The sequence below is a fragment of the Trichomycterus rosablanca genome, chromosome 8 (assembly GCF_030014385.1).
Source record: "Trichomycterus rosablanca isolate fTriRos1 chromosome 8, fTriRos1.hap1, whole genome shotgun sequence".
NCBI classification, from domain to species: domain Eukaryota; kingdom Metazoa; phylum Chordata; class Actinopteri; order Siluriformes; family Trichomycteridae; genus Trichomycterus; species Trichomycterus rosablanca.
In genome coordinates, this window is record NC_085995.1 from 33,059,433 (window position 1) to 33,183,694 (window position 124,262).

General features: G+C 40.2%; 1 protein-coding gene across 2 annotated transcripts; it reads left to right on the plus strand.

The window, feature by feature from the left end:
* Positions 1-33,087: 33,087 nt before the first annotated feature.
* On the plus strand, positions 33,088-111,552 carry kitlga (kit ligand a). Of its 2 annotated transcripts, XM_063000085.1 has the most exons (11): positions 33,088-33,394; positions 78,188-78,295; positions 85,359-85,415; positions 85,522-85,677; positions 95,569-95,773; positions 101,682-101,717; positions 105,259-105,359; positions 105,456-105,565; positions 105,930-105,998; positions 111,254-111,307; positions 111,399-111,552. In XM_063000085.1, exons 1-10 carry the CDS (start codon positions 33,380-33,382, stop codon positions 111,282-111,284), a joined length of 888 nt encoding a protein of 295 aa, XP_062856155.1. In that variant the 5' UTR covers positions 33,088-33,379; the 3' UTR covers positions 111,285-111,307; positions 111,399-111,552. The 2 variants fall into 2 exon arrangements, with proteins under 2 accessions (XP_062856155.1, XP_062856156.1); XM_063000086.1 differs by lacking the exon at positions 105,930-105,998.
* The last annotated feature ends 12,710 nt before the right edge of the window (positions 111,553-124,262 follow it).

Here is a 124,262-nt window from a genome sequence, read left to right on the forward strand (position 1 = left end):
AAGTGAACATTTTATCCTCAAAGTTGATGTGTTAGAAGCAGGAAAAATGATCAAGCGTAAGGATCTGAGCGAGTTTGACAAGGACCAAATTGTGATTCTGAGGGTCAGAGCATCTCCAAAACTGCAGCTCTCAGTCTGCAGTGGTCAGTATCTATCAAAAGTGGTCCAAGGAAGGAACAGTGGTAAACCAGTGACAGGGTCATGGGCGGCCAAGGCTCATTGATGCACGTGGGCGGCCACGGCTCATTGATGCACATCCAACAGACGAGCTACTGTAGCTCAACTTGCTGAAGAAGTTAATGCTGGTTCTGATAGAAAGGTGTCAGAATACACAGTGCATCACAGTTGCTGGGCTGTTTTGGCAGCAAAAGGGGGACTAATACAATATTAGGAAGGTGGTCATAATGTTATGCCTAATCGGTGTAATAGCGTTTTCACTCTTGACAGTGCACTACAAAGCCAAATGTCAAGAACATGATAGGGTAGCTTTTCAAGTCAAGTCAAATTTATTTATATAGTGCTTTTTACAATGGACATTGTCTCAAAGCAATTTTACAGAATCCAGGACCAACAGACCAAAAACCCTTACTGAGCAAGCCGAGGGCGACAGTGGCAAGGGAAAACTCCCTTAAAATTACAGGAAGAAACTTTGAGAGGAACCAGACTCAGCAGGGACCCATCCTTCTTGGGTGGCCTGGAGGACACTTTAAATAAATAGAATTTAAACCAATCATACAAACACAAAATTAAATTAAACTGAAAGTTATAACTAGCAAAAAAAAAAAATTGGAGTTCTTCATTATTCAGTCCAGTCTGTGATGAGGTCCGTTGTAAGTTCTGGACATTTTTGGTGCAAACACGCCAGGTTTCCATCCATCTAGTGGAAGCAGCATTGTTGGCACGGCAGTCTCGACTTGCAGTTTTTAACCTCGAGAGGTTGAACAGGTTTCCGTCAGAACCACCTCGGGGTAAAACAACAGAAGATGTAGTTTTCACTGGTTGATCATTTTATTGATGGTGTTATGAGGGTTTGGACTCTTAGCATGACTCGGATTTATCACAGCTTAACCATTTACAAATCATGTTTTTTAGTTTGTAAGTAGCTATATCAGTGTGCCCCTGAATAATTCCATACCCTTGCTATATCTGACCCTTTAACACGTTTATAAGAGAGTAAACCAGCCAGCTGACTCTTCCTTTCATTCTCTTTGTGTTCGTAGGGACGGATAAGGAAAGAGGGATAAAGAGCTGGAGGAAAGCAGCTGATTGTGGGAGTGATTCATACCTCAGCGATCAGTCCTGCTACAATCTACCATTCTGCATGAACTTCCTTCATCGATTCAGGTTCCTCCAGCACCTTCCGTTCCTCCCATCCGTTAAGTCTGTTGACCAGGGGACACGGTTTTAAAACCTGGACACTTTTATACAGTGTTTACATGTTACACATTCCACACTGGACACATTTAAAATTTTACTGTGATTTTTACTGTAGGCTTAATTTACTAGGCCGTCTGTACAGACTTATTGCCATACTGGTTCTTATTCATTTACATAAATCAACTATGGTATGGAGATGATTATGAGTTACCAATATGTTTTTTTGGTCTTACATCTAAGTGTGTTCTTAAATAACGTTTTACTGTCTTACTAAAAAATTGTATCCTGTTACATTAACTTCAAATGTGCCTTAAGTATACAGTCATAAATAGTCCTTCATTAGGACATGTAGCACTTTTATTTACATCATTAAATTGTCAGCAAATGTAAATTCAACATGGTTGTGTTTCCTGGTCATCGCTTCAAACCAAGGTTTGATTAGCTGCATCTTTATTTATATATATATATATATATATATATATATATATATATATATATATATATATATATATATATATATATATAAATATTATATATATTATAAATATATATAAATATATATATATATTTTTTTTATCTTTATGCATTTTCTCCCCTTTTCCTCCCTTTTTAGCGCGTCCAATTGCCCGATTGTGTCATGCTTCCTCTCCACCAATGCCGATCCCTGCTCTGATTGAGGAGAATAAAGCTAACCCACGCCTTCTCCAACACGTGGGCAGCAGCCGTAAGCATTTTGTCACCTACACTTTGACGAGTGCAGTGCAGCTCAGCACTGTGTAAGGAGAGACACACCCTGACAGCACTCTTTTCCCGTCTCTGTGCAGGCGCCATCAATCAGCCGGCAGAGGTCATAATTGCACCAGTCATGAGAGAGAGACCCCATCCGGCTTAGTCCCGCCCATATCTGAACAACAGGCCAATCGTTGTTCATGTGGCCGCTCAGCCCAGCCAGAAGGCAGAGCTGAGATTCGATACGATGTATTCAAGATCCCAGCTCTGGTTCCAGTGTGTGTTTTTATCGCTGCGCCACCTGAGCGGCCCGATTTGATGCATCTTTAACCAGTACCATAACTGATTTGGCTGCAAGGCCTTTGATGTGCAGTGCAATGTTCAACACCATGGCACATTAAATCTAATCCAAAATATAAGAAGAGCTCATTTTAATAATGTTCAATAAAAAAAAAAGAAGCAACATAAGAAACTGCTTTTAAAGACAGTGCTTGCACCGCTCAGGTGGCGCAGCGGTAAAACACAAGCTGAACATCAGAGCTGGGATCCCGAATACATTGTATCGAGTCTCAGCTCTGCCTGCCAGCTGGCCTGTTGTTCAGATAGGGGTGGGAAATTAAAAAAGCCGGATAGGGACTCTCTCATAACTAATGCAATTACAACCTCTGCTGGCTGATTGATGGCACCTGCACAGAGACGAGAAAAGAGTGCTGTCAGGGTGTGTCTCTCCGTCCACAGTGCTGATCCGCACTGCACTCGTCAAAGTGTAGGTGAGAAATTGTATACGGCTGCTGCCCACATGTCGGAGGGGGCGTGGGTTAACTTCATTCTACTCTATCAGAGTGGGGATCGGCATTGGTGGAGAGGAAGCATGATGCAATCGGCCAATTGGACATGTTAAAAATTGGGAGAAAAAAGGGGAGGATAATGCATAAACAATATATATATACGTATATATATACAGTATATATGTATATGTATACAGTATATATATATATACATCAGCCATAACATTAAAACCACCTCCTTGTTTCTACACTCACTGTCCATTTTATCAGCTCCACCTACCATATAGAATCACTTTGTAGTTCTACAATTACTGACTGTAGTTCATCTACATACTCTCTACATACCTTTATCTCCCTGTTCTTTAATGGTCAGGACCCCCACAGGACCACCAAAAAGTAGGTATTATTTAGGTAGTGGATCATTCTCAGCAATGCAGTGACACTGACATGGTGGTGGTGTGTTAGTGTGTGTTGTGCTGGTATGAGTGGATCAGACACAGCAGCGCTGCTGGAGTTTTTAAATACCTCACTGTCACTGCTGGACTGAGAATAGTCCACCCACCAAAAATATTCAGCCAACAGCACCCCATGAGCAGCGTCCTGTGACCACTAATGAAGGTTTAGAAGATAACCAACTTAAACAGCAGCAATAGATGAGCGATCGTCTCTGACTTTATATCTACAGGGTGGACCAACTAGGTAGGACTGTCTAATAGAGTGGACAATGAGTGGACACAGTATTTAAAAACTCCAGCAGCGCTGCTGTGTCTGATCCACTCATACCAGCACAACACACACTAACACACCACCACCATGTCAGTGTCACTGCAGTGCTGAGAATGATCCACCACCTAAATAATACCTACTCTTTGGGGGTCCTGACTATTGAAGAACAGGGTGAAAGCAGGTTTTAAAAGTATGCAGAGAAACAGATGGACTACAGTCAGTAATTGTAGAACTACAAAGTGCTTCTATATGGTAAGTGGAGCTGATAAAATGGACAGTGAGTGTAGAAACAAGGAGGTGGTTTTAATGTTATGGCTGATCAGTGTGTATATATTTATATACAGTATATAGTATCTCACAAACGTGAGTACACCCCTCACATTTTTGCAAATATTTTATTATATCTTTTCTTGGGACAACACTATACAAATGAAATTGGATATAACTTAGAGTAGTCAGTGTACAGCTTATATAACAGTATACATTTACTAATTAGACATTAATGTCTAAATAGCTGGCAACATAAGTGAGTACACCCCACAGTGAACACACACACACACACACACACACACACACACATATATACAGGGGTTGGACAATGAAACTGAAACACCTGTCATTTTAGTGTGGGAGGTTTCATGGCTAAATTGGACCAGTCTGGTGGCCAATCTTCATTAATTGCACATTGCACTAGTAAGAGCAGAGTGTGAAGGTTCAATTAGCAGGGTAAGAGCACAGTTTTGCTCAAAATATTGCAATGCACACAACATTATGGGTGACATACCAGAGTTCAAAAGAGGACAAATTGTTGGTGCACGTCTTGCTGGCGCATCTGTGACCAAGACAGCAAGTCTTTGTGATGTATCAAGAGCCACGGTATCCAGGGTAATTTCAGCATACCACCAAGAAGGACAAACCACATCCAACAGGATTAACTGTGGACGCAAGAGGAAGCTGTCTGAAAGGGATGTTCGGGTGCTAACCCGGATTGTATCCAAAAAACATAAAACCACGGCTGCCCAAATCACGGCAGAATTAAATGTGCACTGAACTCTCCTGTTTCCACCAGAACTGTCCGTCGGGAGCTCCACAGGGTCAATATACACGGCCGGGCTGCTATAGCCAAACCTTTGGTCACTCGTGCCAATGCCAAACGTCGGTTTCAATGGTGCAAGGAGCGCAAATATTGGGCTGTGGACAATGTGAAACATGTATTGTTCTCTGATGAGTCCACCTTTACTGTTTTCCCCACATCCGGGAGAGTTACGGTGTGGAGAAGCCCCAAAGAAGCGTACCACCCAGACTGTTGCATGCCCAGAGTGAAGCATGGGGGTGGATCAGTGATGGTTTGGGCTGCCATATCATGGCATTCCCTTGGCCCAATACTTGTGCTAGATGGGCGCGTCACTGCCAAGGACTACCGAACCATTCTGGAGGACCATGTGCATCCAATGGTTCAAACATTGTATCCTGAAGGCGGTGCCGTGTATCAGGATGACAATGCACCAATACACACAGCAAGACTGGTGAAAGATTGGTTTGATAAACATGAAAGTGAAGTTGAACATCTCCCATGGCCTGCACAGTCACCAGATCTAAATATTATTGAGCCACTTTGGGGTGTTTTGGAGAAGCGAGTCAGGAAACGTTTTCCTCCACCAGCATCACATAGTGACCTGGCCACTATCCTGCAAGAAGAATGGCTTAAAATATGTCCACATACTGTATATATATATATATATATATATATATATACTGTATATACGTATATATATAAAAGACAGTGCTTGCATATAAAATTCACTAGCTTATAAATTGGCTTTTGAATGGACATACTAGATAGGTAAACTTAATAAAGTGGCTTGTGGGGTGGCTTGTACTGTTTATTTGCTCTGAAAGTTTCAGTAGCCTCCCTGGCTTAGCGTTTCTCTGCTTTGCTTTCTTGAGCAATTTTAACTTTCTTTCTGACTTTTGTTTGGCATCAAATACTGAGATAATTCAGTTGGAGTCTGAAGAAAATGTACTTTCTCTGTGTAAGATGTTCACATCAGGGGTTTGTCTTCTCAATAAAAATTTTGGCTTATTTGCTCTACAGAGAAGTTCACAATCCACAGGAAGTCCTGAAGTATTTGTTCAACAGAGAAATGAAGTCAGCGTTACAAAATCAACGATGAAAAGCCAAGTTTCCTTTATCGTTTCAGCTGGTCCCATAAATGTGGATCAGTTTTAGAAAAACTTAAACTGAATGAAAAATTCACAATAAGGAGAAACAGTTTGGTTTTAGTGGTGTTTTCTGCCAAATAAATATGTTGAATTTAATAAAGCTTTATAGTAGATGACTTGAGGAATGGATAAGAATAGAGTAATATGTTAGAATGGTATTTGCTCCTTATACACTGATCAGTCATAACATTAAAACCACCTCCTTGTTTCTACACTCATTGTCCATTTTATCAGCTCCACTTACCATATAGAAGCACTTTGTAGTTCTACAATTACTAACTGCAGTCCATCTGTTTCTCTACATACTTTTTTGCCTTAGCCTGCTTTCACCCTTTTCTTTAATCGTCAGGACCCCCACAGGGCTACCACAGAGCAGGTATTATTTAGATGGTGGATCATTCTCAGCACTGCAGTGACACTGACATGGTGGTGGTGTGTTAGTGTGTGTTGTGCTGGTATGAGTGGATCAGACACAGCAGCGCTGCTGGACTTTTTAAATACTGTGTCCACTCACTGTCCACTCTATTAGACTCTCCTACCTAGTTGGTCCACCCTGTAGATGTAAAGTCAGAGACGATCGCTCATCTATTGCTGCTTTTTGAGTTGGTCATCTTCTAGACCTTTAGCAGTGGTCACATATATTTATGGATATATTTTTTTGGTTGGTGGGCTATTCTCAGTCCAGCAGTGACAGTGAGGTGTTTAAAAACTCCATCATTATTGCTGTGTCTGATCCACTCATACCAGCACAACACACACTAACACACCACCACCATGTCAGTGTCACTGCAGTGCTGAGAATCATTCACCACCCAAATAATACCTGCTCTGTAGTGGTCCTGTGATACCTGACCATTGAAGAACAGGGTGAAAGCAGGCTAAAAAAGCATGCAGAGAAACAGATGGGCTACAGTCAGTAATTGTAGAACTACAAAGTGCTTCTATATGGTAAGTGGAGCTGATAAAATGGACAGTGAGTGTAGAATCAAGGAGGTGGTCATAATGTTTTGCCTGATCGGTGTATGTCCTATGTATTGACACAGATGCCTGTAGGCTTATGTAGGACCCAATGGTTTAAGTACTGGCAGTGCTTGGAAGTGAGGCCGTGTCGCATTGTGGCCTGTAGCATAATGTTATATTAACAGACCTTAGTAATGGTACTTATCCATTACTTTTAAATCGATATAATTGTTTAACCTGCTTCACCAGTCTCCACTTACCAGTAATTTGCATACGGGTAATCTTATGTATTTTGAACTGAGATTAATAAGATCCTAGGTGTGCCAGTATAGGGAACTACACTACATGGCCAAAATGTAGACCCCAGACCAAAAGCCTGTTGGACATCCCATCCACCTATTATTTATAATGGAAGATTCTTCAATCCACAAAATGTGTTTCCATTTAATCATACACCGATCAGCCATAACATTAAAACCACCTCCTTGGTTCTCCACTCACTGTCCATTTTATCAGCTTCACTTGCCATATAGGAGCACTTTGTAGTTTTACAATTACTGACTGTAGTCCATCTACAGTTTGTTGCATATGGGGAAGCAAAAGGGGGACCAACACAATATTAGGAAGGTGGTCATAATGTTATCCCTGATCGGTGTATAACTGATTCATGCTCATACTGATGTAATTAGTATAAAGTACCTCAAAAAACATGTACAAAATTATCCTAACCTTGTTTCACTTTAGCAGATGAAGAGTCTGTATTGTGAAGGTGGAAATAAGGTGAATCCAGACGTTCTGGCTCGGCAGATTTTTGGTATTTTTGTATTATTTTATTTATTTGTCAGCCATTTACGTCAAATGAGGTCACAGAATGCCATGACATTTCAGACGCACCAAATGAAATTATTGTCCATCCAATTCTAATTTCCCCTCAATTTAAGAAATGAGTTTTGTTTTACAGGGTGGTGGGTTTGTTTTCAGTCAGGCTGGTCCTGCTTGAAAATATTTGTGACTACAAACAAAATATAAAATCGTAGACAGACCGGCATTTAATAAAGCGTATTATACTTGGAAACTGTTTGTATATAAGGACTAGGTTTTTCAGTGACACTGGGTAATGCAATCCGACTGTTTTCATGACTGACTTTTCATCTTTAATGAACAGATGGGTGTTTAACAAGCGTACACATTATGAGGAAGAAAACACAAGTGGGATTTAATTTTTGAAGTCTAGTGTTTCTTTAGAGGAACTTGGGAATGACAATTGGGCCACCACATGAGATCCTGCAAACAGTCATTTGGCATAAATTCTACAAGTGTTTCTTGATCTGTCCTGGACAAATGAAACATCTTTATCCTTTAATGTTACTAACCTTTAAGTGTAAACTTAACCAATCTGCAGTGATCTATTGGCTTTGCTGTAGCAAGATGCGTCCTAGATGACTTCTGGTATGCAGTTATTGTATTTGCGATCACTGATTTTATGTAAATAATGTAAAATGTAGTTTAGTTTACTTTTTAGTTTAGATGTTGAACAAAAGGTCAAGAGAATGTTACATTTGCTCAAGAAAAAAACATTAATGTACAGCCTGGATAGTGATGGTGCAAGGCGAGTTCATATGCGGATCAGCTTTGTGTACGGACAGCCACACCCTGATCAACACATAATTTCTTGACTTAGCCAGCAGAGGTCGTAATTGCATCAGTTATGAGAGAGTCCCTGTCCGGCTTCCCACCCTGTATGAACAACAAGCCAATCGTTGTTCATGTAGACGCCCAGCCCAGCTGGAGGGCAGAGCTGATTTTCGAACTGACGAGTTTGAAATGTCAGTTCTGAGCGGGTGGACAAAAACATTAATAACAAATAGACTAATAAAAAATTGCTAAGTAAAAGCTGTCACCGTGCTGAATAGTTACATTGAATGATGGATGGGTGGGCAGGTAGGTGGGTAGGGATGGATGGATGGATGGATGGATGGTGGTTGGGCATCCAACAGACACAAATGCTCACATCTGAGGCTCTGTCAGAATAAGGAAGAGTGGATGTGTTGCTTCTCATTGGTGCTGCAAAATGCAAACTTAGGGGACAGGTTGAGTTGTTGGCATGAGCAGTGGTGGATTACATGAAGCATAGCGTGAATCCCTATACTGATATTATCCATCGCTGGAAAGTGAGGGCAGAGTGCATGTAGGCGGCTGTTCTGGACCAACATGAGTGGGTGGTGCAGTCAGCAGAGGAATTAATATACAGTAGACAGTTGGAAACATTTAGGTTTGGAGAGCGCTATTGCTGATAGTTTTAATCCTGGTGATGACGTGAATGTGTCAAAAGCCTTTAATGAAAAGTGTTGTGTATATGCAGGCCTGTCAAAGTGCCATTGCTTACTGCTGTCCACCGTCGAAAACACCTGCATTGGGCATGCAGGAATTAGGAATAGACATTGGATGTAATGGAAGAAATTTGACTGGTCCTGTTGTCACCATAACATTGTGTGTGGCCAGACATGTGTGCATCATTTGTCATAATGAATTGTAAGATGATCCATCTTGCAACGCACAATAGCTAAAGATCATGTTGTTCTGGTACCAGATACCACAGTACTCCTTAACGTGTTGTGGAGTCCATGCTTTGGGGGATGTCTTCAAAGAAGGGCGGTACGGTGGCTAAGTGGGTAGCACTGTCGCCTCACAGCAAGAAGGTCCTGTGTTCGATCCCCAGGTGGAGCGGTCCGGGCCCTTCTCTGTGGAGTTTGCATGTTCTCCCCGTGTCCGAGTGGGTTTCCTCCGGGTGCTCCGGTTTCCTCCCACAGTCAAAAGACATGCAAGTGATGTGAACTGGAGACACTAATTTGTCCATGACTGTGTTCGATATAACCTTGTGAACTGATGAATCTTGTGTGTAATGAGTAACTACGTTCCTGTCATGAATGTAACCAAAGTGTAAAACAAACAAACAAACAAACAAACAAACAAACAAACAAAAAAAATGTCTTCAAAGAAAAAGAAAGCATTATGTTACAAGCACTGTCTGATGTTCCGAGTTTGTCCCATCCTCATGAGCTTATAGTATCTACTATCTAGTGCTTTTCCCCCAAAAAAAACTCTGGTTCTTGAACCGGTTCTGTTCGAGTTTTTTTGATCCTTGGTGTTTTTTAGAGAACCCACCCACGTTTCATCAATGTTGGGCGTTGCACAACGAAAATAAAGAGTAGCAACAAGGTGACAGAGCATGTAGATCATCTGTGAGCATTTGTGCTGTTGTTACAGATGTTCGTCTTTATGCAGAAAGCATCGTTTAACTCTTGGTGATAAGAAGACATAAAAGGTGACTTTGTTCCTCGTTTTTGTCGCTATTGTTGCTTTCTTTAGTGCATTCATGTGAGAAGCGTTTTGTGCTTCGCTCACCGTGACCGTCTGTGCAAATATCTGCTTTGCTCAGAGCTTTGCTTTAGCGAAAGTATTCCAAGACATGAACATCCATTTGTGTGAAATAACCATCAAATCCACTCTAAAAGTGTCAACATATATCTATGTTTAGCTGTAGTTACTTCACTGTGTGGTGGTTTTACTTTTAAACTTGTGTTATGCAGCTCTGGGTGCTGAGGATCAGCTTCTCGGGAGAGTCGAAAAGCTTAACATAAAAAAAAGCTTAATGTACTACAAGTTGACATAAGAACACTATACTATTCATCATTATTACTGGTTATTAGTGCTCTGTACTGCCGAGATTCCTCAGGCAATGTTTTTCATACTGTCTGGGTCACTTTTACCACGTCATATCAAACAGTTCGTCTCATTAAAGGCGCTTTAAAAATGTCAGCGGCAAACTGGTTTAAAATTTAATCAGGTGGACTTTAAAGGAATGAAGCTCAGAGTCACACTCTATAGAAAAAATTTTCAGTAATTTTCATTTACATTTTCAGCATTTAGCAGACGCTTTTATCCAAAGCGACTTACACCGTTATTATTTTTAACACTGAAAGCCCTGAGCTGGAGTGTTAACTCAGGGATAACATGGCTTAATGTACTAAAAGTCGACATAGGAGCACAAAATTTTCTAATCAATATTACTGGTTATAAGTAGCGCTGTCAAACGATTAAACATTTTAATCGCGATTAATCTCAGAATTTCATATAGTTAATCGCGACTAATCGCATTAAATAAAATCTGTGTAAATGTTATAGAATACAAGGTTTTTTAAGTGAAATGTTACCATTAAAATGGTGAACACATTTTATGCTAAATGTACTTATGTTAAAAACTGCTGGGACAAGAGAAAACTGTAAGGGAGTTTTATTCACTCACATACTAGGCAGTAATACTATCCAGCAGAGACCCTTGACTTCGTATAAATGTCAGATTGTAGGTTAGAATTTCTCCATCAGCAAACATTGTAGATCAGCGGTGCTTTAGGTGGGATAAGGCGTAGTTATTGTAACAGACTTTTCTGTGCTTGTATCGTGACAATGGTTTGATGGACGTTTCTACACGAAGTGAGTGTGTTTTGACCCTTTGGGGCTTCCATAGTTCATGGACTAGCGTGCTTGACTCCGGTATTCAGTGCCGTAACAGATTAAGTTAATAAAGTGTTTTGCTCCCGACAACTTGTGAATATACCGTGTATTTACTGTATTTCTTTATTATGCAAGTGCATCCCTACGACGCTCAGTTATATTATATTAACAAACCGCAAATGAACAACGGTGGCAAGTCGCGTTAAATTTAGATCGCGTTAATGCGTTATTATCGCGTTAACTTCGACAGCCCTATTTATAAGTGCTCTGTACTGCCCAAAATTTCTCGATTGTTGTTTTAGTACAACAAGTCACGTTAAGCTTTATTTTTCATGTTAAGCATTTTTCGTACTGTTTTGGTCGCTTTTACCACGTCATATTTACATTTACATTTTCGGCATTTATTAGACACTTTTATTCAAAGCGACTTACATTTACATTTACATTTTCAGCATTTAGCAGACGCTTTTATCCAAAGCGACTTACACAATGAGCGAAACACGATGAGCAATTGAGGGTTAAGGGCCTTGCTCAGGGACCCAACAGTGGCAACTTGGTGGCGGCAGGGCTTGAACCGGCAACCTTCTGTTTACTAGTCCAGTACCTTAACCACTGAGGTATCACTGGCCCTTACAGTTGTAACAGTATACAATCTAAGCAATTGAGGGTTAAGGGCCTTGCTCAAGGGCCCAACAGATGCAACCTGGCAGTGGTGGGGCTTGAACCGGCAACCTTCAGATCACTAATCCAGTACCTTAACCACTAGGCTGTGGTTCATATGTGATATCATATCATCCATTGTTGCTTTCTTTAGTGCATTCATGTGAGAAGTGTTTTGCGCTTCGCTCACCATGACCCTCTGCCCAGATATCTGCTTTGCTTGAGTGAAAGTATTTCACCACACGAACATCCATTTGTGTAAAATAACCATCAAATCCACTCTAAAAGTGTCTACATATACCTATGTTTAGCTGTATTTAGCTGTGTGTGGTGGTTTCACTTTTAAACTTGTGTTATGTAGCTCAGGGTGCTGAGGATCAGCTTCTCAGGAGAGTCGAAAAGCTTAACATAAAAAAAAGCTTAATGTACTACAAGTTGACATAAGAACACTATACTATTCATCATTATTACTGGTTATTAGTGCTCTGTACTGCCGAGATTCCTCAGGCAATGTTTTTCATACTGTCTGGGTCACTTTTACCACGTCATATCAAACAGTTCGTCTCATTAAAGGCGCTTTAAAAATGTCAGCGGCAAACTGGTTTAAAATTTAATCAGGTGGACTTTAAAGGAATGAAGCTCAGAGTCACACTCTATAGAAAAAATTTTCAGTAATTTTCATTTACATTTTCAGCATTTAGCAGACGCTTTTATCCAAAGCGACTTACACCGTTATTATTTTTAACACTGAAAGCCCTGAGCTGGAGTGTTGCCACCGGCACTCCTGTCTCAAGCCTAAAAAGCAGCTTTATCCAGCTTTAGCCCGGGTACATTATATTACATTATGTGTTTTGTGAGCCCAGATGGGTCAACACATTTGTCATGATAGTTTTACAACGAGTGATCCGGTAAGGATTAACGTTTCATCTGAGCTTACAGATTCGCATGGGCCTTCATGAAGGCTGAATTATGGCTAATGGGAACAATGTGTTTAAAACATCTGTAAAGAAACACCTAAAGGATGTTCCTCTGCCACAGAGGCCATTTCTCGCCTGTTTTGCTTTTAATCATATTTGCACAGTGTCACTCACACTGAAAATTAAAACCACTAAACAAACACTGTACACTAAAATGAAGACTTTATCAGTTTCATAGATATTTCTTATTTTTTAAAGTTTACATGCAGTGAGCAGTGCATTCAGAAAGTATTCAGACCCTGGACATTTTCCACACCTTTTTGTGTTAATTGAGTTGTCAGTCTGATTTGGAATTGATATAATTGCAATTTTTACCCATCAGTCCAAATTTATTAATCCATAAAGCTGAAGTAAAAACATGTTTTTGGAGGATTTTATTTTAAAAACATTTTAGTATTCAGTAGTATAGTATTTCAGTAGTATTTTTTTAGTATTATTTATTTTATTAGTAGTATTATTAGTATTATTTTAGTATTATTTATTTTATTATTAGTATTATTTTAGTATTATTTATTTTATTATTAGTATCATTAGTATTATTTTAGTATTATTTATTTTATTATTAGTATCATTAGTATTGTTTTAGTACTATTTATTTTATTATTAGTATTATACGTATTATTTATTTTATTATTAGTATTATTTTAGTACTATTTATGTTATTATTATTATTATTAGTACTATTTATTTTATTAGTAGTATTATTTATTTTATTATTAGTATTATTTTAGTATTATTTATTTTATTATTAGTATTATTAGTATTATTTATTTTATTATTAGTATTATTAGTATTATTTATTTTATTATTAGTATTATTTATTTTATTATTAGTATTATTTTAGTATTATTTATTTTATTAGTAGTATTATTTTAGTATTATTTATTTATTTTAACATTCAGACCCTTCATTCAGTACTTCGTAGATATACCCTCTGCCACCAAATACAGCTGCAAGGGTAAATTTGAGGGTTCTTTTAAAACCAGGTGTGTGCCTTTTTAAACTATGTCCCATTAATTTAAATTGAAACAAATAGACGTCAAATTTAAAGACAGAGTTCCAGACACATCTTAAGGACAATTTAATCCAACAATTTGGAGTGCCTCAGCAAAAGGTCTGAACACTTTTGTAATAAGAGATTTCATTTTTTGACTTTTAATGAAATACCAAAGTAAAAAATAATATTTCGATGGGGCATTACATTGAATGAAGATTGATGGGTTAAAATGACATCTATATTCATTTAAAAACAAATCCACAATATGAAGTGCACAAAGAGTTAAAAGGTCTGGTGTGGGGGAACTTCTTACCCCATTAAACACCAGTGCCTTAACCCCACAAATGCTTTTTTGTGACTGGGTGGGCATAAATTCTCACAGACACACCCCAAACTGTTCTGAAAGTCTTTCTATAAGAGTGAAAGCTGAGCTACAAAGTTCATTTTGATGCTGATGGCTTTAAAACGGTATGCTCAACAAGATCATTATCATATGGCCACATACTTTTGGTTATAAAATGTATATACATTTTTGCTAGCATATGTACAGTCCTTGATCTGCAACAGAATGTTTGCACTCTATATCTAACTGTCTCTAATTCCAGTCCTCTCAGTATCTGATCTGTGGCTTGTTAAGCCAATCATCCCTGACCTCCGATTTTAAATTCGGGTCATTACATTTTTGGAGATGATAATGAACGCTTTGTGAAAGTTTCTGTTTTTCCAGTCTGTGACACAGATGAAGAATGTCTTCACTGTCATCAAGTCTGGCTAAAGTGTGGACACTGGAAAGTGACCAATGTTGCATCCTTATCCAAAACAATGCTCTATTAGCACTGCAAAGACCTGGTGGGGTGGGGCAGTCCGGGTCCTTTCTGTGTGGAGTTTGCATGTTCTCCTTGTGTCTACGTGGGTGCTCCGGTTTCCTCCCACAGTGCTGTCTGAAGGATGTTCAGCTTAGGCTTTGGCCCCTGGCCTTTACACACTGAAATTCCTTAAGATTCCTTTAATTGTTTTATGATATTATGCACTGTAGAGGGATAAATATGCAAATCCCTTCCAATCTGTCTTTACATGAACATTGTTTTTAAGCATTTCAAGAATGTTATCATGTATTGTTGACAAACTAGAGATCCTCTGCCCATCTTTGCTCCTCAAAGACTTTTCAGCCTCTTGAAGATACCGCTTTTGTACCAAATCATGATTACAGTCACCTGTTCAAATCTCTGTTTTTTTTTTATTTTTTACCTTATCACTAGCCCTAAATTGCCGTTGCAGTTTTTTTTCTTTGGGAATGTGTCGCAGACCTGAAATGCAGGAATGAATTGATAATAAAGTTGACTGGAAAAAAGACATGAAATATCTTGGGTTTAAACTGTCTGCAATATAATAAAAGCCAAAGTAAATGTAAGAAAAATGAACAACAAAACCTAACTTGCACTTTTCAGGAGTTGGATAACAGGAAATTATGGCCAGGGAAAAAAAGTTATTTATTTACATATTTGCCTCCCCCACAGTTGAATTTAAAGGTCAGCATTCTGAAGGTTATCATTGTTTACAGCAATCATTATCAGCATATTAAACTGTTTTGGTTCGAACTTTTCAAAGTGTGGAAAAAATGCTCTATATGCACAGGAAAGGCAAACAACATCCACTCATCACCCCATATCATTACACAAGGTCAGCAGAGCCACAGGCCAGATATTCACCCAGGTGTAGAGTGAACCTGCCACCCACATTTCCACCACCTGTCTTACAACATCAGTGCTGTGGTTCAGGCTAAATACACAACCTTACTTTCTTAAATACACTGATCAGCAGCGCAAATAAACTCCAGCAGCGCTGCTGTGTCTGATCCACTCATACCAGCACAACACACACTAACACACCACCACCATGTCAGTGTCACTGCAGTGCTGAGAATCATCCACCACCTAAATAATACCTGCTCTGTGGGGGTCCTGACCATTGAAGAACAGGGTGAAAGCAGGCTAAAAAAGTATGTAGAGAAATAGATGGACTACAGTCAGTAATTGTAGAACTATAAAGTGCTCCTATATGGTAAATGGAGCTGATAAAATGGACAGTGAGTGTAGAAACAAGGAGGTGGTTTTAATGTTATGGCTGATCAGTGTATTACCAACTTGATACAATGAAATCCACATACACAACATGGCCAAAAGTATGTGGACACTCCAACTATTTCTATCAGTTTAGGTGGCTCAGCCATACCCATAGTTTAGAAAAGGCATTTCACTGTTCCAGCATGGCTCTGCCCCTGCACGCAAAGGTCTGTAAAGTCATTGTTTGGCTGGTTTGATATGGAGGAACTTCAGTGGCCTGTGTAAAGCCTTTAACTCAACCACGTTAAATACTTTTGGAATAATTGGAATGTAAATTTTTAGCCAGGTCTTCACATCCACCACCAATACCTGATGTCTTTGACCAAACTGTTACAGATTCCCACAGCAGACACTTTAATGGTCTTACTGAAATCTACCTGTGGTGATGTTCTTTATAGCCTTTCTTTTAACACAGTGAATCATAAATCATGTGCATTTGCATTTCCAATTTTAGCTCAGGGTCTAAATTGAATGTTATGGCTTTAATGTTATGGCCGATTGGTGGTTTTAATGTTATGGCTGATCAGTGTATATACCTTACAGCCTCACCTACAATGAACTCTTCCCAGTTCTCTAAAGTAGTATCCTTGTACAAATGCACAGCACAGATAGTTCCCAGTTTGGATACATACCGCACTCTACTGTAGGATACCATGCAATGGAAAGGGGGCTTTAGAGAATATAGCTGATGGTATGTGAGCATTACTTGTAAGAGTGTCTCAAATTTCAGTTCTTAACTTTATAATGTGATCATGTTAACATTACCAACAGTGCTTTAGCATCTTCAGTTTCCCGTAATGAATATTTAATATGGAATTGAGTTCCCCAAGTCTTTATTCTTGGCTATTTATTTCCTAATGTACTTGTTTCTATACATTAGATAGATAGATAGATAGATAGATAGATAGATAGATAGATAGATAGATAGATAGATAGATAGATAGATAGATAGATAGATAGATAGATAGATAGATAGATAGATAGATAGATAGATAGATAGATAGATAGATAGATAGATAGACCTACACCAATCAGACATAACATTAAATCCACCTCCTTGTTTCTACACTCACTGTCAATTTTATCAGCTCTACTTACCATATAGGAGCACTTTGTAGTTCTACAATTACTGACTGTAGTCCATCTATTTATCTACATACTTTTTTGGTGGTGGTGGTGTGTTAGTGTGTGTTGTGCTGGTATGAGTGGATCAGACATAGCAGCGCCGCTGGAGTTTTTAAATACTGTGTCCACTCACTGTCCACTCTGTTAGACACTCCTACCTAGTTGGTCCACCTAGTAGATGTAAAGTCAGAGACGATCGCTCATCTATTGCTGCTGTTTGAGTTGGTCATCTTCTAGACCTTCATCAGTGGTCACAGGACGCTGCCCACAAGGCACTGTTGGCTGGATATTTTTTTGGTTGTTAGACTTCTCTCAGTCCAACAGTGACAATGAGGTGTTTAAAAACTCCAGCAGCGCTGCTGTGTCTCATCCACACATACCTAACTCTAACCCTAACCCTGGAGCCTATCCCAGCTTTTAATGGGCGCAAGGCACACAGTAACACCCTGGGTGGGGCGCCAGTCAATCGCATGGCCGACACACACACACACACACACACATTCACCTATAGGGCAATTCAGTGTCTCCAATTAACCTGACTGCATGTTTTTGGACTGTGGGAGGAAACCGGAGCTCCCGGAGAAAACCCACACAGACACAGGGAGAACATGTAAACTCCGCACAGAAATGACCCAGACCGCCCTGCCTGGGAATCAAACCCAGGACCTTCTTGCTGTGAGGCGACGGTGTTACCCACCGAGCCACCGTGCCAACCCAAAAAATGAAACCTAAAAAAAAAAATTTTTCATGGAGGTCCATGGAATTCCAGGAATTTGCCATCTACAGTCCATGACATTATTTAAACATTTCAAAAAAATCTTTGTCCATAAAGGGCAAAGCTGAAAACCAGTACTGAATGTCATTTACCTTTGATCACACAAATGGAACTGCATTAAAAACCACCACGCATTTATAATGAATATAACCACACAGACTTGGGAATACATCAGAAAACACTTGTTACTCAACACAGTTTGTTGCTGCATCCACAAATGCAAATTAGGGTTTTACTACTCAAAACAAAAGCCAAATATCAACAACAACCAGAAAAGCCACCAACATCCTCATACTTTTGCTATTTTGAGACGACGTGTGTTGTGTTCTGACCAGTCAACCTTTCAAATTGCTTTGGAAAATAATGAACATTGAGTTCTTCAGGCCAGCGAGGAAAAACACCAGTCAAGATCATTCTCTGCCTTCCTGAAACATATGTTAGTGATGAAAAATTAAAACACGTCAGTTAATGATACCAGATTCTGCAGGCATGTTTATTCTATTTAAAGATGATGTTATTGGCCGCTCAGGTGGCGCAGCGGTTAAAACACACGCTGGAACCAGAGCTGGGATCTCAATTACGTCTTATCGAATCTCAGCTCTGCCTGCCGGCTAAGGCTGAGCGGCCACATTAACAACGAATGGCCTGTTGTTCAGATGGGCGGAACTAAGCCGGATGGGGTCTCTCTCTCATGACTGGTGCAATTACGACCTCTGCTGGCTGACTGATGGCGCCTGCACAGAGATGAGAAAAGACACAACACTCAGGTGCACTGCACTCTTCAAAATTGTACGTGATAAGATGCATACGGCTGCTGCCCACATGTTGGAGGGGGTGTGGGTTAGCTTCGTTCTCCTCAATCAGAGGGAGGATCGGCATTGGTGGAGAGGAAGCATGACGCAATCAGGCAATTGGACGCGCTAAAAAGGGAGAAAATGCTTAAAGAAAAAATATATATTTATATATAAATATATATATATATAAAGATTATGTTATTTTTTGGCATACATTTTAAAAAATTAAGCCAGTTTATATATTTATATATAATATCATGGTAAATGTTAACGTGCGGTACACAGTGAAGTGTATCTGAAGTCGGAGGCAGCCTAAAAAGCCACAGTCATGCCAAAAACATGAAACAAGATAGCATTTACAGGTTACAGGTTACATTAATGTGGAGTAGATACTCACCCAAATTAAGGATACACTTAGCAGCAGAAAAACTGCAGCCAAGTTTTCTTTTCAGACTCCTTTTTCCGCTTCACCTAGACCGTGATTGCAACGTGAGCCCTTAATATGTTTGCTCAGCATATAAACACACGGAAGTTAGGTTAAGAGGGTCAGAAAGTCCTCCAGATGAAGCGGGTGTGTAATTCCAATCACAACATGGACATGTTTTTGTAGAATAAAAAAAATGAAGATCACACGTACAGAAAGAGGTTACTGGAAAAATGCTAATGAAAAGACAATAAAGGTGATGGGTTCATTTACATTTACATTGACATTTTCGGCATTTAGCAGACGCCTTTATCCAAAGCGACTTACAGTTACAGTATACAATCTGAGCAACTGAGGGTTAAGGGCCTTGCTCAAGGCCCCAACAGCAGCAACCTAGCAGTGGTGGGGCTTGAACCAGCAACCTTTGGATTACTAGTCCTGTGCCTTAACCACTAGGCTATGGCTTGATTTAGCTGTGCTAAACAAGTACCTGTATTGTACAAGATTTATGTTTTTACGATGTCATTGTGCAGCCGGGGTGGCACGGTGGCTAAGTGGGTAGCACTGCCGCCTCACAGCAAGAAGGTCCCGGGTTTCATCCCCAGATCGGGCGGTCCGGGTCCTTTCTGTGTGGAGTTTGCATGTTCTCCCCGTGTCTGCGTGGGTTTACTCCGGGTGCTCCGGTTTCCTCCCACAGTCCAAAGACATGCAAGTGAGGTGAATTGGAGACATTAAATTGTCCAAGACTGTGTTCGATATAACCTTGTGAACTGATGAATCTTGAGTAATGAGTAACTACCGTTCCTGTCATGAATGTAGCCAAAGTGTAAAACATGACATTAAAATCCTAATAAACAAACAAACAAACAAACATTGTGCAGCCGCTCAGGTGGCGCAGGGGTAAAATATGCTAGCACACCAGAGCTGGGATTTCGAATACATCATATCGAATCTCAGCTTTGCCATCCGGCTGGGCTGGGCGGCTATATGAACAACGTTTGGCTGTTCTTCATCCAGGGAGGAAGTCGAATAGGGACCTCATAACTGATGCAATTATGACCTCTGCTGGCTGATTGATGGCGTCCGTACAGAGTAGAGAAATAATGTTGATCAGGGTGTGGCTCTCCGTGCACAAGGCTGACCCGCATATAAACTCGCCTCGTGCACGTGAAAACATGCAGTCGGCTACTGCACATGTTTCAGATGGAGCGTGTGTCAGTTCGCTCTCCTCAATCGGGGTGGGGGTCAGCACCAGTAGAGAGGAAGCATAACGCTATTGGGTAAAAATTGGACGCGCTACAAATCGGGAGAGAAAGGGAGAAAATGCAAAATTGTTTGTACTTTTCATTAGAATGTACATTTTATGATAGTAATAACATGATAGTCTGTGTTGTACTGGTTTAAATGTATCAAGTGCAGCAGTGTTGGGATTTTAAACCCCTTACTGTCAATACCAGGAGTACAATAGCGCTCCAACCACATATGTACACCGACTAGGCATAATATTATGACTACTGACAGGTGAAGTTAATAACACTGATTATCTCTTCATCACGGCACCTGTTATTGGGTGGGATATATTAGGCAGCAAGTGAACATTTTACAAGGGCCAAATTGTGATGTCTAGACGACTGGGTCAGATCATCTCCAAAACTGCAGCTTTTGTTGGGTGTTCCCGGTCTGCAGTGGTCAGTATCTATCAAAAGTGGTCCAAGGAAGGAACAGTGGTAAACCAGCGACATGGGCGGCCCAGGCTCATTGGTGCACGAGGGGAGTGAAGGCTGGTTCGTGGGGTCCGATCCAACAGACGAGCTACTGTAGCTCAAATTGCTGAAGAAGTTAATGCTGGTTCTGATAGAAAGGTGTCAGAATACACAGTGCATTGTTGCAGGGCTGTTTTGGCAGAAAATAAGGGACCAACACAATATTAGGAAAGTTGTCATAATGTTATGCCTGATCAGTATAAATCCTGTAAATCCAGTGTCCTGTGATCAGAAAATGTCCACTGATAAAAGACTAGAGAAAGTTTAACACACACTGTGCATGAATACATCAAAATAATACATCTTTACTCTCTAACTGTACACCTACATCAAGTGCCAACGGTAAGTTTAAACAGTATTTAATATCCCAACAACACTGGTGCACCTGCATTCGTACCAGAACAACACACACTAGCATATTATCACAGCAGCAGGTACCACAGGTGCCACACCTCAGAACAAGTCTCACCATGTTCAAGTTTCATCTGGGTCCTTCGAGTTTCCCTTCAATCTTTAAAACCTTGGCAGCAGGTAGACTGGATGTGTGTGAGAGTGTGTGACGCACTGCAGTTTACTGTCAGCATGTTCATAGTGAACTTCTCCCTGTAGCTTTTGTTTATTGGGCATTTAGGACAAAGCAGTTGACAAAGATTCGAACAAAGTACCTGTTTTTGCCAGAACCCAGAACCCAGAACCCATTTGTTGTTGTAGTGAGGCCAAATACTCTCAAGGCTCAAATTAACAGCTCTACGGTTCAAGTACAAAGTCCATAAACTGCTTCTTGTTTGAGTCAAGTACAGTATGTGGTCCTTGGAGAGGGAAGGGAAAACCTGGCTATTTTGCTGAACTGCATTATGGGTATAAAAAAAATAAGGGCAGTGGTGACTCAGCAGGTACTGAGCTATTGATCGGAACATAAATGTCATCTGAGAGTTTCATGTTATTTAATATTAAAGAAACATCCTGTATTTGCATGTCAGATCAGCCATAAAATTAAAACCATCCCCTTGATTCTACACTCACTGTCCATTTTATCAGCTCCACTTTGTAGTTCTACAATTACCGACTGTAGTCCATCTGCATGCTTTGTTAGCCCCCTTTCATGCTGTTCTTTAATGGTCAGGACCCCCACAGGACCACCACAGAGCAGGTATTATTTAGGTGGTGGATCATTCTCAGCACTGCAGTGACACTGACATGGTGGTGGTGTGTTAGTGTGTGTTGTGCTGTTATGAGTGGATCAGACACAGCAATGCTGATTGAGTTTTTAAACACCTCACTGTCACTGCTGAACTGAAAATCAAAGTAATAAAAAGTACACAGATCAGGAATAACATTATGACCACCTTCCTAATATTGTGTTGGTCCCACTTTTGCTGCCAAAATAGCCCAGCCCTGTGCTCGACAGTTGGATCGCACCAGCCTGCGCTCCCCACGTGCATTAATGAGCCTTGGCCATCCATGACCCTGTCATGGTTCACCGCTGTTCCTTTCTTGGACCACTTTTGATAGATACTGACCACTGCAGACCGGGAACACCCCACAAGAGCTGCAGTCTTGGAGATGCTCTGACCCAGTCGTCTAGCCATCACAATTTGGCCCTTGTCAGACTCGCTCAAATCCTCATGCTTGATCATTTTTCCTGCTTCTAACACATCAACTTTGAGGATAAAATATTCACTTGCTGCATGATATATCTATAATATATATATACTGTATAATATGTGGCCTATCCCAGCTTTTCAATGGGCGCAAGGCACACAGTAACACCCAGGACGGGGCACCAGTCTATCGCAGGGCAGACACACACACATACACCCACTCACCTATAGGGCAATTCAGTGTCTCCAATTAACCTGACTGCATGTTTTTGGACTGTGGGAGGAAACCGGAGCTCCCAAAGGAAACCCACGCAGACACGGGGAGAACATGCAAACTCCACACAGAAAGGACCCGGACCGCCCCGCCTGGGGATCGAACCCAGGACCTTCTTGTTGTGAGGCGACAGTGCTACCCACCATGCCATAGAATTTAAAAATATTAAAATCTTTAAAAAATATAACACACCTGTAACGGTATCACCCCAGAAACAAACAAAATATAAACTTAAATAACAACTTGCATAATTTTAAACTCGACTTGTAGCTGCATGGGTGTCTCCAGGTACTCCTGTTCCTCCCACTTTCCAAGAACATGGCAAGAGATGGATTAGCTCTACACATGACTGAGGTGTGACCTGTCAAGGATGTACTCCAGCCTCAGGCTCAATGTTTCTAAGATAAACTTTTGACCTACCACATCCCTGACAATAAATAAAAAGGTTTCTGGTATTTGATGATCGAAGATAAATGAATTGCATGTATAAGATTTACCAAGGCATGATATACTGAACATTTGGTGGGAAAGAAATGTTATAATTTTCTGTATTCAGTTTGTCTTCACATTCAAAGAAATTCGTTTGTCATTCATTTACAGTCTGATAAGCTCAGAAAATGTGAAAGTATTTTTTCACACTGACTACAGTGATTAATTATTATGTCACTCCCTTATCTGACTATATTCATAAAAATCGCAGGGTGGAGACATCTACAATCAAAATAAATAATTGTCGGTAAATTGACTAAAGTTTTATGTGTTGCATGAAATGTAGGGAGAAGTTATTAGTTTATAAACCCTCCACCCTATAAAACAAAATATCTGCTTACACTGATCAACCATAACATTAAAACCACCATTTTATCAGCTCTACTTACCATATACAAGCACTTTGTAGTTCTACACGTACTGACTGTAGTCCATCTATTTCTCTACATACTTTTTAAGCCTGCTTTCACCTTGTTCTGTAATGGTCAGGACTCTTCCAGGACCACCACAGAGTAGGTATTATTTGGGTGGTGGATCATTCTCAGCACTGCAGTGACACTGACATGGTGGTGGTGTGTTAGTGTGTGTTGTGCTGGTACGTATGAGTGGAGTTTTTAAATACCGTGTCCACTCACTGTCCACTCTATTAGACACTCCTACCTAGTTGGTCCACCTTGTAGATGTAAAGTCAGAGACGATCGCTCATCTATTGCTGCTGTTTGAGTTGGTCATCTTCTAGACCTTCATCAGTGGTCACGGGGCGCTGTTGGCTGGATATTTTTGGTTGGTGGACTATTCTCAGTCCAGCAGTGACAGTGAGGTGTTTAAAAACTCCATCAGTGCTGCTGTGTCTTATCCACTCATACCAGCACAACACACACTAACACACTAAGTGTCACTGCAGTGCTGAGGATGATCCACCACCCAAATAATACCTACTCTGTAGTGCTCCTGTAGGGGTCCTGACCATTGAAGAACAGCATGAAAGGGGGCTAACAAAGCATATAGAGAAAGAGATGGACTACAGTCTAATTGTAGAACTACAAAGTGCTTCTATATGGTAAGTGGAGCTGATAAAATGGACAGTGAGTGTAGAAACAAGGAGGTGGTTTTAATGTTATGGCTGATCAGTGTAGATCACTGATTAATGTATTTTAGTCAGTACCACTGCCTCCAAGTCAAACATTATAGCAGCTTCACTACTGTCTTGTAAACTATCCTTTTCAACCAGAAACCCTTTTATTTCAAATCACTCCTGCCACTCTGCCCCATCCACTTACCATGGTGGCACACTCTTCTTCACCTCTCTACCATACTCTCCATGACTTTGTACACTCGACCTCTCAATTACTTTCGTCACCTCAACTTCCTCAAACTTAACCTTTCCATTGCCATCCCTCTAATTTGTTGAGGAGGGTACATTGCTGCTCACGCCTCCTCCGACCCGCACGCAGCCCTTAACGGAACCCTTTTCCACCCATGCACTCTGCACAGGGACATCTATCCACCAATCAGGGTCCTTACACAGTGTTTTGAAGACCCTGCCCACATAGTCCGATCTTACCTCTCTGAATGCACTGCCGATCATGCCCGCTAGATGGCACCCAGCCGACCAGTGGCAACGCCGAATCTCGGCGCTGGTGTGCCAGCAGAATATCCCATTTTGATTCAGTTTAGGTAATTCTATTGTGGTTATAATATGCTCATTTCTTGATTAGATAAGTCACAGTCTGGGATTCAACTAAAAGCTTTATTTTTTTATCACCTATTTTGGAACAGGAAAAACATTAAGTAAATTTACTCAAACATTTGATGGTAAATATGTTCCTTAATAACATGGGTGCATGTTTTCATCCCCTTATTTATGACGAATACGATGGCCTTGTATGCTACATTTCTTTCAATATGACATCAATATGAATTTGAAGTGCTTTTGACATTTTTTGTTTTTGGACAATCTTTATCATACTGATAGTGTTGCACAGTAGCACAGCTGATTAATTGGGTGCCATATAGAAACATGGACCCTAAAGACCTGGCTTCAATTCTCGCTTTACATCACTGTCTGTGATTACTTTCACATGTTCTTACAACGTCAGTGTGTGTGGTTACTGTGGGAAAATTTGGTATTTCTCCCATTGTGAATACGGCGGTTTCCTCCCACCTGAATTAAATCAAAACCACTGTGTGAAAATGCATAATACGGTGTAAGGAAAATAAAACCTAAAAGTAATGAAAAAGTTATTTGCGTCTGTGTCTGTGTGGGAAATGTTCTGTTTTTGGGTGATGGAGAATATCCAGAAACAGACCGAATGTTAACTGATTTATGTGCACACACAGTACTTCACACAGTAAATACTCAGAATTCAGGGTTCTTAGTATATCTTAATTTACACTGATCAGCCATAACATTAAAACCACCTCCTTGTTTCTACACTCACTGTCCATTTTATCAGCTCCACTTACCATATAGAAGCACTTTACTGTGCAAAGAAGAGGCCTTATGTTAACCATGTCCAGAAGCGGCGTCGACATCTCTGGGTTCGGAGGCATTTAGGATGGACCATCATACAGTGGACCAAAGACAAAAAAGACCATCCAGACTGTTATCAGCAATAAGTCCAAAAGCCAGGGTTTGTCATGATATGGGGCGTTGTCAGTGCCCTTGGCAAAGGTCATTTACACTTCTGTGATGGCAGCATTAATGCAGAAAAGTACATTGAGATCTTAGAGCAACATGTGCTGCCTTCAAGACGTCATCTTTTCCAGGGACGTCCATGCATGTTTCAACAAGACAATGCAAAACCACATGCTGCACACATTACAAAGGCATGGCTGTGGAAGAAGAGAGTACGGGTACTGGACTGGCCTGCCTGCAGTCCTGACCTGTCCCCAATAGAGAATGTGTGGAGAATTCTGAACAGAAAAATGCGACAACGACCCTGTACTGTTGCACATCCTAAAACGTGTTTGCAGGAAGAATGGGACAAAATAAAAGCTGAAACACTGAATCACCTTGAATCCTCGGTAACAAAAATGTCTTTTAAGTGTGATGAAAAGGAATGGCAACATTACAAAGTGTTAAATGCTTTACTGTCCCAACTTTTTTTGGAATGTGTTGTAGGCCTGAAATGCAGAAATGGATGTTTATTAATAAATGAAATAAAGTTGGGCAGATAAAACATGAAATATTTCATCCTGTCTGCAATCAAATAAAATTCAAAGTAAATGTAAGAAACCCTGTTTTTTTATTATTTGCATTTTCCATACTGTACCAACTTTTTCTGATTTGGGGTTGTATAATTAAATGGGTGTGACTGAAACACCTGAACTTAACAGTCCACAAACTTTTAGCTTTGTAGTGTAATAAAATGTTGATGGAGTAAGAACATTACATGGAAAAAAAACTGATCAATTAAAAATGATGAAGTAAGACAAACTCATTTAGTCAATTTCATTTCCGCTGCTGCACATAAAACAGTCCAAACATGATCAGCTTCACAAAGAGCTCTTTTTTCTAGACTTGTTCAGCTGGACACAAAGCCTTGCCATTGCTGTCCCATTTCCAAAAGCAACTGTTCTGTTTTCTCACACTGTCATCGACTGTATTTTTTGGAAACAGGCTTTTTCTACACTACAGGCCTCTCTCTCACTCTCTCTCACTAAACATCCTAAATCTTTCAAACCCTTAGGAAAAATGTAGTGGAATTAGTACTTTCACTAAGAGCATTGTAATACAAATCATGTCAGTCATGTAATTAAATCTGCCCAAACACTTAAATCTTCCCTTCATGTTTATTTTTTGTTTGAACAAGATCTGCCTGATAAAATAAAGAAAGCGATCATTATTCTGTTAATCATATTAAGAAAAGCAATCGTTTACATGAACTACAGCTGGTTCTGTGCTGAATGGGATGATTTGAACCAGATGATCGTTTTCACCTTTTTTTCCTCCTAATACAGTGGTAGCCTAGTGGGTAGAGCTGTAGGCTATTAACAGGGAAGTTGTGAGTTAGAATCCCGACTCTGCCATGCAGCCACTGTTGGGCCCTTGAGCAAGGCCCTTAAACCTTTCAGTTTTAGGAGATTTCTCTGTGTTTTTACATTATTTTTTTGTCTTTGAACAATCTCTAAAGGTATATAATTTCACTATTTTTATTTTTAGTTGATTTTAGTTATTGTTATAGTTAATAAAAGAAAACTTTACTATTACTCTATTTTATTTTTAAAGGCCATGTAGCCTTTCTCTCCTGCTGGCAAGAAGACGAATACTTATTAGTTGGAAGTCAAATTTTTCACTCTGGCTGAAGGATATTGTGTTTTTTTTTGCACCTCGAGAAAATAAAGTTTAGTCTGGGTTCAACAGACAACTTTTATAGGTGCTTCATAACATTCATAACATTCTTCAAATCCCTTCCACGGCTTCCTTCGGAGTGCTCGGGTAACTTACGTCCTAACCCCCCCCCCCCCCCCCCCCCCCCTTTTTTTTAAATAACTTACTTATTTATTTATATGATTATACATCTTCCCTCTCTTTTATAATTACTATTTTGTAGCCTTTTTTTCTTTTTTTTTTAAAATAACTTATTTATTTATTATTTGATTATACATCTTCCCTCTCTTTTATAATTACTATTTTGTAGCATTTTTTTTTTCTTCTTCTCTCTGTTACATAGTTGTAATGTTTGTAAGTCTGGGTTTGGTTCTTTGGATGTTTACTGTATTATATTTGTTGTCTGAAAATTTAATATATATATATATATATATACAGTATATAACATAATATATATAATTATATAATATAATTATATATATATACTGTATATATATATATATAATATTATATATACAGTGTATCACAAAAGTGAGTACACCCCTCACATTTCTGCAAATATTTCATTATATCTTTTCATGGGACAACACTATAGACATGAAACTTGGATATAACTTAGAGTAGTCAGTGTACAGCTTGTATAGCAGTGTAGATTTACTGTCTTCTGAAAATAACTCAACACACAGCCATTAATGTCTAAATAGCTGGCAACATAAGTGAGTACACCCCACAGTGAACATGTCCAAATTGTGCCCAAATGTGTCGTTGTCCCTCCCTGGTGTCATGTGTCAAGGTCCCAGGTGTAAATGGGGAGCAGGGCTGTTAAATTTGGTGTTTTGGGTACAATTCTCTGATACTGGCCACTGGATATTCAACATGGCACCTCATGGCAAAGAACTCTCTGAGGATGTGAGAAATAGAATTGTTGCTCTCCACAAAGATGGCCTGGGCTATAAGAAGATTGCTAACACCCTGAAACTGAGCTACAGCATGGTGGCCAAGGTCATACAGCGGTTTTCCAGGACAGGTTCCACTCGGAACAGGCTTCGCCAGGGTCAACCAAAGAAGTTGAGTCCACGTGTTCGGCGTCATATCCAGAGGTTGGCTTTAAAAAATAGACACATGAGTGCAGAGGTTGAAGACATGGGAGGTCAGCCTGTCAGTGCTCAGACCATACGCCGCACACTGCATCAACTCGGTCTGCATGGTCGTCATCCCAGAAGGAAGCTGACGCACAAGAAAGCCAGCAAACAGTTTGCTGAAGACAAGCAGTCCAAGAACATGGATTACTGGAATGCCCTGTGGTCTGACGAGACCAAGATAAACTTGTTTGGCTCAGATGGTGTCCAGCATGTGTGGCGGCGCCCTGGTGAGAAGTACCAAGACAACTGTATCTTGCCTATAGTCAAGCATGGTGGTGGTAGCATCATGGTCTGGGGCTGCATGAGTGTTGCTGGCACTGGGGAGCTGCAGTTCATTGAGGGAAACATGAATTCCAACATGTACTGTGACATTCTGAAACAGAGCATGATCCCCTCCCTTCGAAAACTGGATAACGACCCCAAACACAACCTCCAAGATGACAACTGCCTTGCTGAGGAAGCTGAAGGTAAAGGTGATGGACTAAACCCAATTGAGCACCTGTGGCGCATCCTCAAGTGGAAGGTGGAGGAGTTCAAGGTGTCTAACATCCACCAGCTCCGTGATGTCATCATGGAGGAGTGGAAGAGGATTCCAGTAGCAACCTGTGCAGCTCTGGTGAATTCCATGCCCAGGAGGGTTAAGGCAGTGCTGGATAATAATGGTGGTCACACAAAATATTGACACTTTGGGCACAATTTGGACATGTTCACTGTGGGGTGTACTCACTTATGTTGCCAGCCATTTAGACATTAATGGTTGTGTGTTGAGTTATTTTCAGAAGACAGTAAATCTACACTGCTATACAAGTTGTACACTGACTACTCTAAGTTATATCCAAGTTTTATTTCTATAGTGTTGTCCCATGAAAAGATATAATAAAATATTTGCAGAAATGTGAGGGGTGTACTCACTTTTGTGATACACTGTATATATATATATATATATATATATAAAGGCCATATATATATAAAGGCCATGCAGCCAATACTGGGCCCTTGAGCAAGGTCCTTAACCCTCTCAGCTCTAGGAGATTTCCTAGTGTTTTTACATTATTTTTTTGTCTTTGAACAATCTCTACCATACTGATCTGATCTTACAATTTTTTTTTTATTATTTGATTTTAGTTATTGTTATAGTTAATAAAATAAAACTTTACTATTACTATATCTTTTATAAAAGGCCATGCAGCCAATACTGGGCCCTTGAGCAAGACCCTTAACCCTCTCGGCTGTAGGAGCTCCGTGCAATGGATGTCCCTGTGCTCTCACCCCAGCTTCCAAAGAAGCTGCGATATGCAGTAAACACATCAGAGAAAAATCAGGAATCTTTTTATTGAATCATTTATTCAGTCTCAGTCGCAGTGATTGGGTCACAGTATGTCTGAAACAGTTCATCACAGAGCCTCACTTGCTCTCACTGAGTTCCTTTGTTTACCTACAAAAAAAGGCATAATTAAGCAGACAGTCCATCTACTGGCATGTTTATTGCTGGTGGAAGGAAACCAAAGTAACTAGAGAAAAGTCACCTGTGGTGCGTATGCAAAACTCCTCACAGACAGTAACTGGTGGTGAAAATCTGCAATGTTTAGTCCATCATAAAAAGATGGCAAAAATTTGAAACTATAGCCACACTGATAGGTCAGACCCCTAAATAAACCACTTGTCACTGCTTCAACTAAAGACATGGATGCAACTTTTACCCACCTGATTAGTTTAATATTAAGGCCTTCATAAGCTGGATCAGATGTTGACTGGAGAGGAAACTAGGTGGGTAATGAAACTGCACTTAAGTGGCTCCCTGATATAAAATGCACAATGTACATCTTTATCTACACACAGTGGCACAGCTAAAAGATTGGGTCCTGGGGCCAAGATTTGAATTTTACCTGTAAGAGTTCTCCCAATGCATGTTACCCCAGTTCTGGTATGGGTTTCTTTTTTTTTTTTTTTTTTTTTTTTTTCCCATAAACATACAGAAGGTTAGGCTTAATTAAGACACACTTAGCTTAATTGCCTCTGGTTGTGAGTAAATGAGAGAGCATGTGATGCCATTTAAATGTATTCCTGGTGTTTCCGGGATGTGCTAGACATATCACGTCCCTGTCCAGAATGGCGCCATTAGTAAAAATGAATATTTTACTTGGTATGTGGTCTTAGAAAATGGGATTAATGAAACTTGTACCAACCTGGTACAGCTGATTAGCTTAATAAGCTGGATCAGATGTTGACTGGAGAGAAAACTAGGTGGGGAGTAAAACTGCGCTTGAGTGGCTCCATGAGATAAAGTGCACATGGCACATCTTTATCTAAATGAGAGAACATGTATTCCTGGTGTTTCCGGGATGTGCTGGACACATCACGCCCCTAAGGTCATGGCTTTTCTCATGGTATGTGCTCTTTGAAAAGATCATTTATGAAACCTTTACCCATCTATTGCAGCTAATGCCTAGTTCAAACTACACAATTTTTGCCCAGATTTTTGCTCACCGACTGGTACCGACCAGATTAGACTAGAGACTTGATTAGCCGGCTTGGGAGCAACTCGGCGTTCGCTCGGCGATCGAAACTCGGCTCTCAATCGCTATGTGTGAACTGCTCAACAACTTGATCCGAGCGGCGCTCGGCGACCGAAGAGAGATATCTAGCTTGTCAAATATCTGGATCTGAGTTGCCCAACTGGCAATGAGTGCTATGTCGAACAGCCAGTGAGAACGCAAGATACGGTGTGAGGGGAAACGCAGGGGAGGAGTTGTAAAGCGTGGGGCATAATATAGCTTATATCAGAATACATCGGCACACACGTTTTATCACCCGCACTTTGACGAGTGCAGTGCAGCTCAGCGTTGTGTACGGAGAGGACACACCCTGAGAGCACTCTTTTCTCATCTCTGTCCAGGCGTCATCAAACAGCCAGCAGAGGTCGTAATTGCACCAGTCATGAGAGAGAGACCCCATCTGGCTTAGTCCCGCCCATGTCTGAACAACAGGCCAATCGTTGTTCAAGTGGCGGCTCAGCCTTAGCCGGTAGGCAGAGCTGAGATTCAATACAATGTATTCAAGATCCCAGCTCTGGTTCCAGCGTGTGTTTTTACCGCTGCACCACCTGAGCGGCCCCGGCACACACATGTTTTACAGTATTTCTGACCTTATTATTCTCTTCAAAACATAATACCAACGTTGCATTGAAAAAAATATTTATTAACATCCAACTCACTATAGAACAATCACTGCTGTTTCTATTTTCCTACTTGTTTTTATGCTGCACATCAGCCCACAAACTTTGATCGTTTGCTACTTCTTGACGTGTAGTTTTTGACGTAGTATCATTAAACCCCTCGTCACTTCTCGTTTGTTTTTTCGTGACAAAATGTAATTTGGGAGACCAGGGAAGCTCGCCTGTGATTCCAGTTGGTGATAGATGGTGTAGTGTGAAAGCCAATCAGTCGTGAAGTGTGAAAGCCACACCAACTTGAAAGACTCCCGATTACGAGAGATCCAGTCGTGTAGTGTGAACTGTACAGCAACCTGACGACTTGGAAAGTCGTGTAGTGTGAACTTGGCATCTTCTTCTTCTTCCTCGGCCTTTGTCCCGCTCGGTTGCGGGGTCGGCTCTCGGTGGATCATGATCCGCATTGATTTGGCACAATTTTTACACCGGATGCCCTTCCTGACACAACCCTCCATATTTTATCTGGGCTTGGGACCGGCACTACAATGCACTGGTTTGTGCATCTAGCGGGTAGGTATCTATAGGACAATTCAGTGTTTCCAATTAGCCTGGTGGCATGTTTTTTTTGGATTGTGGGAGGAAACCGGAGCACCCGGAGGAAACCCACGCGGACACGGGGAGAACATGCAAACTCCGCACAGAAAGGACCAGGACCGCCCCGCCTGGGGATCGAACCCAGGACCTTCTTGCTGTGAGGTGACAGTGTTACCTACTAAGCCACCGTGCCGCCCTAGTGTGAACTTGGCATCATTAGCTTAATATTAGGGTCTTCATAAGCTGGATCAGATGTTGACTGGAGAGGAAATTCAGGAGGGGAGTGGCTCCCTGAGAGAATCCTGGTGATGCACCGTTCATGTTTATTCACTCACTATGGGGCAAAAGCACTGAAACCAATGGCAGTACTACACAGAAAATCAACCATCGCATCAATCACTGATTGTGAAATCAGACGGACACTGTGAGCCTGGGCGGGGCGTGGTCGTGTTTGAATAGGCGTGGCTTCCTACACAGCAGCGGTATAAAAGCGGATACGCGCATGCAAACACGCCCGCACACGGACACACGCGAAGACACGCTCACGCAGTTGTTCAGTGTGGACTCACGCATTCGTTCAGCGCTCCAGTCTCTCTGTCTGTGCGCGTCACATCGCGTTATGAAGCGCAACCCTGGATAACAACCGACTTTCATTCACTTCGGTTCAAGCCTCATTCCTACCCTGTGTTTCTCTCCGAGTTGGATTCTACTGATAATGATTTTGGATATGCGCAGACGGGATGAAGAGAAGCCCTTTTCTGCCCGCCGAAGTAAAATAAAGTAGGCTTTCGTTTACATTGGAGTTAATCCTCTCGTTCCCTATGAAGAAGTCAAAAGTAAGTGGTGCGCACTTTATCTCTTTTATTGTATCTTCCCTCCACCTGTGTGGTTCTGTTTTGCGCATTGATGCATTGCACAGTGGTTCTCCTGACCTCCAGAGTGGTCCTGATTCTGGATTAACTTTAACCCTTGTGCTCATTTTAATATTCTCATTCTGTATTACACTCATTATAGAGTTTGTTTATTTGCTCAGGTGTGTTGGGTGTGATACTGATCAGGAGGACCAAGGGTCTTATACATAGTCCATGCATCGTGCAAACTAGGTCTGCATGCGATACATTATTTCTTTAAAAATAATACATATTTGCTCTGTCACTTTATTTCATTTTATTTTTTGCTTTTGTTTATTCTTGTTTGGTGCGTCAGGCTGGTTATGCGCGACCGGACTGCGCCCTGGATGATTTAAAACACCCGAATCTGATGGTCAGTGCGGTCAGTAGCCTAATGGTGTATGTATGTAAATTCTGACTTGGATCTCTGCTACTCTTAATTTTTCGTTCATATTTATTTGTATTCTTTGTCTGGAACAAATAAGGAAAAATAAAAAGCTAAATGTATAAATTATCTATTATTAATATTATTATTATTAATATTACTTTAATTGCAGTTTACATAATTTGCGCATAAACCATACCAGCACAGATATAACACAGTTGTTGCAGAAAAAATAAACCAATAAAACACAATTTTGTTTATTGGTTACATTTATGTAAAAATGCTGTTCACATTTAAATAATAAAGCTAAATTCATGGTAACACTTGATCAGCACATGGCAAGTTTACATAAGGTGATTGCGCCCACCTTGTGATCTAACCTTATTCTGGTGGCTGAAGCAGTATAAATCTTGGCATAAATAATAGGTAATTATTGTTTTTATCTTTTCAGTAGAGTAAGAATTAATAGGATAAATTGACACTTTGATATTGGCTATTATTAATAATTATAATAGTAATAATAAACATAATTTTTGCATCCTTTATTTGTTAGTTTTGTACTGAAAAATGTGTTACCTTGAATTTGTTTTATTTGAATGCACACAAAGTTTGCACATAAAAAATAAAATAAGTTAAAGATGCATTCAAGTTAGCAGTTTTATCAGCACATGCCAAATACCCCTGACACTACTGCAACCGGATTTATCAAACATCATTCTGATGCGTAATGTTATCTTTTGTAAAAATGCCCACTATGTAGATAAAGAATATTTTTTTAAATATATTTTTATATATTTTTTTTATTTATTATATTTGCACTGTCAAAGACACACCACCATACTGCACATTGGTTTATAAAGCAAACCTCTTCTCTATTCAGATGCCTATAGTTGCAATATTATGCAACACACAATTTACCAAACAGGCAATCTCTAAATGCATAAATTCTTTTATTGTATTTAAATATTTAAATGTGCAATTTAAAAGGACAAAAATCAATCCATCTGATTAATTTGAAAGAAGAAGGAAGGAATTTTCTTTTTTTAATGCAAAGTCACTTAGACTTTTTTGGTTTATATATTTCTTTTGGTTTATTATTGTTACCCTTTATGCCAGTTAGACAGACAGGATTGCACGCTGGTTAATTTATGAAACCTTTTCTAATGCTCCACTGCATGTCGCTCTCTTTTTGTGCGTATGTTTCCTTTAAAAGCATCAGGTTGGTTATATTTTTAGGTCAAGTTTAGCATTTTTTAATTTTTAATTTCTATTTTTGCACTTTTTTTTTGCACTTTACACTTTTTTGATACCCATCTTTTTCAGGCATCACAATAACTAATAAAAATAAATGCTTTTCACCCAGTAGGTACTGTGGCACAAAATATGGTTTGCATTACTATTGGCTGAAATGTGATTTATGAATTTTGCAAATGTATAAACTCTGACTAGATCTCAAAGATCCCAAAATACCCAAATCCCAAAAATGAACGTACACACATTGAAGCATTTCACAATCATGCCAGGGTTATATGGACATGAGTTTAAGCTCAGTCCTGGTTTCCCCATTGTCGGTATGTGTTTTCTTCATGTGTGATTAGCCTCCTGTCCATAGTGTGCTTCTGCTTTATCTCAATATGTATCTAATTATATTGTTGCATAGTTTCAATACTGAGCAGAAAGTTTGTCGTCCTTATTCATATTTGCTATGCAGACTCATTTTAATATGTTTAATGGTTGGAGAGTACGATCAAAGCACTACAGTGCCTTAAAAACATTATTTGCCCCTTCATGATTTCCTTATTTTTTGCATATTGTCACACTGAATAGCTACAGGACTTAATACAAAATGTCATTTAGAACTATTTGAACATGAGGAAAATAATACTGTTTAATTATTAAGTAATTATTAATTAAACATTATTAATTAATTAATAAGGTTTAATTATTATTAATTATTAATAATGTTTAATCATTATTAAACCGGTTGCTGCACCTTAAGCAGCTTCTGTAGGTAATTGTTTTTGGTAACTGGAGATTAATTGTTCGCATTGCTTTGGAGGAATTTTGGCCACAGTTCTATTCAGAATTGCTTTAATTCAGCCACATTGAAGGGCTTTCGAGCATGAACGGCCTGTTCTCAATTTCACTGGGGTCAGGTCTTAGTGATGCTTTGAGGCATTTAGTGATGGACTTGTTCTCAAGCTTTGGTTAAATGTCCTGTTACATAACTTAGTGGTGCTTGAGTAACAAATCATAGACTGATGACTGTTATTTAAGAACTGAAACAAATGTGTTTGATAAATGATTTTTAAAAAATAATCAGAACGACATAAGGGGAAATACTTCTAACAGCACTGTTTAGTGGGATGGTATTGGCAAAAAAAAATAAAAATAAAAAATAAAAAAATAAAAATAAAAAAACTCAGTCAAGCTCCAGTTCCCTGTATTTAGTTTTTTTTATACAAACAGTTACACAACCTTGCTTTAATATGGTATTGTTCTTCATATTTATCTCCTTTTGCAGTCCAGAAGAGCATTTGTATGTAATTTAAGAGATATGTGTGGAGATTTGTGCTACATAAATGATCAGTTCACATACGGTCCATCCAGTAGCTTGTCTCTTTTCTAGATTTATTTTCTCATTAATTCTGGCCAGTATTTTTCTCCACCAAAAATGCCAGAGAAACCAGAAACACATGTTGACTTTTGAAATCTGTGATTTTTTTTTCCATTGCAACATATCAGTAGATATGAGACAACGGATAAGTTAAGGTAAAGTACAATAAACAGGTTTTACAGGCATTTTGTCACATATTACTTTAAACATCTGTCTTTTATTTAGATTATTCTTTTATATATTTTATTGTTGATCAATCAAAGCAGTCGCCAGGATTTAGAAGAAAGACACAGACAAAAAATTTTAATAAAACAAATGCAAGCTGTGTTGTAAAAGCTGTAAAGATCCTGTCCCTGGTGGACTGGTTGTTTTCTAAAAGTCTGGTGTAAGAAGTAGAAAGTTTTTATGGACACTCGACCCAGTTTGCAAATACTAGAAATTAGGGGTGGCCAATAAAGTCAAGATCCTCTTTCCTGATTGTTGATGGTTAAAGATTTATACATTTAAAAGAAACATGCCGTTTTGGCAGTCTTCGGATTTTGTTGCATAATGCCCTTGAGAAAGTTGCATAAATGGTTGTCAGGCATTAAATTCTAAATGTGTTTCTATTACAAAATACAGTGAAGTTGTGATTATTTGTTAAATGCAACAAAATAATCTGATTTGTTAATTCTCTTGAATCTTTATTTAACTGACAAAAGTAGAAAAAAAAAGATTTCTAGTGTTTTTACAACTTCATTGTAGATTTTAAATAGAAAAAGATTTAGAATTTGTTCCCCATAGTACACTCAAATAAAATTGGGACGGAGGCATTTTTTTATTGGTTTATAATTTATTTATTTTTTTTTTTTTAATTAGCTACATTTATTAATGTAAAAATTGCAAAACAAAGGCTGAAGCAGAAATAAATAAATAAAATTTTTTATTAATTTTCTGTTTCTCTACATACTTTTTAACCTGTTTTCATGCTGTTCTTCAATAGTCTGGACCCCCACAGGACCATCACAGAGCAGGTATTATTTAGGTGGTGGGTCATTCTCAGCACTGCAGTGACACTGACACGATGGTGGTGTGTTAGTGTGTGTTGTGCTGGTATGAGTGGATCAGACACAGCAGCACTGCTGGTGTTTTTAAACACCTCACTGTCTTTGCTGGACTGCGAATAGTCCATCAACCAAAAATATATCCAGCCAACAGCGCCCAGTGGGCAGCGTCCTGTGACCACTGATGAAGGTCTAGAAGATGACCCACTCAAAAAGCACCAAAAGATGAGCGCTCTGACTTTACATCTACAAGGTGGACCAACTAGGTAGGAGTGTCTAATAGACAGCGAGTAACGCACCACAACCATGTCATTGTCACTGCAGTGCTGAGAATGATCCACCACCTAAATAATACCTGCTCTGTGGTGGTCCTGTGGGGGTCCTGACCATTGAAGAACAGCATGAAAGGGGGCTAACAAAGTATGCAGAAAAACATATGGACTACAGTCAGTACATGTAGAACTACAAAGTGCTTCTATATGGTAAGTGGAGCTGATAAAATGGACAGTGAGTGTAGAAACAAGGAGGTGGTTTTAATGTTATGGCTGATTGGTGTATAGAAAGAGAGAGCGAGAAAGAGAGCGAGCGAGCGAGCAAGCGAGCGAGAGAGAGAGAGAGAGAAAGAGAGAGATAGATCTTCTTTTTCTTGGCCTTTGTCCCGTTTGGTTGCGGGGTCGGCTCTTCTGCGGATCACGATCCGCGCATCGATTTGGCAAAATTTTTACGCCGGATGCCCTTCCTGACACAACCCTCCCTATTTTATCCGGGCTTGGGACCGACAATTCAGTGTTTCCAATTAGCCTGGTGGCATGTTTTTGGACTGTGGGAGGAAACCGGAGCACCCGGAGGAAACCCACGCGGACACAGGGAGAACATGCAAACTCCGCACAGAAAGGACCCGGACCGCCCCACCTGGGGATCGAACCCAGGACCTTCCTGTTGTGAGGCGACAGTGCTACCCACTAAGTCACCGTGCCGCCCAAAGACAGAGATAGATAATTTGCTTAAATATTTTTCATTAAATGTGGAAAGGCTCTGCACACCAGTTGTTCAATCTAAATAAACAAAACAAAGGCTGAAGAAAAAAAGGACAGAACTAAATACAAATTTTATTAACTCTGAAGGGTATGCTTTGATGTTTATTACTTATCGGGGCTGTGATGGATCCGATATCTGAGAAACACTGGACACAATACTGAAACACATGCTGGACAGAACAGCACAAACACATTTACTCAGTCATTCAAATCTAGGGCTGATATGGAGATGCCAACTCATTTGCATGTTTTTGGAAAGTGGGTAGAAATCTTGATAACCCAGAGAAAGCTCGCATGAAAATGTGTGTACAAGCACAAGTACTTTTCTACTTCTACTCCAATTAAAAATAAGTGGATTTTAACTCGTACCAGATTGTATTAGAATAGTTTCATACTTTAACTGGATTATGGTATTTTCTTCTGTTTGCTAATCCTGCTCATGTGCTACTGGTATTTTTTAAGCTTTGGTAATTCATGAACAGGTCACTCTAAACAGCAGACACCATTGAGGGAATTCAGAGAGTCCCCAAAATAAAAAGCTGGTAGGTTGCTTACCCATAATTTACACTGATCAGCCATAACATTAAAACCACCTCCTTGTTTCTACACTCACTGTCCATTTTATCATATAGAAGCACTTTGTAGTTCTACAATTACTGACTGTAGTCCATCTGTTTCTCTGCATACTTTGTTAGCCCCCTTTCATGCTGATCCTCAATGGTCAGGACCCCCACAGAGTAGGTATTATTTGGGTGGTGAATCATTCTCAGCACTGCAGTGACACTGACATGGTGGTGGTGTGTTAGTGTGTGTTGTGCTGGTATGAGTGGATCAGACACAGCAATACTGTCACTGCTGGACTGAGAATAGTCCACCAACCAAAAATATCCAGCCAACAGCTCCCCGTGGGCAGCGTCCTGTGACCACTCATGAAGGTCTAGAAGATGACCAACTCAAACAGCAGCAATATATGAGTGATCGTCTCTGACTTTACATCTACAAGGGGGACCAACTAGGTAGGAGTGTCTAATAGAGTGGACAGTGAGTGGACACGGTATTTAAAAACTCCAGCAGCGCTGCTGTGTCTGATCCACTCATACCAGCACAACACACACTAACACACCACCACCATGTCATTGTCACTGCAGTGCTGAGAATGATCCACCACCTAAATAATACCTGCTCTGTGGTGGTCCTGGGAGAGTCCTGACCATTAAAGAACAGGGTGAAAACACAGGGTGAAAGTATGTAGAGAAACAGATGAACTACATTCAGTAATTGTAGAACTACAAAGTGCTTCTATGTGGTAAGTGGAGCTAATAAAATGGACAGTGTGTGTAGAAACTCTCTTTTAATGTTATGGCTGATCAGTGTATAAAAGAAGGTTTTTTTTTATCACTCTTGTCTGATCTGATAGCCAAATAAATTTGTGGAGTTTTCCATGAATACTGTAAGAGGTGGATCATCAAATCTGATATTCAAATGACTGTTTCAGGAAACATCGCATTAGGAACTGATGTTGTCCAGACTCAGTCGATCTCAGCCCCACAAATTAGTGAATCCCAACCTGTCTTAAGCCTCCGTATTACAGTTGTCATGCAGCTGACAGTAACAGACGTTAACTACTAATAAATCTGTTGCGTTTGGAAATAGCTTAATAACTTACAGACTTTATGCACCAGATCATTCCACTAGTCTCTTTATGTCTGCCTCAGCCTCAGGACAATACGGCAACAATCCAGCTCTGCTTTTCAGCACTTACGCCTACGTGGGCTTCTTAAGCAATTCTAACTATTAAAAATTAGTAGAGAAAAATAAACAGCTGTCAAGAGTCAGTCGACGGGTGAAGGTGGCAGGGACAGACAGAGTAAAAACAAAGTTTAAACCTTGGTCGGAATCCTGATCTTATATAATATCCTGGCTGGGCCTTAACCAGGATGGGTGGTAATCAGACGTCTTCCTCTAAAAATTTGCAATTGTTAACAGCTTTTTTATAAAGCCTAATAGATTTTCCAGCAAGAGCGGAGGAACCGAGAGGACCTGAGGCACATGAGACCTTCAACCCCTGCACATTCTTTCATGACCATAATCTGGCAACCGTTATCAGAAGAACATTTGGTAATGTTCACTGTAACAGTGGGTATTGCATTTCCCGTCGGTTTAGAGGCTTCAAAATCTTCCCGCCCTTATATTATAACATACACTACACCAATCAGCCATAACATTAAAACCCCCTCCTTGTTTCTACACTCTGTCCATTTTATCAGCTCCACTTACCATATAAAAGCACTTTGTAGTTCTACAATTACTGACTGTAGTCCATCTATTTTTCTACATACTTTTTTTAGCCTGCTTTTACCCTTTTCTTCAATGGTCAGGACCCCCACAGTACCACTCCAGAGGTGGAGTGTGTGTTGTGCTGGTATGAGTGAATCAGACACAGCAGCGCTGCTGGAGTTTTTACCACCTCAATGTCACTGCTGGACTGAGAATAGTCCAACAACCAAAAGTATCCAGCCAACAGTGCTCCATGCGCAGCGTCCTGTGACCACTCATGAAGGTCTAGAAGATGACCAACTCAAACAGCAGCAGTAGATGAGCGATCGTCTCTGACTTTACATCTACAAGGTGGACCAACTAGGTAGGAGTGTCTAATAGAGTGGACAGTGAGTGGACATGGTATTTAAAAACTCCAGCAGCGCTGCTGTGTCTGATTTACACATACCAGCACAACACACACTAACACACCACCACCATGTCAGTGTCACTGCAGTGCTGAGATTAATCCACCACCTAAATAATGCCTGCTCTCTGGTGGTCCTGTTGGGGTCCTGACCATTGAAGAACAGGGTGAAAGCAGGCTAAAACAGTATGCAGAGAAACAGCTGGACTACAGTCAGTAATTGTAGAACTACAGAGTGCTTCTATATGGTAAGTGGACAGCTATAACAGCCTTTACAAGGCTCTCCAAATGATTTTAAAGTGTGCCAGTGGAAATCCATGCCTGTTCAGTCAAAGGGCATTTAGTGAGGCACTAGTGTTAGATGAGTCAAAAATCAAAACTGTAAGTGTGATGGCGAGTGATTAAGGCTTGGGTTGAAATCAAAGTTCCAGTTCATCCCAGTGTTCAATAGGTTTGATGTGAGGGCTCTATGCAAGTCAATGTAGATCCCTGAACTGTTTCCACACAGCTAAAAGCATATCATTTATTTTATGTATCTTATTTTATACACATTGGCCAATGGGGTGTGGCTGCCGCCTGAAGTCAGTAATTAAATGGTGTCTACATACTTATTACCATAAAGTGTGAAGAAAAAAACACAAACAAGAGGTATAATTACTTTAATATACTTGATTTATGACTGTTGACACAACATTGTGTTTATGGCGCGCAATTATGTAAACAAGGACACAATGACACAAAGGTATGCAAATAAAAAATTTAATCCGCAACCCGAATCACAAAATATTCAGACGCTTTATTTTAATTGAAAGCTCCTTTCCTCTTCCATATGTCTCTACAGTCTTTGCAAACCAGAATTCAGGCAGTTGACATTCTTCATGGCAGATCCTCACTCGTGGATGTTCAGAGACTTGCCCCAAAGCCACTCCAGTGTTGTCTTTGTTGTATGCTTTGGGTCACTGCTGTGTTGAAAGTTGAACGATTGCCCCAGTCTGAGTTTGTATGTGGAGTGCTGCAGAAATAATACTGTTCAACAGGTTCTACCATCCCTGCACATCTCTGACTTATGGATCTCTTGTAGACTGACTTGAGTTCTTTCTTACTTGCCTAATGAAGGCCCTTTTGCAAAGACGTCCACTTCGGCCAGAGGTATTACTCTAAGAAGGGTTAAAGTTGTGTAAACCAAATTCTTGCGGTTAATTATTGTTTTTCGTCCTGACAATGCAGTGTAAATTGTGGGTTCTTATAGTCAGTCATTTAAAATTGCATCAGGTGGAAGCCTAGATATATTTCAAGGATAATTAAAGCAATAAGAAAACAACTGACCACAGTTTGGAGTGCCACAGCGAAGGGTTTAAGGGTGTTCCAGCATGATTCTTGACAGACCTGTTTTTTGCTGGTTGTTACCATTTGTGTTTTCTTTCTGACTTTTGTACTCACAGCAAATTGTTTGGAACAGACGATTGTGGGACCTGACATCCATCTGACATTTAATGATTTAAGTGACTCTGCTTGTGACTCTAAGTCTAATGGGTTTGGTCTAACTAGCTTTGATTTGGACACTGATCAGTTGTGGTTAATCATCACTAAAACCAAATACCACCACATTAATAATCTAAGTTGCTGTGTTGCTGCCATATTTATTAGAAACCTCACAATAAAATTATTAAAAAAATGTGTAAATAAACTGTTTAGTTTTGCAGTATCAGGTAAGGAGCATACAATCGAATTCAGCATATTGTTTGAGCTCCAAACGCAGAAAAACTTTTGTTGCCTTGCACTTTTACTTGCACAAACTGATTGACAGGTAACAAAGATAAGGATCAGGCATTTACCTTGTGGCACTAAACACACTCAAGACTAAAAAATGTGTACTCAGTGCACAAAAATGTCCTATTCACAGCTATGAATCACATCTTGAATCAACAGCTATGAATCACATTGTGAAAATGATTAAGTAAAAAAGCAAAACTGAGCAGAAGAGCTTTCATTTGGATTTTTTTTCTTTACAAAGGGCACAATCAGAGTTCACTTACAATATAGAAGCACTTTAAAGTTCTACAATTACTGACTTTAGACCATCTGTTTCTCTACATACCTTTTTAGCCTGCTTTCACCCTGTTCTTCAATGGTCAGGACCCCCACAGGACCACCACAGAGTAGGTATTATTTGGGTGGTGGATCATTCTCAGCCTGCAGTGACACTGACATGGTGGTGGTGTGTTAGTGTGTGTTGTGCTGGTATGAGTGGATCAGACACAGCAGCGCTGCTGGAGTTTTTAAATACTGTGTCCACTCACTGTCCACTCTATTAGTCACTTCCACCTAGTTGGTCCACCTTGTAGATGTAAAGTCAGAGACGATCGCTAATCTATTGCTGCTGCTGATCTTCATCAGTGGTCACAGGATGCTGCCCATGAGGCACTGTTGGCTGGATATTTTTGGTTGATGGACTATTCAGTCCAGCAAGGACAGTGAGGTGTTTAAAAACTCCATCAGTGCTGCTGTGTCTGATTTACTCATACCAGCACAACACACACTAACACACCACCACCATGTCAGTGTCACTGCAGTGCTGAGAATGATCCACCACCCAAATAATACCTACTCTGTGGTGGTCCTGGGAGAGTCCTGACCATTGAAGAACAGGGTAAAAGCAGGTTAAAAAGATATGTAGAGAAATAGATGGACTACAGTCAGTAATTGCTTCTATATGGTAAGTGGAGCTGATAAAATGGACAGGAGTGTAGAAACAAGGAGGTGCTCTTAATGTTATAGCTGATCGGTATATATACTGTATATATATACATTTATATGGATACACCTAAATAAAATGGGAATGGTTGGTGATATTAACTTCCTGTTTGTGGCACATTAGTATATGGGAGGGGGAAAACTTTTCAAGATGGGTGGTGACCATGGCGGCCATTTTGAAGTCGGCCATTTTGGATCCAACTTTAGTTTTTTCATTGGGAAGAGGGTCATGTGACACATCAAACTTATTGAGAATTTCACAAGAAAAACAATGGTGTGCTTTATTCTTTAACTTTATTCTTTCATGAGTTATTTACAAGCTTCTCTTTGTTTACAGCCATTGACATGTCGCAGAGGTTAACACGTGAGGAGCGGATAGAAATTGTGTTGATGTCTGGTGAACGCAGTACCCGGGTCATTGCAGCAGATTTCAATGCAAGACACCCTACGAGACCACCCATCTCCCATGCTACAGTTAGCAAACTGCTTGCCAAGTTTCGTGAAACTGGTTCAGTGTTGGATTTGCCAAAATGTGGACGCATGAAAACTGTCACTAATGAAGAAACATCAGTGGCTGTCCTAGCTTCATTCAGCAAGAGCCCACAGCGTAGCACTCGCCGCATGTCACTGGAGAGTGGCATCAGTCGAACATCCCTTCGGCGGATATTAGCTACTCACAAATGGCACCCTTACAAACTCCAGCTGCTGCAGCATCTCAACGAGGATGACCCAGATCGGCGCACTGAATTTGCAGAATGGGCAAAACAAAAATTGGAACAGGACCCTCAGTTTACACAGAACATTTTGTTCAGTGATGAGGCAAACTTTTATGTGAATGGTGAAGTTAACAAACAAAACCACCGCTATTGGTCTGACACTAACCCACATTGGATAGATCCCTCCAAGACTGTTGGAACACAAAAATTGATGGTATGGTGTGGTATATGGGGTACAAAGATAGTGTGGCCATTCTTCATCAATGGAAACCTCAAGGCCACTGGATATTTGAAATTGCTACATGATGATGTGTTTCCCACTTTATGCACTGAAGCTGGCACGTTCCCTGAGTTTTTCCAGCAAGATGGTGCACCACCACATTATGGGTGTCCGGTCCGAGCATTCCTAGATGAACAGTTTCCTGGAAAGTGGATTGGTCGTCGTGGGCCAGTTGAATGGCCCCCAAGGTCTCCCGATCTGACCCCCTTAGACTTTTATCTTTTGGGTCATCTGAAGGCAATTGTCTATGCTGTGAAGATACGAGATGTGCAGCACCTGAAACTACGGATACTGGAAGCCTGTGCTAGCATTTCTTCTGCGGTGTTGCTATCAGTGTGTGAAGAGTGGGAGAAGAGGGTTGCATTGACAATCCAACACAATGGGCAGCACTTTGAACACATTTTATAAGTGGTCAGAAACTTGTAAATAACTCATGAAAGAATAAAGTTACGTTAAAACCAAGCACACCATTGTTTTTCTGGTGAAATTCTCAATAAGTTTGATGTGTCACATGACCCTCTTCCCATTGAAAAAACTAAAGTTGGATCCAAAATGGCCGACTTCAAAATGGCCGCCATGGTCACCACCCATCTTGAAAAGCTTTCCCCCTCCCATATACTAATGTGCCACAAACAGGAAGTTAATATCACCAACCATTCCCATTTTATTTAGGTGTATCCATATAAATGGCCCACCCTATATATATACGTACAGGGGTTGGACAAAATAACTGAAACACCTGGTTTTAGACCACAATAATTTATTAGTATGGTGTAGGGCCTCCTTTTGCGGCCAATACAGCGTCAATTCGTCTTGGAAATGACATATACAAGTCCTGCACAGTGGTCAGAGGGATTTTAAGCCATTCTTCTTGCAGGATAGTGGCCAGGTCACTACGTGATGCTGGTGGAGGAAAACGTTTCCTGACTCGCTTCTCCAAAACACCCCAAAGTGGCTCAATAATATTTAGATCTGGTGACTGTGCAGGCCATGGGAGATGTTCAACTTCACTTTCATGTTCATCAAACCAATCTTTCACCAGTCTTGCTGTGTGTATTGGTGCATTGTCATCCTGATACACGGCACCGCCATTGGATGCACATGGTCCTCCAGAATGGTTCGGTAGTCCTTGGCAGTGACGCGCCCATCTAGCACAAGTATTGGGCCAAGGGAATGCCATGATATGGCAGCCCAAACCATCACTGATCCACCCCCATGCTTCACTCTGGGCATGCAACAGTCTGGGTGGTACGCTTCTTTGGGGCTTCTCCACACCGTAACTCTCCCGGATGTGGGGAAAACAGTAAAGGTGGACTCATCAGAGAACAATACATGTTTCACATTGTCCACAGCCCAAGATTTGCGCTCCTTGCACCATTGAAACCGACGTTTGGCATTGGCACGAGTGACCAAAGGTTTGGCTATAGCAGCCCGCCCGTGTATATTGACCCTGTGGAGCTCCCGACGGACAGTTCTGGTGGAAACAGGAGAGTCGAGGTGCACATTTAATTCTGCCGTGATTTGGGCAGCCGTGGTTTTATGTTTTTTGGATACAATCCGGGTTAGCACCCGAACATCCCTTTCAGACAGCTTCCTCTTGCGTCCACAGTTAATCCTGTTGGATGTGGTTTGTCCTTCTTGGTGGTATGCTGACATTACCCTGGATACCGTGGCTCTTGATACATCACAAAGACTTGCTGTCTTGGTCACAGATGTGCCAGCAAGACGTGCACCAACAATTTGTCCTCTTTTGAACTCTGGTATGTCACCCATAATGTTGTGTGTATTGCAATATTTTGAGCAAAACTGTGCTCTTACCCTGCTAATTGAACCTTCACACTCTGCTCTTACTGGTGCAATGTGCAATTAATGAAGATTGGCCACCAGACTGGTCCAATTTAGCCATGAAACCTCCCACACTAAAATGACAGGTGTTTCAGTTATTTTGTCCAACCCCTGTATATACTGTATATATTGCATGCATTTCAAATTGTGGTCAGTTATTTTGCTTTAAACACCCTTGAGATGCGTCTTAAACTCAAAGTCCAGGAATCAGTACATGGATCTCTGTAATCACACTGTGATCCCCTTGGCGCAGACCAAGACAAGGATATAAAACAATATTGATGACTTTGAGTGCTTCCAGGACCACAGTAGCCTCAATAATTTTAAAATAAAAGAAACTTGATACAGTTTCGAAGATGACACTTCACAGACGCTCACCATCTAATTTGACAGAACTTGAGAGGCTCTGCCATGAAGAATGGAAAGATTTGCAAAGCTTGTAGAGACATATCCAAGAAGACTCGCAGCTGTATTTATTGCCCAAGGGGCTCCTGCAAAGTATTTAATAAAGGGTCTGAGTAAATATGAGATTAATGTTTCAAGCTTCACTTTATAATTATAGGGGGGAAAGTGTAGATTAAAGGATTAATATGTTAATTATATAAAATCCATGACACAAAGTGTGGGTCTCTCTACTATATACAATCCCATTTTCAGAAAATTTGGGACATTATTTTAAAATGTAATAAATCTGTTTATCTTGAATCCTCTTTAATATTTTTACTTACAAAAGTACAAATACATTACCTTTAATGCTTTGGCTGACTAAGCTCCACACTTTAAAAAGCTTTGGACGGGGTAAAATAAGAGTAAAAAGTTTATGTTGAATATTGAAGTTACACTGTTTTAAAACAGCTTTCAACCACAATAAGCAGATAAATTGGTAACAGGATAGGCTATCATAATTGGGTATAAAAATTAAGCCATCAGTGGCTTAGCAAAGATGGGTCATGACTCACCACTTCATTAGAGATTTCACTTCGCCCCTCGGGCAGCCGCATCTTCCAATCGGCAGAGGCTAAATTTGCAGCAGTGACAAATCCTGTCAACCTTGCTCCCTCAGACAAAGCCAGTTGTGTATTTTGAATGCCCAGACAGGTGGATAGCCTACCTGAGATTTCAGTTCAAGATCTTAGCAGTGGTGGGCTTCTTTATTAGAATGCTGCATCCATCTAAACACAGAGTGCTTGTGCTGGACTGGCCTGCCTGCAGTCAAGATCTGTTTCCTGTTGAAAATGTATGAAGCATTGTTAAGAGAAGAATCAGCCAATGGCAACTACAGACTGTTTAGGAAAACGAAAAATTAAAATGTTAGGTATTATTTTATAAGGTACACCTATCTGGTAGTACATGTATTAATTATTGTATAAGCTACGCCTACCAAGCAGATGAACTTTGTAGGTGTACAATTACTGAGTACATTAAATAAGTACATCATAACATTTACATTTTCATTTTCAGCATTTATCAGACGCTTTTATCCAAAGCGACTTACACAATGAGCTGAACACGATGAGCAATTGAGGGTTAAGGGCCTTGCTCAGGGACCCAACAGTGGCAACTTGGTGGTGGCGGGGCTTGAACCGGCAACCTTCTGTTTACTAGTCCAGTACCTTGACCACTGAGCTATCACTGGCACTGGTAAATAATACATTATGCCTAGACAATGCTATTGCTTATGTGGAAATAACGTACACATTAAGATTAAGGGTGTTTATCAATTGATCATATAAACCAGTGTTTGGCAAAAAGCAAATACAGGATGTCGAAATGGGCACACTAAACCAGCAGTCAACATTGTGATGATGTGTGGGGGTACTTTGCTACAGTAGGACCTGGATGACTTCTTGTTTTATTGTTGGTCCAAAATTTATTTAGAGAACGTAAGGTCATCAGTCAGTGAGTTGAAGCCGAGATTTATGCCGCAGGACAATGACACAAAATACAAAAGCAAGTGATAAGATTATACTGTAGATAGCAATCATTATATTATATTATATAATGAGATAATAACCAATTATAGCAAGTGTTTGCTAACCAATGCAAACCAATTAGTAAATTAAGCAGCAACACGAGTGATATGCATACTGGAGAACTTCTGTGTTTTGTTTAATTATCAAAAATCATTAAGTCTGACTAATATGCAATAACAGAAAGACCTGCATGATTCCCTTTTACCACAGCCGTTGAATAGCTTGGAAAAAAGGTTAAGAAGCACTGACACACCTACACCTAGTGTACCGTGTCACACCAGATGTATGTGATTTTAATGCAGTGAACTGAAAAGCTCTACAATAGATTACCTCACTGCACTTCCTGCTATTGTTTTAAAATGGCTTTCCAAACATTCATGTGCTAGTCACATGCAAAACCGACCAGAGTCCAGCTGTTCACAAGCATGAGGTCTGAGACCAAGCTACAAGAAATTGATTATACGGGATTGTTTACTTTAATTTTTTATTACTTTTTTTTTTATTACATAATTAAACCAATTTTTGCTTATAATAAAACTGGATTCTGAAGATTTATTAATCATTTTTTTTCTTATTCTAAAAATCTAACATTTGATAAATAGATACCTAATTGTTTCAGTTTGAAGTAACCAGAGACCACCCACATGTCTGAAGGGCCATAGAAAATATTTTGAAAATGGGTCTATCTATCTATCTATCTATCTATCTATCTATCTATCTATCTATCTATCTATCTATCTATCTATCTATCTATCTATCTATCTGTCTATCTGTCTGTCTATCTATCTATCTATCTATCTATCTATCTATCTATCTATCTATCTATCTATCTATCTATCTGTCGTATCTATCTATCTATATCTATCCATCTGTTTGTCTATCTGTCTGTCTATCTATCTGTCTGTCTATATGTCTATATATATATACTGTATATATATATATATACAGTATATACTGTACATATATATATATATATATATATATATATATATATATATATATATATATATATATACTGTATATATATATATTATTACAAGATACAAACGTTATGTTGAGCAGTACACAAAAAGAGCAACAGTAATAGGATAAAATTTTGTGAGATTGATTATAAACCAGGTTTTGAATTGTATACTATACAAAATAATATACATGCCAATATAATTTTCACAAAACTTTATAAGCAATTACTACTTAGCTTATTTTAAACATGAGTTCTAGCCACGTTCGAATGGTGCCATCACACACAGCCTAGTATCTCATCTTCATAGAAAAGCAAGTGAAAGGAAGAAACAGTAGCATATATAAAAACTTCCACTTAAAGCGAATTAACACTTACAAGGTGTTTGTGATTCATGTGTTGATGGACAATCATCTGCGCCTTCGTTAGGACACGACCCCTAACGTGGGTCAACTGCCTAACCACTAAAGCAGCTGCCACGTTACATTAGACTAAATCTGAAAATCAGACCGAAGTTTGTTATTGAAAACAGGTGAGTTCTTTTCACAGAGCCCACCTGTATATAATAGAAATGAAATGTGCAGCACTTTGTCTTTAACTGTCTGGAAAAACTGTCTCATTATAAGTTCTGACATCATTTTATATGTATTCTTCTGTTACATGTGGCAACTGTGTAAGGTTTATTTTTGGATAAGTGTAGTTTATTATAATTTACTACACTACTGTGGTTTATGTAGTTTCAGTGATTCTGATACAGGTAAATACAACTTATGACAAACTCAGGTTTGTTGCTAAAAAGCAGTGGCTAATTTCTTGCACTGCAGCCTTTAAGTCCATGGTGTGACTAATATGACCACTTAGAGCATCACCTGTGGTTTAGCCCTGTTCCTAATTAATAACAGACCTCGTTTTTGGTTAAGTTTACTTTTTTACTTTGGCAATAGACCACTGTTGCATGTCCTGTTTTATTTGTGCAGCCCTGCCTAAATTTAAAAAAGAAGACACCAGCTATAGTCGTAGGGTGTGTTCGAAAACCTAGTGAGCTACCTTGCTCTCTTACTGTTTACATAGGCAGCTGCCTAAGTAGAGAGGATTCTAATAAGTCATTGACTTATAAGTCAGGTTATTCGGACGCTCTACTTAGACAGCGATTACATCTGTTTTTGCTTACTAAGCTAACACAGTTAGCATCATGCCATTCAAACCATTGGGATGAGGTGACACAACGCGCTAGCATGTCAACCAACATCTTCCTTTGAGTACCGAAAACCGTTAAATTCCAAACTTGCAAATAAATACACTTGTACACGATTATACAAATTAAAAATCACTGATAATTTATGTAAGTTTGAAAAGAACTCCGTTCGTTGCTCCGCATCGTCCGCCATATTTTTTTTTTTTTGCGAGAAAAGTTGTGCCACACTGAATGCTGGGATTGCCTCCAGCATCGGATGCTCCCTCATATTCACTCAAAATACCGTTTAAGTTTAAGGTACCTTACTAAGCAGCATTTTAAGGCATCTAGGATTTCAAACAGCCTATACTTCTCGGGAGTGCACATAGGGTGACGTAAAATGCTGTCTATGTAGAGAGCTCACTAGGTTTCGAACACACCCATAATTTACAGGAAATTAAGAAGACCATTGGAAGACCTAGTTGAATGGCATTATTGAACTTTCCACACCTCTATATTAGCACATTTTACTTAAGAAATACTTAAGAAATAACACAAAAGGAATGAGAAAAAAGCAGCAGTTTGGCAATGACATGTATTTTTAAGTGTATGTGAATATTTGACTAAATAGAAATGTAGACCATTTAACAAAGAAATATTACTTAAACTAACGTAAAATATAAGTGAAAATTAATAATAATAATACTGATTAAAAATTATAACTACAGTAATACATAAAAATGCCCTCGTAAATGCAGTAATGTTACGCAGTCTTGCATTTATGCAAAATGAAAAAATATCAGACACATAATAGCTTCCAAAATCAGTTTTTGAACAAAAACTATCAAATCTAAAAAAAAAACTAAATGTATATAGACATTCATAAAAATATCTTTAAGCCGCTCAGGTGGCGCAGCGGTAAAAACACACGCTGTTCACCAGAGCTGAGATCTCGAATACATCGTAACGAAACTCGACTCTGCCTGCCGGCTAAGGCTGAGCGGCCACATGAACAACGATTGGCCTGTTGTTCAGATAGGGGCAGGACTAAGCCGGATTGGGGACTCTCTCTCAGACTAGTGCGATAACGACCTTTGCTGGCTGGTTGGTGGCGCCTGCACTGAGATGGGAAAGGATTGCGGTAGAGGGTGTGGCTTTCCATACACAGCGCTGTACTGCACTGCACTCGTCAAGTGTAGGTGATAAGATGTTCGATTGCTGTGCACATTTCGGAGGGGGCGTGGAGCAGCCTCGTCCTTCCCAATTAGGAGCAGGGACCAGCATTAGTGAGAGGATGATTGACGGGTAGAAATTGGATGCACTAAAGTGGGAGAAAAAAGGGAAAAAAAAAAAAATTATATATATATATACAGTGTATCACAAAAGTGAGTACACCCCTCACATTTCTGCAAATATTTCATTATATCTTTTCATGGGACAACACTATAGAAATAAAACTTGGATATAACTTAGAGTAGTCAGTGTACAACTTGTATAGCAGTGTAGATTTACTGTCTTCTGAAAATAACTCAACACACAGCCATTAATGTCTAAATGGCTGGCAACATAAGTGAGTACACCCCACAGTGAACATGTCCAAATTGTGCCCAAAGTGTCAATATTTTGTGTGACCACCATTATTATCCAGCACTGCCTTAACCCTCCTGGGCATGGAATTCACCAGAGCTGTACAGGTTGCTACTGGAATCCTCTTCCACTCCTCCATGATGACATCACGGAGCTGGTGGATGTTAGACACCTTGAACTCCTCCACCTTCCACTTGAGGATGCCCCACAGGTGCTCAATTGGGTTTAGTCCATCACCTTTACCTTCAGCTTCCTCAGCAAGGCAGTTGTCATCTTGGAGGTTGTGTTTGGGGTCGTTATCCTGTTGGAAAACTGCCATGAGGCCCAGTTTTCGAAGGGAGGGGATCATGCTCTGTTTCAGAATGTCACAGTACATGTTGGAATTCATGTTTCCCTCAATGAACTGCAGCTCCCCAGTGCCAGCAACACTCATGCAGCCCAAGACCATGATGCTACCACCACCATGCTTGACTGTAGGCAAGATACAGTTGTCTTGGTACTTCTCACCAGGGCGCCGCTACACATGCTGGACACCATCTGAGCCAAACAAGTTTATCTTGGTCTCGTCAGACCACAGGGCATTCCAGTAATCCATGTTCTTGGACTGCTTGTCTTCAGCAAACTGTTTGCAGGCTTTCTTGTGCGTCAGCTTCCTTCTGGGATGACGACCATGCAGACCGAGTTGATGCAGTGTGCGGCGTATGGTCTGAGCACTGACAGGCTGACCTCCCACGTCTTCAACCTCTGCAGCAATGCTGGCAGCACTCATGTGTCTATTTTTTAAAGCCAACCTCTGGATATGACGCCGAACACGTGGACTCAACTTCTTTGGTCGACCCTGGCGAAGCCTGTTCCGAGTGGAACCTGTCCTGGAAAACCGCTGTATGACCTTGGCCACCATGCTGTAGCTCAGTTTCAGGGTGTTAGCAATCTTCTTATAGCCCAGGCCATCTTTGTGGAGAGCAACAATTCTATTTCTCACATCCTCAGAGAGTTCTTTGCCATGAGGTGCCATGTTGAATATCCAGTGGCCAGTATGAGAGAATTGTACCCAAAACACCAAATTTAACAGCCCTGCTCCCCATTTACACCTGGGACCTTGACACATGACACCAGGGAGGGACAACGACACATTTGGGCACAATTTGGACATGTTCACTGTGGGGTGTACTCACTTATGCTGCCAGCTATTTAGACATTAATGGCTGTGTGTTGAGTTATTTTCAGAAGACAGTAAATCTACACTGCTATACAAGTTGTACACTGACTACTCTAAGTTATATCCAAGTTTCATGTCTATAGTGTTGTCCCATGAAAAGATATAATGAAATATTTGCAGAAATGTGAGGGGTGTACTCACTTTTGTGATACACTGTATATATATATATATATATATATATATATATATGTTTATGTATATGTATATATATATATATATATATATATATATATAAATATAAATAAATAAATATATATATATATATATATATATATATATATATATATAAATAAATAAATAAATATATATATATATATATATATATCTTTCTAAATGTAAAAATGACACCACCTTGAACTAACTAAATTGTGGAAAAATAGCAATAATATAAATGATAATATAAGAATTGAAACCAGTCTAAGCTGAAGCCACTATAATAACTCTTGAGGATTTGGAAAGTAAAACGCCGCCCGTGTACATTATGCTTGATGGGCCTTTTTGTCATCTTGTCTCAATGAGAACAAAAACCTACAAAGGTTTTATTTGTTCATTATTGTTCCTTTACTGTTATCTGAGACAGTCGAATGACAAATGTGATATCTCTGTGTAACCACACAGCAGATGGATCGGCTACTCCACCTTTTAACACTTACTAACTGCATAAGCGCTTGAGTTTGAAGTTAATTATAGAATTAAATAGTTTTACAACCAGGTCATGTTTCATATAAGATATTTTATAGGCAGATGTTCTTGTTTGTTGATAGTTAATGTGTACCATGTGCCACGTTATACGTTTCTCTTATTCTTAAACCTCCATATTCCTTAAACATAACTGCCTATTAGAATTGGTTGTCCAGTTATTTATTGCCTGTAATGTTTTCCTGTTAAAAAGTTGCTTTTAAAGTTAAAAGTTGTGATGTCATTACAATCTGGATATTTCAATAATTCCAGCAACTGTATTTGGAGCTGACGTAATACTTGAGAATTGTTTATTGTGGTTATATTGTGTTATTAGTATTCCTGAAATCCTAATTTCAGATGTACTAAAGCTGGTGACTTCTCTGTGTCCACCTACGCTATATGGCCAAAATCACATGGACACCTGACCATGAGCTTGTAGGACATCCCATTTCAAAACCATGGCCATGTATGTGGCGCTGCCTCTTTCCTCCCCTTTGTGTCTATAACAGCCTTCACACTTTAGGCCAAAGCTATTGGGATTGCATATCACAAGATATTGAAGTGTGTTTAGAAATTCATGACCATTTAGTAAACCTCTTATTTATCCGATTTATAGATTCATAGAATTGCTTGCAGTCAGTTTAAATTGATCCCAAATGAGGATGCATTCAGGGCTGTGCATGCTACTAGAGTTCCTACACACCAGTTTCATAAAACCATGTGTTTTTGGGTTGGGTTTTGTGCACAGGGAGGCCATCATGACTGTTGCCAGAATATTGAAAGCATTTGATATATTATATATATTTAAAATTAATACACCTGTTGTGGCTGAAAAACCTAAACTGACAAATTGGGAGTGGTTTCCACAAACTTTTTGACATATAGTGCTTTACCCATTACAAAGTCTATAGAAAAGCAAACTCTTTTGGGTCAACCCAAGGTCACCCTGTGCTCAAAGATCATTTGTCCAAATGGTTAGATATAATACAAGTACCACAAACAGGTCTGTCATGAATTTGAAATGTCTGGACGATGGTTGACACTCTTCTTACTCAAGCAGTCTTGCCATTACCATTGATCCTATAGTCAATTATAATAACATACAAACAATTATGGGTCCATGCTATGAAGTTAAATGACATTATGGAACTTTTTTATACCACCGGATGAGGTGGTGTGTGTATATATCTCACCCTGCATCTTTTAGACAAATAGTTTTAGAAAATACATTCATAAAAGAACTGCTGCATTTTTGTATTTGTATTTCTGATTTCTTTTCGCACACACTGACCGTACCTCAGAGATCCTTTAGATATAAATCCCAACAACCTTATTGACATCCAGGCAGAAATAACACACTGAAGGAATTTGTGTTTACATCTGTGTGGATTGAGAACCAGAGAAAGCTTGATGCTTGCAGTCCTTTCTTTTAGTGAGAAAGTAGGTATTCCGAAGACATGTGATACTGCTGCTTTCGCTGTGGTTATTTAGTTAGTTTGAAGGCCTGTAAGTGCATCTGAAAGGAAACAGTCAGACTGAGTGCAATTTGCTGAGGCAAATTTAATTTGGACACTTTTTGAGTGGTCAGTGTCTGTATGTGAGGATGAAATGATTATGCCGCTGTTCCGGTCACTGATGATGTTTGTACTTTTATAGCTTTGGCCTGTTGGTTTGATGAAATGTTTCTCCACCCTGAGATTTTTTTATTTCCAAGAATTTTAGACCAAGTCCACGTTCTGCCAGGGGAATCGAGTGAATTACTTGGGTAGGGGGTCCGTACGCGATAGTAAAGATCAAACGTAGCTAGTGTTAGCTGATACACCCCGATGGATGTTATGGGCATTTTTATTTGAGGTTAGACTGATTTAAAGCTCACTTTCCCAGCTCCCAAGTAACAGCTGTTGAAGCATCAAAAGAAGCTTATCCCCTTATGACTAATAAAAACCCGTATTGTTTTTGGCATTAGTGTTAAACTAAGCCTTGATTATTTTAATCTGATTATAGAATGAATGGTACATTGTTCACCATGAATTCAACACTCTCTGGAAAGCTTGTTAAGGCCTTAAAGGGACCCTAATGATCAGTGTCATATGTGCATAAATCAGATATTTATTCAGTCCAGGCACTCACATGGGTACCGCTGAACATCTTCCTTTAGATGATCCTAATAAAGAAATTGAGATGGGATGGGCTGGATTGTTATTTGAATTCATGTTTTCCACATCTTAGTAACAGTTTACGGATCTAAATTAAATACTTTCAGATAAACATGAAATGTGGTTGTTTCGGTTGTTTTTCCACCATTTTTACTACATATATTGTTTTCCACTATGATCTTGGTTTATACTAGGGCTGCAAAATACGACAATTCCATCTGATGGTAGCAGTATGTTTACCAATAGAGGTATAGCTACAGGGGTTGGACAATGAAACTGAAACACCTGTCATTTTAGTGTGGGAGGTTTCATGGCTAAATTGGACCAGTCTGGTGGCCAATCTTCATTAATTGCACATTGCACCAGTAAGAGCAGAGTGTGAAGGTTCAATTAGCAGGGTAAGAGCACAGTTTTGCTCAAAATATTGCAATGCACACAACATTATGGGTGACATACCAGAGTTCAAAAGAGGACAAATTGTTGGTGCACGTCTTGCTGGCGCATCTGTGACCAAGACAGCAAGTCTTTGTGATGTATCAAGAGCCACGGTATCCAGGGTAATGTCAGCATACCACCAAGAAGGACAAACCACATCCAACAGGATTAACTGTGGACGCAAGAGGAAGCTGTCTGAAAGGGATGTTCGGGTGCTAACCCGGATTGTATCCAAAAAACATAAAACCACGGCTGCCCAAATCACGGCAGAATTAAATGTGCACCTCAACTCTCCTGTTTCCACCAGAACTGTCCGTCGGGAGCTCCACAGGGTCAATATACACGGCCGGGCTGCTATAGCCAAACCTTTGGTCACTCGTGCCAATGCCAAACGTCGGTTTCAATGGTGCAAGGAGCGCAAATCTTGGGCTGTGGACAATGTGAAACATGTATTGTTCTCTGATGAGTCCACCTTTACTGTTTTCCCCACATCCGGGAGAGTTACGGTGTGGAGAAGCCCCAAAGAAGCGTACCACCCAGACTGTTGCATGCCCAGAGTGAAGCATGGGGGTGGATCAGTGATGGTTTGGGCTGCCATATCATGGCATTCCCTTGGCCCAATACTTGTGCTAGATGGGCGCGTCACTGCCAAGGACTACCGAACCATTCTGGAGGACCATGTGCATCCAATGGTTCAAACATTGTATCCTGAAGGCGGTGCCATGTATCAGGATGACAATGCACCAATACACACAGCAAAACTGGTGAAAGATTGGTTTGATGACTATGAAAGTGAAGTTGAACATCTCCCATGGCCTGCACAGTCACCAGATCTAAATATTATTGAGCCACTTTGGGGTGTTTTGGAGAAGCGAGTCAGGAAACGTTTTCCTCCACCAGCATCACGTAGTGACCTGGCCACTATCCTGCAAGAAGAATGGCTTAAAATCCCTCTGACCACTGTGCAGGACTTGTATATGTCATTTCCAAGACGAATTGACGCTGTATTGGCCGCAAAAGGAGGCCCTACACCATACTAATAAATTATTGTGGTCTAAAACCAGGTGTTTCAGTTTCATTGTCCAACCCCTGTATATCAATTATGGTCAAATGTATGTTAAGTTGACTGATATGCTTTTGACTAAACTGCCCCCCCCCCCCCCACACACACACACACACACACTTACACACTTAAAAAGCCTTCCCAGATAACTAAATGCCATGGTTTTGTATTTGGATAGCTGGTAAGCCTCTAAGCTAGGGTTGCCAACCGTCCCGTAAAATACAGAATCGTTCCTTATTTGGAAACTAAACATCGCATTCCGTATTGAACTTTTTTTTTTAATGGGAGAGAAATGCTGCAGATAAGATTGAGACAGGGTGATATGTATGAAACAGAAGGAAACTGCTGCTACAATGGGAATTAGAAAGCGTTTGCTTATTATTTAAAGTAGTATTCACTTTTAGTCTTAGTAACGCCGTGTGTGCACAGGCATATCAGCATAATAATTTATTTATTACTCCGCTGTTTGAGTAGCGCAGTGGGCAGAGCACATCGCGCATATTCTTCCGCCCTAGGTTCGAATCCGGCTTAGGGCGAAACTAAAGTAACACAAGCAGGGCCGGCGCTATTGCTCCCCCCAGATTTTCTCACTGCCCCCTAAGCAACGCTGTCCAGAACCTGGGCTGCATGTCAGTGTGAAGATGGATTATGTAAAAATGTTGTTTGCACTATTGAGAAAAAAACGTTACATGATGTTCTTTATGCATGTTGTTTTGCCTAAAATATGGTTCTGATTTATTATTATAAAGAATGAAAATTAATGTTAAACAGCCTAAATAATTTTGATAATGTTCCTATGACGGTGTAAGACCCGTTATATTTTATATAGGTGCAACCCTAACTGCCTACCCTCCCGCTCAGGTAAACACCTGCCATCCCACCCTATACCAACCCGCCAGCCCAGGGTGTTCCTTATTTCCAGTTCTGAAAGTTGGCAACCCTACTCTAAGCAGGTGTCCACATACTTTTGCCCCAATAGAGTGGATAATTAAAGCTGTGTTAGGAACTGTTACTAATTAGGACTGCATTTCCCCTGAAACCGTGTGAGTCAAGGTAAAAATATGTCATTTTATTGAGGATTCCCTCAAGGTAGGTTCATATTTCTCACATACTGCTGATCTGAATCAGTCTGTTTTGATACTAGGAAAGAAGCAAGTCTGAACAAGTCTGTGGTTCTGAAATCATTAAAGTGCATAAAACAGTAAAATGATCTTAATAAATCTTCTCATGAAAGGCTGACATTGCTGTAGTAGAAGCCTTTTTGAAGAGAAAGTGTATTGAGCTAACTGTATTTCTGTAAACAGTGTTTTAGTGTTTTATTATAGATGACATGAGCGGGTTAGCCAGATTTCAGCTGTTGCTGTGACAGCACTTGTCTTGGACGCTTTACAAACGTTTTTATTCATAAACTATCTGTTGTACCTTGTGAAAATTTATCATTCTCACAAAACACAATATTTTAAGCAAGAACAATGCATAATTGTTATTTAAAGGACATTAGCAGCTGAGAGACATGTTGCTAACTGAGGTATGCTAGCAGTGCTAACAAAGCAGTTTACTTTATAGACTAGAACATACAACAGTAGAATAGGTTATGTAAGTGTATTAGAACTAATGCACCTAGCAATTATTTAATATGGCAACCTAATAACATTGTAAATTCATGCTAGTGCTTATTACACTAGATTGATTTTGTAGTGAAAGTGCTAAACAAAGGAGGATTATTCAAATAGTAACCATTGTAAAGTTCAAAAGCCAGTGTCTGTTGGTATTGGGTTGTGTGGGTGCTAACAGCATGCATATGTTGCACATCTGTAAAGGCACTATTAATGCTGAGGAGTACATGTTGGAGCAACATATTCTTCCATCTATACAATTTATATATATATATATATATATATATACGTATATATACTGTATATATATATAAATATATAAAAAATTTTATGTATTTTCTTTGTTACTACATCAAGAGAGTGCAGGTGCTAGTCCAGACCTGTCTTGCCGAACGAAAATATAGAATAATATTAAAAGGACAGGTGATGTGCTGCAGCCATCACATCAACAAGTAGTATGCTTGTATATTAGGGACCCTTGGGTGGCACAGCGGATTCGAACCCAAATCTCAGCTGTGCTATTAGGCAACTAAACATACATGGTTGCCTATATTCAGAGGGGGTTCAAAGCCCTGTAATGGATTAGTGCCCTGTCCTGTGTATTTTTGCCCTGCAGCCAGTGTTTCCTGGTGGAACCAGACCCGCAGCGACCCTGACCAGCATAAAGCAGTTGATGAAAAGCATAGTGCTGCAATTTTATGATATTGATTGATATTTGTTGGCTACTTTACAGAGTATTTACGTAGTGCCAAAGGTTGGCTTTATGTTTGCTGTTGAGCAACAGCATAGATTAATACAATTAATTATTCAAGAAAGCTATTAAAATATGATTTATTGTGCAAATATGATTTTACATTGCAAAACATAACTGATGTAGGTAAGTTGCTCTGTTTAAAGGCATAAAAATGCCCTGTACATTGACTTCTGTTCAGAAGGTTAAGGGTTCAAATTCCAGCTTCACCGCATTGCTACGGTTGGAGCTCAGTCACTTTGGATAAGTGCAACTGTCAAATGTAAATCCAGTTATGTATTGATTTTCCTCTAAGCAGAATAAGATCATTTGGTGGAAGAATATGAAGTTCTGATCAGTAATACAGATTCAATAAATCATATTGAAACACTTCCATTCCCTCCTTACCCTGACTTCCTGTGGACTTTTTATCTTGACCATGTGACACTAACAATGGTAGCAGTAAGTACTCACCTTTTCAATCAAATTATGCCCGAAAAGCAACTGACTGGCTCCACATTTGAACCATCTGTTGGATTCATTCCTCTGTCTCCACTTATTGTTGCACTTAAACCCATCAATGATCCTCTGATGTGTTCTTACTTCAACAGGAACTGAAAACGAACAAATGTAATTAACAAAGACAACACAGTTTTCCTCAGAGTAATACAGATACTTAATACAGATAATCAGATACTTCAGATTTTATTCTCAGATCAGTTTATTGTTTGACTCAATACCATTCATTAATCTGGAGGAAATCTTTAATCTGATCAGAGTAACAATGCGTCCAGAGCCTATTCTGAAACATCTTTGCATGCTTGCTCTATTTCCACATGGGGTTTTGGGTACCAACCCACAAAAAAATCCAGAAGGAGGAGTAGCTGCTTTAGATTGCACCTAGCTGGGGGTCTATCTGAAAACCTAGTGAGCTCTCTACACAGACAACATTTCACATCGTCTTATGCATTCTCCTGAGAAGTAGGCTGTCTAAATTCTTAGATGCCTACCGAGATACCTCATTCTGAGCGAAATTCTAATACTAAATTAATAATGAGGGAGCTCTGTGTGCTTCCTCCCCTGCGAAGGTAATCCCAGCATTCAGTGCAGCACAACTTTTCTCTCAAAAAAATTCTAATATGGTGAGTGGTGGGTGTGTTCGAAAACCTTGTGAGCTGCCTTGCTGTCTTACTGCCTACATAGGCAGCTGTCTAAGTAGAGAGGATCGTACTAAGTCATATAAGGCAGGTTATTCGAATGCACTACTTAAACATCGATTCCATCAGTTTTCGCTTACTAAGCTAATGCAGTTAGCCTCATGCCATTCAAACCAATGAGAAGGGGTGGCACGACAGCTCCCTCCATGTATAGAAAACAGTTACATTTGCTGACAAGCCCGAATTTGCAAATAAATACACTTGTACACGTTTATACAAATTAAAAATCAATAATAATTTATTTATGTTTGAAAATAACTCATTTTCTCTGCTCGTCCGCCATGTTTTTCATTTTTCTGTGAGCAAAGTGCCGCACTGAATGCTTATTCTGTCAAAATACTGTTCAGATTTAAGGCACCTAAGAATTCGAACAGCCTACTTCTCGGGAGTGCACGTAGGATGACGTAAAATGCTGCCTATGTAGAGAGCTCATTAGGTTTTCGAACACACCCCCTGTCTACCTAGCACGTCTGAAAAATCTGCCGGTCAGTTAGAATCCTCCCTACTTAGGCAGCAAGGCAGCTTACTAGGTTTTTATACAGACCCTGGGTGTGTGTTGTCCTTTGATGGATTGGCACTCTGTTCAGGTTGTATTCCTGCCTTCCAGTGCCAAACCCACTGACACCCTGACCTAGTAATTCAGATAAGGATTGTAGCAAAAGCTTCAGCTCAGGAAACATACACCAATGACGGGTCAGAAGTAAACTAGACTTTATTTGATGTACCAAACCCGCTGTCACCCTGACTGGAAGTCAGTGGACTCTCACTTTATGTGGACATTTTATCTTATCCATTCCCAAAGCAGCTTTAAACACTTGGCCTTTAAACTCATGTACGGCTGTTAAACCGACTCTGTATCCTCATCTGAACTGTCTGTTTTACTCATTCATCTCTGTCTCTACATATTTTCTCACTCAAACCCATCGAACCATCTAACAGGAACTGTCTTGTTCCTTTTGTACTGGATGCAAGAAATGATACAGCAGCACTTAATCCATAACTCTTTGGATAATTTGCTCAAATCCAGAGCAGATGGAATTGAGTGGCTTACTGCTGTGCTCAGATCAGCTAATATGAACATGGTATTAACATTTAATGCTTATGCTAGCATTATCATAATGGATCTGATAGACAATATTTGTCCTGACAGACATTTTCCAGGGTTGATGGAATAATTCAGATAGGATTGTGGCAAGCTTTAGCTCAGAAAACATACACCAATGACGGGTCAAAACTAAACGAGACTATATTGGATGTACATTTATTTGTCTTTAAATCTGTACTCTACTGCCACTTAGTAGCTGGAGCAGCAGTCTGATTGCTGCTCTTGAGTTTGAATCCCAGACGGTGCTGTCGACCTGGCCAGACGTTAATAATAAACAACTGGCTGTGCCTAAGGAAGGGAGGTAAACAGGGTTGTACTGGCACTGCACAGTTGTGACCTATGCTGCCTGGAAGAGGTGACTTGCAAGAGCCTGAGAGGAAGCATAGTATGTCCCCCATATGCTATACGGCTTATTGTAATACTCCGCCAGTGGCAAATAAAAAGATGCAGCTGGAGATTGCAGGCGTGTCAGATGGGTGTACGATAGTGTCGAATCTCTCCGGCGAGCACTGGGGAGAATTGGCATAATGGAATTAGTAAGGTTAGAATGGGAGGTAAAAACAAGGACAAACGTAAAAACAAAAATAAATAAATGTGGCTTAACTTATAAATGAACATGGCAACCACCAGCCAGACAAAGTGTAAACAGGCTGTGCAAGGTTTTTCTAAGGAAGGAACTGGGGGCATTGATCAGATAGGACTACCTGCTAGCAGCTATTTTGCTAGCATATTTGATCATATTAAATTATTTAAAAATACACTAAGACGCTGTAGTCTCATATCTCATATCAACCTACTGTCATTGGCACTATGACAATAGAAATATGACGACCACACAGCTTTTATTTGTTTTCAGTTTTTCATGAATGACAAAGATTTAAGGATCTGCAAGTACAGTGGGGCCAAAAAATATTTAGTCAGCCACTGATTGTGCAAGTCCTCCTACTTAGAAAGATGAGAGAGGTCTGTAATTTTCATCACACTTCAACTATGAGAGACAAAATGAGAAAAAAAAATCCAGGAAATCACATTGTAGGATTTTTAAAGAATTTATTTGTAAATTATGGTGGAAAATAAGTATTTGGTCACCCACAAACAAGCAAGATTTCTGGCTCTCACAGACCTGTAACTTATTCTTTAAGAAGCTCTTCTGTCCTCCACTCGTTACCTGTATTAATTGCACCTGTTTAACCTCGTTATCTGTATAAAAGACACCTGTCCACAGCCTCAAACAGTCAGACTTCAAAGTCAACCATGGCCAAGACCAAAGAGCTGTCGAAGGACACCAGGAAGAAAATTGTAGACCTGCACCAGGCTGGGAAGAGTGAATCTACAATAGGCAAGCAGGTTGGTGTGAATAAATCAACTGTGGGAGCAATTGTAAGAAAATGGAAGACATACAAGACCATCAGTGGCGATTTCTCTAAGACTGCAAGGAAAGCTCAGCTTCCCCTAAAATGTCAAAAATTAAATGGTCAAATATGTACAGTTGTGTTAACATTTCATTGACTACAAATGCGTTAGAACACGTTCATCTCGAAGACGAGTTCGTTCAGAATCAGCTACTTATCACAAATCGACTGACTCGAACTTCTCATACATTCCCGGTGCCTCAATGCATTTGCCCGCAGAAGCCGAGCGTCTCTTCACTTCTATGGGGCTGCATGGGAGCGTTTTTTCATTGCTTCGAAACTCGCCGGTCATTGGATAAATGCCACGATTTTGTCCCGCCCCCGGACGCCGAGCGTCTCTGGGGGTGAACGGAGCTGTGGGTGGGTCTGGACGCTGAGCTTCTGCAAGATGATTGGAGGATCGGTCGAAAGGCTGAATCCCGTTTTGATTGACGGCTATTTTGATCTCTACACCATCACTTAATCACTGGGAGCTTCAGTCCCATCGCGGATTTTGTGAGTGAAGTCGAAAGACAAACTGCTGCAACCCATTTCAGGCCATTTTCTTGAAAAGGAACAGAGGGCAGAATTTATGTATAAATAAATTGACAAATTTTATAATGTAAGCTGACAACGAGCTTCCCCTCTTTAAAAGACCAGCAGCCGCCACTGAAGACCATTGATAATCTCCCTCGATCTGGGGCCCCACGCAAGATCTCCCATGGGGTCAAAATGATCATGAGAACGGTGAGCAAAAATCCCAGAACTTTGCAAATCCAAAGCAGATGGAACTGAGGTACTTACTGCTGCATTTAGATTGACTAATGTGTAAAGCACCGGTTTAAAAAAACACTTATCAGGAACATTGTGTGTTACACAGGAGACTTTTATCTTTTTATTGTCCTGTACTGTCAGTCTTTTCTTTTTTTTAGTGTTGCTGGTTCTGATGTATCTGATGGATTTATAGTTTACTACATAGCCGGAGACATGTCCCAATGCGATGTCCCAAGAGCCCAATAAAGTCCTGAATGCTGTTAGCAGCTTCCAGAGGGTGTTTATAAAATCAAGAATGGCAAACCAGTACTTATACCTGGACACGGACATACATTGTATGGACAAAAGTATTGGGACACCTAAACATTATAATTCCTAGAGCTTTATGATATCCTACTTTAAATCCATAGGCATAAATACTTAGGCGTACTTCAATACTTGTGGACTTTATTACTTGTGTACTTTAATGTATCTTGAGCTGTTGTAATAACTGACTTTCCCTATGGGATTAATGAAGTATGTATCTATCCATCCATCCATTTATCCATCCATCCATCCATGTATCTATCTATTTTTCTATCCATCCATCCATCCATCCATCCATCCATCCATCTATTCATTTATCCATCCACCCCACTCTGCAGCTACAACTGACACTCCTAAATCTTGTAGAAAACCCTACCAGAGGAGTAAGTCTGTGAGAATTTTGCCTATTCATCCAGAAGAGCCTGGCTCGCGATCTTTATTGTAGTTAATCCCAAAAAATTTTCTGTAATTAAGGGTGTGTTCGAAAACCTAGTAAGCTGCCTTGCTGTCTTACTGCCTACATAGGCAACTGCCTAAGTAAGTCATTGACTTTTAATTCAGGTTATTCGAACGCACTACTTAGACATCGATTACATCTGTTTTCGCTTACTAAGCTAACACAGTTAGCATCATGCCATTCAAATCAATGGGATGTGGTGGCACAACGTGCTAGCATGTCAACTAACATCTCCCTTTGTGTACAAGTCACTGACAAGCCCGAACTTGCAAATAAATACACTTGTGCAAGTTTATACAAATTTAAAATCAGTAATAATTTATTTACGTTTGAAAATAACTCAATTTGTTGCTCCGCACCATCCGCCTTACTAGGCATCATTTTAAGGCATCTAGAAATTCGAACAGCCTTGTTCTCAGGAGCACGCCTAGGATGATGTAAAATGCTGTGTATGTAGAGAGCTCACTAGGTTTTCGAACACACTCTAAATGACTGGATTACAAATTAGACCATTGTTCGGGTTCTTTTATAAGTTTATTGTGGGTTTTGTGAAAATATGACAGAACATGCCAAGTCAAGAATATACATACATCAGCTTAATTTGGTTTAAATATTAATAATTACTTGGTGTAGATTATTTTTTAAACCAATAACCGACCATCATTAGTCAACAGTTAACCGATGAACTTTAAGCTTATAGCGTCCCATTGAGTAAAAAACTTCCCAATTTCATATCAGCAAGTCTTTCTGCTTTAGGAAGAACAGTGTACTGTAGTAAATGTTGCAGTAACAAAGAGGAATAACATAAAAAATACAGTTGAACATTTATATAGTAGATTTTAATCAGCAGGTGTTAGCAAACAGTATTATTAGCACTACCTAAACATATTTCATTGCATTATAATGCATAATAGAGCAATTGCCCATGATTTAAATTTAGGTTAATAAGAGTTTTTCTGCTCGAATTATACAGAAGGGCACTTTCTGTGAAAAAAAGGTGTGTTTCTACTTGGCGGTCTGAGCTTTCATGTGTGAAGAGATCTGTAGCTCCGCTCAGTTCAGAAATCATACGACCTTTTAATCAAACAATGACTTCTTGTCGGTTATTGGTGAAGTGATTAATCATTGACATTCTTAGTGTAGAAAGTGCCATATAGTCATAAAATCATTAAGTTTATGATTATGCCGCAAAGTAAAATGACCTTCTACACAAGTAAATAAATAATTCAAGTTGCTATATACATATATACTTGTAAATGACCCAGCGTATTTTCGGAAAACCCATAATAAAGTTTCCTTAGACAAAACCAGCTGCAGAATTCATTCAAATCCAGAAGACTGCCCGGACATACACGTCTCCTGCAAGTGTGTATGTGCATTGCCTTGTATGTGTGTATGTGGCTGAGCGGCCCTTTATTACTTGTAAAATGCTCCACAAACATTAACATGGACTACCCTCCAACATGTGCTCGGCATCTCCAGCTATGGACACATGAAGCTGTTTTATGGTTTTGGTTTGCACTGCCTAATTGAAGGCATTAGCAAAATAAATAATGGGCTTACAATATGGCATTTTAAACATCATGTTTTACTCTAGCTTTGCTTATAATTCCATCCACCTTTGCAAAATTGTAAAACAGGAAAGTCGTAAAGCGTCTATCATCTGGAAGGAGTTTGAAATGTAACCAAGCTGTGATGATTATGGCTTGTTGACTGCAATTTAAATCTCAAAGTATGATCACTTAGGATTGATCATGCATGTGTGTTTAAGTATACATGTGTGGTTGTAAACTAGGGTTTTAATTTTGCCAAAACCTTTTTACCTACTTACAGACTATATTTACAGACTAAACAGGGTAAATATTTTATGTGGCAGTGATGTACTGTAGAACAGTGATATTACAAAAACACTATTACCAAAGATAGTTTAGCATTTATACTGTAACATCAGCAGCTAGCAGTTTATTACTTAATGAAAAAAACTAAGCAGACAATGTTTCTTAATGCAGGATTGCAAGGAAGTTCGGTCTTTTACCATCTACAGTTCATAACATAATGAAAAGATTCAGGGCGAAAATGGTTTCTGAATGTACATGACCATCAAGCCCTCAGGTGGTATTGTGTAAGACATTGTCATGCTGCCATGATGGACATGGGTTTGGGAGTGCTTTGGAAAAGCATTGTCACTTAACACAGTCTGCCGCTGCATCAAGAAATGCAACCTAAAACTGTATTATGGAAAGAAGAAGCCATATATAACGTCTGCACAGAAACACTGATGAGTCAACGTCATCCGAGATGGACTGAAAGATGTTGGATGGCATGGGGGTCTGTGATGGCATGGGGGTGCATTACTGCCCACAGCATGGGTGATCTGCATACATGTGAAGGTACCATTGATGCGGAGGCTCATATTGGTATTTTGCAGAGACACATGCTGCCGTTAAGACGACGTCTTCTCCCAGGAATTCCATGTCTATTGCTGTAAGGCAATGTCATGAACTATAACAGTGTGGCTTTGAAGACATAGATTGTGTCTGCTTGACTGGCCTGTCTGCAGTCCAGATTTGTCTGCTATTGAAAATGTATAGCACACCACGAAGAGGAAAATCAGACAACAGCGACCATGGAGTGTTGAGCAACACAAGTCTTGTTTACTGCAGGAATGGGCAAAAATTGCACTTGGAATGGTGCAACAGTGAATACACTAAACTAAAAGAAAAGGTGATGTGACACAGTGGTAAACATGTCTCTGTACCAAATCTTTCTTTTGTCTGTTAAAGAAAGGTTCAGTACTTTTTAGAAAGTGTCCCAACTGTTCCCTGTTTGTTTTAGAATTGGATCATCCTTTCCAGTAAGGAAATGGATTCAGTTGCATGGGTGCAGATTTTGGTGTAACACCCATGTTGTGTTAAACACGTCATGGAGACAAGAGGGTTAAATTCTGCTGTTAGCATTTAGCACAACACCAGATTTCTTTACATGGCTCAGATGTCCCTGATTGAACTCTCAGTTTACATATCAAACATGAATTGTTTAAAAAAATACATTTCAACCAAACATCATTTGTTAAACAGGGCAGTGATAGCTCAGTGGTTAAGGTACTGGACTAGTAAACAGAAGGTTGCCGGTTCAAGCCCCACCACCACCAAGTTGCCACTGTTGGGTCCCTGAGCAAGGCCCTTAACCCTCAATTGCTCATTGTGTTCAGCTCATTGTGTAAGTCGCTTTGGATAAAAGCATCTGCTAAATGCTGAAAATGTAATGTAAATGTTAAACAATTGCTTATTTGTCAGTTATCAGTCACTGATTGGTGACGAAAACCAACATAAAGCGTGTTGCACAAGCTACGAGCTGCAAGCGGCAGGGGTAGCTCAGAGGTTAGGGTACAGGACTAGTAATCGGAAGGTTGCTGGTTGAAGCCTCACGTCTGCCAGCTTGCTTGAGCAAGGCCCTTAACCCTTAATTGCTCGTAGTGTATATAGTCTAAATTGTAAGTGGCTTTGGATAAAGGCATCTGCTAAATGCTGAAAATGTAAATTCAAAGACATTCAGGCCTGTACTGTTCTCTTGGTGTATGCCAGACAGGACTGGTGTATGCCAGACAGGACTTTAAGCAGTATTTAAAAATCGCTCTGCCATTAATGCCCCAATTACACAGATCATTTCCTACTAATATCTTAATCTGTTATCAAGGTCAGATGAGCCTTGTGTTTTACATCAGAGAGCATGGTGGGTTGTTGAATTTAATTGTTGAATTATATTATGTAGTACACCTGTCTTATTTATTCAGGTTTATCTTTTAAACTATCGCCTGTCTGTATATTGGGTGATTTTGTTAGATGTTTGCACTGTTAAAAAACCTCATAATTTAAAAATTTGTTTTTTTTTATCTAAGGTGATGTTGGGTATGTAACAACTCCAATAGCAGGAGGACTTTAGGAAGAATCAGGTCAAGGCCTTATTTGCCATTTTGTTTACCTTACCCAAAGCCTGTTTTGCACACTTGTTCAAACTACAAGAATCAAGCACAACCAAATCAGTTTCATATAATATAAAACATTACATATAAAAACAAAACACATGTATGACAGCCGCTCAGGTGGCGCAGCGGTAAAGTACGCTAGCTCACCAGAGTTGGGGTTTCCAGATACATCGTATCGAAACTCAGCTCTACCTTTCCGACTGGGTTGAACGGCAGCATGATTAGGGGTTGAGCAGGGTTAGGGGTAGAAGTCGGAGCATAGGTCCTCATAACTGGTACAACTGCGGCCCCTGCTGGTTGACTGACGGCACCTGCACAGGGCTGAGGAATAACATTGAGGAGGGTGTGACCCTCCGTGCGCAGTGTCTCTCGGTGTATGAACTCGGCTCGTGCAGGTGAAAAATGCAGGCTGTACTGATTGCGTACCGGAGGGGGCGCAAGTCAGTTAAGTGGCGTCCTCGGTCAGCGGTGAAGGGTCGAATCAGTATAGAGGACGCATTCAGGGTAATTGGACACGACTAGATTAGGGGATAAAAATTTACAGATGCCTTTCTTCAAAGTGACTTACATTACAGTTACAGTATACAGTCTGAGCAATTGAGGGTTAAGGGCCTTGCTCAAGGGTCCAACAGCAGCAACTTGGCAGTGGTGAGGCTTGAACCTAGTCCAGTACCTTAACCACTAGGCTACAGCTTGCCCCCAGCTTAACTCCAGCTTTGAATACTTGTCTTCATTTATTTTTGTTGATTAGCAGGTCACAAGTATGTTTGCATCATTTATCACAATTTTACTGTGTGCTGTGTCACAGTGTAAATCTTCAGCTGGCCATATTTTCTAATTGTTTATAACAGGAGATTTCTGGTCTAACTATTAGAAATGTATTACAAATAAAATAGAATTGTAACATGCCAGTCTGATAGACAGACAGACAGACAGACAGACAGACAGACAGACAGACAGAAAGATAGATTGATAGACAGACAAACAATCTATCTATCTGTCTGTCTATCAATCTAACATGCCTGGAAAATAAAGGGCCTGAAAAACACAAACATGTGGGCTGGTTTATTTACGGCTCTCCCACTAATCAGATTATAGACCTGCTCCAAGAGCCCTAAACTCTACACCAATCTTTACTGCTCACAGACACAAACAATAAAGTCTCATGCTAAAAGATTAGTGTTGTCCAGATATTGTAGCTAGATAATGTAGTTGTTGGGAATGAAGCAAAGCAGAGTAGTATTAATGAACATTTTATCCATAAAATAAGGAAATGAAATGAAAATGTATTTTACTTATAGGAAAGTTGTACCTAGGGGCGCCCAGGTGGCGCAGCGGGATATTCCGCTAGCACACCAGCGCCGAGGTTCTGAACTCCTCGGTTCGAAACTCGGCATTGCCACCGGTCGGCTTGGCGCCATCTGGCGGGCATAATTGGCAGTGCCTTCAGGGAGGGATACCGGGCTATGTGGGTGGGCTCTTCAAACGCTGTGTAAGGACCCTCATTAGCAGATAAAGAGGCGCCTGGGATGAATGCATGGGTAAAAAACGGTTCCGCTAAGGGCTGCGCGCGGGTCAAAGGAGGTGTGAGCAGCAGTATACCCACCTCGACTGCAATCAGGGATCCCCCAGCAGAGGAAGACAAATTGACTACACTAAATTAGGAGAAAATGGGAGAAAATGCATAAATAAAATAGAAAAAAATTAAAGTTGTACCTGATGCACCTTTAAATACAATACAGCTTAAAATGTCAGTTTTGACAATGTAGACTGTTGATATATATTTTTCCTCTTTTTTGTGAGCAATTTAATATAAAACACACTATCACATTTCAAGTATTTTATTACCGACACGTGACATTATTTTTTCCTGAACATATCAATCTGGATTTTTAAATTCATATACAAAAATATATTTCAAAAATGTACTTATTTGAAAAATAAAAAGCTTCTTTTTGGACTTTCTTTTACCTTCATTAGGAACTCCATATCTGACATCCTGGTGTTTTATTTCCCAATTTGAAACATTTCTGACCTATTAATACATGCAATATTTTAATGATTTACTGCATCATGGTGATATTATTAATATCATAAAAGTTCCTACACAGATTGACCAAAGTAAAAGTAATCCTTGCAGCCCTAGTTGACATCAAGCAGTTCAGGTATGAGCATAAAAAATAAAGTCTTCAGATCTGGCCTTCATTTAATTTTCAAGTTGAACATTGTACATCCCAATTATTTAGTCACAGAAAAGAGCAGTTATACAATAATTATAATCTCAAAACTGTCATTACATTCATGTCTTTTATGAGTGTATGTAAACTTTTAACCTGAACTGTACCTCTTAAAACTTTAAGATTTACTCAAGTTTAGCAGTATCACAAGGACTTACTGTTCACAGATGATCTGCTTGTGGTTAAATAAATAAGAGATAAATGTCAGGTGAATTTACTTCAAGTAATGGCTACATTTTTCAATATAACAACTCTAGAATTATCATAATGTGATTTAATGTGAATGTTAATAGAACTAATGGGTAATTTTTTGTCACGTCTTTTCATTTTCTTTGCTTCAAGTCGCAGAATGCTGTTTTCTCTAAGATCATGTGGATGGTTTGGGGCAGGTGCATGATTACTTGCCAGCGGGTCAGCAAATTGGGCACTAGATTAAGAAGAAAGAGCGAGATAATAATAACTTATTTACAATTAGATGAATATTAAACAAGCTTGCCTAAAACCCAAACAGAAGACACCATCCATATGATTGGAATCGACTTGATGGTACTTAATATTAGTAATATTTATTGAATGCATACTGTATATAGATCAACTACATGCACATAGGAACACACTACCCTGCAAGTATGCCATAAAATGACCCAGTTTTAAATGCCAAATGCTATAAGAGCCACGCTGTCTTTTTGGTAAAGCAAAGTCACCCATCTAGAAATAAAAATAAAGTTGTATTTTAAGCTACATTAAAATGTGGATTGAATACAATCTGAATAAGCTGTTCAGACTGAGTCTAGGCCAGAGAGTCTAGGTCAAATACGATTTAACCTCAAATTTCATTTAAACTGTCTATCTTAAGACAGAAAAAATCTCTATAACACTTGGTGATTAAAGAATTCAAAGAAATCCCTGTCAGAAAAATGGTGTATTTTGTTGGAAAACAATTATGTCAATAGTTTACCATAAAAAACTAATGTGATGGTTTCTTGTAGAAGTAAATACAACATTTCTGTAATACTCTGAAGTGCCTAATGCCATGGTGCCAATATGTGATAACATTAGGGTCCGAAAAACTAAGCCAAATCTGACCTTATTGATTTGTACTATAAAAAATAAATATAATATAATATAATATACAAAGGGTAATGCATCAAAACCTGTGCGATATTGCAAAAATTTAATAATAATTTATGAACACATTATTTGTAAAGATACAGATATGGTATTATATATTTTAAGAAGAATAGACTGACTGTTAAAATGTAATATTCCAATATTAAAAAGTGTATAAAGTGTATAAAATTGTAAGGGATTGGCTTATTTAATCCAGATAAACAAGACAATTCAATATAAATGTGCTTTGAAGGTCGGTAGGTTGGTGTTGTTGGTGCAGCAGGTGTTGTGGGTTCTGCTTAGTTTCAGGCTGGGGCCTAATTTCTGTTCACTGTTTTTAAGTTCTTTCGATGTTAGTGCGGGTTGGGGGGTATTCTTCAGGCACTCCGGTTTCCTTCTACCTGCCAAACCATGCAAAAAAATTACTAATTTAGTTTGCCCCTAAGTGTAAGTGAAGGTGTGGGTGTATGCAGCCGTGATGCTTTGGCACCTATCCAGAGTGTATTCCCATCTTGCCCCCAGTGTAAACAAGTTTCTGCTGATGAATGAATGAATGATGGCCTGATTTCTTTCTAAAAAATACCAAATATTTAAGAGCACCCCGATTAGTTAACTGGGTGTTGTTACTCGTGTGATCTTGATTTTGAGAAACTTCGGTGGTAGCAGTACTCAGAACATCTGTTTTTTAAAGTGATTCATGTAAATGGGGAACATACTGTAGATGGTCTGCAGATCAGCTCTGGTGTCTCATCGCTGCATTAAAGCTTTTCTGATCCTTCCTTTGCAATAAAGCTTTTGTGAAGTTCAAAAGAGATCTTCATCTAATCAATGTCAAGAGTGAATCTGTGTCATGTTGAGTAATTGTGCATCTGTGTAACAGTAACACATGAAGGCTATTAGGTTTAAGCTATCGTGAGATAATCGTTGTTCTGGCAAGAAAAAGACTTTGGTGGCTGGACAAAAACAATCAGGGATTTTGTTGTTGATACTGACCAGATGTAACTGCAGATTTGTATATTTTGTTTGTTTTTATTATATACACCGATCAGCAATAACATTAAAACAACCTCCTTGTTTCTACAATCACTGTCCATTTTATCAGCTCCACTTACCATATAGAAGCACTTTGTAGTTCTACAATTACTGACAGTAGTCCATATGTTTCTCTGCATGCTTTGTTAGCCGCCTTCCATGCTGTTCTTCAATGGTCAGGACTCCCCAGTACCACCACAGAGCAGGTATTATTTAGGTGGTGGATCATTCAGAGCACTGCAGTGACACTGACATGGTGGTGGTGTGTTAGTGTGTGTTGTGCTGGTATGAGTGGATCAGACACAGCAGCGCTGATGGAGGTTTTAAACACCTCACTGTCACTGCTGGACTGAGAATAGTCCACCAACCAAAAATATCCAGCCAACAGCGCCCCGTGGGCAGTGTCCTGTGACCACTGATGAAGGTCTAGAAGATGGCCAACTCAAACAGCAGCAATAGATGAGCGATCGTCTCTGACTTTACATCTACAAGGTGGACCAACTAGGTAGGAGTGTCTAATAGAGTGGACAGTGAGTGGACACGGTATTTAAAAACTCCTGCAGCACTGCTGTGTCTGATCCACTCATACCAGCACAACACACACTAACATACCACCACCATGTCAGTGTCACTGCAGTGCTGAGAATGATCCACCACCTAAATAATACCTACTCTCTGGTGGTCCTGTGGGTGTCCTGACCATTGAAGAACAGCATGAAAGGGGGCTAACAAAGCATGCAGAGAAACAGATGGACTACAGTCAGTAATTGTAGAACTACAAAGTGCTCCTATATGGTAAGTGGAGCTGATAAAATGGACAGTGAGTGTAGAAACAAGGAGGTGGTTTTAATGTTATGTCTGATCGGTGTATATAGTTCATGCCACGATGTTATAGAATGTATTATTTTTGCTATTTTTATTTCATTTATTCACTGATTTTGGTTGTGGGGGTCTGATTCCACCCAAAACACTAAAGGTAGGGCAGTAATACACCCTGGTCAGGGCGTTAGTCTAGTTCCCCCTAAGGTTTCATCTTTGTAATACTTAGTGAGTTCTTCATTGCCACTGTTGCCCTTGGCTTGCTTATTTTTGTCCTGGAATCTGTAAAGTTGCTTTAAGACAATGTCCATTGTGACAAGAGCTACACAAATAACTTTTACTTGACTTAAGGGGAACGCTCAGAAAACCCCAAGTAAACACAGATAAAACGTGTGAAACTTCCCACACACTGTAAATAGAGGTGAGAATCAAACCCAGTACCATTACCAGTGTACCAGCTGTACACCATGTTGTCCAATTTGAATTTGAATTTTAGACTGTGTTTACTAGAAATAAGCATTTTAATGGTTAATTAAAAAATAATAGGGGGAACGATTTGTGACACCACAAATGAATACTCAGTCAGATGTACTTGTTCTCTTATATGTTCTCATTCACATGATCAATTTGTTTCCTTTATGACATCTAGTGCAACATTAACTCTATTTTATTTCATTTTCTAAACATAATTTAACAATTTAATCTTTGTCCAAGACCTTTATTAAATGTGTCTTGATGTTTGTGCTCTAATCATTAACAGATGTGCGTGTTTATAAGCAGAGGATGTGTGCAGAGTAGGACTATGAATCATTCTTATTGTTTTCTGCTTAACTCTTGTTCCTGCTCTTTTCTGTCATCCTACATCTCTTTTGGAGCCACTGGATTCTTCTCACCTTCCTTATCATAACTTTTAAAGCATGTTGTAAAGTCCTCTCACTCTCTCTCACTTTCTTAACCACTTATCCAATTAGGGTTGCGGGGGGGTGGGGGTTTAGGGTGCTGGAGCCTATCCCAGCTTTTCAATGGGCGCAAGGCACACAGTAACACCCTGGACGGAGTGCCAGTCCATCGCAGGGCAGACACACATACACACACACTCATTCACTTATAGGGCAATTCAGTGTCTCCAATTAACCTGACTGCATGTTTGTGGACTGTGGGAGGAAACCGAAGCTCCTGGAGAAAACAGGACAGGCAAACTTCGCACAAAAAGGACCTGGACCGCTCCGCCTGGGGATCGAACCCAGGACCTCCTTGCTGTGAGGTGACAGTGCTACCCACTGAGCCACCGTGCCGCCTGTTGTAAAGTCCTCCGTGGCTTTATCTCTAGGAGCAATTTGTGGTTCCGATTGGACCCATTGGTCCGATCAGGCTGGTTAGGATGTTTGCAGTGGCTATGTTTGTTTGTTTGTTTGTTTGTTTACTAGGATTTTAACGTCATGTTTTACTCTTTGGTTACATTCATGACAGGAACGGTAGTTACTCGTTACACAAGGTTCATCACTTCTCAAGTTTATATCAAACACAGTCATGGACAATTTAGTATCTCCAATTCACCTCACTTGCATTTCTTTGGACTGTGGGAGGAAACCGGAGCATCTGGAGGAAACCCACGCGGACACGGTGAGAACATGCAAACTCCACACAGAAAGGACCTGGACCACCCCACCTGGGAATCGAACCCAGGACCTTCTTGCTGTGAGGCGACAGTGTTACCCACCGAGCCACCGTGCCACCCCCAGTGGCTATGTAACGTTTTTCATCCAAGTGTTGTCTTATCACCCTAAACAATATAGGGAGCTCTTTTATCTTCATTATGATTGTTAACCACTGTGTAAAATCCTTCAGTCCAATGGTAACATCCTTTCTTCACATGTCTTCTATACTGAAACTAGGGTCAGTTTGCATGAAAACATCATTTTGTTTTAATTTCCACCTTGGAAAGTGACTTTTCTGTTCATACAAACCTAAAAGGCATTTTGTTGGTACATTTAAAGTGAATTAGTACACTGAAAATACACTATTTGGCCAAAAATCTTAAAACACTCCTCCTAATTATGGAGTTCCCCATTGCTAGGAAGTATAACATCAATTATTTGAAATAAACTACATGCCTAGAACTTTGTATCATCAGTTGGAAGTGGGAAGGCCCTTTTCCTGATTCAGCATGACTGTGCCCTGTGTGTAGAAGGGAATTCCACTGGCCTGAACAGAGTCTTTACCTCAACCCCTTTTGCCACCTTTGGGATTAATTGGAACACTGATTGCGAGCCATGTTCACTTATTTACTTTGACTTTTTGGTTCATTATCAGTTGAAGTTCTGTATAACTGCTTCCTGTGGTAAACACATTTCTGTACAGTCAATTCAAGATTAGCAAAACAGTTTTGTAACAGATTACATGACATCTAATGATCCATTCATACCAATTTATAAACAGTTTAATCAAATTTCTAACAGTAAATCTTCACGTTATATAGTGTTAGTGTTCAGATCTATCATTAAAATGTCACCCCATACAGTTATGCAAAAATAAATAATTAAGGTAGTTTGACATAATTAAAAAATGTGTATCCACAAATGTTATAGTACATGGCCTACAAAGCCAACCAGCCCCAAGCCACCTTTGAGGTCTTATCAAACCTCGCTCTGTACCACGCAACCTCCGAGCCACTAGTCCCGCTCGACTTGATACTTCACCCAGAACTCAAGGAAGACAAGCATCAAGGCTCTTCTCTGTACTTGCACCCAAGTGGTGGAACGAGCTTCCCGTATCTGTCCGAACATCTGAGTCTCTTGCTGTCTTTAAAAAATGGTTAAAAACCTTCATCACCTCTTTACCAAGCACTTAAGCTGACTTGTACTTACTTACTTACTAACACTCTTATTCATTTCTTAAAAAAAAAAAAAAAACAGGTTCTAACAGGTTTTAGCAGATTTATACTCTTGGATTGTTGTTTACTTAAACTAGAATAAGGTAATGTTTACTATGGAAGCACTTCTGTAGGTCGCTCTGGATACGAATGTCGAAAATATAAATGTACATGTAATATTTTATTTTTTTATATTTTAAATTCTGCAAATGAATGGACCAAAACATTTGTACTTTTTAAATGTAGTCTAGTTAGTGGGAAAATTGGACACATTTTAATGGCATTGGGCAAGGCAAGGCAAGGCAAGGCATATAATACTAACAATGCTAACAATAATACTAAAATCACTTTGGTTGTCATGTTTAGCAGGAAATTGTGTAAGATCACCGATTTCTGATGAAATGCTCTTTGTTTTAATAATAAACATTTGACTACTAAGTTTACTAACTGGTCCTGACACTGTCTTTTTGTCCTTTCAGATTTGGATACGTACCTGTGTCCATTTCTTGCTTTACATCACAGTTGCTGCTTATTCCAGTGAAATTGGAAATCCCATAACAGATGACATCAAGAAAGTTTCATTGCTGGTAAGAGCCAAACTAAGTTCAGAATGTCAGACATGTCTGCTCATGACAGATGATGCTTCTGCGCTTTCACAGTTACAGACTAGCCTGTCGGGAGGGAATTAAGTTTGAATTTGTTTACCTAACGTTTTGCTCAGTTAGCAGTGTAGTTCTGACTAAATTGCTACATTTAAAGTTAGATTAAAACTCAATTAAATCCCACTACTAATTTTACACTGATCAGCCATAACATTAAAACCACCTCCTTGTTTCTACACTCACTGTCCATTTGATCAGCTCCACTTACCATATAGCACTTTGTAGTTCTACTATTACGGACTGTAGTCTATTTGTTTCTCTGCATGCTTTTTTAAAATCTGCTTTTACCCTGTTCTTTAATGGTCAGAATCCCCACAGGACCACCACAGAGCATGTGTTATTTAGGTGGTGGATCATTCTCAGCACTGCAGTGACACTGACATGGTGGTGGTGTGTTAGTGTGTGTTGTGCTTGTATGAGTAGATCAGACACAGCAGCGCTGCTGGAGTTTTTAAATACCATCTGCTAAAACCTGTTAGAACCAAAGTGGCTTGCTTTTTTTTTTTTTTTTTTTTTTTTTTTTTTTTTTTTTTTTTTTTTAAATGGAAAAGATTGGAATAAAGTGTTAGTAAATAAGTAAAAGTCATCCTAAGTGTTTAGTAAAAAGGTGGGTTTTTAATCGTTTTTTAAAGACAGCAAGAGACTCAGATGTTCGGACAGACAGAGGAAGTTCGTTCCACCATTTGGGCGCTAGAACAGAGAAGAGCCTTGATGCTTGTCTTCCTTTAGTTCTGGATGGAGGCTCAAGTCGAGCGAGACTAGAGGCTCGGAGGTTGCGTGGTACAGACCCACCTACCTAGTTGGTCCACCTTTCAGATGTAAAGTCAGAGACCATAGTCCAGCAGTGACAGTGAGCTGTTTAAAAACTCCATCAGCGCTGCTGTGTCTTATCCATTCATACCAGCACAACACACACTAACACACCACCACCATGTCAGTGTCACTGCAGTGCTGAGAATGATCTACCACCCAAATAATACCTGCTCTGTAGTGGTCCTGGGAGAGTCCTGACCATTGAAGAACCATTAAAGGTCATTGAAGTGCTTCTATATGGTAAGTGGAGCTGATAAAATGGACAGTGAGTGTAGAAACATGGAGGTGGTTTTAATGTTATGGCTGATCGGTGTAAATTACAACATTTAGTCAAAACTTTTATTTTTAATAATTTATTTAAAATGGGAACAATTTAAACTGACATGTATTTTTATAAAATTTATAAACAATAGACATCAATCATTGTAGGAATTAATTATTTAATTGTATTTAACCAACAATGTTGCAAATTTATCAATGGTTTAAAAAACAAAAACAAATATAGAATTTAGTCGAGAAACTCGTGACAATTGAAAAACAATAGTTGAGTTCAAAAGTTCTTTCCTCAGTACTTTTGTCAGTTACTCATAGCCAGAGAGTTTGTAGAACTTGAAAATATCTAAGGTTCAGCCTCAGGCTACTCGAAGGCCCTCAGACCAGTTCCCATCCCCGAGGAATTTAATGTTTTAAAAACTGAGAGCCTAGATTTTAAACAATTACAAAGCATTTCAGTGTATCTGAATATATTAGAGACAGCCCGGTCATCATTTACCACTGTCATTCCTTAAATGAGAAGCAGATTGTCTGTTAAAAGTGACAAATTATAAAATCGTTTGTGTCCTTTGTTCATGTCAGTCATCACCACACATGCTGGTCGACAACACACACGTTTACTGTATATACTGCAAGGCAGTCAATCGATCAGAATGTACACTTGCTTTATTAGAAACACATGTACTAGGTAGGATCATCTTTACTCCCAGAACAGCTTCCATTCTTTGCCTAAATAATTCCATGTTTTATGAAACAACTTTAAGTTGACTTGTGTTTGGTAACATGGTTCAAAGTTATAAGATGGTCAATTGCGCCCATAAAGCGATGCACTGGGTCAGCAACAATACTCAGATACTCAGTCTGTGGCCTTTAAGTGTGCCAAGAAGGCATTTCAGCCACCATAATACTACCACAACTATCCACACTATGCAGGGCCTGCACTTAATTTAGGGTTTTATGGGTTTTATTGATTAATGAGGGGAAAAGTGCTTTGAGCATGAAACAAATACAAAGTCTAATAAAATGTGATGAAGGCACTAATTTTTAGCACATTTCATGGTTCTACAGACACTTTTAAGCATAATCACTAACAGCCTTTGATGCTTGGCTACCTTGGATTAGTTTAGATTAGAATAGATAGATAGATAGATAGATAGATAGATAGATAGATAGATAGATAGACAGATAGACAGATAGACAGATAGACAGATAGATAGATAGATAGATAGATAGATAGATAGATAGATAGATAGATAGATAGATATATAGAAAGATAGAAAGATGTAAATTATTGTGATGGAGGTGGATATATGCGTTTGGGGCGGTGCTGGTTGTATAGCCTGACAGCAGAAGGTAGAAAGGAGCTGCAGTATCTCTCCTTTGAGCAATGCGGGTGAAGAAGCCTGTCGCTGAAGGAGCTGCCCAGTGCTGCCACAGTCTCATGCAGTGGGTGATCGATGTTCTCCATTAAGGATGACAGCTTGGCCATCATCATTTTCTCCTCCACTGCCTCCACTGAGTCCAGGGTGCAGCCCAGGACAGAACTCGCCTTTCTGATCAGTTTGTCCAGTTTCTTCCTGTCTGCTGTTGTCATGTTGCTGCCCCAGCAGATAACACCATAGGAAATGGCTGATGCCACCACCGAGTCATAAAAAGAGTTGAGAAGGGCCCCCTGTATTCCAAAAGACCGGAGCCTCCTCAACAAATAGAGTCTGCTTTGGCCCTTCTTGTACCTGTGTATTATCCGACCAGTCCAGTTTATTGTTAATGTGAACACCCAGGTACCTATAGGAGTTAACGATCTCGATATTCGAGCATCTAGCATTATTTTTGTACTTTATAACCTGTAATAACCACAAAATTACCATTTTTGTTTTCTTATTCTAATGTAAATTCTGCTTTAGGTTAAAAGGGTACAATGTAGGGTTTGTTCGAAAGCCATTACTATTTGGCCCTAGCCATATATACAGGTCCTTCTCAAAAAATTAGCATATTGTGATAAAGTTCATTATTTTCCATAATGTAATGATAAAAATTAAACTTTCATATATTTTAGATTCATTGCACACCAACTGAAATATTTCAGGTCTTTTATTGTTTTAATACTGATGATTTTGGCATACAGCTCATGAAAACCCAAAATTCCTATCTAAAAAAATTAGCATATTTCATCCGACCAATAAAAGAAAAGTGTTTTTAATACAAAAAAAGTCAACCTTCAAATAATTATGTTCAGTTATGCACTCAATACTTGGTCGGGAATCCTTTTGCAGAAATGACTGCTTCAATGCGGCGTGGCATGGAGGCAATCAGCCTGTGGCACTGCTGAGGTGTTATGGAGGCCCAGGATGCTTCGATAGCGGCCTTAAGCTCATCCAGAGTGTTGGGTCTTGTGTCTCTCAACTTTCTCTTCACAATATCCCACAGATTCTCTATGGGGTTCAGGTCAGGAGAGTTGGCAGGCCAATTGAGCACAGTAATACCATGGTCAGTAAACCATTCACCAGTGGTTTTGGCACTGTGAGCAGGTGCCAGGTCGTGCTGAAAAATGAAATCTTCATCTCCATAAAGCTTTTCAGCAGATGGAAGCATGAAGTGCTCCAAAATCTCCTGATAGCTAGCTGCATTGACCCTGCCCTTGATAAAACACAGTGGACCAACACCAGCAGCTGACATGGCACCCCAGACCATCACTGACTGTGGGTACTTGACACTGGACTTCAGGCATTTTGGCATTTCCTTCTCCCCAGTCTTCCTCCAGACTCTGGCACCTTGATTTCCGAAAACACTGAGCAACAGTCCAGTGCTGCTTCTCTGTAGCCCAGGTCAGGCGCTTCTGCCGCTGTTTCTGGTTCAAAAGTGGCTTGACCTGGGGAATGCGGCACCTGTAGCCCATTTCCTGCACACGCCTGTGCACGGTGGCTCTGGATGTTTCTACTCCAGACTCAGTCCACTGCTTCCGCAGGTCCCCCAAGGTCTGGAATCGGCCCTTCTCCACAATCTTCCTCAGGGTCCGGTCACCTCTTCTCGTTGTGCAGCGTTTTCTGCCAAACTTTTTCCTTCCCACAGACTTCCCACTGAGGTGCCTTGATACAGCACTCTGGGAACAGCCTATTCGTTCAGAAATTTCTTTCTGTGTCTTACCCTCTTGCTTGAGGGTGTCAATGATGGCCTTCTGGACAGCAGTCAGGTCGGCAGTCTTACCCATGATTGCAGTTTTGAGTAATGAACCAGGCTGGGAGTTTTTAAAAGCCTCAGGAATCTTTTGCAGGTGTTTAGAGTTAATTCGTTGATTCAGATGATTAGGTTAATAGCTCGTTTAGAGAACCTTTTCATGATATGCTAATTTTTTGAGATGCCAAAATCATCAGTATTAAAACAATAAAAGACCTGAAATATTTCAGTTGGTGTGCAATGAATCTAAAATATATGAAAGTTTAATTTTTATCATTACATTATGGAAAATAATGAACTTTATCACAATATGCTAATTTTTTGAGAAGGACCTGTATATCATTGTGTCACTCCTGGTGCAAGTAGCTCAGCTGTGTTCAATGCCTTGTGGCCATCCATCTCTATCTTGTTCACATTCCAGAGAGTTTTAATGGGCTTTAGATCTGGAGATTGGGCTGGCATAACAAGATTCTAATCTGGTAGCCATTCACCCACACCTTGATTGACCTGTCTGTATGGTTCAGCATTGAATTACAGGTTGAGTTACAAACTTCAGCCTGACTCGTTTTTGCCTTTTTTAAATGTAAATATGTGTTAAAATATAAGAATAAACTCTATGAATTATGTTTCTGGTTCTATATCCATATAAAATGAAGGGAGAATAATAAGAGCTTAGCTGTTTTATGGAGGATGATTTTTATGTAAATAAAAAAGCATTTAAAAGTAATAAATCTACAAGAACTAACGAGAATCTTACTGTACGTGAAAATACAAATTATGTTTTTTTAATCCTCTTGTCATTTTTATAGGAGTTCAAATTTACCAGCTTATTTAATATTAGATTTCCAAACTAATAAAAAATTTTACTTATATGTTACTTAAATGTTATATATAAAAGCTATATTCTAGAATTTTATCTGTACTTCGGTGCAGATCTATATTACATAGATTCCAATCTGGTTGTTTAGATTTATACTGCTGATATATTTATTTTTATCACATATGAAAGTGGCCCAGATCAAAATTAGAGAAGCAAATATTGCCAATTTCTTAACCAACAATGTTTAGTTGATAAAGTTGTTGGGATGTGTTTCATATTTTGCTAAAATTTGTTGATTATTGGTTAACCATCAACTAGTCATTACACTTTATTTTTTTACTTCTTTTATATTCATATTTTTACATTATTTATTTAAAATGAAATCCATCAATCTCTTTATCGGCAGCACGGTGGCTCGGTGGGTAGCACTGTCACCTCACAGCAAGAAGGTCCTGGGTTCGGTCCCCAGGCGGGGCAGTCTGGGTCCTTTCTGTCTGAAGTTTGCATGTTCTCCCTGTGTCTGTGGGGGTTTCCTCCGGGAGCTTCGGTTTCCTCCAACAGTCAAAAAACATGCAGTCAGGTTAATTGGAGACACAGAATTGCCCTATATGTGAATGTGTGTATTTGCCTTTTTACTGGACCATGATAAAAAACATTCACATTATAATAAAAGATCATTTTACACACACATCCACACATGTACAGTTTAACATGCAGTCTGAATCCATACCGACACAAAACAGCTTCCATTTCTGATTTTCATACTTTTGTGATGTGTAATCATTCAGTCATTCATGGTTTGAGTAATACAAATTCTGAGAATGAATGAGATGAGAATGAGAATGGCTGCATTTTCTCACAGAGCTTGGGTACTGAAAGTGGGTGAGGGTGAGTCATAAATCAGCACTTTGTTACAACGTGTGGGTATAAAAGAGAGTGTAGCTTTACATTTAATTTAAATCAACCTTCAGTTGTTGGAAAAGCACTGAAATGACGTTTTAACTGACAGCATTACAGCATCGAACAATGACTTCTGTGTCGGACATTGGTTAATCAATTAAATTTCACAAACAGTCAGTTTTAATTTGGTTTAGGGATGTTAAAGATTTGCACTGTTTTGAAAAATACAAATCTGGACCACTTTTCCATGCCGTGTGAACAGCAAAATAAGGATTTAACAGTGCGTGTTTAGGTTTTGTTCTCTGTTGAACAGTAATGTTGTTAAATGTGTGATATCATTAACAGATGTAACTTTATGGGTACAGAAATGTTTGATCATTTTTTGTTTCCAGTCCACAACAAAACACACATAAACGGGAACTGTTAATATTCATGTGCTTGCTTAATATTAACCATGAACCATAAAAAACACTGCAGGTGCCCAGATGGCGCAGTGGGATATTCCGCTAGCACACCAGCACCGAGATTCTGAACTCCTCGGTTTGAAACTCAGCGTTGCCACACGTCGGTCGTGCGCCATCTAGCGGGCATAATTGGCAGTGCCTGCAGCAGAGATGTTTCTGCTAGGGCGGAATGATCAGACTACGTAGGTGGGGTCTTCAAACGCTGTGTTTAGGACCCTGATTAGCAGATAGAGAGGCGCCTGTGCAGAATGCATGGGTGAAATATTTGTTGATTATTGGTTAACCATCAACTAGTCATTACACTTTACACAGGGAGAATATGCAAACTCCACACAGAAAGGACCCAGACTGCCCCACCTGTGGATCGAACCCAGGACCTTCTTGCTGTGAGGCGACAGTGCTACCCACTGAGTACCGTCCTGCAGTTTAAAATGCTTGTGTATGCACATTACTCTCACCTGTCTGTCTTATCCTGAAAAGCTTAGTGATTAATAATGACACTGCCAAGCTCATTTATCAAATTGTTTTCTATTTTTCCCACCAGAAACAGAATATACCAAAAGATTACAAGATTACAGTACAATACCTACCTAAAGAAGTGGTAAGTAAAAAAGCTCTACTACTGAAATGCTGAAGTAATTTGCACACCTGTGAAAAAGATTACGCTTTTTTAAAGTGGAAAAACTCAGAAGATTTTTTTTCTGCAGAGTGGTATGTGCTGGGTGAAGCTGAATGTATTCCCCCTGGAGGATAGCTTGAAAGACCTGGCCCAGAAGTTTGGGAACATTTCCTCCAACAAAGATAACATAGAAACATTCATCCAAATGTTGCGTGAGATGAGATTTCATATTGGATTTGGTTTGGTGAGTGATCATTTCTATGTTTACAATACATTTGCATTCTTTAAGTTCTTTTATATGATTATTGTCAGTCCCAAAAGTTTAATCATTTATTAAACTTTGGATTATTGCCTTCTTATTTCTGGTAAATTCACATTTACATTGATGTCATTTAGCAGACACTATCCAAAGTGACTTTTGATGAACACAAGTCAAGCAACTAGGGATTAAGGCCCTTGTTCAGGGGGCAAACAGTGGCAACTTGGTGGTGGTGGGGCTTGAACCAGCAACCTTCTGATCACTAAAATCCTGTTCTACTTATGGCCTTATGTGTGTTTAGAGCAAGGTGGGTGCTTTCAATGTGATTGCCAGTCAAGAACAAAGTTGCTATTTGAGACATACATGATACTGATCAGCCATAACATAACATTAAAACCACCTCCTTGTTTCTACACTCACTGTCCATTTTATCAGCTCCACTTACCATATAGAAGCACTTTGAAGTTCTACAATTACTGACTGTAGTCCATCTGTTTCTCTGCATGCTTTTTTGACCTGCTTTCACCCTGTTCTTCAATGGTCAGGACCCCCACAGGACCACCACAGAGCAGGTATTATTTAGGTGGTGGGTAATTCTCAGCACTGCAGTGACACTGACATGGTGGTGGTGTGTTAGTGTGTGTTGTGCTGGTATGAGTGGATCAGACACAGCAGTGCTGCTGGAGTTTTTAAATACCGTGTCCACTCACTGTCCACTCTATTAGACACTCCTACCTAGTTGGTCCACCTTGTAGATGTAAAGTCAGAGACGATCGCTCATCTATTGCTGCTGTTTGAGTTGGTCATCTTCTAGACCTTCATCAGTGGTCACAGAACGCTGCCCACGGGGCACTGTTGGCTGGATATATTTTTGGTTGGTGGACTATTCTCAGTCCAGCAGTGACAGTGTCCTTCAGCGCTGCTGTGTCTGATTTACTCATACCAGCACAACACACACAAACACACCACCACCATGTCATTGTCACTGCAATGCTGAGAATGATCCACCACCTAAATAATACCTGCTCTGTAGTGGTCCTGTGGGGGTCCTGACCATTGAAGAACAGCATGAAAGGGGGCTAACAAAGCATGTAGAGAAACATATGGACTACAGTCAGTAATTGTAAAACTACAAAGTGCTTCTTTATTATAAGTGGAGCTGATAAAATGGACAGTGAGTGTAGAAACAAGGAGGTGGTTTTAATGGTATGGCTGATCAGTGTATGAACAGTAAATGTTTAATGCATAGAATAGTCTGAAATTATGAATGATATTTTTACACACTAATTAAGCATTTTATTAGATGGATTCTTGGATTGTGTGTTTGGGTTTGTTCTCTGTGCTGAGATTAGGAATTGTATCTGTTTGGTAATCACTTTGTTGTCGCTGAATCAGATAAGATAATCCTAGTTATCTGGTGGATGTTAACTCTTGAGTGATTTAGCATTAGAAGACGCCCACTAATGCCCTCTTTAAGGCTGAGCACTTAGCAGTTGGGAATTGAATAGATATGTTAACAGCACCGGCTTGACAGGACTTGAATGATTTACAGTTAGATAGAATTAATAGATAGGTATGTATGAGAGGCATTAACAAAATACACAAGAAACCATTTCTGTTTTGATAAGTTTGACGGTCCTGTGTAGCTTTTCGAGGAAGTTTATTCCCAGGAACACGTTTTTTTTTAGATTTTTAAATCTTAAAAGTTCGTTATGCACAGTCTGTGACATTTATAAGCATTTGCATCCTCAGGCTTTAAGCTGTTCTGGCATGCTTGAGTTTACGTTGGGTCATTAGTGTTTATGATGTAAAAGTGCTACATTAAAGGGCTTGTATCACTCTGCAATGGGACGCATAATTATTGTATTGTCCAGTAAATAAATACCTTACCTGAGACCTTTCATTAATTACCCTGTGGGTTAGCCAGGTGGACATTCTTTCTGGTGCTTTTAAAGCTCTTATCTGTAGATGAAGAGGTGGGTGTTGGGCAGGACAGGTTTTTCAGGCACAAGTCAGTCAGAGAAGCCTTACACAACAGATTCACTCAACATGTTCACACCTATACCCCGGGTCTACCTGCAGGCTCTTTAAACCAGCACAATGCTTTTTAAAAAGTATTCAGATGTGCTCAGGTGGCACGGTGCTCTTAAAACGTTTGCCCACCACTGCAAAGATTTAAAGCATAAGTTTAAATCTCAGTGCTGCTACAAACATGGGTGGGAATTTAAGAGACACAGTTGGAATTGTATTGTGTCTGTGAGAGAGGTACGGTCAGATGGGATTTCCTGTCATTATATATATATATACTGTATATATACAGTGTATCACAAAAGTGAGTACACCCCTCACATTTCTGCAGATATTTAAGTATATCTTTTCATGGGACAACACTGACAAAATGACACTTTGACACAATGAAAAGTAGTCTGTGTGCAGCTTATATAACAGTGTAAATTTATTCTTCCCTCAAAATAACTCAATATACAGCCATTAATGTCTAAACCACCGGCAACAAAAGTGAGTACACCCCTAAGAGACTACACCCCTAAATGTCCAAATTGAGCACTGCTTGTCATTTTCCCTCCAAAATGTCATGCGATTTGTTAGTGTTACTAGGTCTCAGGTGTGCATAGGGAGCAGGTGTGTTCAATTTAGCAGTACAGCTCTCACACTCTCTCATACTGGTCACTGAAAGTTCCAACATGGTACCTCATGGCAAAGAACTCTCTGAGGATCTTAAAAGACGAATTGTTGCGCTACATGAAGATGGCCAAGGCTACAAGAAGATTGTCAACACCCTGAAACTGAGCTGCAGCACAGTGGCCAAGATCATCCAGCGTTTTAAAAGAGCAGGGTCCACTCAGAACAGACCTCACGTTGGTCGTCCAAAGAAGCTGAGTGCACGTGCTCAGCGTCACATCCGACTGCTGTCTTTGAAAGATAGGCGCAGGAGTGCTGTCAGCATTGCTGCAGAGATTGAAAAGGTGGGGGGTCAGCCTGTCAGTGCTCAGACCATACGCCACACACTACATCAAATTGGTCTGCATGGCTGTCACCCCAGAAGGAAGCCTCTTCTGAAGTCTCTACACAAGAAAGCCCGCAAACAGTTTGCTGAAGACATGTCAACAAAGGACATGGATTACTGGAACCATGTCCTATGGTCTGATGAGACCAAGATTAATTTGTTTGGTTCAGATGGTCTCAAGCATGTGTGGCGGCAATCAGGTGAGGAGTACAAAGATAAGTGTGTCATGCCTACAGTCAAGCATGGTGGTGGGAATGCCATGGTCTGGGGCTGCATGAGTGCAGCAGGTGTTGGGGAGTTACATTTCATTGAGGGACACATGAACTCCAATATGTACTGTGAAATACTGAAGCAGAGCATGATCCCCTTCCTCCGGAAACTGGGTCGCAGGGCAGTGTTCCAGCATGATAATGACCCCAAACACACCTCTAAGACGACCACTGCTTTATTGAAGAGGCTGAGGGTAAAGGTGATGGACTGGCCAAGCATGTCTCCAGACCTAAACCCAATAGAACATCTTTGGGGCATCCTCAAGCGGAAGGTGGAGGAGCGCAAAGTCTCGAATATCCGCCAGCTCCGTGATGTCGTCATGGAGGAGTGGAAAAGCATTCCAGTGGCAACCTGTGAAGCTCTGGTAAACTCCATGCCCAGGAGAGTTAAGGCAGTTCTGGGAAATAATGGTGGCCACACAAAATATTGACACTTCAGGAACTTTCACTAAGGGGTGTACTCACTTTTGTTGCCGGTGGTTTAGACATTAATGGCTGTATATTGAGTTATTTTGAGGGATGAATAAATTTACACTGTTATATAAGCTGCACACAGACTACTTTTCATTGTGTCAAAGTGTCATTTTGTCAGTGTTGTCCCATGAAAAGATATACTTAAATATCTGCAGAAATGTGAGGGGTGTACTCACTTTTGTGATACACTGTATAGTGGGGCCAAAAAGTATTTAGTCAGCCACTGATTGTGCAAGTTCTCCTACTTAGAAAGATGAGAGAGGTCTGTAATTTTCATCATAGGTACACTTCAACTATGAGAGACAAAATGAGAAAAAAAAATCCAGGAAATCACATTGTAGGATTTTTAAAGAATTTATTTGTAAATTATGGTGGAAAATAAGTATTTGGTCAATAACAAAAGTTCAACTCAATACTTTGTAACATAACCTTTGTTGGCAATGACAGAGGTGAAACGTTTCCTGTAAGTCTTCACCAGGTTTGCACACACTGTAGCTGGTATTTTGGCCCATTCCTCCATGCAGATCTCCTCTAGAGCATTGACGTTTTGGGGCTGTCGCTGGGCAACACGAACTTTCAACTCCCTCCACAAATTTTCTATGGGGTTGAGGTCTGGAGACTGGCTAGGCCACTCCAGGACCTTGAAATGCTTTTTACGGAGCCACTCCTTCATTGCCCGAGCGGTGTGTTTGGGATCATTGTCATGCTGGAAGACCCAGCCACGTTCCATCTTCAATGCTCTCACTGATGGAAGGAGGTTTTGGCTTAAAATCTCACGATACATGACCCCGTTCATTCTTCCCTTAACACGGATCAGTCGTCCTGTCCCCTTTGCAGAAAAACAGCCCCAAAGCATGATGTTTCCACCCCCATGCTTCACAGTAGGTATGGTGTTTACTCAGCATTCTTCTTCCTCCAAACACGACGAGTTGAGTTTTTACCAAAAAGTTCCATTTTGGTTTCATCTGACCACATGATATTCTCCCAATCCTCTTCTGGATCATCTATATGCTCTCTGGCAAACTTCAGATGGGCCTGGACATGTGCTGGCTTAAGCAGGGGGACACGCCTGGCACTGCAGGATTTGAGTCCCTCTCGGCATAGTGTGTTACTGATGGTAGCCTTTGTTACTTTGGTCCCAGCTCTCTGCAGGTCATTCATCAGGTCCCTCCGTGTAGTTCTGGGATTTTTGCTGACCGTTCTCATGATCATTTTGACCCCACGGGATGAGATCTTGCGTGGGGCCCCAGATCGAGGGAGATTATCAATGGTCTTGTATGTCTTCCATTTTCTTACAATTGCTCCCACAGTTGATTTATTCACACCAACCTGCTTGCCTATTGTAGATTTACTCTTCCCAGCCTGGTGCAGGTCTACAATTTTCTTCCTGGTGTCTTTCAACAGCTCTTTGGTCTTGGCCATGGTTGAGTTTGGAGTCTGACTGTCTTTTATACAGATAACGAGGTTAAACAGGTGCCATTAATACAGGTAACGAGTGGAGGACAGAAGAGTTCAGGTCTTCAGTTACAGGTCTGTGAGAGCCAGAAATCTTGCTTGTTTGTGGGTGACCAAATACTTATTTTCCACCATAATTTACAAATAAATTCTTTAAAAATCCTACAATGTGATTTCCTGGATTTTTTTTTCTCATTTTGTCTCTCATAGTTGAAGTGTACCTATGATGAAAATTACAGACCTCTCTCATCTTTCTAAGTAGGAGAACTTGCACAATCAGTGGCTGACTAAATACGTTTTGGCCCCACTGTATATATATGCAGCCTCGTCCTCCCCAATCAGGAACGGGGACCAGCATTAGTGAGAGGATGATTGACGGGTAGAAATTGGATGCGCTAAAATGGGAGAAAAAGGGAAAAAAATAATAAAAAAATAACACTATGGAGAATCTCGGTGCATTGGAACCGGTGAAGAGCACATTTATTAACAAAGTACAAGAATAGGTTCTTTATAGTTGTGGTGTGGAACAAGTCTGACCTGTGGACCGAATGTGACCCATTGACAGATTCATCTAAATGTTTACAGGCAGCCTGCTGTATCTACACTCACTCACTCACTCACCCCCTTTCTTAACCGCTTATCCAATTAGGGTCGCGGGGCCTATCCCAGCTTTTCAATGGGCGCAAGGCACACAGTAAAACCCTGGGCGGGACGCCAGTCCATTGCAGGGCAGACACACATACACACACCCATTCACCTATTGGGCAATTCAGTGTCTCCAATTAACCTGACTGCATGTTTTTGGAATGTGTGAGGAAACCGGAGCTCCTGGAGGAGAAAATGCATGCAAACTTCGCACAGAAAGGACCCGGACCGCCCCGCCTGAGAATCGAACCCAGGACCTTCTTGCTGTAAGGCAACAGTGTCAGCCACCATGCCGCCCCTGCTGTATATTACAATGTTTCATTTCATCTACACGTGGCCTCACTAATACAACAGTATGCCATCTTACTGAGAGATTAGAATAAAAAAGAACGACAGACACAGACACGAATGGCATAAAAATGTAAATATACACCGATCAGGCATAATATTTTGTTGTTGGCTCTATTGCTGCCAAAACCACCCTGCAACTGTAATGCACTGTGTATTCTGACACCTTTTTATCAGAACCAGCATTAACTTCTTCAGCAATTTGGGCTAAAGTAGCTCATCTGTTGGATCGGACCACACGGGCCAGCCTTCGCTCCCCACGTGAATCAATGAGCCTTGGCCGCACATGCCCCTGTCGCCGGTTTACCACTGTTTCTTCCTTGGACCATTGATGGATACTGACCACTGCAGACCGGGAACACCCCACAAGAGCTGCAGTCTTGGAGATGCTCTGACCAAGTCATCTAGTCATCACAATTTGGCCCTTGTCAAACTCACTCAAATCCTCACGCTCGAGCATTTTTCCTGCTTCTATCACATCAACTTTGAGGATAAAATGTTTACTTGTTGCCTAATATATCCCACCCACTAACAGGTGCCGTGATGAAGTGATAATCAGTGTTATTCACTTCACCTGTCAGTGGTCATAATGTTATGCCTTGTCGGTGTAGTTGTGCCTTGGAACAAAGTCTGACCAAATGCATCTAAATGTTTATAGGCAGCCTGCAGTATCTTCCAGTGTTTCATTTTATCTAAACCTACTTGCCTACTAATGCAACTCTGTGCCAGCTTACTGATAGATTAGAATAGAATACAAAGAACAAAAATGATACAAAAGAACACGAACACTCATGGCATTAAAAATGGAAATTAAAACACATGTATATAATACATATACACATACAGATCTACCTTCACAGCATTCATTAAAAACATCATAAACATTTACAATATTTATGACATAAAATATCATACATCATGAGGCTGCTTGGCTTGTTTACATCAAACTATATCTGTAAAAATCTTCTTCCTTTTGTTAAATAGGGTTAGTCTGGCTGCACCTATTAGACGTAATCACACACATTACTATGGGAAAGCACTGAACAAATCTGCCAAAGCAGATCATAGATTTCCAGCATTGTGTCACTTTTAACACCTTTAAATTTAAACATCTTAAGATTATCTGTTCAAACAAATGTCTGTAGGTACAAAGTTCATAGAGCAGTGGACTCCCCCAAGGCTAGGAAAAAAATCAAACTCTCACCTTATGTCGAACAGTTTGAAACGGTCATTCACGAACCACCAAAAACAGGCCTGCCATGGTGTCACAGTCCACAGTTCATCAAAGTTTACACTGCCATAAACTTGGAGGCTACAGTGCAAGAAAGAAGCCCTTGTTAAAGCCCCTGTTTAAAATCAGCACCATGCAGGGGACTAAAGTTTGTTGAAGATTACATGAGCAAAGCACACAAGGACTTTGAAATTGTCTTCCCAAAGCCCTGAAGTCGAGAGCATGTGGTCTTTACTAAAAAGTCAAGTCTGTTAAAAATAAACAACTAATTTGGCTGAACTTAAATAGAGTGGTTAAAGAGCCAATTATATATGTTGCTGATTAATAACACAGCTGATCAAGGTGAACAGCAGACATTTTTAAATGTCTACAATCAAATTTTGGACGTAGGTGTTTCAATCATTTATGTACTATTCACTAATGTGTGACAGATGTTTCCAAAAAAAAGAATCACTAGAATCTTGCTGTTGTCTGATTCTTCTCTTCATGATGCATCATAAATTTTTAATAGGAGACAGATCTCAAGCACAAACAATGAGATCTAGCATCGTCTTACTAAAAGTAAGACGGAGTCAGTTGTGGCCTAGTGGTTAAGGTACAGGACTAGTAATCAAAAGCTTGCTGGTTCAAGTCCTACCCCTGCCAGGTTGCTGCTGTTGGGCCCTTGAGCAAGACCCTTAACCCTCAATTGCTCAGACTGTATACTATCACAGTACTGTAAGTCGCTTTGGATAAACTTTGGATAAAGGTGTCTGCTAAATGCTGAAAATGTAAATTTAAAAAAAGCATGGACTTCCCAGAAGAAGACTTTGCCTTGATGGCAACATATGTCTTTTCTGCACAGTTCATTGTTCTGTATGGCTTTCTCTCTGTGTAATAGAGTTATAGATTGCATTTCTTAATGCAGCGGTGGACTGTGTTAAACGAAGTGCACACAAGCTTATGTGTTATCCTTTCTTTCTACTTTTGTCAGTTAAATCAAGTGTTAAGACAATTAACAAATTACAGATATTTTTATTGTGCTTAACAAATGTACCAACTTTTTTAAAAATGGGGTATGTGCATGTCTTTAGTCAATTAATTAATAATTAATAATAAGTCCTGTATAAATGTCTTTTTTTATTTAATCAGTAAAAATTCTATGCACTGCACAGATTTAAAAGCTGGGTTATACATTCTCCCACTAAGATTCTTTAAATGAAATATCAAGTTTATTAACTGGCATATTTTAGAAGTAATAAGGACAAATATGAACTAAATGCAGACATCCAAATTATCCAAGCGAAGACTTGCAAACCAGTAGCTCCACTATCCAAAAAATGCATAAACAAATAGGGTAAAGATGGCAATCTGTTTGTTTATTAGGATTTTAATGTCATGTTTTACACTTTGGCCACATTCATGACAGGAACGGTAGTTACTCATTACACAAGATTCATCAGTTCACAAGGATATATCAAACACAGTCATGGACAATTTAGTATCTCCAGTTAACCTCACTTGCATGTCTTTGGACTGTGGGAGGAAACCTACGCAGACACGGGGAGAACATGCAAACTCCACACAGAAAGGACCCGGACCGCCCCACCTGGGGATCGAACCCAGGAGCTTCTTGCTGTGAGGCTGACAGTTCTACCCACTTAGCCACCATGCCACCCCAAGATGGAAATCTGCAAATATGCAGTAGGATGAAGAAAACAGTACCTTAAGTCATTTTACAATACTGCCCATATATTTTGCCATAATTAAAGCATTATAGTGGATATAGTCCTGGTCCTTTCTGTTTGGAGTTTGCATGTTCTCCCCGTGTCTGCGTGGGTTTCCTCCGGGTGCTCCGGTTTTCTCCCACAGTCCAAAGACATGCAAGTGAGATGAATTGGAGATTCTAACCTTGTGAACTGATGAATCTTGTGTAAAGAGTAATTACCGTTTCTGTTATGAATGTGACCGAAAGTGTAAAACATGATGTTAAAATCCTAATAAACAAACAACTATAGTGGATGAAGTATTGATTGCAGTTCTAGTTTTTTTCCCCAGTAAATGAACCATAGTTGAACCTAATTAACCTGTCTTCTTACGCTGCCCTTGTGTGAATTAATTAAATAGAAAAAGAATCATAAACTGCAGTGTTCCTGATGTAAAGAACCTTTTCTTTGACCTTAATGTTTTATAGTATACTTACTTTTACATTTACCTTTGTGGCATTTGGGGGTGCTTTTATCCAAAGCAAAATACACTTGTGACCCAAATACAATCCAAGCAATTGAGGGTTAAGTGACTTGTTCATGGGCCCAACAATGACAACCTAGCATTGGTAAGCCTTGAATCAGCAACCTTCCAATTACTAGTAGTGTATCTTAACCTCTGAGCTACATACCCATCACCTATGTGCAGTACTAATGATTATTATATTTCTCCTGTTTTTTTAGGAGCAATACATGCAGGAGTTTCAGTGTCACTACAGAGAGGAGAAGTGGCTCACTGGAGAATATTTCAAATTTGTGGAGGACTTTTTCAATACTGCTAATTCTTCAAGAGAAACTGTAGACTGTGAACCTCCACCATGTCCCACAACCACAAAAACCACAATAGCAACCACAACAGCAACATCAGCATCAACACATCATTCACAAGGTAAAACATTATAATTACGGTGCAGAATTCTAGTCAATGTACTTTATCTTGCATTGGGAACAGAGAGTATAGGACTCCCAAAATCTCAATACTGTTTGTGTATGTGATGTTTAGTGAGAGTTCCATTTAAAATAAATATGGTACATTCCACAAATTCCACTTTTTTCTATTTGTTTAGTGGAGACTTTTTGGGCCGCTCAGGTGGCGCAGCAGTAAAAAACACAAGCTGGAACCAGAGCTGGGATCTTGAATACATTGTATCGAATCTCAGCTCTGCCTGCCGGCTGGGCTGAGCAGCCTCATGAACAACGATTGGCCTGTTGTTCAGATAGGGGTGGGATTAAGCCGGATAGGGTCTCTCTCATAACTAATGCAATTATGACTGCTGGCTGATTGATGGCGCCTGCACAGAGATGAGAAAAGAGTGCTGTCAGGGTGTGTCTCTCCTTACACAGTGCTGAGCTGCACTGCACTCGTCAAAGTGTAGGTGATAAGATGCAACGGCTGCCGCCCACGTGTCAGAGGGGGCGTGGGTTAGCTTCGTTCTCCTCAATCAGAGCAGGGATCGGCATTGGTGGAGAGGAAGCATGACGCAATCGGGCAATTGGACGCGCTAAAAGGGAGGAAAAGGGCAGAGAATGCATAAACAATATATATACAGTGTATCACAAAAGTGAGTACACCCCTTACATTTCTGCAAATATTTCATTATATCTTTTCATGGGACAACACTATAGACATGAAACTTGGATATAATTTAGAGTAGTCAGTGTACAGCTTGTATAGCAGTGTAGATTTACTGTCTTCTGAAAATAACTCAACACACAGCCATTAATGTCTAAATAGCTGGCAACATAAGTGAGTACACCCCACAGTGAACATGTCCAAATTGTGCCCAAATGTGTCGTTGTCCCTCCCTGGTGTCATGTGTCAAGGTCCCAGGTGTAAATGGGGAGCAGGGCTGTTAAATTTGGTGTTTTGGGTACAATTCTCTCATACTGGCCACTGGATATTCAACATGGCACCTCATGGCAAAGAACTCTCTGAGGATGTGAGAAATAGAATTGTTGCTCTCCACAAAGATGGCCTGGGCTATAAGAAGATTGCTAACACCCTGAAACTGAGCTACAGCATGGTGGCCAAGGTCATACAGCGGTTTTCCAGGACAGGTTCCACTCGGAACAGGCGTCGCCATGGTCGACCGAAGAAGTTGAGTCCACGTGTTCGGCGTCATATCCAGAGGTTGGCTTTAAAAAATAGACACATGAGTGCTGCCAGCATTGCTGCAGAGGTTGAAGACGTGGGAGGTCAGCCTGTCAGTGCTCAGACCATACGCCGCACACTGCATCAACTCGGTCTGCATGGTCGTCATCCCAGAAGGAAGCTGACGCACAAGAAAGCCCGCAAACAGTTTGCTGAAGACAAGCAGTCCAAGAACATGGATTACTGGAATGCCCTGTGGTCTGACGAGACCAAGATAAACTTGTTTGGCTCAGATGGTGTCCAGCATGTGTGGCGGCGCCCTGGTGAGAAGTACCAAGACAACTGTATCTTGCCTACAGTCAAGCATGGTGGTGGTAGCATCATGGTCTTGGGCTGCATGAGTGTTGCTGGCACTGGGGAGCTGCAGTTCATTGAGGGAAACATGAATTCCAACATGTACTGTGACATTCTGAAACAGAGCATGATCCCCTCCCTTCGAAAACTGGGCCTCATGGCAGTTTTCCAACAGGATAACGACCCCAAACACAACCTCCAAGATGACAACTGCCTTGCTGAGGAAGCTGAAGGTAAAGGTGATGGACTAAACCCAATTGAGCACCTGTGGCGCATCCTCAAGTGGAAGGTGGAGGAGTTCAAGGTGTCTAACATCCACCAGCTCCGTGATGTCATCATGGAGGAGTGGAAGAGGATTCCAGTAGCAACCTGTGCAGCTCTGGTGAATTCCATGCCCAGGAGGGTTAAGGCAGTGCTGGATAATAATGGTGGTCACACAAAATATTGACACTTTGGGCACAATTTGGACATGTTCACTGTGGGGTGTACTCACTTATGTTGCCAGCTATTTAGACATTAATGGCTGTGTGTTGAGTTATTTTCAGAAGACAGTAAATCTACACTGCTATACAAGTTGTACACTGACTACTCTAAGTTATATCCAAGTTTTATTTCTATAGTGTTGTCCCATGAAAAGATATAATAAAATATTTGCAGAAATGTGAGGGGTGTACTCACTTTTGTGATACACTGTATATATATATATATATATATATATATATATGAAGCTGAGAAAACAAGCAGAGGTAATTTCTATATTTACTTTACAAAACATTTAAAAAGCTCATCAAGGCACCCAGGTGACACTGCTGGATATTCCGCTAGCACACCAGCACCGAGATTCTGAACTGCCACCGGCCAGCTGGGCAGTCATAATTGGCAGTGCCTACAGCAGATACTAATTGGCCACCGTATCTGCTAGGGTGGGACAACCGGACTATGTTTGGGTGGGATTTTCATACGCTGTGTAAGGACCCTGATTGGCGGAAGAGACGCCTATGCAGAATGCATGGGCGAAAAGAGGAGGGCTGTGCACACCTAATCTCGGAAAGAGGCGTGTACAGCGACGTGCTCTCCTCGGATACAATCAGGTATCCCTCAGCAGCGGAAGACAAATTGAGTGCGCTAAATCGGGAGGAAAATTGGGAGAAAGAGAAAACATGTGCATCTTAACCCAAAAGGTGCTTGTATGACTTACAGTGTTTCAGTTTATAAGGTCATATAGTTTTAATACCACATTTACATACATAAATACTGATATATTTAGTTTTATTTACTCACAGGCCACTTTATTAGGAACATTTGTACATGAGCTTATGTATGTGTTTATCTAATCAGTCGTTGCGGCAGCACAAAGAATAAAATCTTACAGCCTCTGGTCAGGAGCTTTAGTCAATGTTTACATCACATCAAAACAGAAAAAAAAAAGTGAAGTTAATGACTTTAATCGTAGCTTAGTTAATGTTTCCATACTGGCGGATGTGTGTACGTTTCCAGTAAAGCGCTGTTTCTTTACTTGGTGCCTTTTCCTTATTGATTAAAGTGGTTCAAAGAGGATAAGCAGACTGGTTGTACCTGACATGAAGCTATAATAGCTTAAATAAACATTCAGGCTATACAAATATGGTGAACAGAAAGTAGTTTATAATGTACATGTTGAACATTAAGGCCAACAGCAGACTCATATCAGCCAAAACAGCCATCTATGACTACAGTGGACACAGGATCACCTTTTTCTTTTTTTTTGACATGTTGCTTCCCCTACCCCTAATACCTAGTGAGGATTGTCCTGATGCCACAGGCTATTTAATTATTGTTGCTGACCATGTGCATTTGTCACTGGTCACAACTTACTCATCTAATAATGGCTACATCAACTACGACAGCTCTTTAACCAAGCATGTACCAAGTCATTTTAAATGTGTTCTTTTAATGTAACAGGTTAGTGTACTTCAATGGGCTCCCCTGTCATCAATTCTAAATCTAATTAAGCACTTCAATTCTCTTGTAATTTTGCCCATCCTATTCAAATAAAACATCTGTGAGGTCATGCAGTCATATTGGGTTAGAACAGGGGTTTTCAACCTGTGGGGCACCAGGGGGGCACGGCACTACGAGATTTTTTTACTTCTAAAACTAAAGCAATTCATTTTTTACCCACAGGAGACATATTTGATGAGTCTGGCGGACCACGCACACTCGTACGTTTAATGTTATCCAGCTTGGTGTGAAAAAAGCACCATTGACTAGCAAAACTTAAAAAATAGGGCTAACAGTGAAGACAAATCGGTGACAAAAGCAATGTCTGCTGTTATAGGACATGGGTGTGTGTGTCTTTAAGAGAGGTGTATAGTGGGAGATGCTCTGTTCACAGCATCGCTATTCAGGAGTAAATCTGAACACGCAAAGCGTGTACATCTGAGTTTCTCTCCTCAGTCATCTCTTCATTTTTACTGTTATTAATAAATGCTGCAGTTTTAAATGAATACCAGCTACTACTGGGACTTTTTGTATGACTCGCTTTACTTACAGGTCGGAGTATTACCAAAGAGCCGTAGTCAAGTTAGACTCGTTCTGCCCGTGGAGCTAAGAGTTAGCTCACCTGAGTTTTCTGACCACTGACAGAAAGCGGGAATTAGGAAAGGTAACGCTGCGTTGTTTCAGCCAAGGACTCCACTAGCGAGGCCGTTCATTCCAAAACCACCAATGCCGATGAGCAATCTACATCTTTTGGCTGTCAGTCAAAGCAGAGTATCCTGAACTAGTAAACTTAGCAATTGATGTACTTTTGCCTCTACTTGGCTCTGTAAAGTAACGTTTTCTGCTCTCATCTACGTCAAAAGCAAGTATAGCTATGGCTAGCTGTAACTGATATTGAACCACAAATTTATGATGTTTGTTTATTAAGATTTTAACGTCTTGTTTTACACTTTGGTTACATTCATAACAGGAACGGTAGTTACTTATTACACAACGTTCATACATTCACAATATATCAAACACAGTCATGGACAATTTAGTATCTCCAATTTACCTCACTTGCAAGTCTTTAGACTGTGGGAGGAAACTGGAGCACCCGGAGGAAACCCACGCGGACATGGTGAGAACATGCAAACTCCACAAAGAAAGGACCCGGACCGCCCCACCTGGGGATCAAACCCAGGACCTTCTTGCTGTAAGGCGACGGTGCTACCCACTTAGCCACCGTGCCACCACGAATTTATGATGTGAATAAGGTAGTAAATATTTAAATCAACAAAATTGCATCGTATGTATGATGTGCACAACGTAAATTATGTTATTTTAACTTCTCAAAAGCTTTCGCAATGGTTTGTGTGCGAGGGTTGTTGGGGGGGGGGCATTGGTGGTGAGGAGGAGGGGGGTTGTTGGGGGGGGGTGCAAGTTCGCGGTCGGCACACGGAGGGGGGCGCATGTCCAATCCAAAAAGGTTGTAAACCCCTGGGTTAGAAGACCTGGCTCACAATCAGCATTCCTATTCATTCAGATCTCTGTGTAGGCCAGTGGAGTTTCTCCTCACCAAACTGGTCAAACCTTGTCTTTATGGACGGGGCCTGTTGTTGTTTTTTATTTGTAGTTTCTGATTGTTTAGTATAATAAGTTTTACATTTACATTTTCAGTATTTAGCAGACGCTTTTATCCAAAGTGACTTACACAATGAGCTGAACATGATGAGCAATTGAGGGTTAAGGGCCTTGCTCAGGGACCCAACAGTGGCAACTTGGTGGTGGCAGGGCTTGAACCGTCAACCTTCTCTTTACTAGTCCAGTACCTTAACCACTAAACTATCACTTGCTATCACAAGTTTTAATAACTTTGACACCATGTTGATCATAATTCTCTACAGCAGTCACTCAAAATGTTTAAAACACTAATTAAAACCTAAAAGAAATCTAACTGAGAGCAAAACGAAATGAAACTGGATTGTCACTAAAGAAAAACTCTAAACCATAATAATATTGTTTATGCCAGAGCCTGTCCTGTGTAGCAGCTGCAGTAAACATAAACTGTCACATGTCTTTTTGTCAGCACGGTACCACATGCTTTTTGTCAGCCACATTTTTTACCATGTCTAACCAAAGTTGAAAACCATGAAATGTTCCCCAGTGGACGGTATAAAAAGAAGAAAATAGCCGACACACATTGTCAGTGTGGAGATAAGCGAGCGATCTTCAGATCTTCCCAAGCACAGGCTCTTTCTCCGCGAGAGCCAATCTTTTGTGGGACGGAAAGAAAAGCCAGCCATGATGAACTCTTTACGTCTCTCACAATGAGGCGTTTTCATCGAAGTATATTAACATTCTACTCTTTCTTGTGTCTTTCTTTTTACAGTTAGTTTGTTTGCTGTGGACCCGACTGCAAAACAAGGTAAGATGTTACTCAAAACTAAGTGGACATGACAAATTGCACGCTGAGGAAAAGTCTTTCCCTTCCAACTTGTAGCCACAAAAGATTATAGAGTGAGAAAACTGTGTAAAGCCCAAAGCCACAGATTCAGTTTTCAGTTTTGAAACATCAGTTTTTTTGCCACAGAATAATAAACAGGTGACCACGAACCATTTAATATACATTTACTAAACTCTGTATATCACTCACATCTGGTTTATTAACTACGCAGGCCAGATTGAGTGAGTGTAATGTTGAGGTCTGTTATGTAGCAATTTTCTGAGAATGACTGTATCGCTGCCTGTTCACTATATTCAACTTAATCCCAATTATTATTATATTAGGTTCATTTAAACTGTTAAAATTGATACACCAATCAGCCATAACATTAAAACCACCTCCTTGTTTCTACACTCACTGTCCATTTTATCAGCTCCACTTACCACATTGAAGCACTTTGTAGTTCTACCATTCCTGACTGTAGTCCATCTATTTCTCTACATACTTTTTTTAACCTGCTTTCACCCTGTTCTTCAATGGTCAGGACCACCACAGAGCAGGTAATATTTAGGTGGTGGATCATTCTCAGCCTCAACAGTTAATGTGTGTTGTGCTGGTATGAGTGGATCAGACACAGCAGTGCTGCTGGAGTTTTTAAATACCGTGTCCACTCATTGTCCACTCCTACCTAGACCTAGACACTCCTACCTAGTTGGTCCACCTTGTAGATGTAAAGTCAGAGATGATCACTCATCTATTGCTGCTGTTTGAGTTGGTCATCTTCTAGACCTTCATCAGTGGTCACAGGATGCTGCCCACGGGGAGCTGTTGGCTGGATGTTTTTGGTTGGTGGACTATTCTCAGTCCAGCAGTGACAGTGAGGTGTTTAAAAACTCCAGCAGCGCTGCTGTGTCTGATCTACTCATACCAGCAAAACACACACTAACACACCACCACCATGTCAGTGTCACCGCACTGTCACCATGTCATGACCCACCACCCAAATAATACCTACTCTGTAGTGGTCCTGGGAGAGTCCTGACCATTAAAGAACAGCATGAAAGGGGGCTAACAAAGCATGCAGAGAAACAGATGGACTACAAGTGGAGCTGATAAAATGGACAGTGAGTGTAGAAACAAGGTGGTTTTAATGTTATGGCTGATCGGTGTATACAGTAATGCATTGTTGTAGTAATTTCTATAGTAATAATCTTTCTTTACACTGCACAGTTTATTCTTATTTAGGGAGATTTACATCAAAAACAAATACACAGTCTTATACATAGCTTGGTATTATTTGTATTGATATTACTTTTAATGCTCAGAAAATAAATAAACAGGTCTGGGAACACTTCTAAATATAGATTGGCTCACCTTCCTGTCCAGGGTGTTCCTGCCTCGCACTAAGTGTTTTCCTGTGAAACTAGACCTGCTGTGACCCTCACTAGGATAAATCGGTTGACGAAAATGAAATAAGAAAGACCAGTCTAGCAATTGCACCATTACATCCATTCTGTATAACTTTCCAATTTTAACACTTCCATTTTGTCCAACATTTCAAACATATACTGTATATTATTATTGTTTTTACTAGTAGTGAATATTATAACCAATCATAATAACCAAGATTTTATGTTAATCAGTTTGGCAAATAGCTTAGCATGTATTAGTAGCCAGGTAGAAACAGTAGGATTTGCAGTATAAAGGCTCTTTCCTTCCCTTGTTCCTGTGTCCCTGTGCATAAATCAAGCTCTATAAAGACGTAATGCAAATCTTGGTTTAAAGAAACTCCATTGGCCCTCACAGAGCCCTGATATGAGCCCCACTGAACAGCTTTGGAATGAACTGGAACATCAGTTGAAAGTTCCTTGACCAGCATTAGTGCCCAGACAAAACTCTTTTGACTGAATGGGCACAAGTTCCCACAGACAGACTTCAAAGTCTTGTAAGAAGCCTCCTCAGAGAAGTGGCTATTATAGCTAAACAGATAATATAGAGGTCACTCAATTTTAATACCATTTGTTTTTTAAATAGAATGTCCAACTCCAGTGTTGCCAACTCCTCAGTAAGGAAAGTAGCTATTGGCTGTCCTAAAAGTGGCTAGAAGTCGCTAAATGACGTCATCACCTAATTTGCATAAGGGTCATTTGCATGTAATTCACATCGATCGATCGATCGATCGATCGATCGATCGATAGATAGATAGATAGATAGATAGATAGATAGATAGATAGACAGACAGACAGACAGACAGACAGACAGACAGACAGACAGACAGACAGACAGATTATTTATTGTAATTGTAGTTATTGTACTTGTAGTTATACAACGAAACTTTGTTTGGTAGCTCTCAGTGAGACCAGCAGCAATAATAAAATAAAAATAAGATAAAAATATTAAAATATATAAAAAAGTACAAAAAATATAAAAAAAACTCGGTACAGCACAAAATAAGCTAAAATTACAAGAAATATGAGTATTCACATGGTGATTTAAAACAATATGGACATATACACGTGATTAAATTTGTGCAAACACAGTGTAACCAGTATCTTATCACAGTAGAAACAGGTAGACGCTAGAGGGGTCTGAATACTCGCTAAATATAGTGACAAATTCGCTAAGTTGGCAACACTGTGTCCAGCAAGCTCATGGACAGGTGTCTAAATACTTTTGGCCATATAGTGTGTTTATGCATGTTTATGTATGTAACAGTAACTCCTGTATTCGAGTTTTGTGGAGCACAACAGTCAGCAGTGAAAACAAGGATTGCTGCAGGCTGATTAGCTACTTGCTAATAAGCATGTTGCCTTAGTCACTTGTACAAACAAGTAGGATACAGTATTAGAGTCTTGATTCAGCATGTTAAATATTCCATAACAGTTAGCAGCTGAAAAAAACAATGGAAACATCAAATTTATAGGTTTATTATTTTGGGGCCTTGATAGTGATGTCACCCTGCGGCTGATGTTACACCTAGGGTTGCCACCTGTCCCGGTTTTACCAGGATTGTCCTTCTTTTTGAAAGTCAGTCCTGGAAATTTTTAGCTCTCTCCCAGATCCTGGTCTTCTATGGGTTTCTGTTGCATACCAGTGTTGTGTTTTATCAGGCAGTCAATCAGTTAGCTTCCTGAGGGTCCTTGTGAAGTAAGGAGCTGGTCATTAAAGCAGCAGTTAACAATTGCGAGGACAGCACGGTGGCTCGTTGGGTAGCACTGTCGCCTTACAGCAAGAAGGTCCTGGGTTTAATTCCCAGGTGGAGTGGTCCGGGTCCTTTCCATGTGCTCAGTTAAATTTGATTAGTTTGATTAAACACAGGGGCAAAGCTGCAAAAATGATCCGTCAGTCATCAATATGACAATTGTCCTGTTTTTTTGTCAGACATAGGTGGCAACCCTAGTTACACCTTATTTGAATCTAGTAAAAATTAGTCAGCAACACCCTGTGTTCAATGTAACAATGTTGCTTCAGCATATTGCCGATTCATTCGAAATAAACTGACGAATTACTGTTTTGTCCACAGACGGCACGAATCAGAGGTTTCTTTCTGAGCTTTTGGAGAGGAGTCTCTTGTCACTGCTCTTTATTCCTCTGCTGGCTGTGGTGTTCCTGCTCATCTGGAAGGTGGGTGGCTGTGTTTTTATCCTGCTATCCAATAGATAATCACTTTATTGTCCTTCTGAACTGTCTATATTTAAAGCTTTGTGACTTGTCCCGCAGGTGAAGTCCAGAAGAAGCACCCCTTCAGCGCAGAGTAGTACAGAAGCTCCACCACTCTTCATTGCCGTAGAGTCCGGCGCACCGCCAGTAGACGATCAAATCTCTGAAAAGTAATGAGAACCCAGATCTTACTGAACTAGTTTCATGTTTTATATTGCATTATAGTATCAAAGTCATACATAAAACACACTGTATGGCCAAAAGTGTTTGGACACCTAACCATAAGATTGTAAGACATCCTATTTCAAAACCAAACATCTATGTGATCTTTTCAGCCACTCTTCTGAGAAGGCTTCTCACAAGGCTTTAAAGTATATTTGTGGGATTTTTTTGCTTATTCACTCAAAAGAGTATTTGTATGGCTGGACACTGATGTTCCAGTTCATTCCAAAGCTGGTCAGTGGGGCTGAGGTCAGGGCTCTGTACAGGCCACTTGAGTTTTTTTAAACCGAGCTTTTCGTTATGTCTTTGTAGAGCTTGCTTTGTGCACAGGGGCACAGTCATGCTGGAACAGGAAAGGACATTTCCTAAAGTTGAAAGCATGTAAGTTTGTTTTGTTTTCTTTGATTATATATATATACAGTGTATCACAAAAGTGAGTACACCCCTCACATTTCTGCAGATATTTAAGTATATCTTTTCATGGGACAACACTGACAAAATGACACTTTGACACAATGAAAAGTAGTCTGTGTGCAGCTTATATAACAGTGTAAATTTATTCTTCCCTCAAAATAACTCAATATACAGCCATTAATGTCTAAACCACCGGCAACAAAAGTGAGTACACCCCTAAGAGACTACACCCCTCAATGTCCAAATTGAGCACTGCTTGTCATTTTCCCTCCAAAATGTCATGTGATTTGTTAGTTTTACTAGGTCTCAGGTGTGCATAGGGAGCAGGTGTGTAGTACAGCTCTCACACTCTCTCATACTGGTCACTGAAAGTTCCAACATGACACCTCATGGCAAAGAACTTCCTGAGGATCTTAAAAGACGAATTGTTGCGCTACATGAAGATGGCCAAGGCTACAAGAAGATTGCCAACACCCTGAAACTGAGCTGCAGCACAGTGGCCAAGATCATCCAGCGTTTTAAAAGAGCAGGGTCCACTCAGAACAGACCTCGCGTTGGTCGTCCAAAGAAGCTGAGTGCACGTGCTCAGCGTCACATCCAACTGGTGTCTCTGAAAGATAGGCGCAGGAGTGCTGTCAGCATTGCTGCAGAGATTGAAAAGGTGGGGGGTCAGCCTGTCAGTGCTCAGACCATACGCCGCACACTACATCAAATTGGTCTGCATGGCTGTCACCCCAGAAGGAAGCCTCTTCTGAGGTCTCTACACAAGAAAGCCCGCAAACAGTTTGCTGAAGACATGTCAACAAAGGACATGGATTACTGGAACCATGTCCTATGGTCTGATGAGACCAAGATTAATTTGTTTGGTTCAGATGGTCTCAAGCATGTGTGGCGGCAATCAGGTGAGGAGTACAAAGATAAGTGTGTCATGCCTACAGTCAAGCATGGAGGTGGGAATGCCATGGTCTGGGGCTGCATGAGTGCAGCAGGTGTTGGGGAGTTACATTTCATTGAGGGACACATGAACTCCAATATGTACTGTGAAATACTGAAGCAGAGCATGATCCCCTCCCTCCGGAAACTAGGTCGCAGGGCAGTGTTCCAGCATGATAATGACCCCAAACACACCTCTAAGACGACCACTGCTTTATTGAAGAGGCTGAGGGTAAAGGTGATGGACTGGCCAAGCATGTCTCCAGACCTAAACCCAATAGAACATCTTTGGGGCATCCTCAAGCGGAAGGTGGAGGAGCGCAAAGTCTCGAATATCCGCCAGCTCCGTGATGTCGTCATGGAGGAGTGGAAAAGCATTCCAGTGGCAACCTGTGAAGCTCTGGTAAACTCCATGCCCAGGAGAGTTAAGGCAGTTCTGGGAAATAATGGTGGCCACACAAAATATTGACACTTTAGGAACTTTCACTAAGGGGTGTACTCACTTTTGTTGCCGGTGGTTTAGACATTAATGGCTGTATATTGAGTTATTTTGAGGGAAGAATAAATTTACACTGTTATATAAGCTGCACACAGACTACTTTTCATTGTGTCAAAGTGTCATTTTGTCAGTGTTGTCCCATGAAAAGATATACTTAAATATCTGCAGAAATGTGAGGGGTGTACTCACTTTTGTGATACACTGTATATCATTAATTTATTACACCTTTTAGCAATTGTTGTGGCTAAAATACATGAATTCAAAAATTACAAGCGGTGTCCCAATACTTTTGTCCATATAGAGTCAATAAACCTTAAACTCTTACAAACTCTTATATATATACAGTGTATCACAAAAGTGAGTACACCCCTCACATTTCTGCAGATATTTAAATATATCTTTTCATGGGACAACACTGACAAAATGACACTTTGACACAATGAAAAGTAGTCTGTGTGCAGCTTATATAACAGTGTAAATTTATTCTTCCCTCAAAATAACTCAATATACAGCCATTAATGTCTAAACCACCGGCAACAAAAGTGAGTGCACCCCTTAGTGAAAGTTCCTGAAGTGTCAATATTTTGTGTGGCCACCATTATTTCCCAGAACTGCCTTAACTCTCCTGGGCATGGAGTTTACCAGAGCTTCACAGGTTGCCACTGGAATGCTTTTCCACTCCTCCATGACGACATCACGGAGGTGGCGGATATTCGAGACTTTGCGCTCCTCCACCTTCCGCTTGAGGATGCCCCAAAGATGTTCTATTGGGTTTAGGTCTGGAGACATGCTTGGCCAGTCCATCACCTTTACCCTCAGCCTCTTCAATAAAGCAGTGGTCGTCTTAGAGGTGTGTTTGGGGTCATTATCATGCTGGAACACTGCCATGCGACCCAGTTTCTGGAGGGAGGGGATCATGCTCTGCTTCAGTATTTCACAGTACATATTGGAGTTCATGTGTCCCTCAATGAAATGTAACTCCCCAACACCTGCTGCACCCATGCAGCCCCAGACCATGGCATTCCCACCACCATGCTTGACTGTAGGCATGACACACTTATCTTTGTACTCCTCACCTGATTGCCGCCACACATGCTTGAGACCATCTGAACCAAACAAATTAATCTTGGTCTCATCAGACCATAGGACATGGTTCCAGTAATCCATGTCCTCTGTTGACATGTCTTCAGCAAACTGTTTGCGGGCTTTCTTGTGTAGAGACTTCAGAAGAGGCTTCCTTCTGGGGTGACAGCCATGCAGACCAATTTGATGTAGTGTGCGGCGTATGGTCTGAGCACTGACAGGCTGACCCCCCACCTTTTCAATCTCTGCAGCAATGCTGACAGCACTCCTGCGCCTATCTTTCAAAGACAGCAGTTGGATGTGACGCTGAGCACGTGCACTCAGCTTCTTTGGACGACCAACGCGAGGTCTGTTCTGAGTGGACCCTGCTCTTTTAAAACGCTGGATGATCTTGGCCACTGTGCTGCAGCTCAGTTTCAGGGTGTTGGCAATCTTCTTGTAGCCTTGGCCATCTTCATGTAGCGCAACAATTCGTCTTTTAAGATCCTCAGAGAGTTCTTTGCCATGAGGTGCCATGTTGGAACTTTCAGTGACCAGTATGAGAGAGTGTGAGAGCTGTACTACTAAATTGAACACACCTGCTCCCTATGCACACCTGAGACCTAGTAACACTAACGAGTCACATGACATTTTGGAGGGAAAATGACAAGCAGTGCTCAATTTGGACATTTAGGGGTGTAGTCTCTTAGGGGTGTACTCACTTTTGTTGCCGGTGGTTAAGACATTAATGGCTGTATATTGAGTTATTTTGAGGGAAGAATAAATTTACACTGTTATATAAGCTGCACACAGACTACTTTTCATTGTGTCAAAGTGTCATTTTGTCAGTGTTGTCCCATGAAAAGATATACTTAAATATCTGCAGAAATGTGAGGGGTGTACTCACTTTTGTGATACACTGTATATATTAGGGATGTCCCGATCACGTTTTTTGTTCCCGATACCGATCCCGATTATTAATTTTGATCCCGATCCGATACCGATTCTCAAACTGATACTTGTATTTTCTAGATATTGTCTAGATAAGAACTGGATAATACTGTTCACACAGTGCACACTTCAAGTACATTACAGTTATTCAAATTAATCCAGTGTATATGTTTAACAACTAAATAGCTCTGCAGTGCTGTAGGGAAAAATGCTGCATCCAAGCTATTGGCTTAATGTTTTGTATTTTTACAAAATCAATCAAAATGAGTGAGATAATTACAGTTTTACTTTAAACTTTACATTCAAAGAAAAAAAATGTTTAATGCAGTGATACACTAAAAATGAACAGAAATCTGTGTAGCAGCTTAACTTGAATATAAGAAAAAAAGTTACTTAAAAGCATTACAGTAAAACCTGAATACCAAAATAAAATGGAAAGGCTCTTTTGTTATGAAGGAAAGCCAGTTCTTAAAGTGCTTGTATTGTGACAATGGTTTGATGGACGTTTGTACACGAAGTGAGTGTGTTTTGACCCTTTAGGCCTTCCATAGAACATAAAATAGCGTGCTTGACTCAACTGTTGGCTATTCGGTACCGTAACAGAAGAAGTTAATAAAGTGTTCTGCTCCCGACAATATGTGAATATACCGTGTATTTATTTCTTTATTAAACGAGTGCATCATATACTGTATATATACAGTATATATAGAATATAAAACACTAATGAGGTGGCTAGCTAATACACTACAGACTGTGTCAAAGCCGTAACACCAATGAAAGTGCAATATTTTGACATATAATTTGAAACATTGTTTGGGATTTGGGACACAGCCGACATGAATGTTCTGATTTATTCTAGTAAGTTTAAGAAGAGACTACTTTGTACTTTCAAATTGAATAAGGGACTGTTGTGGCGTAGCGGTTTAGGTACTGGACTGGTAATCCAAAGGTCTCTGGTTCAAACCCCACTACAGCCAGGTTGCCACTGTTGGGCCCTTGAGCAAGGCCCTTAACCCTCAATTGCTTATACTGTATACTGTCACAGTACTGTAAGTCGCTTTGATTAAGATTACAATGCTGAAATCTTAGTGTTGGTTGTGGCTCTATATTTAAGATACTTGACTGTTCAAAAGGTTGTGGTTTCAAGCCCCACCACCACCAAGTTTTCTATGCTGGACCCTTAAATGTGGTCCTAACATGATCCTAAAAGAAGACATTGTCTTGTTTTACTTGTCTAAGGTGTAAATACCTCTAAACATGTCTACATTGGCACTATACAACTTTGGTAATAAGTAGCAATTTAGATCTATTCCATTACAACTACCCACTATGCCTGATACCTGGCTGGTATCACAAACTTCTTGCAACAGCTGGTGCCATATTGCCATTTCAGGTTAATCTTGGTCGAGTTACTCAACTACGAAAATCTGATCCAGGTAGGGTGAGCATGACATTAAAAGAGTTTTAGGTAAGACAGTTTGGTAGGGCTGTTGTAGCCTAGTGGTTAAGGAACTGGTCTAGTAATTGAAAGATTACCGGTTCAAGCCACACCGCTGCCAGGTTGCCACTGTTGGGCCCTTAACCCTCAATTGCTTAGACAATATACTGTCACAGTACTGTAACTCGCTTTGGACAAAAGTGTCTGCTAAATGATGAAATGAATAAAACAGTTTTAGCAGTTTAATATAATGTAGATCAATACTGGTATAGTTTGTATTATATAATTTACTTAGGAGCTGTTAATATTATTTAACATGTATTTTCTTTGCATGTGCAGCAAAAGGTTCGACAGTACCGGCGTTGTCTAAACAATTAATCTTCATCACAACAGGTAAGATTTGTTTTAACATATTAATCCTTTGCAAAAGTATATATTTAAAGAAAACAAATACAGGTTCTCATGGTGTTCATCCTCTCTGCAGATTGTACAGTGAACAACAGACAGCAGCAACTGGAGACCACCGAGATCCAGACATATAACTATACTGTAATATTAGCTATGAGGGACCTCCACTGAAGAACCGCCAGATGAGTTACGACATGCTTTCTACGAACAATGACAATGACAATGATATTTTCTGCGATAGCAGGGTGGGAGGGGGGGGTTCATGGTCGTTCCATCATAGAACTGATGCTCGATGCTTGTCGTGGTCCAATTGTGAAGCTTTTTTTCCCCACTCTTGGAGATGCTGAGTGCTGCAATGCATGCATGGAGATTGTAAAGGAGGATCCATGTACCCTGAAGATGCTGTGCTTAAATAAAATAGGCGCTTCAGTTCCAATTCGATGTGGATACAGTTAAGACTTTGTGAATAATTTGGAGGGCAAGCAGCAACGATTCTACAAAGCTTCTGTATTCCCTCCTGCTTCCTGTTTTATAAAGTTCTCTTATCTTTGTGCTTCAGGCAATCACTACTTCATTTTGGAATTGTTCTAATCAGTAAAGTTGTATCAGTTGTATCATCTGAATTGTGTACCATTTTTATTGTCGCTTAACTGGTGGTGTGGACTTAATTTATTTATTTTCAGATGTTATTACAAGAGATTTGCTGCTCCTGCATGGAAATGAATTACGATTAAGATGGACGTCATTAGTTTGCCCTAATCCTGAAACTATCATGCTAATGCCAGCTGGTTAATCTTTTTATTTTTTTTAACCTATGCATACCATTTTTAAATGTGCTTTTTAATAGATGCATCATCAACATAATAATAATAGTAATCTTTGAGTTAGCATATACCCATAATATAGTTTTACATGGTATCAAAATATAGTACATACTGAATATTCTCCTCTACAAGGTCCTGTTTGCAAAGGGCTGGTTTTGGCTGTCATGGTTTGGGTCCACTTTTCATACTGTTCATACAGATTCATACTGTCTGATCACTTCATAATTATGACAAAACATTTGTACCCTGATAGGAAGTGGCTGTTTCAGGATGCAGTTTTCCATTCGCAAGGCATAAAAAGTCACTAAATGGTTTGTTTATCCAACTCTCCATTGTAGAACCTAAGCCAGGCTGCGCTGGCAACTTATGATGGGGTCCTTTGGTGTTTTTTCCATTGTTACGTATTAATACACACTCACTTTCTTAACTGCTTATCCAATTAGGGTTGTGGGGGGGGTGCTGGAGCTTATCCCAGCTTTTCAATGGGCGCAAGGCACACAGTAACACTCTGGACGGGGCGCCAGTCCATTGCAGGGCAGACACACATACACACACACACACACACCCATTCACCTATAGAGCAATTCAGTGTCTCCAATAAACCTGACTGCATGTTTTTGGACTGTGGGAGGAAACCGGAGCTCCCGGAGGAAACCCACGCAGACACGTGGAGAACAAGCAAACTCCGCACAGAAAGGACCCGGTCCGCTGTGAGCTACCGTGCCACCCACGTATTAATATGTGCATCACAAAGCGTAAACGCTGCAATCAAAGAAATTGAGAATTTTAATCCACATATTAATGCACAAATTTTATTAAAGAGCAGAATGTCATGTCACATTAGGCAATTTCCTTTAGAGCACTGTGCCTAGCCATACTAGGCTATTCGTCCTGTGTTTATTTCCTGTTTTTGCAGAGTATAATTAAAACAGTGTTGCACTAGTTACATAAAACAAGTGTTATTACATTGCAGTTCGTTCTCCTCTAGGTTTAGAATAGCTTTGGGTCAAATGTGACTCATTGCCAGATCACTGTTGCCTGTTCATGATGAGTAACCTACATGCTTTCTGCTCTTTTTCTGTTAGTCAGACGGCGCTGAATCTGTACATATCGATTTTTGTAATACCTAGACAATCTAAAACCACTCAAAAGTATTTGTCCATATCATAAATGATTCTGTTTTCTCCAGCTGGTTGTTATGATCTGCGTGGGAACGACCCGTATATAGCCCACGTCTGTCCATTCAACCACTCTGATAACTGATAGACTTTAATATAGCATAAACATGTTGGTTTTCTCTTAAGATGTGAGATGTGACAGCAGGCATAAGTTGCCTGGTATTAAACGTTTACAGCCTTGTATTTATTATTGCAGCATCATTAAAAACCTTTGTGCACATACGTTTTAAAACTTTTACCTTCCGTCGCACCGCTGAAGCAGTTCAATATCAACTAATCAATGTATTGATCTTTATATCAGTAATTCAATTAAGTCTCTGTCAATAGGACAAAGGTTTGTGAGAACTATTTACCAATCAGACTTAAAATATGTGTAGAAATACTACAGTACTCCTTATTAATGTAGAAAACCAGTGATAATGTTACAGTGTGTATGAGCATGTGGTTATGTGTTATGTCATGTTAAAGCTGTAGGATGGCTATTTAGTACTCATCCCATCTAAAAACGAAAAATATATATATGGACTTGAGAACTGTTGACACCTTTAGGAGTAACATTACATATCCACTTGCATTTCCTCTGAATTTGGGGTCTCTGTTGAACATAAGTGGGCGTCTCAACATGATACATTTACTCTTTGTAATAATCCTTATCCTAATCTTTAAACTCAGCCTAACCCTATTACCCAACCCTTACCAAAATCTAAACCATAATACTAACCTTTACATTTTCAGCATTTAGCAGATGCCTTTATCCAAAGCAACTTACAGTACTGTGACAGTATATTATCTGAGCAATTGAGGGTTAAGGGCCCAACAGTGACAACCTGGCAGTAGTGAGGCTTGAACCAGCAACCTTTGGATTACTAGCCCAGTACCTTAACCGCTAAGCTACAACTGCCTTTACATTAACTTTAATCTTATTCATAACCCTTACCCTAACTCTAACCCTAATCATATCTTCAACATGATGTCTAAACCTAGTCTTAACCATTACCTCAAGTATTACCCTAACCCTTAGTGTTACATTACATTAGTCAGGTATAACACTCATTCTAAACACACTGCTGTACCCTAATCACAACCTCTATTATTATTCAGGCATTACCCTAACGCTTAACCTCTACCATTAGTCAAAACACTTACCACTTATCTAAACCCTTATTAAACCCGTACCCTAACCCAATCCTCAACCATTCTTCAGGCATTACCCTAATGCTTAGCCTGTAACTGTATCCTAACCCCAACTTAAATTTTGTCAAAAAATCTGGCACACATCTCTCTTGGAACACACTTTCGGATCCCCCGCAATCCCCCTAAATTTTGCCCTTCATTTAAGGTGGTACCACTACTCTGCTGCACACTGTTGTATGTATGTTCTCTATGTATGTAAAAAAAGCCCTTTTCAGGATGCCAGAATGCCCATAATAGTTCTCCAGAGACTCCTTGGTGTTTCTTTTTGCCATATGATATCACCCCTACATGCTATGGGTATGTTTTTTCTCTCATAACAGTAGTGGTGTACGGAGCACCGCGCCAGAAATGACCATGCACGACAACTCCGACAATACAGTGAGGCTAAATGCAAGTGGATGAGAACTCTAATGGGTATAAAACTCATTCACTTGTAGTAAAATAAGAAGAGCAGATGTATCAGAATGATAATCATATACATATTTTACAAATAAATCCAGCAGATATTATTACATTTTATTAGATTTATTTTTGTGTGGAAGCTGTGAAACTTTGTGTGGTGGCATCCTTAAATTTTCTAGCCACCTAAGAGCCTCTGACCTCGAACCTGTGGACAGTATGTGACATGCCATAGAAGGCCATATTGAATGCTTTGATTGATAAAAGTTCAGAGTTAGTCTGATTGGTCACGTCTCGTGTCGTTCACACCTTATTTAGAAGTAGCCTGATGTACATGGACTGAAAAGGCCTCCGAGGAGTTTGATTCATGGGAAAGAGAAGAAAAACTCAACAGGAACTCATGATGATTGGCACACGTCACTTGGCATGATCGTGTTTTTAGGCATTCAGTCACATAGCAAGGCTAGCAAGGAAGATAGTCAGGGTGCCAAATGCAAATAAGTCATTGTGGCCCAGTTGATATCTGGGTGACAGTCTACTGTATTCTGTATTTTTATAAGAATATATGCATATAATGAAAATATATGTATGAGATGTGAATAAAGTACATTTATCCAGCAAGACTTTGAGTACATTGTATACATATCTTTATATATCTATAATTCTTTACAGTGCCTTTAAATGTTCAGTCTATTTTTTACACTATTTTTTAGATGCACATTTCCAACAGGTTTTTTTTCCCACAGTTGATCTATTAAACATCATTATTCTATTACATTAAATACAAAAAACAAAGCACATTACCAATTGACAAAAAACAAACGCTTATAGGTTCAGTCTCATTTGATTTAATAGTCAACACCTTCTTGTTTCTACACTCACTGTCCATTTTATCAGCTCCACTTACCATATAGAAGCACTTTGTAGTTCTACAATTACTGACTGCAGTCCATCTGTTTCTCTGCATGCTTTGTTAGCCCTCTTTCATCCTGTTCTTCAATGGTCAGGACTCTCCCAGGACCACCACAGAGTAGGTATCATTTGGGTGTTGTATCATTCTCAGCACTGCAGTGACACTGACATGGTGGTGGTGTGTTAGTGTGTGTTGTGCTGGTATGAGTGGATAAGACACAGCAGCGCTGCTGGAGTTTTTAAACACCTCACTGTCACTGCTGGACTGAGAATAGTCCACCAACCAAAAATATCCAGCCAACAGCGCCCTGTGGGCAGCATCCTGTGACCACTGATGAAGGTCTAGAAGATGACCAACTCAAACAGCAGCAATAGATGAGCGATCGTCTCTGACTTTACATCTACAAGGTGAACCAACTAGGTAGGAGTGTCGAATAGAGTGGACAGTGAGTGGACACGGTATTTAAAAACTCCAGCAGCACTGCTGTGTCTGATTCACTCATACCAGCACAACACACACTAACACACCACCACCATGTCAGTGTCACTGCAGTGCTGAGAATGATCCACCACCCAAATAATACCTACTCTGTGTTGGTCCTGTGGGGGTCCTGACCATTGAAGAACAGCATGAAAGCAGGTTAAAAAGATATGTAGAGAAACAGATGGACTACAGTCAGTAATTGTAGAACTACAAAATGCTTCTATATGGTAAGTGGAGCTGATAGAATGGACAGTGAGTGTAGAAATTAGGTGGTTTTAATGTTATGACTGATCGGTGTGTGTATATATATATATATTTAGTAGTATTAATAATATAATAATTAATAACGTTGTTAATAATAATCACAACAACAAATGCATAAAACAAGGTAAAGCTATGTGACTTTTCTAATGCTATTAGCATAGTTCTGGTGACATTTGATCATACAAGAGATTTAATCTGATTCTATTTGGGTCCATGTGATTGGCTGTTTATATTGTTATTGGATTAAAGATCACTGAGTCGTTTGTAAATCTAATTGTTTTTTTGCATTCACTACAAATAGCTTCGTCTCCAGCCAGTGCATTTTTGACCCATGTGCCGCTCGGACAAGGGGTAAAGACCTGGTAATTACTGTGATAAACAATATTTTCTGAAGTTTTGTCCGACTTTGGTCAGGGGTGCTCTGATGTCTACACAGATGTCCAGCAACAACAGAGGACAAGAGCATTTTGATTTCTTAGAAAGCTATTTTTAGTTCTTCATTAAGTGTCTTAGATTTTTAGTTCCTTTGTTATTTTTATCTTGTTAATGTTCACATGTGAAAGTTTCTGTCCACAAACAGCCATAATTTATTTTATTTTCCAGTTCACTCCGTATCCCACAAACGTAATACGCTGTTTTTGTAGCTCTGCCTTTGAATTGATTAGAATCAACTCCAGAATTATATAAAAAAAAGTTGGGATGGGGGAAATTAAGGGCTAGAAATGAGGTGAAAAAACTAAATAATGATGCGATTTTAAACGGGTCATTGTAATCATGGTTAGGTACAAAAGCAGCATCCAGGAAAGGCTGAGTCTTTGATGAGTAAAGATGATCAGAGGATCTCCAGTTTGTCAACAAATGTGTGAGAAAATGATTGAAATGTTTAAAAACAATGAACCTCAAAGAAAGATTGGGAGGGATTTGCATATTTCTCCATCTACAGTGCATAATATCATTAAACCATTCAAGGAATCAGGAGGAATTTCAGTGCGTAAAGGCCAAGAGCGCAAGCTTAAGCTGAACTCCTGTGATCTTCAATCCCTGAGACGGCACTGCATCGAGAACATCCACTCAACAATAGCTGCCTCATGTTAACCATGTCTAGAAGCGGCGTTGACTTCTCTGGGCTCACAGGTTTCTAGGATGGACCATTACACAGTGGAAATGTGTACTGTTGTCAGATGAATCAGCATTCCAGGTCTTTTTTGGAAAAAATTGACGCCGTGTGCTCCAGACCAAAGACAAAAAAAAACATCCAGACTGTTATCAGCTACAAGTCCAAAAACCAGGGTCTGTCATGGTATAGGGCGGTGTCAGTGCCCTTAGCAAAGGTCATTTACACTTCTGTGATGGCAGCATTAATGCAGAAAAGTACATTGAGATCTTAGAGCAACATGTGCTGCCTTCAAGACGTCATCTTTTCCAGGGACGTCCATGCATATTTCAACAAGACAATGCAAAACCACATGCTGCACACATTACGAAGGCATGGCTGCGGAAGAAGAGAGTACGGGTACTGGATTGGCCTGCCTACAGTCCTGACCTGTCCCCAATAGAGAATGTTGAAAGGAAAAATGAGACAATGACGACCCCGTACTGTTGTACATCTTTAGACGTGTTTGCAGGAAGAATGAGACAAAATAAAAGCTGAAACACTAAATCACTTGGAATGGCAACATTACAAAGTGGTAAATGCTTTACTGTCCCAACTTTTTTTGGAATGTGTTGCAGGCCTGAAATGCAGGAATGGATGTTTATTGATAAATGAAATGAAGTTGAGCAGATAAAACATGAAATATCTCAGGTTCATCCTGTCTGCAATCAAATAAAAGTCAAAGTACATGTAAGAAACTCTGTGTTTTTTTATTATTTGCATTTTCCATACTGTCCCAACTGCCCAGTTAGTTAAGTATCACCCACTATCAAAATGCCATCAGAAAAAAATTAAGGCTGTGGCTTTAAGCGTCCAAACAGACTCCCACCAATCACACGCAGCATCTTGTGGTCTTTATTGTTACAGAATTTGATATTTTCCACTGCGACCATTCCTAGATCCATTTTTTTGCTCATGTGAAACTAAAATCAAACTAAATATCATGTCATTGCCATTATGTGTATGTATCGTATATCATTGTGTTTTGTTACCGACTCGACACTATACAATATGACAAAGCAACCACAAAAAGTTCAAACTAGCCGACAAAGCTAGAAATCTGTTAACACCTGCACACACCTGCCAAGTTCACCTGGGGAATAAAACTGGCTTGTTCAGTATTAGTATAAACTCACATATTTACTATCATCTCTGTGTGTGTTCTTATACTGCAACAGGCCCACCTGCTGATCTCCACAACATGTAATATAACATACCTGTATATACATATACAAACATACATACTGTACATACACACAACAATTGCTAACAGATGTAATTAATTAATTTTAATAAAATTGTATGCTTCCAATTTTGCAGCAACAATTTCGGGAAGGCCCATTCCTGTTCCAGAATGACTGTGCCCCGTGCACAAAGCAAGCTCTATAAAGCCGTAATGAAAAGTTTGGTTTAAAGAAACTCCACCTGCACAGAGCTCTGACCTCAGTCTTACTGAACAGCTTTGGAATGAACTGGAACACCAATTGAGGCTTTCCTGGCCAACATCAGTGCCCAGCCATACAAATGCTTTTTTGACTGAATGTGCACAAATTCCCACAGACATACTTTAAAGTCTTGTGAGAAGCCTTCTCAGAAAAGTGGTGGTTGTTATAGCCGAAAAGGTCACATAGAGGTGAGGTCATATACAGTGTATCACAAAAGTAAGTACACCCCTCACATTTCTGCAAATATTTCATTATATCTTTTCATGGGACAACACTATAGACATGAAACTTGGATATAACTTGGAGTAGTCAGTGTACAGCTTGTATAGCAGTGTAGATTTACTGTCTTCTGAAAATAACTCAACACACAGCCATTAATGTCTAAATAGCTGGCAACATAAGTGAGTACACCCCACAGTGAACATGTCCAAATTGTGCCCAAATGTGTCGTTGTCCCTCCCTGGTGTCATGTGTCAAGGTCCCAGGTGTAAATGGGGAGCCGGGCTGTTAAATTTGGTGTTTTGGGTACAATTCTCTCATACTGGCCACTGGATATTCAACATGGCACCTCTGAGGATGTGAGAAATAGAATTGTTGCTCTCCACAAAGATGGCCTGGGCTATAAGAAGATTGCTAACACCCTGAAACTGAGCTACAGCATGGTGGCCAAGGTCATACAGCGGTTTTCCAGGACAGGTTCCACTCGGAACAGGCTTCGCCAGGGTCGACCAAAGAAGTTGAGTCCACGTGTTCGGCGTCATATCCAGAGGTTGGCTTTAAAAAATAGACACATGAGTGCTGCCAGCATTGCTGCAGAGGTTGAAGACGTGGGAGGTCAGCCTGTCAGTGCTCAGACCATACGCCACACACTGCATCAACTCGGTCTGCATGGTCGTCATCCCAGAAGGAAGCTGACACACAAGAAAGCCCGCAAACAGTTTGCTGAAGACAAGCAGTCCAAGAACATGGATTACTCGAATGCCCTGTGGTCTGACGAGACCAAGATAAACTTGTTTGGCTCAGATGGTGTCCAGCATGTGTGGCGGCGCCCTGGTGTGAAGTACCAAGACAACTGTATCTTGCCTACAGTCAAGCATGGTGGTGGTAGCATCATGGTCTTGGGCTGCATGAGTGTTGCTGGCACTGGGGAGCTGCAGTTCATTGAGGGAAACATGAATTCCAACATGTACTGTGACATTCTGAAACAGAGCATGATCCCCTCCCTTCGAAAACTGGGCCTCATGGCAGTTTTCCAACAGGATAACGACCCCAAACACAACCTCCAAGATGACAACTGCCTTGCTGAGGAAGCTGAAGGTAAAGGTGATGGACTAAACCCAATTGAGCACCTGTGGCGCATCCTCAAGTGGAAGGTGGAGGAGTTCAAGGTGTCTAACATCCACCAGCTCCGTGATGTCATCACGGAGAAGTGGAAGAGGATTCCAGTAGCAACCTGTGCAGCTCTGGTGAACTCCATGCCCAGGAGGGTTAAGGCAGTGCTGGATAATAATGGTGGTCACACAAAATATTGACACTTTGGGCACAATTTGGACATGTTCACTGTGGGGTGTACTCACTTATGTTGCCAGCCATTTAGACATTAATGGCTGTGTGTTAAGTTATTTTCAGAAGACAGTAAATCTACACTGCTATACAAGTTGTACACTGACTACTCTAAGTTATATCCAAGTTGTATTTCTATAGTGTTGTCCCATGAAAAGATATAATAAAATATTTGCAGAAATGTGAGGGGTGTACTCACTTTTGTGATACACTGTATATACACCAATCAACCATAACATTAAAACCACCTCCTTGTTTCTACACTTACTGTTCATTTTATCAGCTCCATTTACCATATAGAAGCACTTTGTAGTTCTACAATTACTGACTGTAGTCCATCTGTTTCTGTGCATGCTTTGTTAGCCTGCTTTCACCCTGTTCTTTAATGATCAGGACCCCCACAGGACCACCACAGAGTAGGTATTATTTAGGTGGTGGATCATTCTCAGCACTGCAGTGACACTGACATGGTGGTGGTGTGTTAGTGTGTGTTGTGCTGGTATAAGTGGATCAGACACAGCAGCGCTGCTGGAGTTTTTAAATACTGTGTCCACTCACCGTCCACTATTAGACACTCCTACCTAGTTGGTCCACCTTGTAGATGTAAAGTCAGAGAAGATCGCTCATCTATTGCTGCTGTTTGAGTTGGTCATCTTCTAGACCTTCATCAGTGGTCACAGGACGCTGCCCATGGGGAGCTGTTGGCTGGTTATTTTTGGTTGGTGGACTATTCTTAATCCAGCAATGACAGTGAGGTGTTTACAAACTCCTGTCACTGCAGTGCTGAGAATCATCCACCACTCAAATAATACCTACTCTGTAGTGGTCCTGAGAGAGTCCTGACCATTGAAGAACAGCATGAAAGGGGGCTAACAAAGTATGCAGAGAAACAGATGGACTACAGTCAGTAATTGTAGAACTACAAAGTGCTTCTATATGGTAGGTGGAGCTGATAAAATGGACAGTGAGTGTAGAAACAAGAACATTTTATTTTTATGGTTGATTGGTGTATATCCAATCACTACTCCTTCCACCCTCACAATTTCCAACCAAAATATAAAAGTGCAGAAACTTTTTGAAGATCCCTCTTATCTGTGGCATTGCGATGCTGCTGTGTGACTGGCTTATTGCATAATAACATGTAGGAAAGGGTGTCCTTTTTCAAAACAATGGAAATGAATATGGAGTTGTCCCCATCCCCCACACCAATCTATCAGTAAACTTGAAAATCGTGCAACAAATATATAGTGTACAATCATTGTGGGCCCGTGTCTGGTTCAGGACCTTGGAGTGCACCTAACCTCCTCTTTATAATACCACATTCGAGAGGATCCACTGCAGACTGACTTTAACATGACACACTGTGATTATTTATTCTGACGTATTTGGATTGTGAAATAGCTGTGTGAAAGAAAACTGGTTCTTGGCAAAGACAAACAACCAATAACTTCAACCCTAAAACTTTTATTGCTCTGTTGTCTACTCATTGTACTGTTCTTTTGATTATAAGACTGGATCTCTAATGTCATCAGGTAGTAACAAATAACACCAGACATTTACAAGCGTGTTTCCCTTTATTGTATTGATGTAAAGAAAAATAAAACAGATAAAACGAGGCTTTACAGTCTTATTCTAATTCCCCAACAAAAACTCTTTCATAGCCACTGGCAGACGGCACCCAGCATGATCCAATTTATATTTTATTAATGTTTTGAAACTGATACTGGATTTAAAAGGTGTATAGACGCTCACATGCAACGTGTGACTGAGCAAGAGACTGAAGCTTCACTAAAAAAGATTCCAGTAGCACTCATGTCAAATTAAACCTTTTACTTTTATTTTTAGTAACTGCTTTATAATGGTTTATGGTCACAGGGGTTCTGGTACCACCCACAAACCTTTGGTGCAGGGTGGATACACACTCTGTATGGGGCACTAATCCATTACAGAGCATTAAAAACTCTACCTCACTCACACCAACTCAAAGGCATTTTATAATTTTTTATTTTTAATATATAAAATTTAATTTTAAAATACCAAGCGTACATAAAGATACCAATGCAAACACTAAAAAACATGGCAAACTTTGTAAAGACAGGGATCAAACCTGGTTCTCTAAAGCTGTTTAATGTCAACATACTGTGGCGCCAGCGAGCAGGAAGAATAGCGTCAGGGCCGCAAGTGAGCTGCCTTTGGCAGTTCATTCAGTGGTTTAGGGACAGACACCCATTCATACACACATACATTCATACAACAGACAAACATATAAGCTACTTACCCAACCCTCACCGCAGCCACCCCACTCCCAACAACGGGATACACGGCTACGGTGAGCTTAGACACCACTGCCGCAAGGCTTTCTGGGTAAAGCCTGTGGCGACGCTACACTGCCCCCTCCCTAATGGTCAACCGTCCCGGTGACCTACTCACCAGCGTCCACTGGGTGGCTCCATGTCCGGACCGCACTCCATTACACTGCCGAGCCGCTCTTCCACCCACTGCTGGACCGGGCACCCTGCCCCTACAGCCACCTGGGCTAGCGCACTCAGACAGATCGGGCATATTGGCCCACTGTACCACCAGAGCCACCCAAATGCCACAATCCCACTTCTGACACCAATGTGGCGCCGGCGAGCAGGAAGGATAGCGTCAGGGCCGCAAGTGAGCTGCCTTTGGCAGTTCATTCAGTGGTTTAGGAACAGACACCCATTCATACACACATACATTCATACAACAGACAAACATATAAGCTACTTACCCAACCCTCACCGCAGCCACCCCACTCCCAACAACGGGATACACGGCTACGGTGAGCTTAGACACCACTGCCGCAAGGCTTTCTGGGTAAAGCCTGTGGCGACGCTACAATACCATCACTGGCATGGTACCACTGTGCTAATAACAAAGGTTTAAATGTAAGCTTATAATATACAACTTTGATACTGATGGTGGCAGCCTGTTCTTTATGGTATTATGTAATTTATTGTATTATGTTAGCATACACTATATAGGGTTGCCAACTTTCAGAACTTGAAATAAGGAACACCTTGGGTTGGCAGAAGGCACAGGGTGTGGGGTGGTTTTGGCGGGTGTTTACCTGAGCGGGAGCGGGGGGGTAGGCGGTTAGGGTTGCACCTTGCCATAGCACCGGCCCTGCTTGTGTTACTGTAGTTTCGCCCTAAGCCGGATTTGAACCTATGACGGAAGAATATGCGTGATGCGCTCTGCCCACTGCGCTACTCAAACAGCGGAGTAATAAATAGGTTATTATGCTGATATGTCTGCGCACACGGCGTTACTAAGACTAAAAGTGAACACTACTTAAAATAATAACCAAACGCTTTGTGATATACTGTATATATATATATACTGTATATTCTTTAGTTATATGCTGACCAAGAGATGTATCAAGATTTACACTGTGGTTGCCATACTCATTTCAGGTGGCAATAAAGCTGCCAGTGGTGTAACTACGAGCTCATGGGCCAAGTGCAAAAACTAATTTGGGCCCCCTCAACAAATTT

What these genes read in the sequence shown, in the direction of transcription:
- kitlga (XM_063000085.1), top strand. An exon ending in TCAAGAAAGTTTCATTGCTG is followed by an intron (nt 78,296 to 85,358) that starts GTAAGAGCCAAA and finishes TTTTCCCACCAG; the next exon opens with AAACAGAATATACCAAAAGA. An exon ending in ATCAACACATCATTCACAAG is followed by an intron (nt 95,774 to 101,681) that starts GTAAAACATTAT and finishes TTCTTTTTACAG; the next exon opens with TTAGTTTGTTTGCTGTGGAC.